This window comes from Trichomycterus rosablanca, chromosome 14 (genome assembly GCF_030014385.1).
Source record: "Trichomycterus rosablanca isolate fTriRos1 chromosome 14, fTriRos1.hap1, whole genome shotgun sequence".
Lineage (NCBI taxonomy): Eukaryota > Metazoa > Chordata > Actinopteri > Siluriformes > Trichomycteridae > Trichomycterus > Trichomycterus rosablanca.
Genome location: NC_086001.1, coordinates 21,920,379 through 22,063,543, shown reverse-complemented (window position 1 = coordinate 22,063,543; position 143,165 = coordinate 21,920,379). Strand labels below are relative to the sequence as shown.

Sequence of the window (143,165 nt, the reverse complement as noted above, 5' to 3'; positions counted from 1 at the left end):
CAGTCTGAGCTTCCAGGGGCCAGGAGAAGGGGACTTTGGTGGAGGTCAAGCGAGTTAGGGGGGCCGCTACCCTGCTGTAGTTGCGGATGAAGCTCCTGTAAAAGTTTGCGAACCCTAGGAAGCGTTGCAAGGCCTTACGGCAGGAAGGAACAGGCCACTCAGTAATGGCACGGATCTTTTCGGGGTCAGCTTTAATTCGCCCTGGCTGGATGACAAAGCCGAGGAAGGCGATGGAATTCGTGTGGAACTCGCATTTCTCAGCCTTGATGAATAACCTGTTTTCCAACAGGCGAGACAGGACCCGCCGGACGTGAATGACGTGCTCCTCAGGGGACCGGGAAAAAATCAATATGTCATCCAAATAAACGAACACGAAAGGGTACAGGAAATTGCGTAGGACGTCATTTACCAGGGCCTGGAAGACTGCGGGGGCGTTGGTCAGCCCAAAGGGCATCACCAAGTATTCGAAATGGCCGAGGGGGGTGTTAAAGGCCGTCTTCCACTCATCACCTTCCCGAATATGCACCAGGTGGTAGGCGTTGCGGAGGTCAAGTTTACTAAAAATAGTAGTACCCGGCAGAGACTCGAAAACAGAGGACGAAAGCGGAAGGGGATACTTGTTCCTGACCGTGATCTGGTTCAGTGCCTGATAGTCTATGCAAGACCTCAAGGACTTATCCTTTTTCTCCACAAAGAAGAACCCTGCACCGAGGGGAGAGGAGGAAGGACGGATGAGACCAGTGTCAAGACACTCAGAGAGGTAATTCTCCATGGCTTCACGCTCCGGACGAGACAGGTAGTAAAGACGGCTGGTGGAAAGTGCGGCCCCGAGGAGGAGATTAATAGCGCAGTTGTAGGGCCGGTGGGGAGGAAGAGATCGAGCTCGGTCCTTACTAAATACTTCCTGAAGATCATGATATTCGGAGGGGACCTGGGAGAGGTCAACCTCGTCGATGGAAGGAGGGGGGTCGGTACGAGGGCTAGAGGGATGGACTGCTGACTGTAAACACCGGGAGTGGCAGAGATCGCTCCAAGCAGTGATCTTTCCCTGCTGCCAATCAAGATGAGGATTATGTGTTGAGAGCCGTGGGAACCCCAAAACCAGAGGGGACTTGGGAGTCTTGACTACCGAGAAACGGATGGACTCGCGATGATTGTCCGAAAGGACTAGGGTAACCGGGGCCGTACGGTGAGTAATTCGAGCGAGCATGCGCCCATCCAGAGCAAAAGCGGTTACAGGGGTGTCGAGAACCTCCAAGACGCACCCTTTTTGGGTGGCAAGGCTTTCATCGATAAGATTGTCCTTCGACCCGGAATCGATGAGTGCAAGGAGGGACACTGGATTCCCGGGGAAGCATAGGGTAGCAGGGACCTGGAGGCGAGGACGAAGAGGTGGGGTAGTGGGTCTTGAGCTCGTCAGAATCCCCACTCCTACTGGCGAGCTTGGAGGCTGACAGTAACCACAGGAGGCAGGGTTATGAGAGATTCAGGAACCAGGCGGAGAAGGCAGGAACACAGGAACGAAGAGCAGGCTGGGATCCAGGAACCAGACAGATAAGGTAGGAACACAGGAGCGAAGAGCAGGCTGGGATCCAGGAACCAGGCAGACAAGGCAGGAACACAGGAACGAAGAGCAGGCTGGGATCCAGGAACCAGACAGATAAGGCAGGAACACAGGAGCGAAGAGCAGGCTGGGATCCAGGAACCAGGCAGACAAGGCAGGAACACAGGAACGAGGAGTAGGCTGGGATCCAGGAACCAGGCAGATAAGGCAGGAACACAGGAGCGAACAGCAGGCTGGGATCCAGAAACCAGGCAGACAAGGCAGGAACACAAGAGCAAAGAGTAGGCTAAAAGGGAACCAGGCAGTGTGCATAGCAAACAGCAACTGACAATCTGGTGGTGACCGAGAGGAAGGCAGGGGCTTATAACAAGGAGGCTGATGAGAAGGTAATTAGGGCCAGGTGAGTCAAATTAAGCAGGGGAGAGATCTATTGGCTGGAATGGGAGGAGAAGTACCTTCAGCCACCACTAGATGTCGCCAAAACCACCAGAGGGGAGGCCACAGAGAACAGCAGCTCAGGAGGAGCTCTTAACACACACGAAGATGCGTTCATCTCGTCACGTTTAGATCGGTCATCCCAACAAAATCATACAGTATGTTCTTCAGTATGTTCTTTGATGCTCGAGTTCTTTCATATATTACATCACTCCAAATCTTTATCAGCTACACTGGCAACCTGTCCCACTTCATACTCAATTTCAAGTTCTACTCTGTTCTCCTCCACTTTCTGTAGAGGTGCCCTGGGGGGTATTCCAGAAAGCGGGTTAAGTGATTAAACCAGGTAAGTTAACTCAGAATTAACGAAAACTCGGGGTTTTCCATTCCAGAAACCGAGATTAAAGAGAACCTGAGTCAGTTACTATAGCAACTTACGCTCTGAAGCTAACCTGCTCACTGGCAGGTTAGCTTAAACCTAATCCGGGGTTTCACACACTTTTCTCATGCAAACATGGCGTGTCCTTTTCTCCAGGATCCAGTTGATATGGAAGCGCAAATTATTCGCAGAGCTCTTCATCGCAAATGAGTAATTAGACCCAGATTAGACATACTTTCATTTCCCGATGAATTTCTCCGCGAACGTTACTGTTTTTCCTCGCAGTCAATTATATACCTAAACAATATTCTTAAGCCACACATTTCAAATATTACACATCGTGGATCAGCCCTCACGTCTTTGCAGACTTTATGCATTGCTCTCCGTTTTTTTGCCAATGGATCTTTTTTATACAATGTAGGAGACGCTGAACACATAGGCAAGGCAACTGTATGTCGGTCAGTCCGCAAAGTATGCCTAGCATTAAAACGGCTGTTGTACAATTTTGTGGTGTTCCCTGGGCATAAGCCTATAATGAACATCAAAGAGGAATTCCACAGAATTGCAGGTTTGTCTTTATTAACAAAGATTACAAAATGATCAAACAAATGGGAAGTAAAAGATAAATAGCTCTGCAACATTTAATATTTTAGGATTTCCAAGAGTCATTGGATGCATGGATGGAACCCACATTCCAATTAAAGCACCTGCCGAAAAATGAAGGGGATTATGTAAACAGAAAATCCTTCCACAGCATTAATATACAAGTAGTGACCAGCATAAATGTACTACTTTTTTTAAAAATAAAAGTCTAACATTTAATACATTACATAAACTTATTGTTCTCCTCCATTAAGATCAACATTATTACAAATGTTGAAGCCAAATGGCCAGGCTCTGTGCATCATGCAAGGATTTTTCGCGAGTCTGCACTATACAATAAATTTGATCAGGGTAAGCCTGTGGCACTTTTGCTATGGGTGGGATTCACATTCAGTGTATTGTTACATTGTTTCGGTTTAAAATCACTGCACCCCCTGTGTGCTTACAGGACAATACGACGGCCTCCTTGTTGCAGACAGAGGGTATCCCTGCATGCCATATGTGATGACGCCATACCCTGACCCTGAGCCTGGACCACAGTCACGCTACAACCTGGCCCTCTGCAGAACAAGAGCAAAGGTTGAAATGACAATCGGGATCCTCAAGGCCAGGTTTCAGTGCCTGCGGGGGCTCAGGGTCACCCCAGAGAGGGCATGTGACATTATAGTGGCATGTGTGGTATTGCACAACATTGCCACTATCAGAAGGGAGCAACATCCTGCCATACCCCAAATAAATGATGAGGAGGAACCTCATCTTAATGTACCTGAACACAGAAATGGTCGAATTGTCAGAAATTCAATCTGCAATCACTATTTCTCTGATTGATTATTTTTCACCATTTTCCTTACCCATCTGCCCTTTACAATATAAACTGAGGACAACTTAATTTCTGTTTATGATTTCTTTATTTCCTGAAAAAAAAAAAAATGCCAACAAGTTAATTTTCTTGTCCTTATTCTTGGTAAGAACATATATACACTCACAGCAACTACTCCCACCTTTAATTTATATTCCAGCAACTCAATTTCCAGTCTTGTCTGTTTTATTTGGAGTTTTATATGTTCCATCTGAAGATCACACTTTTCAATTTGTTTTTTTCAGGTGGACCTTGTATAAATCCTTTACAGCCAACTTGAAAGAAAGAGACAAAAATACCATGTTATGCTAAAATAAATAGCTTTGTGTTCTAAATATTTTAGATATTTATTGAGACATAAACATATTCTTACTGTTCCAAGCTGAGCTTTGGAGGTGGATGGTTCCTCATCAGATTCATGATCACCAATCACATTCTGTTATAGGACAGTCACACACATTACCATGTTTAATCAAATGAAATACCATGGTCAACATATTCAACATATGCAACGTATACTGTACCTCCATAGACCTTCCAGGATCCTCCCACTCTGAGGCAGCAGAGATTGTTTCATCATCATCCTGCAACAGGAATTTTGTTTTTTGTTTAACAGAAAGATATTTATACACATCAAGTAAGATTTAGGAACATTAAGATCACTTATCACAGGAGGCTCATTTGGTTGCACCACACCACCAATCACTGGGGAGATGGCATTAAAACATGTTTAGACTATCAATGCAGTTCTCACAGTTTATGAACTAGAAACTAATAAATGTAATGAACATGCCTTTAACATAAAGAGTTGTGTCCTGGGGGGTTGTTGGCTCAGATGAGCTCCCTCCAGTGATTCCATCAGTTATAGGCCTGCCACTGTTCTGTGACAGTGCAAGCTCCTCTGCCTGGGTGAAAGGCAGTGGTGGTGGCCCCCCTCCTGTTTTTCTTACTTCAGCCTTTTTCCTATTAGCTGCAAAACCATAATCAACTGTAGGGCATACCTAGCTTGATAAAAGTAAGAACATTAGGTAGCTATGTACAAGTCATACCACTTTGTACTATGTTTTTATATTTCATCTTCATTTGCTGCCATGTGCGTTTAATCCCACTTGGATTACACCTAGGTTAATAAAAAAAAAAAGTGTACAAATCAAGACAAATATTAAAATTATTTTTCCATATCCTTTCACTAAGTGAATTAGTTTTTTTTATTTAATTTTAACTCACGCATTAACTCGTTTCGCAATTTTTTGCGAAGCTGACTCCCTTTCCTTTGCTGCTGCTGCTGCTGTATTACTTTTATGCCGAAATATAATTTCATAATCTGCATACACAGACATTAACATTTCCTGCTCTATTGGTGTGAAATATGATGCCCTATGCTTTCCCTTATTCACATCCATGGTCAATCCCTTTTTCGGCGCTCAATTGAGAATGCCTGTTTATAGGTAACCGTGAACTCGCTTCTGCTGGGTTCAATCTACTCAGAATTGAGTAATCTAACTCTGATCAGCTGTTGAGGAACCGAAAACTCTGGCTATGACACGGTGAGATAAGTCAACTCGGAGTTCAGGGTTATGTTTGAAGTTTGTTAAACCCGCTTTCTGGAATACCCCCCTGGGAAACCAAGGTCCCTACACAGCATTGATAACCCCACCACTTAGTCTGGTCTTTTCCAACCAGCAGACTGAAAGACATAATATATCTTGTAAATAAATTCTTAAAGAATAAAGCAACACCTATCACATCACTGAAGATTAAAATTCCTTTATTTTCACAACAAGCGTAATTTCATAAATACAATTAATATGTTCTCTGTGTTTTTCAGATTTCCATGTTTCAAAAGTAAAGCGTAAGAAGAATTACTTATAATTAATAAAGAAAATATCATAAATATCATGTAAAATTGGAATGGGTTAATCTACTTTTATTCCCTCTATTAGCAACGGGAAGCACAGGGAAAACGTCGCTCATTAGCACTGATTGTCTACACCTGTACTAGTGTAGTCCATGTTAATTTTTGAGATGTGGGAGAAAGGGGGCAAATGGGTCTTCATACTAGGGTTGATCTAGTAATGCTTCCTTTGATAACTATGTTAAACTATGACTATTTTTATGAATATTTATAATTAGATTTTATATTTAACCAGATCTATATAATTAAACATCTAAACAACTATCCAGAACTTCCACATTTAGACATGATGTTTGTTAGTCGATACAGTGTAGCATTCTAGCTAGACGAATTCTGCTAACAATAATATATTTTAGTCTCAATTATTCTACTATAGTATCATTTTTAATCTTGTGGAACACCACTCCATCTGCTTGCTCTCTCCATTTCAACGTGATGTTCTGTTCCATCCCGAGCTCCTTTAGTTTCTGCTGGATCTGAAGAACACAAGATGATTTTATCAGGAATTCATTGTGATTGAGTGTAGAAATACACTGTTGAGATATTTTATTATGACCCCCAGCAATATCCAGATTAACCGGCTGGGAGTGAATCGATAAGGTCTTGGTAGGTCGTCACACTGAAGTGCATCCCACAGCTGCTGGAGGGTGCATGGGGGAGGATCCATAGAGCCAACACAACCATTGAGGCGGTCCCACAGATGCTGTGGAATTAGGAAGTCAGGGTAATTCTTGGTCTTGGTCTTAGCTCTTCTAACCAATGTGGGACATTTCTAGCCAATCAGCATGTATAGGTGTAGGTGATCTGCAAGGATGCCTTGGCTAACCCTTCTTGCAGAGGACGATTGTCTTTCTTCGTTCTTCACTGGACGGTTTGTCGATGGGTTCTGAGGTGGCTGATGAGTCCGATCCTGGCTGAGCAGACTTTGCCACAGTGTGGGCAGCTCAGTCCTTATTTCTCGATTTTCTGTCCCATCCTTAAGGAGAGACCTCCACGTGGCCCTCTCCTGCGCAAGCATTTCCCACCTGCCGCCCTCCATGTTGTAACCCTTGAGTGTCGACTTGAGGAGAAGGATCAATTCATACCCAAATTGGTTGGGAGTGCCTTTCACATCTTATATAACCACCTAGCCAGCTCACCAAACGAGACTTCCTTCATAAGCTATGTGCAGTATAAACACCAAAAAATCCAGAGTATGAATCATTGGAGAATGAAGCAGCAAGAACCTTGAGAGTAGAAAATAAGACCTACCTTCTCCAGTAATGCTGCCTGCACTACAGGATCGTTCACGTCCTGATCTGACCGAACCTTGAACTTCAGGATCTGCTTCTGGCCTGTTATAACTATTCACATACAGAAACAGATACAAATGAAGCTGATATTATGAAGAATTATGAAAATAAGACAGGAAGCAACTTTAACTCACTTCCATGACAGAAGAAAGGTTTGAGGTCCGAGCACCGAGCATCACCGGCCTGAAAATTAGATAAATAACCACAGTCTTTAAGTGATAATGAATTATCAGGTTGTCCAGACTTCCAGGTGATGTTGGCCAGGTTGGTCTGGTCTAGCCACTTCCAGGTGGTCCTAAACAGATCGATCCAAGTCATCCACGTGAATAATATACCTAGGAGGGAATTTTCAGTTGGATCTCTTATGATGGCCAGGTCAGTGTAGTGCAGCCTGCAGTAGCTCTGAGCGTCAAACCAGGTCTTACTGGTAGAGATGTAGACGTACTTGCCGCTACCAGTTTTTGTCCCTGTGAAATTAGAAAACACAAAACATGTAATTATCTAAAAAAATATTTAAATACATATCTGATCACGCTGGCATTTCTAAATGCTGTAAAAACATTAGAGATTTTTCTGAATCAACAAGTTTAAAGTTGTGTGTTTGGTTTAGAGATATTCAGACAGGAGTGAAATCTTAGTCAGCATTGTGGACGCTGAGGGTTCACTTACCATCATAACACAAAAATGGCCATGACAATGCACAGGCTGCATCCCCCCAAGTACCAGAGTCATCCATAAACCCACACTCTTCCTGGTATTGCTTATTGTCTGGTTCACCATTAGCCCACTTGTTCACGGTTCCTGGTGGCCCATTACTGCTGGACCAGCGCCAGTCGTGCAATTCTTTGTGAAGTCCAAACCAGGCATCAGAACTGAACTGTTGTTTCAGAGCTTCGTTCTGAAGTTTGAGCATGTCGGCGTCACTTTCGATGGTAGCCAGGTCGGTGTACGTGGCTCTGCAGTAAGTCTGCGAGTCGTTCCACGTTTTGCTCTGCTGTATCAAGTAGTATTTACGGAGGACGAGGGGGGCCGCTCCTGTGGACCAGATTTAGATTTAAAATAAAAGTTAAAACACCTGAATGAAACATCTGATCGTATGAATACGTGACAAAATATTAACAACACCCATCCTTCTATAACTCTATCCATCTACACTGACCAGGCATAACATTCTGAGCACTGACAGGTGCAGTGAATAACACTGATTATTTCTTGATCGGCACCTGTTAGTGGGTGAAATATATTAAGTGTGAACATTTTATCCTCAAAGTTGATGTTATAAGCAGGAAAAATTTACGAGCACGAGCATTTGAGTGAGTTCAAAAAGTGAATTAAATGCAAGTATCAAAAGTGGTCCAAGGAAGGAACAGTGGTAAACCGGTGACAGGGTCATGATGCCCGTGTGGTTCAATCCAACAGACGAGTTACTGTAGCTCAAATTGCTAAAGAAGTAAATGCTAGTTCTGATAGAAAGGTGTCAGAATACACAGGGCATCTCAGTTTGTTGGCTGCATAGCCGCAGACCAGTGAGGGTGCCCAAATTCCCCAGGTCACAATCAAATCAAGCCTCTGTGGGATGTGCTAGACAAACAAGTCCAATCCATGGAGGCCCCACCTCACAACTTACAGGTGTTAAAGGTTCTGCTGCTAACATCTTGGTGCCAGATACCACAGCACACCTTCAGGGGTCTAGTGGAGTCCATGCCTCGACAGGTCAGGGCTGTATTTAATGTTATGCCTGATCAGTGTATAATTCCATCCATATGTCATCCACATATTTATAACTCTGTTTGGTATGTGTGTTCATTATATTCTGCTCAGCAAAGCTTTGGCGTTATCTGGCGTCACTGAAAGTAACTGCACAAGTTTAACCTGAAATAGTTCAACCAATAGATTTCCCCCTATCTTCACCTCATCACATAGCATTTAAAAGCCTCTGGGGGTTTCTCTTCACTCCTCACCAGATCGTCCATTGAGGCTATTCCCCACAGAGATCAGCTCTCTTCATTCCTGAAAACCAAACATACTTATTTTTTCTTGTACGCCAAGCTTCTTCCCCTCACCTGGATCTCCTGTTCCATGCTTCCATACTCCCTTTCAGTCTCCATTGTTCCCACACTTCCTTCGTTGCACCTCCTATGTTATTCCTGCCCTAAGTCTTTTGATTTTGTTGTTCTTAATGAACCTTTTAAAATCGACCTTTGAGTCCTTAATGTGGTGTTCGCTTTGTGGTTCCAAAAAAACCTCTTATTGGCTTATTGCCACTCCTAACTATGTTAAATTTCATACACATAAATGTTAAACATCTCCATCTATTACTGCATTTATCAATTCACATGTCCCATCATTCACACATTTTTAACTATATCTAATACATCGTGTTTTTTTTTTTTTTTTTTACTTTTTTCCAGCTACCCACATTATGCAATCTGGTCCCACTGTGGCTTACAAAATAACATAACATAAAGCTTTCACAAGAGGGCGGTCACGTAAAAGTTTTGTGTTTTTGTGCCAGTTAAAACTTTTTTTTTTTGTTTTTTTTTTATTATTATTCTCCGGGACAGATATGGTTTTAGGTACCATTTATTTACTTTTGAGCAGTTCTTTTGATCTTACAGGGAACCAGAACTGGAAAATACTCTCTTGAGTAAAATGTTTCTATATACCTGTACTATAAATATGGATTAAGCAGGAATGCTACTGCAATATGCTAATCTTCTCTGCACAGACACATTGTCAATGAGTTTATATTTTACTGGATGGATGACTACTGAAAGGATTCTGAAAGCGAACTTCTGTTTCCACACAAGGACTAAATAATTGTGTTGATGCAGACCATATCATGAGTGTAACATTGGGATTATCTTGATGGTAACTCCTTCTGGTAAGGCTGCTAAATCTTTGAAAAACCAAAGGCCATCAGCTTACTTTGGTCAACCAACTTAGAAAACCTTGGATTTTACCTGAAAAAAGGACATTTGTAAATGTTGTGGTGATAGTGGGGAGCCTGTCTTGACAGACGCTCAACTGATCAAAAACGTCCTGGGCAGTGTGTCCACTCCACAGGTGAGTCACTGCACTACACTGATGGGCAACTTCCCTTTTAAATCAATCTTATCTGTGTCTACTCCAGCAGGACGGCGCGCTGGCCAGTCGCCCCACCCATTCAGTGCAGGCACATCTCCCTGATCTACAATGCTATGACAGGTGGCCATTTGCCCAGACTGTAGCAACCAATCAAATTAGCAAAAAACAAGTTTTATAAGTAACATCTGTGTCAATATGTGAAAAACAGATTTCATAAGTGGGTCAGAGTGACCCTTACCTCACAGACAAATGAGCAAGCAGGTTAGGATTAGGTGACAGACAATGCAGTCCTCATTCTAATACATTAATCTAATACATCTATCCATTCATCCACCCATCCGTAATGGCTTCCTTCCAAAATGTTATTTATATGGTCATTTTTCCAATCATAACCCATTTTTATTACCAACAGAGCCCAACACACAGTCATCATATTTGTAATCATGTAGTTATACTGTTAGAACAGCAAGAGATCTTAAAGAAATCATGGCGTTCAGATCGTCTACTCCACTGCTATGAATTTAAGAGAAAAAAAAAACTGAGCACATGGGAAGAAACTCATCACACACATCACACACATACAAATAAGTAACTGTCTAGTTTATTACAGAGAAGACGAGTTCAAGCAGAACCAAGTCAATGGTTAGGGGTGTTGGGGTTGTTTAACATTCAGAGGGGAAACAGAACCTGTTGGAACAGGTTGTGTGGTTAAATACTACACTTAAAAATATTACACTTACCTGTGAGAAACAGGAGGATGATCAGCAACTTCTTCATCACCTCTTTGTTACTAGAGAATTGAAGAACTGTAGTTCTCCTGGCAGTTCCACCTGAAATAAGTATCTTTTTTACTTTTTTTTATCAGCTAGGAAGGGAAGCTTAAAGAGGGTGAATCTTTAGTTCAGGTTGATTTGCTGACTAAAGTAAAGAAAACACAGACGTTCATCTGCCTCTTTATTTTCTTACTTTATTAACTTTATTTGCTAGGTTAATAAGTTGCTTTGGTGATTTGTTTAAACACTTTGCATTGTGGCTTTTTCGCAAGGCAGAAAATCTTAAAACTCTGGTTCTCAAAAGATGGTATACCGGCACTGTTGGTACTTCAACTGCTTCCAGGTGGGTCTCAAAATTCCTTGGAGAATTTGCCAATTTTTTTTGAAAAAGTAGAGACAGTCAAAATAAGACAATGGTAATATAAGTAACTTTATTCTGAACAGGTGAGGTCATCAAGAGTGAATTTAAAAGGAGCGTCCACCACAGACTAAGTCTTTACAAGCAAGGATGGTTCATGGTTCACCACTTTGAGCCAAACCTTTTCTGTGAATCGTTAGTCAGTTCAAAGACAATGTTTCTCAGTGCAAGTTGCAAACAATTTAGGTCTTTCACCATCTACAGGTCAATACTGTCTTTGGCCTTGTTTAGCGGCCCAACAGTAGCAACTCGGTAGTAATGGGGCTTAATTTAGTGACCTTCTGAACACTAGTTCAGTACCTTTGCCAATTACCATTGCTCATAAAATTTACCAGGTAGAAAGAAGTAAAGAAGTAACAGGTAGGGGTGTTCCAGTAATTTTGATGGTTTAAGCCCCAACATTCCAGTAAGGTTGATGGTTTAAGCCCCAACACTTAATAAATAAAAGAATTATACAACGATGTCTGTGATAAATGGGTCAAAAGAGATGAGTTAATGCCATGTAATGGAAGTAGTGCAGTGTTTATGTAGTGTTTATAAAGAATGTTAAAATTGAGCCTCTTATATATTGGTCCTTTCTATGTTCCAAGAGACACACTAATACAACAAATATGTTACATATTTGAACATAGAACATAATGTTAAGTGCTTTTACATTGATTATTTTTTTTGTGAGAGCAGGAGTACGTGTACCACAAATGCGTACAGGTAAGATCACTGATGACAATTACAAAGAAATGCTATAGCATGTATAATATTTTCCATGAAGCCACTGGTTGGTAGCATAGTGGCATGCTTTTGTATGTGCATGCATTTGCGAGTGTGAGTGAACTTGTGAGAATGTGTATGCAGTTATTCTCCTATAAGAAGGTGGAAGTTTTGGTTACATTTTTTAATTCATTAATAATCAGAATAGGTGCTGAATTATTTATCAGTCTGACTAATGTCTACATTCCAGAATAGTTCAGTACAAAATATGCAGCCAGCTACATATTCAGTAAAAAAAAAAATCAAATTGTCATCAACTTAACTCGGTGGCTGGCAGGAGGGTGGGTAAAGGCTGGTTTTATGAGTTTTGTTTGAAATCCGATGTCATGCTGAAAATGTTGACATGAATGATACAACTTTTTATGCAATTTATGCATGTGTTGGTCAAAAAGCTACTGTGTGTTGGTGACTTATATACAGTTTATATATAAAGAGTGCTTAATGAAGTTTTAAAAATGCATCATATTCAAGTGTTTTTGTTTCTTTAGCCAATTAAAAATTTAATTGAATGCACAGTATTTTAATTACATGTACCAAACTAAAATGACTGGTAAATTGGTAGATTGGTAAGGAGTAACAATTTACTTTTAAGTAAAACAAATAATTGAGTCGGAAAATTTGGAAACTTTAAGTTGACTTAAGTTCAAGTTAACCATAAATTTAAGCTGCATTAATGCAAACTATTGATTTGAAAACTGGCTGAAAGAAATTGTGTTAATCTAACTTTTAAACTTAATAAAACTTAATTCATTTACATGTTACCAACTGAAGTAAGTTTTTTAAGTTGGTCCAACAATTCTTTAATAAATGTATCACAGTAATGTGGTGGAGTAAAAGTAAAAGTTGCTGAAAAATTTTACACTCGAATAAAGTACAGATACTTCAAAAAATATTTAAGTATTATTAATTCAAGTATTTTTATTATACTTAAATATTTAAGTATTATATATATTCATTGTCTGAAGCTGCATGAGCGACGGACGTCTATAAAAAGCAGCTTGTTACAGCGTCTCTCGCTTACGGTCACACCACCCTGAGAACACCCGATCTCGGAAGCTAAGCAGCGTCGGGCCTAGTTAGTACTTCGATGGGAGACCGCCTGGGAGTACCAGGTGCTGGAAGCTTTAATACTGTAAATATTAATGAATGACTTTTAACTGCGCAAATTTTCAAACGTTTCCTTGGATTGCATTTATTACTAGCTTAAAAAACTAATTTAAATCTTTACCATTTTACTGACTTCATAATTTCATAAATTCATATGTGGAGTTCATCATTCCCATCTAGTGGTGCAAGAAATACATTACATCTTGTTGAATAGATACAGATTTGTGACTTTATTATTATTATTTTATTTTTATAATTATTAATTGTTGTTGTGTTTGTTGTTATTTTTTGAAACTCCTCATGTTTTAAAGTGTAAAAGCATAAACAGCACTGTCTATAAAGATGAATCCTCTTGTGCTTATAGACTAGTTGGTTTGCAGTGTTATTTTTAAGCTTCTACTGGTGTGAATATGTGAAAACAAAACAAAACATGACATTAGAGAAACTGCTTGGAAGAACGTCTAGGACTGACTGTAGTCCTCTCTAAAGCTACCTGAGCAGTGTTGGCCCAGCTAACACAGAACGTTCCCGTAACGTTAGATTTTGGTTCCCCTATGGTTATTTTTAGGGAACCATCCCATAACGTTATGGTAACGTTCTATTTTCGTAAAAAAATCAGCGCTGTTCCCGGAACGTTCCGGGAACTATGAAACCTAACGTTCTCTCATGGTTTTATGAAAACTAACAGAGAACGTTATCTAAAAGTTCCCTTAAGGTTTTCTTTCTTATGTGTTTAAAGTAACGTTCCAGTAACGTTCCCGGAAGGTTTTCTTAAGATCTTTAAAGTTTTTTAGTAGGAACTTACCAAAAAGCAGCCTTTCCCAGCTAGCACAATCATCTGGCCCAGTTCCCACTTTTCTATCGGCACAGTCGGCCGAGTGTCAGCATCGGCCAGAATCAGTGTAGCCAGATCCGGCCCAGTTGTTACCACAGCTGGGTTTGGCTGGTGCTTGTAGAAACGCGTGCGCGCCGACGCTGGTTGTCCAGCTGTGGCCCAGCGTCCAGTCTCTGATTCAGCGCCGGCGGAACGAGCGTCACCATAGCAACAGTGCGACGCGAGCCGTTGAAAAAGAGGAATCGTTCGTTCGTGTGAGGTAAATAAACGTTTAATCTTAACAACTTTTTACTAAGCAAAAAGTAAGCAGAAAGTCTTTTAATGAGTTTTATATTAAGATAGAGAGTAATTTGGAAATGAAACTGTTAGGTAATGTTATCTAGTGAGTTTCAGGTTAACTGGTAGTCTGAACTGAAACACTTCAGGTAACGTTAGCTAAAAGGCTAACAGTTTCTAGCATTAGACAACAGCTGCAAAATAATTAAAGTTCATTGAATACTGTGGATAATGTAAACTTAAAAGCTACAATAAGCAACAAGAACAACAACAACAATAATAGTAATACAATAATAAGCAACAGACGACCTACCATCTCTGACTACATCCACAAGGTGGACCAACAAAGCAGGTGTGTATAATTTAAGAGTGGACAGTGAGTGGACACGGTATTTGAAAACTCCAGCAGCGATGCTGTCTGATCCACTCATACCAGCACAACACAAACTAGGCACACCACCACCACGTCAGTGTCACTGCAGTGCTGAGAATGATCCACCACCTAAATAATACCTGCTCTGAGGTGGTCATGTGGAGGTCCTGACTATTGAAGAATAAGGTAAAAGGGGGCTAACAAAGTATGCAGAGTAACTGATGGACGACAGTGGAACTGTAGAGCTACAAAGTGCACCTATAGATAGATAACTTTATTAATCCCATAGGGAAAGTCAGTAAATGGTTAGTAAACTATATGGTTAGTGGAGCTGATAGAAAAAGAGTATACATACAAGGAGGTGGTTTTAATGTTATGGCTGATCGTATATAATTTTATAACCCAAAGATTGTCCCTTGTATTTTTTGTAGATATTCAAGTGTCCACCACCATCACTGAGCCACATTTGCTTATTCACCTCTCATACATGAGTAAAAACTATGAACACTACTCTGCAGCATCTAACAGCCGGTGTAGATCATCAGCCAAGGTCACAAGATCCAGCAAGAAGGTTCTGGGTTCGATCCCCAGGTGGGGCGGTCTGGGTCATTTCTGTGTTGTTTGCATGTTCTCCCCATGTCCGCGTAGGTTTCATCCGGGTGCTCCGGCTCCCTCCCACAGTCCAAAGACATGCAAGTGAGGTGAATTGGAGACACTAAATTGTTCATGACTGTGTTTGATATAACCTTGAGAACTGATGAATCTTGTGTTATGAGTAACTACCGTTCCTGTCATGAATGTAACCAAAGTGTAAAAACATGAGGTTAAAATCCTAATAAACAAACAAACAGTACTTCTTTATATTGTATATATATATACAGTGTATCACAAAAGTGAGTACACCCCTCACATTTCTGCAAATATTTCATTATAGCTTTTCATGGGACAACACTATAGACATGAAACTTGGATATAACTTAGAGTAGTCAGTGTACAGCTTGTATAGCAGTGTAGATTTACTGTCTTCTGAAAATAACTCAACACACAGCCATTAATGTCTAAATAGCTGCAACATAAGTGAGTACACCCCACAGTGAACATGTCCAAATTGTGCCCAAATGTGTCGTTGTCCCTCCCTGGTGTCATGTGTCAAGGTCCCAGGTGTAAATGGGGAGCAGGGCTGTTAAATTTGGTGTTTTGGGTACAATTCTCTCATACTGGCCACTGGATATTCAACATGGCACCTCATGGCAAAGAACTCTCTGAGGATGTGAGAAATAGAATTGTTGCTCTCCACAAAGATGGCCTGGGCTATAAGAAGATTGCTAACACCCTGAAACTGAGCTACAGCATGGTGGCCAAAATCATACAGCGGTTTTCCAGGACATGTTCCACTCTGAACAGGTTTTGCCAGGGTCGACCAAAGAAGTTGAGTCCACGTGTTCGGCGTCATATCCAGAGGTTGGCTTTAAAAAATAGACACATGAGTGCTGCCAGCATTGCTGCAGAGGTTGAAGACGTGGGAGGTCAGCCTGTCAGTGCTCAGACCATACGCCGCACACTGCATCAACTCGGTCTGCATGGTCGTCATCCCAGAAGGAAGCTGACGCACAAGAAAGCCCGCAAACAGTTTGCTGAAGACAAGCAGTCCAAGAACATGGATTACTGGAATGCCCTGTGGTCTGACGAGACCAAGATAAACTTGTTTGGCTCAGATGGTGTCCAGCATGTGTGGCGGCGCCCTGGTGAGAAGTACCAAGACAACTGTATCTTGCCTACAGTCACGCATGGTGGTGGTAGCATCATGGTCTTGGGCTGCATGAGTGTTGCTGGCACTGGGGAGCTGCAGTTCATTGAGGGAAACATGAATTCCAACATGTACTGTGACATTCTGAAACAGAGCATGATCCCCTCCCTTCGAAAACTGGGCCTCATGGCAGTTTTCCAACAGGATAACGACCCCAAACACAACCTCCAAGATGACAACTGCCTTGCTGAGGAAGCTGAAGGTAAAGGTGATGGACTAAACCCAATTGAGCACCTGTGGCGCATCCTCAAGTGGAAGGTGGAGGAGTTCAAGGTGTCTAACATCCACCAGCTCCGTCATGTCATCATGGAGGAGTGGAAGAGGATTCCAGTAGCAACCTGTGCAGCTCTGGTGAATTCCATGCCCAGGAGGGTTAAGGCAGTGCTGGATAATAATGGTGGTCACACAAAATATTGACACTTTGGGCACAATTTGGACATGTTCACTGTGGGGTGTACTCACTTATGTTGCCAGCCATTTAGACATTAATGGCTGTGTGTTGAGTTATTTTCAGAAGACAGTAAATCTACACTGCTATACAAGTTGTACACTAACTACTCTAAGTTACAGTGCCTTGCAAAAGTATTCAGCCCCCTTGAACTTTTCAACCTTTTGCCACATTTCAGGCTTCAAACATAACGATATGAAATTGTAATTTTTTGTGAAGAATCAACAACAAGTGGGACACAATCGTGAAGTGGAACGAAATTTATTGGATATTTTAAACTTTTTTTAGAAATAAAAAACTAAAAAGTGGGGCGTGCAATATTATTCAGCCCCTTTACTTTCAGTGCAGCAAACTCACTCCAGAAGTTCAGTGAGGATCTCTGAATGATCCAATGTTGACCTAAATGACTGATGGTGATAAATAGAATCCACCTGTGTGTAATCAAGTCTCCGTATAAATGCACCTGCTCTGTGACAGTCTCAGAGTTCTGTTTAAAGCGCAGAGAGCATCATGAAGACCAAGGAACACACCAGGCAGGTCCGAGATACTGTTGTGGAGAAGTTTAAAGCCGGATTTGGATACAAAAAGATTTCCCAAGCTTTAAACACCTCAAGGAGCACTGTGCAAGCGATCATATTGAAATGGAAGGAGTATCAGACCACTGCAAATCTACCAAGACCCGGCCGTCCCTCTAAACTTTCAGCTCAAACAAGGAGAAGACTGATCAGAGATGCAGACAAGAGGCCCATGATCACTCTGAATGAACTGCAGAGATCTACAGCTGAGGTGGGAGACTCTGTCCATAGGACACAATCAGTCGTACACTGCACAAATCTGGCCTTTATAGAAGAGTGGCAAGAAGACAGCCATTTCTCAAAGATATCTATAAAAAGTCACCTGGGAGACACACCAAACATGTGGAAGAAGGTGCTCTGGTCAGATGAAACCAAAATAGAACTTTTTGGCCACAATGCAAAACGTTATGTTTGGCGTAAAAGCAACACAGCTCATCACCCTGAACACACCATCCCCACTGTCAAACATGGTGGTGGCAGCATCATGGTTTGGGCCTGCTTTTCTTCAGCAGGGACAGGGAAGATGGTTAAAATTGATGGGAAGATGGATGGAGCCAAATACAGGACCATTCTGGAAGAAAACCTGTTGCAGTCTGCAAAAGACCTGAGACTGGGACGGAGATTTATCTTCCAACAAGACAATGAACCAAAACATAAAGCAAAATCTACAATGGAATGGTTCAAAAATAAACGTATCCAGGTGTTAGAATGGCCAAGTCAAAGTCCAGACCTGAATCCCATCGAGAATCTGTGGAAAGAGCTGAAAACTGCTGTTCACAAACGCTCTCCATCCAACCTCACTGAGCTCGAGCTGTTTTGCAAGGAAGAATGGGCAAAAATTTCTGTCTCTCGATGTGCAAAACTGATAGAGACATACCCCAAGCGACTTGCAGCTGTAATCGCAGCAAAAGGTGGCGCTACAAAGTATTAACGCAAGGGGGCTGAATAATATTGCACGCCCCACTTTTCAGTTTTTTATTTCTAAAAAAAGTTTAAAATATCCAATAAATTTCGTTCCACTTCACGATTGTGTCCCACTTGTTGTTGATTCTTCACAAAAAATTACAATTTCATATCGTTATGTTTGAAGCCTGAAATGTGGCAAAAGGTTGAAAAGTTCAAGGGGGCTGAATACTTTTGCAAGGCACTGTATATCCAAGTTTTATTTCTATAGTGTTGTCCCATGAAAAGATATAATAAAATATTTGCAGAAATGTGAGGGGTGTACTCACTTTCGTGATACACTGTTTATATGGGAATATGAGTTTTTTAGCCATATCGCCCAGCCCTACTGGAAGTGATGCTTAATTTAATGGACATTTAGTAACATTTGTACCTTAAATTTCCTGAGTGTCTGCAAAACAAAAGTGTTCTTTTGTATCGCGAGTGACATTTTTTAAAGGCCATATTGCCCACCCCTAGTGTTGTGTGCATACTGCACACTTCTGTACTGAAAGCGCTGCGTACTTCCTCCAATCTAGTACAGACTCTGTTAGTATGCAACTCTGGATGCAGCTAATGTTTCTCTCCAGTGTGAATGCCCTGGTGTCTTTTAAGAGCACTCTTTGTATTAAAGCTCTTCCCACATTGTGAGCACTGATACGGTTTCTCTCCACTGTGAATGCGCTGGTGGATTTTGAGCTCACTCTGTCTAGTAAAACTCTTTTCACATTGTGAGCACTGATACGGTTTCTCTCCAGTGTGAATGCGCTGGTGGATTTTGATATGACTCTTTTGATTAAAACTCTTCCCACACTGTGAGCACTGATATGGTTTCTCTCCAGTGTGAATGCGCTGGTGTATTTTAACCACACTCTTTGTATTAAAACTCTTTCCACACTGTGAACACTGATACGGTTTCTCTCTAGTGTGAATGCGCTGGTGGGTTATGAGATCACTCTTTGTAATAAAACCCTTACCACACTGTGAGCACTGAAATGTTTTCTCTCCAGTGTGAATGTGCTGGTGTCTTTTGAGATTACTCTGTTGATTAAAACTCTTTCCACACTGTGAACACTGATATGGTTTCTCTCCAGAGTGAATGTGCTGGTGTTTTTTCAAATCACTCTTTGTATTAAAACCCCTCCCACACTGTGAGCACTGATATGGTTTCTCTCCACTGTGAATGTGCTGGTGTGTTTTGAAATGAGTCTGTTGATTAAAACTTTTCCCACAGAGTGAGCACTGATACGGTTTCTCTCCAGTGTGAATGCGCTGGTGTATTTTGAGCTCACACTTTGTATTAAAACTCTTTCCACATTGTGAGCACTGATATGGTTTCTCTCCAGTGTGAATGCGCTGGTGTGTTTTGAGCTTACTCTGTGTATTAAAACGCTTCCCACACTGTGAGCACTGATATGGTTTTTCGCCAGTGTGAATGCGCTGGTGTTTTTTTAGATCACTCTGTCCATTAAAACGCTTCCCACACTGTGAGCACTGATATGGTTTCTCTCCAGTGTGAATGCGCTGGTGTATTTTGAGCTCACTCTGTCTAATAAAACTCTTCCCACATTGTGAGCACTGATACGGTTGCTCTCCAGTGTGAATGCGCTGGTGTTTTTTAAGATCACCCTGTGTAATAAAACTCTTTTCACACTGTGAGCACTGATATGGTTTCTCTCCTGTGTGAATGCGCTGGTGTATTTTGAGATGACACTGGAACTTGAAGCTCTTCCCACACTGTGAGCAGACGTTTCCTTCTTCCTGTGTGGGACTGAGAGAGGTGTTAATGCTGACAGTACCAGCGGACGTTTCCTGATTACTGGAGCTTCTGGTGGGCGTCAGATCCTCATGTTCAGTCTTAATCTTCACCAGAGTCTCATATTTATCATGGTTGCAGCTCTTGATGTGATTGTGGAGCTGATTTTGGGTTGTAGAGGAACGTGGACACGAGGAGCAGCAGAAATCCTTGTTCAGTTCTGAAGCACAAAATAATTAAATACATTTATAACATTATAAATAATCAATACATTTATAACATTATAAATAATCAAATACATTTATAACATTATAAATAATCAAATACGTTTATAACATTATAAATAATCAAATACATTTATAACATTATAAATAATCAAATACATTTATAACATTATAAATAATCATGTACATTTATAACATTATAAATAATCAAATACATTTATAACATTATAAATAATCAAATACATTTATAACATTATAAATAATAAATACTGTTAGTAATTGTTAAACTGAGATCTGATGCTAAAGTCCTGTAACGTGATTCATGCTGCATTCATCATTTCCTGCTCACACTGATGTGCATGAGCACAATACAAGCTTTCACTGTATGATGCTTCATCCCAGGTTCCTCTGATTCTATTCAATCAACATCTTATTTTACTCAAGATAAAAAATATCTTACTGAGTTCATCTTTATCTTCAGGTTCTTCCTTCTTCACAGGCTTCATCTGGAAACCTCCACACTGTTGGTCCTCTGGGGTGAGGTGTTCCTCAGAGGTGACGTGTTCCACAGGGATCGAGGTTCCTTCACCTGAAATTCATCAATATGTGAAGAAGAAACTCAACAACTGGAGGAAACCGAAGGTTGTGGGTTTAGTTACCACAAATAAATACTACTTAGATTTAATCCAGACTGGAAGTATCAGCACTTCTACACAGGACAGTACGGTACAGTACAGGTTCTAATCCCACTATCCACATTCTCTTATTATTTCTACTATACTAACCACACTGTACTGTACTAACATGGCAAATTGCTCCACATTTACTTACAGAAGTAACTTCCATCTTCTTCCTCCTCCTTTTTTATTAGTTTCTCTTGGAATCCTTCATTTTGTAGATCTGTGGGGGTGACGTGTCCCTCTTCTGCTGACTGCATTATTAAAAGATCTGACAGGCAGACAGACAGATAGACAAATGTACTTTATTCCCTATTAAAGAGAAATCCAGGAATACTCTTTCAGACTGTTTTAACTGTTTATTTTTAATGCTGTGAGGCTGTAAACAGAGTGAAAATGTTGAAACTATTGTGGGACTGAGCAGCATCAGACAGAAAAGACTTCTAATAGAACTTTTTGGGTTGGTTTCACAGACAGGGATTAAGCCTAGTCCTAGACTACACAGCATTTTGAATGGAGATTCTCTATTTAAAGCTAAATGTAGTCCTGGACTATAAGCCTTAATCCCTGTCTGGGAAACAACCCTTTGAGTTTGGTGGAAGTGGTTTTGTGGCCCAAAGTGAAATGATGAAGTCTGATGTTCTTTACATCTAGTTTCTCATCCACTCCCAATAACAGTGCTGTACTAATACTTTTAACTTTTACTATAAACCTGTAAAACAACCTGTAAACAAAGCTACAAGAACTCGCTGTTTCTATCAAACATTACAAACTGTAAACAAAGCTGAAAATGTGACGCGTTTATATCAAAATGTGAGATTTAATAATGAATAAACTCTGAATCCGTTACAATCCACTGATTCATCGGTTCAATGAATCGGTTCATCAGTACTGAATCATGTGTGATGCTAACAGTTAGCGGAGCAGCTAATAGTTTGTTTATTTAAATAAAACTGGAGTTAAAGCTCCTCAAATCCTCACAATGATGTTTTATTATGAACTCTAGTTTTATTATTAATTAGAATGTGGTAATAATTAAATATAAGGGTTATAATTAAATACATATTTTACTTACAGATGAGGCTCTACAGTACAAACACAGCAGCTTCTTGTTCTTCTTATGATGTTTAATGGCGGTTGGCAGAACAACTTAAGACGCACCAGCGTCACCAACTGGACTGGAGTTGAACAGCAGCTTAGCAGTAAAACATCTCCATTAGCCCTGTATCTCTCAGCTACAGTGTTGGGGGGAACGCGGTACAGTCACGTGATTACTTTTTATCTGTAACGAAGTAATGTAACGCGTTACAGTTACATATTTGTAATGACATTACAGTTACTGAACGAACCGATTCTATTGAACGACTCTTCAAAATGAACTAAAGGAACCGAGTCGCTCCTCTAGTATAAGGATAAATAATTAAGGAATAAACTTGTTTAATGATGTTAAATCTGATTGGTTCATGGCGTGTATGTTTTAAAGCAGAAACAAACACAAACACATCTCTGCACAAGAGAGGATTTTTCTGAAACTAAATAAATAAAGTAAATAAATGGAATTTGTTTGTAGATGTGATTCCAGTATACAGTATTTGTTTGGGTTCACATCACATCTACAAACAAAAACAAATTTACAACAAAAACAAATTTACAAGAGCTGAAACACTTTTACCAATGCCGAAACAAATTTACAAATGGCAGATCTGACGGAAAGGGTAGGAACAATACACAGGATGTGCTCGTTGCTTACATGCTGTCAATCAAACTGTTTCTCGGGGGTGAAGTGAACGGAGTTTGTGATGGTAACGCTAAACAATGTTTTGTCTAGTTTGTGGAAATCATTTTATCCAGTTGACCCGCTTTTGTTTGTCTTGTGGGAAGTTTTTAGATTGTTTGTGCAGACGTTTAGACGTGGCCTGTGCATCTCTATCTAGCGTCGGCTCTTCTAAACATCTAAGGACTAACCACAAAAAACACCAAATTGGCCAACTGGCTGAAATAATTAACACAAAATAAACAAAACATTGTTTATTAGGGACGGAACATTTGATACCGAGGCTTTGAAGCTTGTTTCACTTTTGTAACGGAGTATCGGAGCTTGTATTAAACCAGCAGGAATGTGTGGGACTGATTTAAAGCTTTGGTGTTTTTATCTCACTGACTATATAAGAGACAGTCAAACTAACCAACCGTCCCATAAAATACAAAATTGTTCTTTGTTTGGAGACTAAACGCCGCGTTCCGTATTGAACTGATACAGGACACGCTTTGTTGCGTATTTTTATCAATGGAAGACGGGTGATGTGTGTAAAACAGAAGGAAACTGCTGCTATCATGGGAATTAGAAAGCGTTTGGTTATTATATTAAGTCGTGTTCACTTATAGTCTTACTAACAGTGTGTGTGTGCAGGTTTAGCAGTATAACCTGTTTAATACGCCGCTGTATGAGTAGCGCAGTGTTTTGCCTAAAATATGGTTCTGATTTATTATAAAGAATGAAAATAATAAATGTTAAACACCCTAAATAAAAAATTTTGATAATGTTCTCATGACGGTGTAAGACCCGTTATATTTTTTATAGGTGCAACCCTAACCACCCCCCCTCCTCCCCCGCTCAGGTATTTTCAGCAGAATCAGGAAAAAGCTTCAAAAGCTTTAATGAGGCTTCATCTGCACATCACTATTGTTTAGCGTTACCATCACAAACTCTGTTCACTTTACCCCCGAGAAACAGTTTGATTGACAGCATGTACTCAACGAGCACTTCCTGTGTGTGGTACCTACCCTTTCTGTCAGATCTGCTGTTTGTGAATTTGTTTTTGTTTTTGGTAAAAGTGTTTCAGCTCTTGTAAATTTGTTTTTGTTTTTGGTAAAAGTGTTTCAGCTCTTGTAAATTTGTTTTTGGTAAAAGTGTTTCAGCTCTTGTAAATTTGTTTTTGTTTTTGGTAAAAGTGTTTCAGCTCTTGTAAATTAGTTTTTGTTTTAAATTTGTTTTTTTGTTTTTTTTGTAATTTTGTTTTCTAAAATGTTAATTTGTTTTGCACTTCTCGGCCACCGTAGTGTGTGTATTATTTAAAACTAAACTGAATAATAATTGGTTACCTTCAAATAATTGTGCAGCATGTGTTCCTGATTTACATTCAGTGTTAGCATGTAAAGAAGGACCCACCGTGACACTGACCAGGTGCTAAAAATTAAAAACTGTACGCTGTGGTTCTCTCTCTCTCTCTCTCTCTCTCTCTCTCTCTCTCTCAGTTCAGCAGAAGTGAAACTGATCTGATCCTGTTCTGTTCGAGTGTGGATCTGTTCCGTGTCTGTGTTTGTAGTTTTGTTGATAATTGAAGTTGATGAACGCAGGTGAGTTTATACATTTCCACACTTCTGTACATTACTGTGTATTGTTACTTTATGTAGTTCAGATTGTTGATTTGATTTAAACACACTTGTTTTGAACAGAACACTCACGAACTAAACCAGGAAGTCTTGGACATTCGCCTGACATTCGAGTTTCTTTCGGCTCGTTCTCAGCTAATAAACATCCAAAAATGAGTGAAACTGCATTAACTGATTCTGCAGTAAACAAGGAACAAACTACAATCAAATATGTTTAAAACGTTTTTTCTGTACATCTTTATTTTCTGTTATTTTGTAAATGTGAGGTTCATCTGCGTTGAAATGGTAAGGAAGTGCTAAGGGAGCGTCTACAAAGTGCTTGAAGCCGAGGTGTAGTTATTACCCAGTGGCATGTACCATTCAATACAACTGTATAAAGTCCTACAGTATGTGTACAGTCAAAATATATAGTCAATATAAAATCAATCATTTTAATATAATAAACGATGCAATAGTTACCTAGTGACATGTACCACCCACTACACGTAAATTACAGAAACAAACCCTACAGTATGGGTACTGTAATAAAGAATTAAAAGTAAAAAAAAAATCATAATTTTTTAATATATCCAAGGATGTAGTAGTTAACTAGTCACCTGTACTAGTTACTACAACCACAATACAAATATAAAAGTCCCACAGCATGGGTACAGTAACGAATCATAAAATGACACCCAAGGACACTGTACAATAAAAATAAAGAAAATCTAAGCAAAATTATGAATAAAATACACATTTACAAACATGGAAAACACCAAACATGTGGCACAGTTCTGGGTCACCCAAAAGCCAGCTGGAAAAGATGATTTTGAGACGGGTTTTGAACACAGCTGCAGATGAGGAGGCACGTAGCTCAAGAGGGAGAATATTCCACAACTTGGGGCCAGGGCCGAGCTGGAGAATATGATGTTAGCAGACTTCCAAGATATGAAGGTGCGAGGCTGTGTAGAGATCTAAAAACCAGAACAACAGTTTATATTGTATTCTGTATTGTACTGGAAGCCAATGTAGGTGTTTTAAACTTGGGGTGATGTGCTCCCAAGGTCTAGTATTGGTTAAAATCCTTGCAGCTGAATTTTGTACATACTGCAGCTTGTTCAAAACCCTAGCACGGAGTCAGTGAAGTACAGCATTGCAGTAGTCAATTCTAGAAGTTACAAAAGCATGGATAATAGTCTCCACAGCAGCATACGAAAGAAAGGAGCGGATCCTGGCAATGTTCTTAAGATGGAAAAAGGCTACCTTACAAGTATTTTTTATATGGAGCTCAAAACGACAGAGTGGAATCAAAGATCACTCTCAGATTTCTAATCTGGCTAGATGATGAAACTGTGAAATCCGGAACAGAAACAGTGATGGTATTAAGCTTCTTAAAAGTAGCTGGAGAGGCAATCAATATGGCCTCTGACTTGTCACTATTTAAACTCAGAAAGTTTTCTTTCATCCAGGACCTCACATCAGCTAAACAGTCCATCAAAACCAAGGGTGGTTGACTGTGTGATGGTTTAGTATATGTATAGATCTGCACATCATCCGTGACGAAACCTGACTGAGCATATCTACCAGGACAGAAGGACTAATATTTTTTACATTTCTAAAAGTGAACTGGCATGATTCACGATGCCCTTGCTGATGACACGGTAAAAAAATAAATAAAAGAAAACAGCCTTATGATCAGAAATGAACAGATCAATGCCACGCATATTAGTTGGAGAAATACCAGATGAACAAACAATATCCAAGATATGACCTTTGTTATGTGTAGGAAAGTCTACATTCAGAGTGATATCAAAGCACTGGAGCAGATTTAAGAATTCAGTGGTAAATGAGCAGTTACCAGAATCAACATGAATATTAAAATCACCAAGCAGTAGCAAATCAGAATAATTAGGACTGAGTGAGGTGAGTAATTCAGAAAGCTCAGAAATAAAAACAGGAGGTATTTTAGGTGGTCACTAGATAAGCACTATTAGTAAAGGTCTAGCAGCAGAAATGAGTACAGCTAAGCATTCAAAAGATGACATTTGAGGTACAGGAACCGTTTTTACTCTGAACTTTGATTGATAAACCACAGCAAGTGCTCCACCACGGCCAGTTAAGCATGGTGTGTCCAGATATTTATAGTGGGAAGAGTTTGGTTCAGAGCAAAATAGTCATTAGGCTGTTGCCAGGTTTCAGTTAAACACAGCACATCAATGTTATGTTCCAGAATAACATCTGCGATATACGCTCCCTTGTTATTAAGAGAGCGAACATTATACAGAGCACATTTTACATTTATATCAGCGCTCAGTTGGAGTAGATTGATTTTTGGTACATAGAGTAGATTCCGACCGTAGTTTCCGTTGTTCTGGTGGGAGGAGCCTAGCATCACCTTGGCAACCTCACAGCGTTGCAGAGACCAGAATGAGGAAATGTTGTTGTTAGCATGCTGTTGGTCAACAAAAGTCCGACTTGAGCCTCGGTGGGAATATTTAGGCCTTTGCAAAATACCAAGGTCGTGGTGGAGCAGTAAAGAATTCGGAGCTTTATACCGTGAATGTCTTAGAGCATAGAGTTCACTGAAAGAGTACTTTATCATCATGATGAGACTGCAGACGTTGTGTGGACCACAAAAGTTGCAGAGATTCCAGCCATCTAATCTCAGCAGCCAAAGGAGCAATCCAAAACAATCCACATTGACAGAGAAAGGAGTTAGACACAATAGCAGATGTTACACAGAGCAGTGGACACAAAACAGTTATTCCACTAACTCTCACTGCTCTGGATACACCGCTTCACACCATAGTAGCATAGTAGCGTTAGCAGAGAGAGAACCCCATAGTACAAGCACAGTAAAAACATCCTGAAGTAAAATCCAATGCATTCAATCCAGTAAAATGTTTTGTGAAATTTTTGAAAACTTATGCGCCAGCATCCACCATCACCATGACAACCAACATGACAACATGATAAAGATTAACAACGATTAAGAAACACAAGTTTTGATAAGACAAAGGTTGTAGTAGTTAACTAGTGACTTGTACTAAATACTACAGGCCCATTTTAACACTAGAAGTCCCAGAGAGGGGTCATTTAGCATTTCTACCTTTGGAACCCAGAGACGGGTCGAATGACCTGAAGGATTTTAGCTAACATCCTATAATCACCGTCTTTTGTTCTGCAAATAAGGCCATTACTGTCGCACCACAGGAGGTTGTTGTTTTCCATTGAGTTTAGCCATTTAGTTTCTAGTTAGTTCTATTCAGTTTATTGTATTTGATAATATAAAGACTATACATATTGTATTTAGTTTAGTTTTATTTGAGCAAAAAAGCACTGAAACAATGAATCATTTTTTATATATTTTAAATAGAGAATTAGAAATTTTAGAGCAAGGTACAGCTGTGAGTAATGACCAGAAGCATTTGTGTCTAAGTCAAGAGGACTGAAATTTCAGTGTGAAAAATATACAAAAGAACAACTGTTATTTGTTTCCATGCTTTTTATTTTTGTTATAAAAATAATAAAAAAAATACAAGGAATAAAACAATTCCACACATATTTACAATAGGCTGCAGTGGGGGGCTGCGTGTGTGTGTGTGAGTGGCATGTCCTTCTTGTGTGACTAGCATTTCAGCACTCACTCAGCAGTCTGTCTGCACTGTCGGAACATACCTGGCACTGCCTGGGTATGTCCCTGGTACATTTGCCACACGTGTATTTGTAGCAGTCAACACATCTCTCAGTTGCACAATTGTTCGTGCATCGATGGTTGACCTGACACTTCGCCCTTTTGCCAGGGCTGGGTGTGGAAGGTTGTTGCCGAAGGAGTTTCTCCTTGCGTGCCTTCTTTTCACTCACATGAGAGTCACCTAACTCTTTTGCAAGCTCAACCAGGAAGTCCACCCGTCTCTCCTGCACCCCAGTGCATGCCTGATAAAGAACATGCGCATTCAGTGCTGCCATGTCAATCATGTTGTAGAACACGGCGACTGGCCATCTCCGTGTTCCTGCACGCACGCTGTACTCCCGCACCATTTGGTCCATTACATCCACACCGCACTTTGTGTGGTTGTATTGTGTGACCGTGTTTGGCTTCCTTTTGTTGGTATCCTCAGTCTCAACCACGCTGTGCATGCTGCTGAGAATGTAGACGGCCTTCTTTCGTTTGGGTGCATACACTGTCAGTGTGGCACCAGTGGTTGAAAACACCTGAGTGGTGAATTCAGTGCGGTCCATCTGTCTAGTGGATTGAGGAATTTCCCGGCGACTCTTGTTGACTGTGCCGAGGATAGTGGTTTTCCGGCTAAGCAGTCGTTGTGCAAGTGACAATGATGTAAAGAAATTGTCCGTGGTTACAGTTCTGCCCTTGTCCATGAATGGTTCCATCAGCCTCATCACTACAGTTTCGGACAGTCTCTCCCTGCTGGGACGACTGGGGTCCTTGCCAAGATATGGGAGGACATTACAGATGTACTTTGATTTCAAGTCGCAAGCCACCCAAAACTTGATGCCAAACTTGTCTGGTTTTGTTGCAATGTATTGCAGAAAACAGCAGCGAGTCTTTGACGGGAAAAGCTGTTCATCAATAGTGATGTGTCGACCAGGGCAGTTGGTGACAAACGATCTCCACACATCGGAGATTGCAGCAAACTTATCGGTCTCCGCTCGCTCACTGCGTGTGAACATGTCATCAAAGCGTAGGTGTTGCATGATGTCTTGGAAGCGGTTTCGGGCCATAGTTGCAATGATCCTTGGGTTTGCCAGGTTTGCTGACCAGCTGTCACGTAGTGATGGAACCTTGGTCACCCCCCGCAAGATAATGACTGAAATAAATGCCATTAGTTCCGGGAGATCCATGAACCAATCCACCTGCTCTGTGTGACGTGCATGTTGAGTAGTCCATTCTTGAATGCTACGAAGCATGTCAAGAGTGATAAAACAGAGGAAGCTCTGAAGGCGACTCCGGACACTTCGTCTGGCCTTAGCCCTTGGCTCTCCATCTGTAGGGTACGGTTCTATTGGGGTGAAATGGAGACGTTTCCCCACTTGTACTTCACGCCACACTGTGCCATCTTTTGCGGTCTCTGTCGGCTCACTCGCCAACCGAGCTCTCTTTTTTGGTAGAGGAGGAGTCTCCTCATCTGCAAGATAAATAATTTCAAATTAACATTTTGTTTTGGTTCTAAATAAAAAAGATAGTCAGGAAATAAAAATAGGTAATTTGAAAAATCTAACCTGAAGACAGCTCAGAGTCCGAATCCGGTTGAAGGACTATGTCTTCTCCATCTGAGTCACAAGGGTTGGTGTTGCTCAGGATCAGTTCCAATGCCTGTTGAGTGGTGAGCCTTCTCTGCATTTTGTTTCTTTTGAACAAAATAGGTGAAGCAGTCACCTATTTATCCCCCACAGCACAAAAGGCTGCATGCAAATTTGCTAAGGTGTTAGCAACCTTATGCATATCCCCTGCACAACAATGCAGCTGGGGGGTGGGCAGACACACTCAGGAGCAGCTTACATTCTTTTGCTTACACTCATAATATAAACTCATATTACACTCAAAAACATAAATAAATTATTTTAGAAAAACTTGAAAACTTGAAACAGATTGTATGTTTTGCAAACTATATGTACAATATAACCAGTTGATTTCACAACTGTTAAGAGTATGTTAGAAATTGATTTTTTAGGTAAAATTTATTGATTTATATGGTAAAACTTTTTGACTTATAACTACTTAAAAAGCTGACTTTTGGATGGAAAAAGCCATTACATAATGTCTGGCTAATTCTCTGTACAGAACATTTAGGAACAGGGAACTGAAACTGATCTTTGTGAGTTTTTAGTCCTTTTCAAGTATTAGACAGACGTTAGTGTGAATTCAGCTCTACTCCCCCCTGCAGATTCCTCAGGCAATGGCCACATTTACAAATGAAAGGATGCTAATTGGAGCCATCAGAGTCGTCAGTTCGGACTAAGGGTCATTTGACCCTCTTTCGGGACTTCAGGGGGGAGCTCGAAATTTCTGGGACTTCTAGTGTTAAATTAAAAGTCCCACAGTATGGCCACTGTAGGTAATCAAAGAAAAACCGAGAAACGGAAATGTTGATAAGACGAAGGTTGTAGTGGTTTCTCTGTCTCTTATACTACTTACTACAACCACATTACAAATTAAAAGTCCCACAGCATCAGTACAATAGGTAATCAAAAATGTTTAAAAATTAAATAACTTGTAAATAACTTGCTGTGTTTACTGGTGTTTTTGTTTACGTGTAGAAAAATGGCTGAATCCAAAATTTCAGTAGCTCAGGACGAGTTCAGCTGTTCAGTCTGTCTGGAAACACTGAAGGATCCAGCTGCTATTCCATGTGGACACAGTTTCTGTATGGTGTGTATTAATAACTGCTGGGATCAGGAGGATGATAAGGGAACATACAGCTGTCCACAGTGTAGAAAAACCTTCACTCCAAGACCTGAAGTTAGTAAAAACACCATGCTGGCTGGAGTTGTGAAGAAACTGAAGAAAACAGAACTTCAAGCTCCACATCCTGGTCACTGTTCCACTGGACCTGAAGATGTGGATTGTGATTTTTGTACAGAGAGAAAATCCAAAGCGCTAAAATCCTGTCTGGTGTGTTTGGCCTCTTTCTGTGAAACTCACCTTCAGCCTCACAATCAAATTCCTGTTTATAAGACGCACAAGCTGGTTGAAGCCTCCAGACGACTCCAGGATCAGATCTGCTCTCAGCACAATAAACTGCTGGAGGTTTACTGTCGTACTGATCAGCAGTGTATCTGCATGTTGTGTACCATGGATGATCACAACGGACATATTACAATATCAGCTGCAGCAGAGAGAACTGAGAAACAGGTACAATATTATACAGCTCTCTTTAATACGTTACAACTCATTAGCATTTACAATGACATTGTTATGTGGTGCTCGTACACAATACAAGTAAATTCTGAATTGTTATTCTGTGTAGAAGCAGCTGCTGGAGATCCAGAGAAAATTCCAGGAGAAAATCCAGAACAGAGAGAAGGAACTTTGTGAGCTAATAAAGGCTGTGGAGTCTCACAAGGTAAGTTTTATAAACAAAAAGCTCTCAGGATCAGTCCGACTCTCCTCCATTAAACCAATCTCCATTAAAAATGAGATATTTTATATCTCAGGTAACTTTGCATGTGATGGAGCATTTTTGTTTATGAATTTAAAAAATTCTTTAAATTCTGCCTGGTTAGTTAGTGATTGATGCTGTACAGCAATTCTGAGGTTGTGCTAATAATTGTAAGGGTGAAAAGATCAGATTAAGACTTTGACTGAGCCACCCAAAAAGATTATTAATTGTTGCTTTGGATCAAGGTGCTTAAACTTAAATTACTGTTTAAGATTTCTGGTAAAGATATCAGAAGATCACTACATTGAATTTCCCAGTCCAGTCCAGGCTGCTGTTTCCTGATACTCAAAAGAATTTCTGTAATAGTATGCTACCACCAGCACATTTTACAGTATATATGGTGTTTTTAGGTTTAATCCACACATATCATTTTTAATTAAGGACATACAGCAGCAGGTGTGTTGTATCGAAGCTCTGTGAGGAAATATAACACACATAAAGTGATGATGAACACTGTAGAAGTGCTGGAGTTTAAAGGTAGAAGGTAGAAGACTGGAACTCTTTCTTATATTTAGGAAGTAGAGTATCAAGTACTGCAGAATGTGGACATGATGATGATGGTAACATTTTCAAGGGTATGAAGAATCAAGCCATTTAGCACCATCACCAAGCTATGAGTGATGAAAGTCTTAGTCCGGCCAGTAGCTACATATTAATGTGAAGGATGAACAAATATCTGCGTGATAAATGTTTCCTCTTTCTGAATCTTCTAACAGTGTTCTGCACAATCAGCAGTGAAGAACATTGGGAGGATCTGTACTGAACTAATCAACTTAATTAACAGAAGATGCTCTGAGCTAAAAGATCTGATCAGAGATCGAGAGACAGCAGAAGTAAGTCGAGCTGAAAAAGTCCTGAAGCAGGTGGAGCAGCAGATTGTAGAGCTGAAGAGGAAAGATGCTGAACTGGAACAGCTTTCACACACAGAGGATCCTGTCCATTTCCTCCAGGTAACAGCACTAACAATTATTATTATTGCTGCACCAGTCATAAAGTAATAAATTACAGCGGTACCTTGTAACTTCACGTCCCCTAAACGCAAAATCTTTAAAACGTTGATGCCTTTCGTCAAGAAATTTCTTCCCTTAAACTCAGTTATTTTCATTCATTCAAACATGTTGGGGAGAGCCGGAAACGCAACAGCAAAGCTTCCTTTCCTGTCTTCCCAGAGGTCTCCTTTTTATAGGCGTCTCCCCCTGATGGTAGCTTTGCACATCTTTGTTCATCTTCCACAACTCTATAACATAGGGAAACCCCCCCTACACAAAACACATTATGACCCATAAAGTTGTAACACTTGGGGTTCTGAGAAATTGTGAGAATCAGAATCAGCTTTTCTGAGAGATCATGAAATACTGTTAATGTTATTAGGAGAAACATCACTCTGTGCTTCATGTCTGTTGTCCATCATTTGTGATTCATCATCATCTTGTTGTTTCTCTGTGAACATTATCTGTCTGGATGTAGAATTTTCAGTCTCTCTCGGCTCCTGCTGGATCTGCAGAATCAGCTGCCATCACAATCAGTCCTTTCCTCTCATTTGATGATGTTACAAAGTCTGTATCTCAGCTGAGAGAGAAAGTAGAAGAATTCTGGAAAGAGCAGTGTGAGAAGATACCAGATGAAGGTGAGTTCAAGCCCTCAGTGTTCCATTGTCTCCAAAATGCTTCAGTACTCAAACATCAAACAAAACAATCAAATCCACATTTTGTTCATTCTTTTTGCAGTGAAGAAAGTCTGGATTACTCCACCTACTGAGCTTAAAATCAGAAAAGATTTTCTATACTGTAAGTTTCTCACAAGCACACAAACATACACAGTGCAGTGAAAAAGTATTTGCACCCCCCCAGTTATCTGTATTTTTACAGATTTGTCAGTTCAGATGCTACAGCAGCTCAGTTTGGTTCAAGTCTAAATCTGATTAAGTCCAAAACCTAAACTTTATTTCCTTAGATTTATTTTAACAAAGATCTGCTCTTATTTGGAGTTGTTGTGTTTGGAGTGTTTAATCTTTAAATCATGAACTGATGACCCGACGTTCTTTAGCCCTGAAACACCATCACACAACCACCACCATGACTGACTGTTAGTAAGATGTTTTTATTGTAAAATGCTGTTTTAGCTTTATTGCAGGTAAGAATAATAATTCTGACTCATCAGTTCACAGAACATCATCACCAAAAAGCTTGAGGGTCATTAAGGTTGTTATATTGGTAAATGAGAGGCGAGGCTTTATGTTCCTCTTAGTTAACAGTGATTTTACCTTGTGACTCTCCCATGGATTTTATTTGTGCTCAGTCTGCTTCTAATACTGGAATCATTAAATCAGATCTAAATTGAGGTCAGCAGGTCCTGCAGTTTCTTAAATGTTTGTCTGGGTTCTTGTATGTTTTCCTTGATGAGACATTGATGAGCTCTTAAAGCATCTTAACTGTTCCAGGTGTCATTTGGAGATCGTGGCTCTTACTGTGGTTTGCTGGAGTACTAAAACCTTAGGACTGGCTTTGTAACTTTTTCCAGACTGATATATTACAATTACTTTTTTGATCTATTTCTTGTTTGTGTGTATGTGTAGAGTTTGTATGCATTTTTGTAGTGTTTGTGTAATGTATGTGTGTGTTTGTGTGATTGTGTAGTGTTTGTGTATGTGTAAGGTTTGTATGCGTTTTTGTAATGTATGTATAATGTGTGTGTATATGTAATGTATGTGTGTTTGTGTAGTGTCTGTGTGTGTTTGTGTGTGTTTGGATTGTGTGTTGCTGGTGTGTGTCAGTGTACTTTTTGTGAATGTGCCGTGTTTGTGGGGTGTCTATATGTCTGTGTAGTGTTCATGTGTGTTTGTGTAATATTTGTTTGTTTGAGTAGTATTTGTGTGTATGTGTAGTGTCTGTGTGTATTTGCGCAGTGTATGTGTAATGTATGTGTGTGTTTGTGGTGTTAATGTGTTTGTGGTGTTCATGTGTTTTTGTATAGCATTCATGTGTGTTTGAGTAGTATTTGTGTGTTTGTGGTGTTTATGTGTGTTTGTGTATTATTTGTGTTATTGTGTAGTGTTTGTTTGTGTTTGTGTGATTGTGTAATGAGTGTGTGTGTATGTAATGTATGTGTGATTGTGTAGTGTTTATGTGTGTGTGTAGGGTTTGTATTAGGGCTGGGCGATATATCGAGTTTTAAAGATATATCGATATATTTTCATACGCGATATAAGATAAGACAATATCGCGTATATCGATATACAGTAGATGTTGCGTTCTATTGGCATGTTCTAAACAGCTCTAGTGACTATAGAGCTCCGTCTAAAAATGATATTTTCGTTGTTGATCTCTTTGAATCAATAACACTTGCATTGATGTAGATTTGAAAATGACAATACTGAATATAACATTTCAAGAACAAAACTGTTTGATGTTTATATGAGCTTTGATCTGGTCTGGGTGCGGGGTTTTATATCGGGCGCAGAACGCTGAGACGAGCGAGCGAGCGCAGCTACTATGGGGAGCGAGATGCGGGTGTTACCCCGAAAAAATAATAATGAAAACACACACAAGAAAAGCAAAAGAGAACTTAATATGTTCACAATGATTGGGAGGAAAAGTGTTTCATTCGCGGGACGACGGCAGAATGTGGAGAGAGGCTTCAGTACATGTCACAGAAACGTCCATTTAAATCGTAGCTTTTAAAAAATCTTACTTAACTTATCATTTGTATAAACATGGGACAGAGTTCATGATTTGTTCTAAAACAAAAGTAGTGATCAGTACAAACGGGATCAGTACAAACGGGACATTATTTGAAGATGGGACTGTTAATGATTTTCAAAAAAAATGCTACAGAAGTCATAATTTATAAAAAATAAATAAATAAATAAAAAAAATTGTGTGATTTTGATCAAAATGCTACAAATGTGCTCATTCATACAAAACTGTCAGGAACAATATTTACAAAAATATCAGAGATGTGATCACTCTGACTTTCAGAAATAAATAATGTTACATGTTTAAATATGTCTGTGTTTCCTGCCATGGTAAATCATTGTTAATAATTATTGCAAGAAATAATTAACATGTGATCAGACAGTCTCTTCACATATATGAATATTTATTATTAGTATTATTAATCATAATATTATCATTAAAGGTAAACCATGCAACCTTATGTTATTCAGGAAGTTGGTATCCTACAAGTAGCCCTTTGGCTTACTCAGTACCCTTAAAGTAGCCCTCTATTTTAAAAAGGTTGGTGACCCCTGATTTAATATATGCCAATAGTTTATTTTTGAGGAATTTCTCTACAGCGGAATGTTAATAAAAGTGCCTGTATAACATTTGGAACATGTAGCTTTGTCTCAGAAGTGTCTTTTTGTTATTACTGTATGGGATGAAAAAATATCGAGATATATATCGAATATCGCCATTCAGCTAAAAAATATCGAGATATTATTTTTGCTCCATATCGCCCAGCCCTAGTTTGTATATGTTTTTGTAGTGTTTGTGTAATGTATGTGTAATGTGTGTGTTTGTAGTGTCTGTGTGTAAGTGTAGGGTTTGTATGTGTTTGTGTGTGTTGCTGGTGTGTGTCTGTGTACTTTTTTGTTATTGTGCCGTGTTTGTGGGGTGTCTATAGGTCTGTGTAGTGTTCATGTGTGTTTGTGTAGTATTTGTGTGTTTGAGTAGTATTTGTGTGTATGTGTAGTGTCTGTGTGTATTCGTGCAGTGTATGTGTGTGTTTGTGGTGTTCATGTGTGTTTGTGTAGCATTCATGTGTGTTTGAGTAGTATCTGTGTGTTTGTGTAGCATTCATGTGTGTTTGAGTACTATTTGTGTGTTTGAGTAGTATTTATGTGTATGTATTGTGTCTATATGTCTGTGTGTTTGTGTAGTGTCTGTTTGTTTGTGTAGTGTCTGTGTGTATTTGTGTAGTGTCTGTGTGTATGTGTATGGTTTGAATCTGTTTGTGTAATGTATGTGTGTGTTTGTATGTATGTATGTGTAGTGTCTGTGTAACATATGTGTGTGTTTGTGTGATTGTGTAGTGTCTGTGTGTATGTGTAGGGGTTGTATGGGTTTGTGTGATTGTGTATTGTTTGTGTGTATGTGTAGGGTTTGTATGGGTTTGTGTGATTGTGTAGTGTTTGTGTGTATGTGTCAGGTTTGTATGTGTTTGTGTGATTGTGTAGTGTATGTGTGTATGTGTAGGGTTAGTATGTGTTTGTGTGTATGTGTAGGGTTTGTATTTGTTTGTGTGCTTGTGTAGTGTCTGTGTGTATGTGTAGGGTTAGTATGTGTTTGTGAGATTGTGTAGTGTCTGTGTGTATGTGTGGGGTTAGTATGTGTTAGTGTGATTGTGTAGTGTTTGTGTGTATGTGTAGGGTTAGTATGTGTTTGTGTGATTGTGTAGTGTGTGTGTATGTGTAGGGTTAGTATGTGTTTGTGTGATTGTGTAGTGTTTGTGTGTATGTGTAGGGTTAGTATGTGTTAGTGAGATTGTGTAGTGTCTGTGTGTATGAAGCTTCTGCAAGATGATTGGAGGATCAGTCGAAAGGCTAAATCCCGTTTTGATTGACAGCTATTTTTAGATCTATACCGTCACTTAATCACTGGGAGCTTCAGTCCCATCATTGATTTTGCAAGTGAAGTCAAAAGACAAACTGCAACCCATTTCAGGCCATTTTCTTGAAAAGGAACGGAGGGCAGAATTTATATATAAGTAAATTGACAAATTTTATAATGTAAGCCAACGATGAGCTTCCCCTCTTTGAAAGACCAGCAGCCGCCACTGGTGTGTGTATATGTAATGTATGTGTGTTTGTGTAGTGTCTGTGTGTACGTGTAGGGGTTGTATGTGTTTGTGTGTGTTGCTGGTGTGTGTCTGTGTACTTTTTTGTGAACGTGCCATGTTTGTGAGGTGTCTATATGTCTGTGTAGTGTTCATGTGTGTTTGTGTAGTATTTGTGTGTTTGAGTAGTATTTGTGTGTATGTGTAGTGTCTGTGTGTATTTGTGCAGTGTATGTGTAATGTATGTGTGTGTTTGTAGCATTCATGTGTATTTGAGTAGTATTTGTGTTTGAGTAGTATCTGTGTGTATTTGTGTAGTGTCTGTGTGTATGTAAATGGTTTGTATCTGTTTGTGTAATGTATGTGTGTGTTTGTGTGATTGTGTAGTGTCTGTGTGTATGTGTAGGGTTTGTATGTGTAGGGTTTGTATGGGTTTGTGTGATTGTGTAGTGTTTGTGTGTATGTGTAGGGTTTGTATGTGTTTGTGTGTATGTGTAGGGTTTGTATGTGTTTGTGTGATTGTGTAGTGTTTGTGTGTATGTGTAGGGTTTGTATGTGTTTGTGTGTATGTGTAGGGTTTGTATGTGTTTGTGTGATTGTGTAGTGTTTGTGTGTATGTGTAGGGTTTGTATGTGTGTGTTTGTGTGATTGTGTAGTGTCTGTGTGTATGTGTAGGGTTTGTGTGATTGTGTAGTGTCTGTGTGTATGTGTAGGGTTAGTATGTGTTTGTGTGATTGTATAGTGTTTGTGTGTATGTGTATGGTTAGTATGTGTTTGTGTGATTGTGTAGTGTCTGTGTGTATGTGTAGGGTTAGTATGTGTTTGTGTGATTATGTAGTGTCTGTGTGTATGTGTAGGGTTTGTATGGATTTGTGTGATTGTGAAGTGTTTGTGTGACTGTAGTATTTGTGTAATGTATGTGTGAGTTTGTGTGATTGTGTAGTGTTTGTGTAATGTATGTGTTTGTGTGATTGTGTAGTGTTTGTCTGTTTATGTAGTGTTTGTTTGAATAGTGTTTGTTTGTGTAGTGTTTGTGTAATGTGTGTGTGTGTGTTTGTGTATTGTTTGTGTAATGTATGTTTTTGTTTGTGTGATTGTGTAGTGTTTGTCTGTTTATGTGAGAGGGGGTTTGTATGTGTTTTTGTAGTGTATGTGTAATGTGTGTGTATGTGTTATGTGTAATGTGTGTGTAGTGTCTGTGTGTAAGTGTAGGGTTTGTATGTGTTTGTGTGAGTTTGGATTGTGTGTTGCCAGAGTGTGTCTGTGTACTTTTTGTGAATGTGCCGTGTTTGTGGGGTGTCTGTATGTCTGTGTAGTGTTCATGTGTGTTTGTGTAGTATTTGTGTGGTGTCTGTGTGTATTTGTGTAGTGTTTGTGTTATGAATGTGTGTGTTTGTTTAGTGTCACACTCACACACACTTAGACATACACACAATATACACACACATACACACACTCTTCTATGTTAATTGGTTTATTTTGTGTTTCCTCTCCAGATGTTTGTCGGTTCACACTGGATCCAAACACAGTAAATAAACTCCTCCATCTGTCTGAGGAGAACAAAGTGGTGACCAACAGTGGAACATTACAGTATCCTGATCATCCAGATAGATTTGATATTTACCCTCAGGTTGTGTGTAGAGAGAGTGTGAGTGGACGCTGTTACTGGGAGGTTGAGTGGAGTGGGGATAATTATGTTTTTATAGCAGTGTCATATAAAAGCATCAGCAGGAAGGGAGGTGGTGGTGAGTGTGTGTTTGGACTTAATGATCAGTCCTGGAGTTTGTTCTGTTCTCCATCCAGATTTTCATTCAGGCACAATAACAAAGAGACTAAAATTCCCATAATGCCGAGTTCCTCTAGAATAGGAGTGTATGTGGATTATGAAGCAGGAACTCTGTCCTTCTACAGCGTCTCTGATAGAATGAAGCTCCTCCACAGAGTTCAGACCACATTCACTCAGCTCCTCTACCCGGGGTTTAGAGTTCATTCAGGATCAAAAGTAAAACTGTCAGATTGAACAAATTAAATGTAAAATTTACATGAAAGTGTAACATTAAACTGTTTGAGTGATTTTAGAATCTGTGAGGCAGTGATACATTTATGAAGATTTTCTTTTTCAATTTATTAACCACCATTTATTAAGTGCTGTGAAAAAGTATTTACCCCCTTTCCTGATTTCTTCTTTTCTTGAATATTTATTTTAATATTCAGATATTAAAACTAAATTAAATAAAAGACAAACTGAATATTTAAAACATAAAAGAGAACATTTGTGTACATTACAAAATGGTAAATGTGATAATTTTCACCTTAAACTTCTTTCTTCTCAAATCTATTACAACCCCAAATCAGAAAAAGTTGGGACAGTATTAAAAATGCAAATAAAATAATGAAAATACTATTAAAAAGAATAAAAAATACATTAATAATAACAAAGTCACAAATCTGTACCCATTCAACAAGATGTAATGTATTTCTAGCACCACTAGATGGGGATGATGAACTCATTACATTACATTTTCAGCATTTAGCAGACGCTTTTATCCAAAGCGACTTACACAATGAGCAATTGAGGGTTAAGGGCCTTGCTCAGGGACCCAACAGTGGCAACTTAATGGTGGCGGGGCTTGAACCGGCAACCTTCTGTTTACTAGTCCAGTACCTTAACCACTGAGCTATCACTGGCCCCCCAACTCCACATGATTATAAACTTCACTTTAAAAGCCAGTTAAACGGTAAATATTTTAATTTGGCTTTTATCAGTTTAGCTAATAATAAATGCAGTACAAGGAGACCTTTACTTTACCTTTGAGTTATTTGATAATTTTTGTTGAAATATTTTGCAATAGTTATTTGTTCTTTCCTATTGTAACAGACATAGCACGCTGTGTCTTTAAGAGACATCTCGTGAGAGTTGAGTGTGGGGAAGGCGGGGCTAAGCATATGCACTGTTGTAATTAGGGATGCATCAATACCATTTTTTCCCAACCGAGTACGAGTACAGGTACATGTATTTTTGTACTCGCCGATACCGATACCGATACCTATTTAGAATGATGCAATCTGGAGCATTATGGGATAGTGTAGTTTTTAGAGTAAAATAGTGCAGTGGAACAGTTGCTTCGGTTGCCATCACTTGCTAAAAAAAAAACACAGCACAGACATCATTGAGAAAGCTTTTGACAAGCTAACGTAAACGTTCATTAATAAACGCACGTAATTAACGTTGTGCACATCATACATGCGATGCGATTCTGCTGATTGAAATATTTACTTTAAAAAGATAATACAGTCCGATCCCATCTGAGCCGATTCTATCAGCACATACATTCGTGGTTCACCTCGGTAAATCGTAAACGACTCTCGGCTCCCGCTCTGTGGTAATGACCAGTATAATTAAGCCTGAGCTTTATAAGGTAAGCGAGTCACACAAAATGTTCTGTAGTAGTTGGTGTTTATTTACAACCGCATCGTTCATTATAACAGTAAACACGGAGAGATGACTGAGAAAAGAAACTTACGCTGCGCTTAAAACGAGTCGACTCATGAATCACTTGTATCGACACTGTAAACAGAGTATTGAACACACACACGTCCTGTAACAGCGGTCGCTGCTTTTGTAACCGGTTATCTTCACTGTTAGCTCTATTTTAAAGGGTTTTCTTTTTTCTCAAACGGAACTAAATAACATTAAACGTGTATGTGAGCGTGGTCAGTGAGAATAATTCAGTCTGTCTCCTGTGGGTGAAAATGAATTGCTTTAGTTTTAGAAGTGAAAAAATCTCGTAATGTCACGCCCCCCGGTCAGGCACTCGCGCCCCACAGACAAGTACTCGCGCCCCACAGGTTGAAAATCCCTGCGTTAAAGCAGCAACGTGCACTAGGTACACGGTATCGGATGTTAGTATCGGAGCCTCGTTTGCGAGTACGAGTACGAGTTAATGAGCGCGGTATCGGGCCGATACCCGATACTAGTATCGGTACTCATCCATCTCTAGTTGTAATAGAGCTAACTTATATCTAACTTCTCTCTTATATTTTTAGTAATGCTACCATGGTGTTCCTACTATAATTCTTTTATGTGTAAAGGGAATCGTAGCAGCCGTTTGGCCTGACTTTGTATGGTCACTGCAGTAATAAAAGAGCCGTTATTGGAACGTCTACAGTTGTGTCTGTGTGCTGTGTGTGTTGGCCCGGCCCTCTAACTTTTCTGCGGTCATCCGGAGCACCTGGTCTCTCACTCCGGGTAAGAAGCATTACAAGTGGCGCCTGAACAATTGTCTCTGGACCTGACGTCCTACTTTTAGTGGATATTTTTGTATTTTGCAACTGTTCTTAACCAGCTAGACGCTCTATAAACTAGCCGGGAGACTTAAACTAAACTGTGCGTTAGCCGTTAGCAACGAGCTACTCGCTACGGAGATATACGCGGCAACAGCGCGAGCGGACTCTGGACACACTGCGTGAAGTCAAACACGGTCGGTGGATTTTTTCATGTGGGACACTGTTGACTGTGTTAATGCTTTTGCGAGGAGCAAACAGTGAGTGTTTTCGTGATTTTTTTTTTGCGTGTTTGCATCCTACTTTGCCTGACTGAACTGTTTACCCCTCGTGTGTGTGTATACGGCTGCACATGTGGGTGAAACTGCACGTTTTCCTCTCGCTCCGCCCCTATGTTTTGCTGGTTGGAGTGAAACGGATGCTCAGTAATTGTACAGTGAGTGACTTTAGTGAATGTTTGCCTGTTTTTGGTAAAAAAATTTTCTCTAATTCTCCTCTTCCTCGCATTGTGCGTGTTCGCACTGGACTAACACTCGGACCTTCTAAAGTTAAGTGTACTCATAACCTTGCATATTATTGTAACCGCTGGAAGAGAGAAAACAACCAAACCTGAGTTTCAAAGTGTTAAGTAATGCCGTATGTGCTTTGTTGCCTATATAGGTCATCATTTTGTTCCATTAATACAATTATTAAGTTCAAGTTTGATATATTGAAATTAATCGGTTTATCATTGAAATTGTTAATGACTTGGGGGTTTACTCTGAAAATGGTTATTTCAGTTATTGTATTTATTCGGGTAATCTGAAAAATTTTCATTATACTGTACTAATTATATTTGCAGCATGTTCTGTTCCCCTGACTCACAGACTGACTTACCTCACCCTGCGCCTGCTGTCAGACAAAGGCGTCCACAGCATTCAAACAGCGAACTGAAAGACCAAGTACAGTCACTACAAGATGAGGTGAGACTCCTCCAACAATGTTTAAATGACTCGCTGAAATTACAGAAAAGCATGTTTGACCAGTGGAGCAAATCTAGTGTCTCAGCTATACATGTTTCAGATGTTAATCACATTCATTCCGCCCGAGTCACTTCGACACCTTGTACAATGTCTTCACCAACTGATGTTCCAAATGCCAGGGTGCCTGCCTATAACCACCAGTCTAGCAGCTGCCTATATTTGCTGGGGATGGTAAAGTCTTGCCTGAGGATTGGCTTCAGTCCATGAACATTTACAGAAATTTACTTGACTTAACAGATGGGCAGGTGTTCCTTAAACTTCCGCGGTTCCTAGCCAAGGAACCACGGAAATGGTTTAGTGTCCTTAGAACAGACATTGTTCTAAGTCTTTCTGCCATCTGACAACCAGGAGAGAGTTCTGAGGGGAATTCTGGACCGGTTTCAGGCTCCTGAAAAACCACTTCCTACTTTTGTAGCTCACATGCTTAGTGAGTTCAACAAACTGCTGAACCCCCCCACTGAACAAAGCCAAATTGATCTTATATGTAAGCACACTCTGGAGAGATATAGAGTGGCACTCCTCTGTCTTCAGTAATAGATCTTCTTTTACGGACCCATGAGCTCCACTCTGTTCTTGGCCCCAGCAGTCGTCGCAGCTCGAATGATCAAAAATGGGGTGACCTACCTAAGGAAACGCATTGTTTCAAGTGTTCTCTACCTGGCTACACGTCTCGCACCTGCCCTAATTGTAATTCCACTTCTCAGGTGAACGCGAGTGGTCACAGTATCTCTACTGATAACACACCTCGTCCCCTTAAATCCCTGGTGGATGATCCTGGGGAAGACACCATGTCTGGCGAAAAGCGTCCTAGTGTCATGGAAATGCCAGGCAGTCAGAAGGGAAACTTCAGAGGAGGGAGGATGTTTTTCAGAGGCAACCCTCCCTCCAGAAAATAATGCCTCACTCACCTTGTGCCAACCAGTCAACTCAGCCTGTCTTAGGACATGTAGAGGATGTTTCCTCAGAAGTTTTCTGGAACACACCTTTTAGAACCAAAGTAAATTTCAAAGGTAGAGCACTGCCTGCCACACTGGACACAGGCAAGGCAAGGCAAGGCAAGGCAAGTTTATTTGTATAGCACCTTTCATACACAGTGGCAATTCAAAGTGCTTTACATAAGGAAAAATTAAAAATTAAAAGCATTAAACATTCCTGAGATCTAGAACCTCAGAAAGACTTCTTGCAAACATTTAGTTACAATTAAAAACATGAAATTCAACTTGAAAAATTAAAAGAAAATATTGTAAAATATACCCTACAATTTGGTAAATACGAAATTAAAACAAAAGAAATAAGCAAATAAAACATAAAAACTAAAAGAAAATATAGTAAAATATACCTTACAGTTTAGAGAATATGGAATTAAAACAAGACTAAAAGAAATATGGTAAAATGAGGGTAATAGTAAAAATATCGAGCTCAATCATAGGCACAAGAAAAAAGAAAAGTTTTTAACCTGGATTTAAAGATTTCTATGTTTGAGGAACATCTAATATCTCCTGGCAGTCTGTTCCAGTTATATGCAGCCCAACAACTAAATGCTGCTTCACCATGTTTAGTTTGGACTCTGGGCTCTACTAGCTGACCTGAGTCCATGGATCTAAGAGATCATCTGGGTTTATATTCTCTGAACAATTCTGAGATGTATTCTGGGCCGAACCCATTCAGTGATTTATAGACCAGTAGCAGCACCTTAAATTCTATTCTGTAACTAACCGGAAGCCAGTGTAGAGATTTTAGAACTGGAGTGATGTGCTCAGTTCTCTTCGTCTTAGTTAAAACTCTTGCAGCAGCGTTCTGAATGAGCTGTAACTGTTTAATGGTCTTTTTGGGAAGTCCAGTTAAGAGACCATTACAATAGTCCACCCTACTGGAGATAAAAGCATGGATCAGCTTCTCTAGGTCTTGTTGGCACACTAGACCCTTGATTTTGGCTATATTTCTAAGATGGTAGAAGGCTGTTTTGGTGATGGTTTTAATATGGCTGGTGAATGTAAGATCTGAGTCTATTAGAACGCCAAGATTTCGGACTTGGTCTTTGGTTTTTAGAGCCCGGGAACTGAGGTGTTCAATGACACTAGACCTCTTTTCTTTGTTGCCAAACACGACAATCTCTGTTTTGTCCTTATTTAACTGTAAAAAATTCTGGCTCATCCATTTATTGATGTCCTCTAAACACTGACACAGTGAATCTATTGGGCTGTAATCATCTGGTGAGAGAGCCAGATATATCTGTGTGTCATCTGCATAACTATGGTAATCAATGTTGTTAGCCTGTAGCATTTGGCCTAATGGCAGCATATAAAGATTGAACAGGAGAGGTCCGAGAACTGATCCCTGGGGGATTCCACATGTCATAGCCACTCTGTCAGATTCATAGCTGCCAATAGTGACAAAGTAACTGCGGTCTTTTAAGTAAGACCTGAACCAATTAAGGACTGTTCCGGAAAGTCCAACCCAGTTTTCCAACCTGTCCAGCAGTATTCTGTGATCTACAGTGTCGAAGGCTGCACTAAGATCCAGTAAAACCAGAACTGATATTTTACCTGAGTCACTATTCAGCCGTAGATCATTTACCACTTTTATGAGAGCCGTTTCAGTGCTGTGGTGAGCTCGAAAGCCTGACTGAAATTTGTCAAAAGAACCACTGGAATTCAAAAAAGATTGTAGACAACTTTCTCAATGATCTTAGCTGTGAAAGGAAGATTTGAGATCGGCCTGTAGTTGTTTAACACAGACGCATCCAGAGTTCTCTTTTTTAGGAGTGGTTTAATGGCAGCTGTTTTAAGTGATTTTGGGAAAACGCCTGATGATAGTGAGCCATTAACTATTTGTTGCAAATCAGTTTTTACAGAGTTAAAAATAGTTTTAAAAAATTCAGATGGCAGCATGTCGAGACAACATGTCGATGATTTAAGATGCTGAACTGTTTTCTCCAGAGTTTTTTGGTCTATTGTATTAAATTGTGACATAATAGTCATGTTATTTTTAGGTGTCTGTAGGGGCAGCATGGTTTTATTGTTTGACTGAGTGGAGTTAATGGTCAGTCTAATAGTTTTGATTTTTTCACAGAAGAAATGAGCAAACTCATTACATTTATCTGTGGACAGAAGTTCTGGCGTGATCTGTTTTGAAGGATTTGTAAGCTTGTCGACCACGTTGAATAGAGTGCGGGTGTTGTTGATGTTCCTGTTAATGATCTTAGAGAAGTGCAGCTGTCTAGCCCTGCCTAACTCTGAGTTAAAACTACAAAGGCTTTGCTTATAGAGATCATAGTGGATTTGAAGTTTAGTTTTCCTCCACTTATGTTCAGCTCTCCTGCATTCTTTTTTCATATCCATTACCATCATTGTGTTACGCCATGGTGCTTTCTGTTTGCTCAACGTTTTCATGACTTTTACCGGAGCAACCACGTCCATGACAGTCAATATTTTCACGTTAAAGTTATCCAGGAGTTCATCAACTGACTCTGCAATTAAAGTTGGTGATATAGCTATGGCCTCCATAAACCGAGAACTAGTACTTTCATTTATATTCCTTTTCTTAACAGAAACAGAGCTAGTTTGATCATCTGGAGTGATCAGCATTTCAAAGAAGACACAAAAATGATCAGAGAGGGCCAAGTCCTTGACCAAAACAGAGGAAATGTTAAGACCTTTAGAAATAACTAGATCCAGAGTGTGCCCTCGAGTATGTGTAGGCCCTTTCACATGTTGCAATAGACCAAATGTGTCAAAAAGTCCAAAAAGTTCTTTGGTGTTGTTGTCCTTGTTATTATCTAAGTGGATGTTAAAATCCCCAGTTATGATGATGAAGCTGTACTCAGTGGAGATAAGTGACAGTAGTTCAGCAAATTCATCTATAAAATGTGCAGAGTATCTTGGAGGTTTATAAATGGTTAAAAATAAAATGTTGGGAGTACCCTTTAAAATAAAACAGAGGTATTCAAACGACTTAAAATTGCCAAGTTCAGTCTTTTTGCACTGGAATACAGGGGCTTCCTTATACAGGGGCTTCCTTATCTGCTATATGTGCTGACCTTGTCCCTGTGAATGATTCTAGTACATCCAAAGCTCAACCTTGGACAACCCCACCAATACAGTTAGCTGATGGTGCATCTTGCGAACCCTCAGGCATTACTTGGCTGTCAATAGGTTTCCAGGGGCAGCGTTTCTACCATAGATTCGTCATCATTCCAAACTCACAAATGATTCTGGGTATGGATTTTTGCTACGTGCTTCAGTCAGTATCCACATTCCATCCAGAACAGTGACAATTAATGATGACAACCTTAATTATGCCCCCAATGCTGATGAGACCTTCCAGAGTGAGTACATGACATGTCTGGATGCTCCAACTCATGATCTGCATAGCAAAGTGGAAGAAGCCTCACTAGACTCAAACCAGAAAGGAAAGTTGTTGAACCTACTGGAGGACTTTGGTGATTTGTTTAGTGGTCGCCTCGGTCACACATCTTAAGAATGTCATTGATACTGTTGATGCTAGGCCAATCTGCCTTCCACCTTCTCGCACATCACCTGAAAAGAAGAGAATTATTGAGGATCAAATTGATAAAATGCTTAAAGACAGTATCATTGAGCCCTCTCACAGTCCATGGACTGCTCCGGTTGTAATTGTGAAAAAACCTTGTGGAGAACCAAGGTTCTGTGTGGACTACAGAGGTCTGAACCAGCTTACAGTGAAAGACTCTTACCCACTTCCAAGGGTGGATGAATCACTAGACTTCTTGGCTCGAGGAAAATTTCTCTCTACTATTGACTTAGCACGAGGCTACTGGCAGGTGGCGGTAGATGAGGATTCAAGGGCCAAGACTGCTTTTGTTTCACACTGTGGATTATACCAGTTCAGGGTCCTCCCATTTGGCTTATGTAATGCTCCGGCAACCTTCCAGAGGCTCATGAGTACAGTCCTTGCTGGCCTAATTTACAAGACTTGCGCCGTGTATCTGGACGACATTGTCATTGCATCCCCAACTTTCGAGCAGCATTTGAAAGACTTGGGTGAAGTCCTTGCCCGGCTCCAATCTGCTGGCTTGTCCATAAAGCTAAGCAAGTGTCAGTTTTGTCTCAGTGAACTCATCTTTCTCGGCTACCGCGTTACCCCCGATGGTATTCTGCCTGACCCATCCAAAGTAAGCGCTGTAATGGACTTCAAAACCCCAGGGAATATGAAGCAGGTGAGACAGTTCCTGGGATTGACGAGTTACTACCGTCGCTTCATTTCTGGTTATTCTCAAGTAGCTGAACCATTGTTTGCACTCATGAAGAATGATGTAAAGTTCACATGGGACTGAAGTTGCGAATCTGCCATGAATACACTGAAAGATCACCTGACTTCTGCACCAGTGCTAAGATTTCCTGATTTCTCACGCCCATTTTTCATTCATACCGATGCCTGTGATGCTGGCCTAGGTGCTGCCCTGATGCAGAGAGATCAGGATGGTCAAGACATTGCTGTGGCATATGCAAGTCGTTCACTGCATAAGGCAGAAAAGTCATATTCTACTCCAGAAAAAGAATGTTTGGCAGTCATCTGGGCTCTAGAGCACTTTAGATTATACATTGAAGGCCTGCATGTGACAATTTTCACGGATCAGAGTAGCCTGAAATGGTTGATGTCACGCCCTAACCCTTTGGGCCGACTCGCAAGATGGTCTTAGACCGCAGGACTTTGATTTTAGCATTGTCCATAAGCCAGGAGCTCGTAACAAGGTTCCTGATGCTGACAACAATAAGGTTGCTGACTTGGTTTCACATGACATTGACAATGACGCTACTGAACCACATTTCTTGCCAGACACTTCTCATGCCGCAGATCCCTTGGCTGACTCTGGTCCTGACACAGTTGGTCAGTATAATCTTAGGCCCAGACGAGTGCCTAGGGTCACTTCTGATTGGTCAACTAATAGGTGGACTAACCCCTACCATAGTGACAGACTTAACTATTAGTCAGTGCTCTGTCCATTTTCTGTTATGGTTTAAAAGACATTTAATGAGGTTGTAAAGAGGGCACACAGTTTTGGGTTGCATGTTGTTTCAACCTTTAACAACGCAGTTTTATGCTTTTGTTGTTGTTTTTGTTATAAAAAAAAAAAAGATATTCCAATCTGGCTCATTTTAAGAAACTACATCTTTGGGTTATTTGTGTATTGTAGTGTACACCAATGTACGACATTATATTCTGTATATTCTGTGTGCATATCCTATTTGTTTAGAAAACTCATCTTTCACATGTTTGATCTGATTTTAAGTTACTGTTCCTCACTGTGTACGGCTGGGGTCAGCCTTTGTTTAACCCGGGGGAAAATGTAACAGACACAGCGTACTGTGTCTTTAAGAGACATCTCGTGAGAGTTGAGTGTGGGGAAGGCGGAGCTAAGTATATGCACTGTTGTAATAGAGCTAACTTATATCTAACTTCTCTATATACATGTTTAGTAACGCTACCATGGTGTTCCTACTATAATTATTTTATGTGTAAAGGGAATCGTAGTAGTTGTTTGGCCTGGCTTTATATGGTCACTGCAGTAATAAAGGAGCCGTTATTGGAACGTCTACAGTTGTGTCTGTGTGTGTGTTCGCCCGGTCCTCTAACTTTTCTGCGGTCATCCGGACCTGGTCTCTCACTCCGGGTAAGAAGCGTTACAAGTTTAACCATTGTGCTGGATTAAATAAATGTAAGAAGATACAGCATTAAAGCATAATCTCAATAAAATACGCTACAATTTAACACTATAATACAATACAATACAGCAACAGTAAGTCTGTGTCTGTTTCTGTTGCTATATTCTGAATTTTGTTTGTTTGTAAACTGATGTTAGTGAATTAAACCTACATCTCGCTGATGGTCTGATCAATAAGCTGTCTGTTCTGACATGCTGCTTAAGCCTGGCTAGCTCAGTCGGTAGAGCATGAGACTCTTAATTTCAGGGTTGTGGGTTCGAGCCCCACGTTGGGCGAGTATCTTCATTTAACATCTACAGAAACCAAAAGGACGTTTTTCCACTTTGGACAGTCGGTCTCCGGTGACTTATCAGGGGCATATTTGTGCTTGTAGGACTGTTGTTTACTGGATGTTTTCAGTTACTTATTTCCACTATTGGGACTACACACTGTTGTTGTGTCTCATATCCATTTGATTAACAGGCGGGTTGTGCAATAAAAGACACTTGTCCCTGGGTGGGCTCGAACCACCAACCTTTCGGTTAACAGCCAAACGCGCTAACCGATTGCTCCACAGAGACACACGTGCAGATGTTTCATTGGACGGTACACACGGGTCACATGACTTGCTAACTTTCACAGCAGGGCAATTAAGTTTGGCTAATTAAAATAATCACATGTTTCTGACCTGAATGTGTTGTGGGAATTCAAAATAACCCTTAAAGATTGACACAGACAACCGGGATAATGATAAAAGAAGCTGAGCTGAGGGCCAATCTCAATGCAAACGCACACATGCCTTTACAGGAGAGAAAGGGCGACTCTGTCTGCCCTATCACAGTATTTATACCCCGCTTACTGCCCCTTCAGGCTAACTCTGCTCAGCAACCCAGCTCAAGGTCAGCTTCCCAAACCAAACTTGTTTATCATCCTACAAGAATAGTCAGTTTGTTAGAAACATGGCGTACTTCCACAAGAATGCACCCGTATCAAAACCCCGCGTGCACCCCCACACACACAGTCCTGACACCCATGCATTCCCACGGAAGCAAGATGCCCATGCCAAGGTCAACATATCTCTGGACCTAAGAAACCTTCCAAAAGTCTCTTCTACCTCTGCTGATTGAACTAAGAAAGCAGAAACGTATAAGTTTAATGCAAATAACTAATAAAATATAAAATTTCCATTCACAGAATCTCATTCCCAGGCCCAGTAACAATTTTATTATTTAGATCAGGCCTTTTGGACCTAAAAAAGGGGAACTGATAGATAGAATAAAAAAGTGTTCATAAACTTTTGGCATTTGTCCTTCTCCTTTGACCTCTGTGTTGCAACAGAGTTACACATCCCAGCAATAGTTAACCATAGCACCTATTTATATAGGTTTTTTGTGTGTTCTCTAAACCCAGCTCCCTAACCATTAACTTAGCTTCGGGCTATCTCACCATTAAAATTCAACTAAGTTTAGGCATAGGCTCACATTTCTCACGCAGACACAGACTATATAAGCCTGCTTCATATACCTAATAAATTGGAAGACTTATTATAAGTGTGTGTGTGTTTAAGTCTCTCCCAGTGTACACTTAAGAATTCAAAGGCTTGTTTTCTCATATTCAGTAAACGACACTGGAGTAGAAGATCTGAGCAGCAAGATTTTCTTCAAAAGAACTTGATGTTCTAACAGGGTCTGACACAACTACCCGGATATTTAAACGGCTTAATCTAAGCCACAATCCCTGTGTAGCAGTAAGATGCTGCTGTGGAATTACAGCTTTGATGTATTAAGTTCTCTTGTGCTGTCCTATAGCCGTTTCAGTCAGGTGAAGTTTACAAAAGAAAAAAACTTGTGATTGGGTCTTTAACGGCCAAGTGTATGTTTCAAGGAGCGTTTTGTCTGTGACATTAAAAACAAAGTACGAATAAGACACACTCTGGGAATGAGCTGTGAGATTTGGTTTACGAGAGCGACGCCTTGCCCATGGCAGTGGTAGCACAGCAAAGAATGGTCACACACTGAAAAATGTCCCTGTGCAAAAGTAACAACTGGATGCAGGGGATTGAGCCCTGGACCTCATACATGCAAAGCATACACTCTACCACTGAGCTACAGCCGCTTCTGTGACACAGCAGGATTGCTGTGGCTCAATAGCGCTATTGTAGCGAATAAGACTGACAGGCAAGACATGGTCCCTAATTAAAACGCTTTTGAATGGAGATGCTGGGGCTTGAACCCAGGACCTCATACATGCAAAGCATGCGCTCTACCACTGAGCTATATCCCCAACTTGTGCTTCCCAGGTAAACCTCCAACGGGTACGAGAGTCTTTGCAACAAGAGAAGCAGAACCATGAGCAGGAAAATACATTAAACACTCAGTTAACAAGCTCCATCATGTCATGCAAGCCAAAAGAAAGTCCCATCCAAAATTCATCTAACTCCTGAACCTTTGCTCAGTCAGCTGGGTGAAGTTTAAAACGGGCTTGTGATTGAGTCTGACTAAGTACCTGGATATTTCAAGGGATTGTGACACTCTGGAGCTCATACAGGCACGGCATGCAGTACCTCTAAGCTGCCATCCCTATGTAGAGGAAATGTGCTGGTGTGGAAGCACAGCATTAATGTGGTAAATAAGACCTGCAAGGGAAATTAGGAAAAGAGTTGTGATTCTTAAATTAGCCAAGGGGGAATGTGAACTAGAGCATATTGGTCATGTTTTAAAATGAGAGCATGCATGTTAAAGGCACGAACGGGGATTGAACCCGTGGTCTTCGGTTTACGAGAACGACGCCTTACCACTTGGCCATCGCACCTCTCCAGGTAACTGGCAGAAAGTTGAAAAAACTTTCTTGTGCAAAAGTAACAACTGGAAGCTGAGCACATTCTTAAAGTTCTAGAGTAACAAAAAGAACACCAGCTTGATAGTGACCGTTCTTAAAACCATTGGATTTAGAAACACACTTGAAACTTTTTTCTATCAGAGGGAAAGAACAAGCTACTGGAGATGCAGGGGATTGAACCCTGGGTCTTATACATGCAAAGCATGCGCTCTACCACTGAGCAACATCCCCCAGAACTGGCACCAATGCAACAGGTACAGGACTCTTTGCAAAAACAAAAAGAGCCCCATGACCAGGTATCTTTAGCCTCTAGCAGGCAGGGGATTGAAAATTTAAAGGCACACTTGCAGAGTAATCTGTGGTAGCTGTTAAGAATTGGCTCTGCAAGCCAGTTGGCTCCAAAACACATTAAACACTCAGTTAACAAGCTGCACCGTGTCAATAAAGCAAATAGAAAAGCTGGCTAAAAATAACCAAACCCCTGGCCCTTTTGCCCAATTAGTTAGGTAAAGATTAAAACTGATTTGTGAATGGGTCTGGAACAACTACCCGGATATTTGAACGGTTTAATCTACCACTGAGCTACATCCCCGACTTCTGCTGCCCAGGGTAAACCTCCAGTGGTGTATAAAGTACCTGAAGGCCATACTTGAGTAAAAGTACAAGTATCTTACCAGAAATTTACTTAGATAGAAGTAAAAGTCACCTTTTAAAATATTACTTAAGTAAAAGTCTAAAAGTATCTGATGTTTAATGTACTTAAGTATTAAAAGTAATTTGATATTAAATGTACTTAAGTATTAAAAGTAGAAGTAAAAGTAAATGCTGTTAGTATAAACTGAAGCGGCCATTTAGAAAAATATAAGATTGTTCTTTTAAGCCTGTAAACCACCTTAACAAGCTTTTTTCTTGCTTCCATCTGAACATGATCTGTGCCAATTCATGATTATAATCAGCTGTTCACATCACCTATTTGAAATCACGTCATTATTTAGTTGTTTTTTAACCTTATTACGAGGACTAAATTGCCCTGTTCCAACTTTTTTTAGAATGTGTTGTAGCTTAAAATGCATGTATGTGTATGTTAAGAATGAAGTTGACCAGACAAAACATGAAATATTTTGGGTTCATAAAAGATGGAATAAGAGTCGATGTAAATGTAAGAAACACTGCATTTATTTTATTTGCATTTTCTATACTGTTCCATTTTTTTTATTTGGGTAGTACATTCAAGTTATAGATACTGTATATATCCCAATAACCTAAAACAACTGAATTTTGGCAGAATTAATTTAAAAGCAAAACTCAAGCAAGTTTAACTAAACGTGTGGCACTTTTAACCCTTTAATGATCTGCTCAACCATTAGTATGATCTAAATAGCTGGGTAAAATAAGCTGTATTTAAATAATCTTTTTTGGGCTGTATCTACTCCCTGATTGGCATGTGTTAAACGTAAAAAACATTGGTATTCTTACTTTAAGAAAACACCATTTCTAACTTGTGTCAACCTGAAGCAGCAGCTGAAAAATCATCCATAAAATTTTGAAAGTTGAGTTCTTGTTGAGACCATTAAACGGTTAAAGACGTGCATGTTCCTCAGCACCATGAATGTTTCCTCTGTCAGTGTGTAATGATGTAAGGTACCCTGACACATTACCAACATGGACTGTAGTGTAAAAACTCACCTGTTGTATTCTGGCACTGCTCACACTCACCAGTGGGGTCCTAAAAGAGTACTATTGGAAAACTCCTTAGCTTTACTTACCTGGGTGAGTCCATCCTCTGTAGAAGGGGAGGGGTGAAGAACCTGTAAAAGAGAAGAAATGTTAGATAAGTATATGCTGTAAATATTGGAAATGTTGTTACTGAATGGGTTTGATTATTGTTTGTAACTTATAACATTTTGCCATATTTGATGCTCTGTGAACTAGATATTTATTTTGTTATATATTTTGTCTTTACCTGTATGAGGTATGGTATGATCCAGGGGAGGAGCTACCTGTTTAAATACAGCTCTGGAAAAGGTGTAGGGGGTTCTTTTTTCTGGAGAAGGGCTAAAAGCTATGCTAGGCCTGTGACTTGTAAACATCAATGAATGTGACTTAAGTGACTTTGCAGTCACAAGTCTGTTTCCTCTGGTGGTAGAGGTTGAGTTTTCTTTTTTTTTTTTCATAGCGCGCTTGTAAATATTTTGATTGTTGTGGCCAAAAATGAAGGTGACGGGGAAAAAGAACAACTTCTGTGCTCCTGCTAATTCTTTTCAGTGCTTTCAACCATTCACCCTACATTACCCATAAAGAGTGCCCTTTTCTATTGTTTTGTGGTAGTCTGGGAACATGCTTTATCACACAATGTAATACAGAAGTTATCTGAGGAAATATTTGTCTGTAGGGGAGTTTTTAAAAATGATGGAACACATCATGTCTGCACTGAATTAATTACAAGCTAATGTAGTGAAACGTTTTATTTGTGGTTCGGAAATGTAGTGGAGTACAAGTGAAAGTTGCCGAATTTTTTTATACTCCAGTAAAGTACAGATACTCCAAAAAACTACTTAAGTACTGTAATTAAGTATTATTACTTCGTTACTATACACCACTGTAAACCTCCAACAGGTACGAGAGTCTTTGCAAAAAGAGAAGCAGAACCAGGAGCAGGAATCTCTAGCCTCTGTCAAGTGAGGGATTGCAGATTTAACAGCACACTTGCATAGTCTTCTGTGGTAGCTGTTAAGAACTGGCTCTCTGAACCGGTTGGCCCCAAAAGACATTAAACACTCGGTTAACAAGCTCCATCATGTCATGCAAGCCAATAGAAAGTCCCATCCAAAATTCATCTAACTCCTGTACCTTTGCTCAGTCAGCTGGGTGAAGTTTGAAACAAGCTTGTGATTGTGTCTGACTAAGTACCTGGATATTTCAAGGGATTGTGACACTCTGGAACTCATACAGGCACGACATGCAGTACCTCTAAGCTGCCATCCCTGTGTAGAGGAAATGTGCTGGTGTGGAAGCACAGCATTAATGTGGTAAATAAGACCTGCAGGGGAAAATAGGAAATTAGTTGTATTTCTTAAATTAGCCTAGAGGGAATGTGAACTAGAGCATATTGGCCATGTTTTAAAATGAGAGCATGCATGTTAAAGGCACGAACAGGGATTGAACCCGTGACCACTTGGCCATCACGCCTCTGTTGAAAGTTGAAAACACATTATTGTGCAAAAGTAACACCTGGAAGCTGAGCACCTTCTTAAAGTTCAAGAGTAACAAGCAAAACGCCAGCTTGATAGTGACCGTTCTTAAAGCCGTCGGCTTTAGAAGCACACTTGAAGCTTTTTTCCTAGCAGAGTGAAACAACAAGCTACTGGAGATGCAGGAGATTGAACCCTGGGCCTCATACATGCAAAGCATGCGCTCTACCACTGAGCTACATCCCCCGGAACAGGCGCCAATGCAGGTACAGGACTCTTTGCAAAAAAAAAAAAAAAAAAAACCCATGACCAGGTATCTTTAGCCTCTAGCAGGCAGGGGATTGAAAATTTAAAGGCACACTTGCAGAGTAATCTGTGGTAGCTGTTAAGAAGTCTCCAAAAACCATTAAACAGTCAGTTAACAAGCTGCACCGTGTCAATAAAACAAATGGAAAGGCTGGCCAAAAATAACCAAACCCCTGGCCCTTTTGCCCAATTAGTTAGGTAAAGATTAAAACTGATCTGTGAATGGGTCTGGAACAACTACCCGGATATTTGAACGGTTTAATCTAAGCTACGATCCCTGTGTAGCAGTAAGATGCTGCTGTGGAATTACAGCTTTGATGTGTTAGGTAAGTTCTCTTGTGCTGTCCTATAACCGTTGATCTTTTTAGCCAGGTAAAGTTTACAACAGAAAATACTTGTGATTGGGTCTTTCACGGCCAAGTGTTTCAAGGAGCGTTTTGTCTGTGACTTCAAAAACAAAGCACGAATAAGACACACTCAGGGAATGAGCCATGAGCTTTGGTTTCCTAGAGCGATGCCTTAGCCCATGGCCATGGCAGCACAGCAAAGAAAGGTTACACACTGAAAAATGTCCCTGTCCACGAGTAAGCACTGGAATGTGTGCTTGAAAGTGCTAATTCTTAAAGCTATCGGGTGTGGAAGCAAACTTGAAGTTTGTTTCAAGTGAGTGAAACAACAAGCTGGAGACGCAGGGGATTGAACCTTGGACTTCAAACATGGAGAGCATGCACTCTACCACTGAGCTACATCCCCTTTTCTAACAAGGTAGGATTGCTGTGGCTCTATAGCTCTATTGTAGAGAATAAGACCAGCAGGCAAGACATGGTCCCTAATTAAAACGCTTTTGAATGGAGACGCAGAGGATTGAACTCAGCACCTCATACATGCAAAGCATGCGCTCTACCACTGAGCTACATCCCCGACTTGGGCTTCTTAGGGTAAACCTCCAACGGGTATGAGAGTCTTTGCAAAAAGAGAAGCAGAACCAGGAGCAAGAATCTCTAGCCTCTGTCAAGTGAGGGATTGCAGATTTAACAGCACACTTGCATAGTCTTCTGTGGTAGCGGTTAAGAACTGGCTCCAAAGGACATTAAACACTTGGTTAACAAGCTCAATCATGTCATGCAAGCCAATAGAAAGGCCCATCCAAAATTCATCTAACTTCTGTACCTTTGCTCAGTCAGCTGGGTGAAGTTTAAAACAAGCTTGTGATTGAGTCTAAGTACCTGGATATTTCAAGGGATTGTGACACTCTGGAGCTCATACAAGCATGGCGTGCAGTACCTTTAAGCTGCCATCCCTATGTAGAGGAAATGTGCTGGTGTGGAAGCACAGCATTAATGTGGTAAATAAGACCTGCAAGGGAAATTAGGAAAAGAGTTGTGTTTCTAATCTGAGCTACAATCCCTGTGTAGCAGTAAAATGCTGCTGTGGAATTACAGTTTTGATGTGTAAGGTAAGTTCTCTTGTGCTGTCCTATAGCCGTTGATCTTTTTAGCCAGGTGAAGTTTACAAAAGAAAACACTTGTGATTGGGTCTTTACCGGCCAAGTGTATGTTTCAAGGAGTGTTTTGTCTGTGACTTCAAAAACAAAGCACGAATAAGACACACTCTGGGAATGAGCCGTGAGCTTTGGTTTCCTAGAGCGACGCCTTAGCCCATGGCCATGGCAGCACAGCAAAGAAAGGTCACACACTGAAAAACGTCCCTGTGCACGAGTAAGCACTGGAATGTGTGCTTGAAAGTGCTAAATCTTAAAGCTATCGGGTGTGGAAGCAAACTTGAAGTTTGTTTCAAGTGAGTGAAACAACAAGCTGGAGATGCAGGGGATTGAACCCTGGACCTCATACATGCGAAGCATGCGCTCTACCACTGAGCTACATCCCCTTTTCTGACACAGCAGGATTGCTGTGGCTCTATAGATCTATTGTAGAGAATAAGAACGCCGTGCAAGACATGGTCCCTAATTAAAATCTTCTGAATAGAGATGCTGGGGTTCGAACCCAGGACCACATACATGCGAAGCATGCGCTTTACCACTGAGCTACATCCTCGACTTGTTCCTCCCAGGGTAAACCTCCAGTGGTGTATAAAGTACCTGAAGGCCATACTTGAGTAAAAGTACAAGTATCTTAACAGAAATTTACTTAGATAGAAGTTAAAGTCACCTTTTAAAATATTACTTGAGTAAAAGTCTAAAAGTATCTGATGTTTAATGTACTTAAGTATTAAAAGTAATTTGATATTAAATGTACTTAAGTATTAAAAGTAGAAGTAAAAGTAAATGCTGTTAGTATAAACTGAAGCGGTCATTTATAAAAATATAAGATTGTTCTTTTAAGCCTGTACACCACCTTAACAAGCTTTTTTCTTCCTTCCATCTGAACATGATCTGTGCCAATTCATGATTATAATCAGCTGTTCACATCACCTATTTGAAATCACGTCATTATTTAGTTGTACTAAATTGCCCTGATACAACCTTTTTTTAGAATGTGTTGTAGCTTAAAATGCATGTATGTGTATGTTAAGAATGAAGTTGACCAGACAAAACATGAAATATTTTGTGTTCATAAAAGATGGAATAAGAGTCGATGTAAATGTAAGAAACACTGCATTTATTTTATTTGCATTTTCTATACTGTTCCATTTTTTTTATTTGGGTAGTACATTCAAGTTATAGATACTGTATATATCCCAATAACCTAAAACAACTGAATTTTGGCAGAATTAATTTAAAAGCAAAACTCAAGCAAGTTTAACTAAACGTGTGGCACTTTTAACCCTTTAATGATCTGCTCAACCATTAGTATAATCTAAATAGCTGGGTAAAATAAGCTGTATTTAAATAATCTTTTTTGGGCTGTATCTACTCCCTGATTGGCATGTGTTAAACGTAAAAAACATTGGTATTCTTACTTTAAGAAAACACCATTTCTAACTTATGTGTCAACCTGAAGCAGCAGCTGAAAAATCATCCATAAAATTTTGAAAGTTGAGTTCTTGTTGAGACCATTAAACGGTTAAAGACGTGCATGTTCCTCAGCACCATGAATGTTTCCTCTGTCAGTGTGTAATGATGTAAGGTACCCTGACACATTACCAACATGGACTGTAGTGTAAAAACTCACCTGTTGTATTCTGGCACTGCTCACACTCACCAGTGGGGTCCTAAAAGAGTACTATTGGAAAACTCCTTAGCTTTACTTACCTGGGTGAGTCCATCCTCTGTAGAAGGGGAGGGGTGAAGAACCTGTAAAAGAGAAGAAATGTTAGATAAGTATATGCTGTAAATATTGGAAATGTTGTTACTGAATGGGTTTGAGTATTGTTTGTAACTTATAACATGTTGCCATATTTGATGCTCTGTGAACTAGATATTTATTTTGTTATATATTTTGTCTTTACCTGTATGAGGTATGGTATGATCCAGGGGAGGAGCTACCTGTTTAAATACAGCTCTGGAAAAGGTGTAGGGGGTTCTTTTTTCTGGAGAAGGGCTAAAAGCTATGCTAGGCCTGTGACTTGTAAACATCAATGCATGACTTGCAGTCACAAGTCTGTTTCCTCTGGTGGTAGAGGTTGAGTTTTCTTTTTTTTTTTTCATAGCGCGCTTGTAAATATTTTGATTGTTGTGGCCAAAAATGAAGGTGACGGGGAAAAAGAACAACTTCTGTGCTCCTGCTAATTCTTTTCAGTGCTTTCAACCATTCACCCTACATTACCCATAAAGAGTGCCCTTTTCTATTGTTTTGTGGTAGTCTGGGAACATGCTTTATCACACAATGTAATACAGAAGTTATCTGAGGAAATATTTGTCTGTAGGGGAGTTTTTAAAAATGATGGAACACATCATGTCTGCACTGAATTAATTACAAGCTAATGTAGTGAAACGTTTTATTTGTGGTTCGGAAATGTAGTGGAGTACAAGTGAAAGTTGCCGAATTTTTTTATACTCCAGTAAAGTACAGATACTCCAAAAAACTACTTAAGTACTGTAATTAAGTATTATTACTTCGTTACTATACACCACTGTAAACCTCCAACAGGTACGAGAGTCTTTGCAAAAAGAGAAGCAGAACCAGGAGCAGGAATCTCTAGCCTCTGTCAAGTGAGGGATTGCAGATTTAACAGCACACTTGCATAGTCTTCTGTGGTAGCTGTTAAGAACTGGCTCTCTGAACCGGTTGGCCCCAAAAGACATTAAACACTCGGTTAACAAGCTCCATCATGTCATGCAAGCCAATAGAAAGTCCCATCCAAAATTCATCTAACTCCTGTACCTTTGCTCAGTCAGCTGGGTGAAGTTTGAAACAAGCTTGTGATTGTGTCTGACTAAGTACCTGGATATTTCAAGGGATTGTGACACTCTGGAACTCATACAGGCACGACATGCAGTACCTCTAAGCTGCCATCCCTGTGTAGAGGAAATGTGCTGGTGTGGAAGCACAGCATTAATGTGGTAAATAAGACCTGCAGGGGAAAATAGGAAATTAGTTGTATTTCTTAAATTAGCCTAGAGGGAATGTGAACTAGAGCATATTGGCCATGTTTTAAAATGAGAGCATGCATGTTAAAGGCACGAACAGGGATTGAACCCGTGACCTTCGGTTTACGAGACCAATGCCTTACCACTTGGCCATCACGCCTCTGTTGAAAGTTGAAAACACATTATTGTGCAAAAGTAACACCTGGAAGCTGAGCACCTTCTTAAAGTTCAAGAGTAACAAGCAGAACGCCAGCTTGATAGTGACCGTTCTTAAAGCCGTCGGCTTTAGAAGCACACTTGAAGCTTTTTTCCTAGCAGAGTGAAACAACAAGCTACTGGAGATGCAGGAGATTGAACCCTGGGCCTCATACATGCAAAGCATGCGCTCTACCACTGAGCTACATCCCCCGGAACAGGCGCCAATGCAGGTACAGGACTCTTTGCAAAAAAAAAAAAAAAAACCCATGACCAGGTATCTTTAGCCTCTAGCAGGCAGGGGATTGAAAATTTAAAGGCACACTTGCAGAGTAATCTGTGGTAGCTGTTAAGAATTGGCTCTGCAAGCCAGTTGGCTCCAAAACACATTAAACACTCAATTAACAAGCTGCACCGTGTCAATAAAGCAAATGGAAAAGCTAACCAAAAATGACCAAACCCCTGGCCCTTTTGCCCAATTAGTTAGGTAAAGATTAAAACTGATTTGTGAATGGGTCTGGAACAACTACCCGAACTGAAAAATGGCCCTGTGCACGAGTAAGCACTGGAATGTGTGCTTGAAAGTGCTAATTCTTAAAGCTATCTGGTGTGGAAGCAAACTTGAAGTTTGTTTCAAGTGAATGAAACAACAAGCTGGAGATGCAGGGGATTGAACCCTGGATCTCATACATGCGAAGCATGCGCTCTAGCACTGAGCTACATTCGCTTTTCTGACACAGCAGGATTGCTATGGCTCTATAGCTCTATTGTAGAGAATAAGAACGCCAGGTAAGACATGGTCCCTAATTAAAAGCTTTTGAATGGAGATGCTGGGGATTGAACCCAGGACCTCATACATGCGAAGCATGCGCGCTACCACTGAGCTACATCCCCGACTCGTGCTGCCCAGGGTAAACCTCCAGTGCTGTATAAAGTACCTGAAGGCCATACTTGAGTAAAAGTACAAGTATCTTACCAGAAATTTACTTAGATAGAAGTAAAAGTCACCTTTTAAAATATTACTTGAGTAAAAGTCTAAAAGTATCTGATGTTTAATGTACTTAAGTATTAAAAGTAATTTGATATTAAATGTACTTAAGTATTAAAAGTAGAAGTAAAAGTAAATGCTGTTAGTATAAACTGAAGCGGTCATTTAGAAAAATATAAGATTGTTCTTTTAAACCTGTAAACCAACTTAACAAGCTTTTTTCTTCCTTCCATCTGAACATGATCTGTGCAAATTTGTGATTATAATCAGCTGTAATACAGAAGTTATCTGAGGAAATATTTGTCTGTAGGTGAGTTTTTAAAAATGATGGGACATCATGTCTGCACTGAATTAATTACAAACTAATGTAGTGAAACGTTTTATTTGTGGTTCGAATGTAATCGGTAGCTAGATATCTGAACAATGTTAATGCTAATAATAATAATAATAAAAACAATGGTGCTGTGGCTTTACTTTGTTAATCATTCCTAACTTACATCAGTGTGTTAGACGGGGAGATTCTGAAATGACGATTATTCCGTATCTTTGAGTGAACGATGCGCTTTTAGAAAACGTTTGCATCTGCGCATTAATGTGTTTAACCGCTGATGTAATTTACAAGCGCAGATTCACCAAACCTGCTGCAGTCTGTCACACATCTCACATTGTTTAGCTAAAAAATTCTTGTCATTTTATTTTGTAGTAACGAGTAACGAATTCGCATACAGCAAATGTATCGGAGTAAAAGTACACAATTTCTTTAGGAAATGTAGTGGAGTAAAAGTGAAAGTTGCCGAATTTTTTTATACTCCAGTAAAGTACAGATACTCCAAAAAACTACTTAAGTACTGTAACGAAGTATTATTACTTCGTTACTATACACCACTGTAAACCTCCAATGGGTACGAGAGTCTTTGCAAAAAGAGAAGCAGAACCAGGAGCAGGAATCTCTAGCCTCTGTCAAGTGATTGATTGCAGATTTAACAGCACACTTGCATAGTCTTCTGTGGTAGCTGTTAAGAACTGGCTCTCTGTACCGGTTGGCTCCAAAAGACATTAAACACTCGGTTAACAAGCTCTATCATGTCATGCAAGCCAATAGAAAGTCCAATCCAAAATTCATCTAACTCCTGTACCTTTGCTCAGTCAGCTGGGTGAAGTTTAAAACAAGCTTGTGATTGAGTCTGACTAAGTACCTGGATATTTCAAGGGATTGTGACACTCTGGAGCTCATACAGGCACGGCATGCAGTACCTCTAAGCTGCCATCCCTATGTAGAGGAAATGTGCTGGTGTGGAAGCACAGCATTAATGTGGTAAATAAGACCTGCAAGGGAAATTAGGAAAAGAGTTGTGATTCTTAAATAAGCCTAGGGGAAATGTGAACTAGAGCATATTGGTCATGTTTTAAAACAAGAGCATGCATGTTAAAGGCACGAACGGTGATCTTCGGTTTACGAGACCGACGCCTTACCACTTGGCCATCGCACCTCTCTAGGCAACTGGCAGAAAGTTGAAAAAACATTCTTGTGCAAAAGTAACAACTGGAAGCTGAGCACATTCTTAAAGTTCAAGAGTAACAAGCAGAACGCCAGCTTGATAGTGACCGTTCTTAAAACCATCGGCTTTAGAAGCACACTTGACCATCGTTTTTAACCTGCTTTCACCCTTGTCTGTTTTAATCTTTACCTAACTAATTGGGCAAAAGGGCCAGGGGTTTGGTCACTTTTGGCCAGCCTTCTCTGGCCTTCTCTAAATAGCAGGTACTATTGACCTCACTTGTTTGTTAGTTTAAGTCCAAAAGTGGGTGTGGCCCAAACGGGGATCGATCCCACGACCTTGGCGTTATTAGCACCACGCACTAACCAACTGAGTTAACCGGCCGGTGTACAAGGGCAGGGCATATACCCACATACCCGATTCTACACTGACAGCCCTACAGTTATGGAGCTGCCACACAGAAACGATGGAGAGCTTTACTGTTGTTGAGCAGAACAGATCTTCGTGTGAGATGACTGAGGTTCATGTATTTTTCTTTTAGGAATAAATAAAAGCTGATGCTTTTAACCTCATACTTTACTAATACTTTTATTCTACACGGTCTTAATTTCTTTTAGTCCTCTGCCATGTGCAGTGCAAGAATTCACTAAATTACACAGCAGTTCCCTTTTTTATTGACAAAATTGACAAAATTTTATTGATAAAATTGATTGTAACCATTTATAAAGATCATGCCACGTTCATTAGGTGAAATGAAGCCAGGATTAAAGATGGTAGAAGAACAAGGTGGTATTCTTACTTTCAGTGATTAAATTACTCAGGTTAGAAAGTCCTGATACACAGAACATGCTCACCTGACTCTCAGCCATGCTAGCTTTAATCATTAAAGTGGGTGTGACCCTGATTCTGAATCATTCTCGTACCCGTCTGATTCCTGCTGATTTAGACGGATTAAACTGGTGTTACAGAGCCGAGAACTGAACCCCTCCCCTCCCGGAGTATAGTGGTAATGATAATTCACCTCGCTCTCGACTGTTTCTTCTACACTCTCAGTCAGGTTCTGAATGGCGCTGATCCACGCCCGTCTACCTGCCTCACAGTCGGCCTGGAACGTACAGCTCCTGTACACACACGGTGATAGATACAGATTATATAGGATGCAGACAGATAGACAGTTTGAGTAGATAGATAGACAGACATTCAGACAGACAGATGGATAGACAGATAAATAGTCTATCTACCTGTCTGTCTGTCTATTGATCATCTGTCTGTCTGTCTATCTCTGATGACTATAGATCTTGTCTTACCTTGTGGGCGTGACCACACGGAAGCAGAAGCGTCGCCCGGCGTCCTCACAGCTCTGGACTGAACAGCGCTGCAGGTATTCAGCCAGCACCGTGAAGTCACGCTGGGGGAATAGAACATAAAACCTTCTTATTTATACAGTCAATGATATAAACGTCGGTGAAATCGTCCCAGACTTAAACATGACGGGGCGGTTTGGGACACAGCCCGGCACAGAAGTCGACCTCTGCTGTGATGCGCCCAAAAGATGAGGGTGCATTATGGGTCCAGGAGAGAGCTGATTTAGATCACCCCTCCATCAGGAGCGCTTCCTCTGCCTCCGTGCCGCCCCTGTGACCCGGGTCGCCCCCGGAGGATGCCCGGGAAGGCGCCCCGCAACACAGCACACGCAGAAACCTCTGTCTCAGAGAAGCAGCCATCGTAAATGAGGAGAAAATCAAAATGCTGCTCCTGAAGAGCACAGGTCCACATTGTGATGTCACAGCGTTCCGAGGGAGCAGAGTGAATTTACCTTTACCATATATGGGCATGACTGGATTCATGTGACTGCACATATACTAACTTGATTTCCACTGTGGGACGGCTTCTGTAGGATCCTGGGTTTGATTCCCGGGTGAAGTTTGCATGTTCTCCCCATGTCCTGGAGGTAACAGAGTACCCTAGGTATAAGTGTGTTTGTTTACGTTTGTCTGGCAACCTGTCCAGAGTGGTTTGTTAATTCCACCCAGTGAATCACACCCCATACCATGACACACCCTGGTACTGACACACCCCCATACCATGACACACCCTGGTACTGACACACCCCCATACCATGATACACCCTGGTACTGACACACCCCCATACCATGACACACCCTGGTACTTGTACTGACACACCCCCATACCATGATACACACTGGTACTGACACACCCCCATACCATGACACACCCTGGTACTGACACACCCCATACCATGACACACCATAGTACTGACACACCCCCATACCATGACACATCCTGGTACTGGTACTGACACACCCCCATACCATGACACACCCTGGTACTGACACACCCCCCATACCATGACACACCCTGGTACTGATACTGACACACCCCCATACCATGACACACCCTGGTACTTGTACTGACACACCCCCATACCATGACACACCCTGGTACTGACATACCCCATACCATGACACACCATGGTACTGACACACCCCCATACCATGACACATCCTGGTACTGGTACTGACACACCCCCATACCATGACACACCCTGGTACTGACACACCCCCATACCATGACACACCCTGGTATTGACACCTCATACATGTGTATGACGTGTGATTGTGTACTGATGTGTGTGTGTATTACATGTGTGTATAAGGTGTGTGTATGATGTGTGTGTATTACGTGTGTATAAGGTGTGTGTGTGTGTGTATGTGTGTGTATTTAGAAACTGAATATTGTAAATGATATTTTACTAACAGTAATGGAGAGAGAAATTTTGACTGTATTAGAGCTGCTGCTACAACAACATAATGAAAAGCTCGACCTACTCAGGTCCATCACAAATGCACTTGGAAAAAATGATCCAAAACAAATTGAGGATTTCACTGCTCCACTTGCCAAATCTCAATTCAGACACTTTGACATGAACCTCTAGACTAGTAAGTGCTTTCTACGTTAAACTGTTTTTTATGTGTTATGTATGTACTTTGTTATAGTCCCTGTAAAAGATGCACTTTGACAATTTACCCAACCCTGGTGTGTTCTAAGGTGGCCCTCTACTATGGTTAAGAGCAGAAAAAAACCCTTAAAACTTTTTGACTTTTATTAGTGAGCACAACATTAGAAAATGTGTGTGTGTGTGTGTGGTGTACAGTACCTGAATAAATTTGGTTACAGTATGTATACTGACTGTGGTGCAGTAACAGATAGAGGTGAAGTATAAAGGTAACAGTGAGTGTCAGTATGTTGGGTGTGCAGTATAGTGCAGTGAATGTGCAGTATGAATTACATTTGGGTTCATTAGAGATGATCAGGATTATATTCAGAGATCTTAGAACCTCATCACATTCATGCACGTGTCTTTCTTTTACAGATTAAGTGTTTTGGTTTTTGTGGAGGTACGACTGGAAAGGAAACTGTAACAAACGACCTGGTAAATCATCATGGATAAGTTTTTTTAAATTAATATTTAAACTGAATTCACTCATTAAGTCTCCTCTCCTACAGCCGAGACGAACTTGAGACCACACCCAACGGAAGGTGACGAAGACAATGGAGGGAGAGACGACAAAAACGAAGATGCCGGTCTTAGCAAGGCTAAAGAGCCCCTTACAAACCACCGCTAACAAGTCTGTTTGTCACGAACCTCAGGTCGCTTTCAAACGATGGATGAACTGAGACTAAGTTTACCATCGCCAACATCTATACAGAAAACGTGTATGATGATAATCACAGAATCTTAGCTTAATCCAGATGTGCCAGATGCAGCTATTGAATTAGTAGGTTGCTCAATCCACCAGAGAGACATAAACAAAGACTCTGGTAAGAGTCACAGAGAGGGCGTGTGCTTCTATATAATACCTGGTGCTGTGTCTATTCCAACATCACTAGAGGATACAGAGCAGAGCAAAGATCTTCAAACAGCTAACAGTGTCTCGCTGGCAGAGGATCTAAATAATTTCTTTGCCCGCTTTGAGGCACAAGGGATGGATCCAGCTGCTGTAACCACACCAGCTACCAGTGAGCACTCTCTTACTGTACAGACGAACCCTTAGATCTGTGAATGTCAGAAAGGCTGCAGGGCCTGATGGGATCCCAGGAAGAGAACTCAGAGACTGTGCCCACCAGTAAAATCTTTAGCATGTCCATGAGAACCTCACTCCCTTAAACATCAAAGGAGAAGAAGTGGAAAGAGTCTCCAGCTTCAGGTTTCTGGGAAGCCACATCATAGAGGACCTCACCTGGACCACAAACACCACCTGAAAACACTCAGGAAAACCAACCTGAACATGGAGCTTTTGGTGGCATTCTACCACTGCTCTGTGGAGAGCATACTGACCTACTGCATTAATGCATGGTCTCAAATAGGACGGAGATCTCGGATCATTAAAATAACACGAAACTGCTGCATTTCTGGTGCAATAACAACCAAATTCAGTTTAGGAGCCACTCATTTCTGCAGATCTTCACTGAAAGTGTGCAGACTCTCTAATGGTTTTTGTGCTGCCATGCAGCTGCTTGAATGGAGTTAGTGTAGAATTATGTGCAAAGATCTAAAGAGTGTAGATAAACAGTGTAGATTAACTGGCTGGTTAGCTCAGTTGGTTAGAGCGTGGTGCTAATAACGCCAAGGTCGCGGGTTAGATCCCTGTATGGGCTACACCCACTTTTGGACTTAAACTAACAAACAAGTGATCCTTCTCTAACTACCAGGTCCTATTAACCTGGGCTTCAGACGTTGTCTCTGACAAGTGTGAGATCTTTTTACTGCCCCTCTCATTCAGGTCAGAAACATGCCATTATTTCAATTTACCAAACTTAATTGCCCTTCTGTAAAAGTTAGCAAGTCATGTGACTCATGTGTACTGTCCAATGAAACTTCTCTGCATGTGTCTCTGTGGCACAATCGGTTAGCGCGTTCGGCTGTTAACCGAAAGGTTGGTGGTTCGAGCCCACCCGGGGACGAGTGTCTTTTATTGCACAACCTGCCTGTTGATCATCGGATATAAGACACAACAACAATGTGTAGCTCCACAGAACAGTGGAAATAAGTAACTGAAAACATCCAGTAAACAACAGTCCTACAAGCACAAACATCCACCTGATAAGTCACTGGAGACCGGCTGTCCAAAGTGGAAGAACGTCCTTTTGGTTTCCGTAGATGTTAAATGAAGACACTCGCCCAACGTGGGGCTCGAACCCATGACCCTGAGATTAAGAGTCTCATGCTCTACCGACTGAGCTAGCCGGACTTAAGCAGCATGTTAGAACAGACAGCTCATCGGTCAGACCATCAGAGAGATGTAGGTTTAATTCACTAACATCACGACCAGATTAAGAACTAATTCACAGTTTACAAACAAACACAATTCAGAATAAGTAACAGAAACAGACACAGACTTACTGTCACTTTTAAACTACTACCTTGACTTGTGTTGAGTTATGAGATTTGCAGTATGATGTTGTTTGGTGTTTGTTAGTGATGAATAGAAGGCTGGTCTATAGAATTTACAATTAATGCCAACTTCAGTGGTTATATAAGTTTTATAAGATGGGCTGTCCTAAAATGACACATAACACATCCCTAAATGCGAGGGTTGGTGGACTTTGTTTCTTCTCTTGATGGAGTGCTGAAAGAGCACACTGAGAATGCCACTGTGTTTAAGGGAACTTCAAAAACTGTGCAGAATGAGCTACTGGACTGTATGTTGTCTGTTCTGAAGGAACATATAATCAAAGAAGCCCAGGGCAGCGATTTTCTTTCAATCCAGGCAGATGAGACAATGGATATTGCCACGCAGTGCCAGCTTGTTCTTGTACTACGCTATATTGATGCTAAAAACAATGTGCAGGAAAGATTTTTTGAGTTCATCCCTTTGCAGTCGGCCACTGCTGATTCCATTGCTACAGCCCTAAAAGAACGTCTTGCAACTATCCTTCCTGAGGATCAAAAGGGTAAGCTCATCTGCCAGGCATATGATGGAGCCAGCGTGATGAGGGGTGCCACTGCAGGTGTTCAGAAGAAGATACAAGACATGTACCCAAATGCACACTACATCCACTGCTACGCACATCAGCTCAGTCTGATAATGCAGCAGGCTACTTCTCACATAACCAAAGTGAGATTTTTTTTTTCTAACCTTGGTGGATTTGCCAGCTTTTTTTCCAGATCACCCAAGCGCACAAGTATTCTTGATAACGTTGTGGCGCACAGACTTCCAGCATCCAGCAATATCAGATGGAACTTTCACAGCCGTACCATCAATACTGTGTTTGAACACAGAGAGGACCTCATTCGCTGTTTTGAAAGCATACGAGACTCTGGTGACTTTGACCCCATTACTGTCAGAGAGGCAGGTGCATTTGCCATGCTACTGGAGGATCAGGATTTTAAGTTCTTTCTGCAGCTTTTCCACCATATCATGCCTCATGTGGACCTCCTCTATTCCAAACTCCAGAAGAAGGTCATAGATTCAGTTTATATCAAGGAGAGCATTCAGTAGTTCCAGCAGGACATTCAAAAGATCAGGTAATAGTTGTGCATTTTCCTCCTTTGTTTATTAGTATTATTGTTATTATTATTGGTATTGTAATTTTTTTCCTTTGCAGAAATTCTCTCCATTCCATGGTTGGACAAAGCAGTGAAGGTAGCGGTCAGCCAGTAAAGAAGCGTCGGACACTCAGTGTAGAAGACCATGAAAGGATTGCTGCAGAGGTGAGTTGTGGAAGTCACAGTCCAATTAGATTAGATTTGTTTAGAGCTGTTTCTATGCTATGCATGAATGATCAGTGTATGTTGGTGTAATGCTTGTCAGCAATATATGTTATTATTCTTGCTGTACTGCAATATATGGGTAATATGGAATAAAACTAATTCTCATAACATTTGGTTCCTGAATTTTCTATAAACCTGTTCCACAAAAATTCTGTTCCAAAAATGCTTTAACACATTTTGTCTTGAAAATGGCAGCAAACTCATTTCTATGACTTGATCTATGACTAAATTTCAACAGTGATAGAAAAATATCACTTCATAATTTTCATGTTTATCCTTCTCTAGGTCTGTGATATCATACTGGGACACACCAGTGAGCGCTTTTCCTTCACAAACCACCTTGTTAGTGCCACACTCTTGCAGGGGGACAAGTTTGAACCATACAAGACAGCATTTCCTGAAGATGCACTGAGCAACACCTTAAAAGCCTATCCAGTGCTCAATCAAGGTAAGCTGAAGACAGAGCTTAGTCTTATCTACAGCAGGGAAGAGTTCAAAGCCTGTTGTGGTGCTGTGGGCCTATTCCAGCTTTTTATGGAAAATAATCTTGAAGAAGTATTTTCAGAGACTGTCACTCTCCTGAAGATCCTCATCACCACACCCATGACCACAGCAGAAGCTGAAAGGTGCTTGTCAACCTTGAAAAGAATTAAAACTTTTCTGAGAAACTCTATGACCCAGGACAGGCTGAATGCATTGGCCATGTTGTCAATGGAGAAGAGACTAGTGACTGAGATTACTGACTTTAACCATAATGTCATTGAGAAATTTGCAAGACAGAAGGAAAGGAGGGCAAAATTCATGTTCAAATAGTGCTACTTTTAAAGGCTTGTTTTTTATTGTTTTGTTTTTAATTTGTTGTTTTGTTTGCGCCCCCTCAAATTTTTTAGCACCAGCCGCCACTTTTGGTGTTACAATTCGGCATAGAGCAGTCATATGTGGAACACTATTCTCTACTCATCATTGATAACAGTGTTTTTACCTAAATAAAGCCAGGTTCCACCGAGATTTGAACTCGGATCACTGGATTCAAAGTCCAGAGTGCTAACCATTACACCATGGAACCACACAGTGAGGTCTTACTTAAGCCCAAAAGTGAATAATTAGTCATTTAAGAGCAAGTTGGCTGTTAGATGGCGCTGTAAACAATGATTTGCAATTATATTTTGGGATGGAGCAGTCACATGTGGAACACTATAGCACTACTAGTGCTATTATGATATTCAAGCTGGATGAATGGATGGAAATTAACATGTAATTTAAGGTGACTCTAAACTAGCACAAGCAATTGTGATGCTCTGTTCTACTGCACATGCGCTGAATGCTACCATCCTGAAACTGCTAATGTTTCTCAATCTTGGGCCTCACACCGGGCCCCAAATAAAAGCAGTAAGGTCCCACCGAGATTTGAACTCAGATCGCTGGATTCAGAGTCCAGAGTGCTAACCATTACACCATGGAACCCTGACGCCACAAAAACTAAACGTAATGATTCGCCATTTGCTAAGTAAATAAAGCAAAACTACACACAACTTCAGACTTTACTTTAACATCTCAAGTGATTTAAACTTACGTGACTGATATAATTGATTGAAATCAATTGAACAAACTGAGGTAATTTAGAAGTTTTAAACACAAAATAAAAGTAATTTTAGTTAAACATTGCCACCCAAGTATCAAAATCACAACAAAACGTTCCACTGTTGGTAAATTGCACCAAGTTCAGGACTCAGTTGGCCGGTAGATGGAGCTGTAAACCCACTTTAGGACTTAAACTAACAAACAAGTGATCCTTCTCTAACTAGCAGGTCCCATTGACCTGTGCTTCAAACGTTGTCTCTAACAAGTGTGAGGTCGTTTTAATGCCCCTCTCATTCAGGTCAGACACATGTGATTATTTTAATTTGCAGTAAAGCAACAGTAAATGTTGAGACCAACATTGTTTCTGTGAGGTCCATAACTGAAGGGTTGAATCGGGTATGTGGGTATATGCCCTGCACTTGGACACAGGCCGCTTAGCTCAGTTGGTTAGAGTGTGGTGCTAATAACGCCAAAGTCGTGGGTTTGATCCCCGTACGGGCCACTGTCTCTCTTGGACTTAAACTAACAAACAAGTGAACCTTCTCTAACTAGGAGGTCCTATTGACCTGGGCTTCAAACGTTGTCTCTGAAAAGTGTAAGATCATTTTAATGTCCCTCTCATTCAAGTCAGAAACATGCCATTATTTCAATTTGCCAAACTTAACTGTCCTTCTGTAAAAGCTTGCAAGTCATGTGACCCATGTGTACCATCCAATGAAACATCTGTGCGTGTGTTTCTGTGGCACAATTGGTTAGCGCGTTCGGCTGTTAACTGAAAGGTTCGTAGTTCTAGCCCACCCACAGACGAGTGCCTTCTATTGCACAACCTGCCTGTTAATCAAATGGATATGAGACACAACAACAATGTGTAGCTCCACAGAATAGTGGAAATAAGTAACTGAAAACAACCAGTAAACAACAGTCCTACAAACACAAATATCCACCTGATAAGTCACCGGAGACCGACTGTCCAAAGTGGAAGAACGTCCTTTCGGTTTCTGTAGATGTTAAATAAAGACACTCGCCCAACGTGGGGCTCGAACCCACGACCCTGAGATTAAGAGTCTCATGCTCTACCGACTGAGCTAGCCAGGCTTAAGCAGCAGGTCAAAACAGACAGCTCATCGATCAGACCATCAGAGAGATGTAGGTTTAATTCACTAACATCACGACCAGATTAAGAACTAATTCACAGTTTACAAACAAACAAAATTCAGAATAAACAACAGAAACAGACACAGACTTACTGTCGCTGTAATGTATTATAGTGTTAAATTGTAGCCTATTTTAATGAGATTACGCTTTAATGCTGTATTTTCTTAAATGTATTTAATTCAGCACAATGGTTAAACTGCACAACCCAACAAGTTAAAATAACCCATCATGTGTTCTGTCCAGGTCAGACACATGTGATTATTTTTATTTGCCAAACTTAATTGCCCTGCTGTAAAAGTTAGCAAGTCATGTGACCCGTGTGTACCGTCCAATGAAACAGCTGTGCCTGCGTCTCTGTGGCGCAATCGGTTAGCGCGTTCGGCTGTTAACCGGAAGTTCGAGCCCACCCAGGGACGACCCAGCTAACACAGAACGTTCCCGTAACGTTAGATTTTGGTTCCCCTATGGTTATTTTTAGGGAACCATCCCATAACGTTATGGGAACGTTCTATTTTCGTTAAAAAAATCAGCGCTGTTCCCGGAACGTTCCGGGAACTATGAAACCTAACGTTCTCTCATGGTTTTATGAGAACTAACAGAGAACGTTAGTTAAAGCTTGTATAAGGTTTTATTTCTTATGTGTATAAAGTAACGTTCCAGTAACGTTCCCGGAAGGTTTCTAAGTTAACCCAGCTAGCACAATCATCTGGCCCATGTTGAACAGCGTCACCATGGCAACAGTGCGACGCGAGCCGTTGAAAAAGAGGACTCGTTCGTTCGTGTGAGGTAAATAAACGTTTAATCTTAACAACTTTTTACTTAGTAAAATGTAAGCACAATGTCTATTAATGAGTTCTGGATTAAGATAGAGAACAATTTGGAAATGGAAACTGTTAGGTAATGTTATCTAGTGAGTTTCAGGTTAACTGGTAGTCTGAACTGAAACACTTCAGGTAACGTTAGCTAAAAGGCTAACAGTTTCTAGCATTAGACAACAGCTGCTAAATAATTGAAGCTCATTGAATACTGTAGATAACGTTAACTTAAAAGCTACAATAAGCAACAAGAACAAGAACAACAATAATAGTAATACAATAATAAGCAACAGACGACCTACCATCTCTGACTACATCCACAAGGTGGACCAACAAAGCAGGTGTGTATAATATAAGAGTGGACAGTGAGTGGACACGGTATTTGAAAACTCCAGCAGCGATGCTGTGTCTGATCCACTCATACCAGCACAACACACACTAACACACCACCACCATGTCAGTGTCACTGCAGTGCTGAGAATGATCCACCACCTAAATAATACCTCCTCTGAGGTGGTCATGTGGAGGTCCTGACCATTGGAGAATAAGGTAAAAGGGGGCTAACAAAGTATGCAGAGTAACTGATGGACGACAGTGGAACTGTAGAGCTACAAAGTGCACCTATAGATAGATAACTTTATTAATCCCATAGGGAAACTCAGTAAATGGTTAGTAAACTATATGGTTAGTGGAGCAGATAGAAAAAGTGTATACATACAAGGAGGTTTAATGTTATGGCTGATCATATATAGTTTTATAACCCAAAGGTTGTCCCTTGTATTTTTTGTAGATATTCAAGTGTCCACTACCATCACTGAGCCACATTTGCTTATTCACCTCTCATACATGAGTAAAAACTATGAACACTATTCTGCAGCATCTAACATCCGGTGTAGATCATCAGCCAAGGTCACAAGATCCAGCAAGAAGGTTCTGGGTCCGATCCCCAGGTGGGGCGGTCTGAGTCCTTTCTGTGTTGTTTGCATGTTCTCCCCATGTCCGTGCAGGTTTCATCTGGGTGCTCCGGTTTCCTCCCACAGTCCAAAGACATGCAAGTGAGGTGAATTGGAGACACTAAATTGTTCATGACTGTGTTTGATATAACCTTGTGAACTGATCTGATGAATCTTGTGTTATGAGTAACTACCGTTCCTGTCATGAATGTAACCAAAGTGTAAAACATGTCGTTAAAATCCTAATAAACAAACAAACATTACTTCTTTATATTGTTTATATACAGTATATATACATATATACATACATACATATATATATACAGTGTATCACAAAAGTGAGTACACCCCTCACATTTCTGCAAATATTTTATTATATCTTTTCATGGGACAACACTATAGACATGAAACTTGGATATAACTTAGAGTAGTCAGTGTACAGCTTGTATAGCAGTGTAGATTTACTGTCTTCTGAAAATAACTCAACACACAGCCATTAATGTCTAAATAGCTGCAACATAAGTGAGTACACCCCACAGTGAACATGTCCACATTGTGCCCAAAGTGTCAATATTTTGTGTGACCACCATTATTATCCAGCACTGCCTTAACCCTCCTGGGCATGGAATTCACCAGAGCTGCACAGGTTGCTACTGGAATCCTCTTCCACTCCTCCATGATGACATCACGGAGCTGGTGGATGTTAGACACCTTGAACTCCTCCACCTTCCACTTGAGGATGCGCCACAGGTGCTCAATTGGGTTTAGTCCATCACCTTTACCTTCAGCTTCCTCAGCAAGGCAGTTGTCATCTTGGAGGTTGTGTTTGGGGTCGTTATCCTGTTGGAAAACTGCCATGAGGCCCAGTTTTCGAAGGGAGGGGATCATGCTCTGTTTCAGAATGTCACAGTACATGTTGGAATTCATGTTTCCCTCAATGAACTGCAGCTCCCCAGTGCCAGCAACACTCATGCAGCCCAAGACCATGATGCTACCACCACCATGCTTGACTGTAGGCAAGATACAGTTGTCTTGGTACTTCTCACCAGGGTGCCGCCACACATGCTGGACACCATCTGAGCCAAACAAGTTTATCTTGGTCTCGTCAGACCACAGGGCATTTCAGTAATCCATGTTCTTGAACTGCTTGTCTTCAGCAAACTGTTTGCGGGCTTTCTTGTGCGTCAGCTTCCTTCTGGGATGACGACCATGCAGACCGAGTTGATGCAGTGTGCGGCGTATGGTCTGAGCACTGACAGGCTGACCTCCCACGTCTTCAACCTCTGCAGCAATGCTGGCAGCACTCATGTGTCTATTTTTTAAAGCCAACCTCTGGATATGACGCCGAACACGTGGACTCAACTTCTTTGGTCGACCCTGGCGAAGCCTGTTCCGAGTGGAACCTGTCCTGGAAAACCGCTGTATGACCTTGGCCACCATGCTGTAGCTCAGTTTCAGGGTGTTAGCAATCTTTTTATAGCCCAGGTCATCTTTGTGGAGAGCAACAATTCTATTTCTCACATCCTCAGAGAGTTATTTACCATGAGGTGCCATGTTGAATATCCAGTGGCCAGTATGAGAGAATTGTACCCAAAACACCAAATTTAACAGCCCTGCTCCTCATTTACACCTGGGACCTTGACACATGACACCAGGGAGGGACAACGACACATTTGGGCACAATTTGGACATGTTCACTGTGGGGTGTACTCACTTATGTTGCCAGCTATTTAGACATTAATGGCTGTGTGTTGAGTTATTTTCAGAAGACAGTAAATCTACACTGCTATACAAGCTGTACACTGACTACTCTAAATTATATCCAAGTTTCATGTCTAAAATGATGGCCCATGAAAAGATATAATTATTATTATAGTTATTTTCTATGTATAGTATTTATATAGCTGTTATTTTGGTTCACTTTTGTAATTGGTCTTATTTATAATATTCTGATTATTATTATTATACTACTTGCTGCAATTATCTTAATAAAATACTTTCTACTGCACAATCTGTAGTTAATCTGTAGCATCTGTAGTTAATCTGTATCATAAATCTACTATTTTATCTATGCGGATGTGAAAGGAGAAGAAAACGGTAAATAAATAGTATCGCAGTGTTTCGGGGGCTATTCCGGCCCAGTTATGGGAGAGTCGGCGGAGATCTGGCATCCGGATTTGGGACAGTGTATTTGGCCCGATTCTGGGCAGTCATTCAAAAAGAGTCAGAGCCGACACGGGCTGCCGGTGTTACCGGAGTGTTATTGCAAGGTTGTCTAAAGTTTTCAATAATTTAAAGGTTAGTACAAGGTTCCCTTAAGGTTTCAATCATTTTAAGGTTACGGGAACGTTAGGGGAACGTTCCCACAACTATAATGCACAACCAAATGGGTACGTTCTATTTCCGTAAAGAAAACTTTCCTGAGGAACCAAAATGATCCGTTCCCAGAACGTTCTGGTAACCAAAAACTAACGTTCCCGGAACGCTCTGGGAACCAAAAATTGTTAGCTGGGGAAACAGTTGCAGGATGAGACATAAAAAGTAGATGTGTGTGTATTATTTAAAACTACACTGAATGATAATTGATTACCTTCAAATAATTGTGCAGCATGTGTTCCTGATTTACATTCAGTTAACAAGTAAAGAAGGACCCACCGCGACCCTGGCCAGGTTCCATCTCTCTCTCTCTCTCTCTCCTTTAGTTCAGCAGAAGTGAAACTGATCTGATCCTGTTCTGTTCGAGTGTGGATCTGTTCCGTGTCTGTGTTTGTAGTTTTGTTGATAATTGAAGTTGATGAACGCAGGTGAGTTTATACATTTCCACACTTCTGTACATTACTGTGTATTGTTACTTTATGTAGTTCAGATTGTTGATTTGATTTAAACACACTTGTTTTGAACAGAACACTCACGAACTAAACCAGGAAGTCTTGGACATTCGCCTGACATTCGAGTTTCTTTCGGCTCGTTCTCGGCTAATAAACATCCAAAAATGAGTGAAACTGCATTAACTGATTCTGCAGTAAACAAGGAACAAACTACAATCAAATATGTTTAAAACGTTTTTTCTGTAAATGTTTATTTTCTGTTATTTTGTAAATGTGAGATTCATCTGAGTTGAAATGATAAGGAAGTGCTAAGGGAGCGTCTACAAAGTGCATGAAGCCGAGGTGTAGTTATTACCCAATGCATGTACTATTCAATACAACTGTATAAAGTCCTACAGTATGGGTACAGTAACAATATATAGTGTCAACAATTCTACAAACAATCATTTTAATATATTAAACGATGCAATAGTTACCTAGTGATGTACCACCCACTACACTTACATTACAGAAACATACCCTACAGTATGGGTACAGTAATAAAATATTAAAAGTTAAAAAAAAAACATTATTTTTTTATATAACCAAGGATTTAGTAGTTAACTAGTCACTTGTACTAGTTACTACAACCACATTATAAAAGTCCTACGGCATGGGTACAGGGTACATTAATAATAAAATATAAAAGATTAACAAAAATTAAGAAACACAAATTTTGATAAGATGAAGGTTGTAGTAGTTAACTAGTGTATTATACTGCTTACTACAACAACATTACACATTAAAAGTCCCACAGCATTTTTACAGTAGATAATCAAAAAGTTTAAAAATGAACAAAAATCTAGAAACGTAAACATAACGCTCACGAACTAAACCAGGAAGTCTGAGCTGCTGTAAATAACTTGCTGTGTTTACTGGTGTTTCTGTTTACATGTAGAAAAATGGCCGAGTCCAAAATTTCAGTAACTCAGGACGAGTTCAGCTGTTCAGTCTGTCTTGAAACACTGAAGGATCCAGTAACTACATCATGTGGACACAGTTTCTGTATGGTGTGTATTAATAACTGTTGGGATCAGGAGGATGATAAGGGAACATACAGCTGTCCACAGTGTAGACAATCCTTCACTCCAAGACCTGCTGTGAAAAGAAACACCATGCTGGCTGGAGTTGTGGAGAAACTGAAGAAAACAGAACCTCAAGCTCCACATCCTGGTCACTGTTCTCCTGGACCTGAAGATGTGGATTGTGATTTCTGTACAGAGAAAAAATGCAAAGCAGTAAAATCCTGTCTGGTGTGTTTGGTCTCTTTCTGTGAAACTCACCTTCAGCCTCATTATCAAATTACTGTTTATAAGAATCACAAGCTGGTTAAAGCCTCCAGGCGACTTCAGGATCAGATCTGCTCTCAGCATAATAAACTGCTGGAGGTTTACTGTCGTACTGATCAGCAGTGTATCTGCCTGATGTGTACCATGGATGATCATAAAGGACATGATACAATATCAGCTGCAGCAGAAAAAACTGAGAAACAGGTAAAATATTATACAGCTCTCTTTAACAAGTAACAACTCATTATCATTTACACTGATATTATGTTGTGCTCGTACACAATACAAGTAAATTCTGAATTGTTATTCTGTGTAGAAGCAGCTGCTGAAGATCCAGAGAAAATTCCAGAAGAAAATTCAGAACAGAGAGAAGGAACTTTGTGAGCTGATAAACGCTGTGGAGTCTCACAAGGTAAGTTTTATAAACAAAAAGCTCTCAGGATCAGTCCGACTCTCCTCCATTAAACCAATTTCCATTAAAAATGAGATATTTTATGTCTCAGGTAACTTTGCAATTTAGTAGTAAATCTTTAAATTCTGCCTGGTTATTTGGTGATTGATGCAGTACAGCAATTCTGAGGTTGTGCTAATAATTATAAGGGTGATAAGATCAGATTATCAGCTATTTTATTTATTTATTAATTATTTGTAGTGATGTCTTTTATCTTGTGGCACTTTGAGATTTGTACACAAATGTAAAGTGCATTACAAATTAAATGTATTATTATTATTATTATTATTATTATTATTATTATTATTTATTGTTGCTTTGGATCAAGATGCTTAAACATAAATGACTGTATAAGATTTCTGGCAAAGACTTGAGAAGATCACTACATTGAATTTCCCAGTCCTGGCCAGGCTGCTGTTTCCTGATACTCAAAAGAACTTCTGTAACAGTATGCTACCACCAGCACACTTTACAGTATATATGGTGGTTTTAGGGTTTATTAGATGTAATCCACACATATAATTTTGAATTAAGGACATACAGGAGCAGGTGTGTTGTATCGAAAATCTGTGAGGAAATATAACATGCTGATAAATGCAGTAAAAACTAAAGTGATGATGAACACTGAAGAAGTGCTGGAGTTTAAGGTGGAAGGTAGAAGACTGGAACTCTTTCTTATATTTGGGAAGTAGAGTATCAAATATTGCATCATGTGGACAAGATGATGGTAACATTTTCAATGGTATGAAAAATCAGGCCATTTAGCACCATCACCAAGCTATGAGTGAGGAAAGTCTTAGTCTGGCCAGTAGCTACACAGGGCTCTAGAGTGCGACCAATTTGGTCGCACATGCGACCTAATTTCTCAATGGTGCGACTAAAAAAAATCTCAGGTCGCACCGGTGCGACCAGGCGTCCGAGGAAAAAAAAAAAAACAACAGACACACATTAGGCCAATATCATGGTCTAAACCAATCAGAGATAGTGAAGGGCGGGACAATATTGTAGCGGTGATATGTGAGCGACATTCAGCTCAGCCAATCAGAATGCAGCACCAGGTTTATACACGTGCGTTCGGACGTTCTGCCGTAAGTTTAGTTTTGTATATGAGACTTGCCGGATGTTCCAGAATGGAAGTTCGGGTTCTGGAGCTCGGCGTGTGTAAGTGTTGTAACGCTCACTTAAGTCCTGACTAAACAGTTAAAGTGACTCGACCCTGTCGTGTGCCTTTATTCCCACACCTCCACCACCACACAGCAAAAGACCCGCAGCATCCCCACCGGACAGCGGCTAGGTGAGCCGACCCTCTACAGTAGCAAGGGGCTGATGCTAGCGGTAAAGTGCCGCGATAGTGAAAGTAAAAACACGACAATATTTTCGTTAAGTAAAATATAAAAATAACTAAAAGACCAAAATATATTACAATACATGTAGTCAAAATACGCAGTGAGTGCACCGCAAGCGATTTTGGGAATCTGTGTAAAAGATTCAGTAAAGCCGATAATATAATGCACTGCATTTAAGATTACACTCTGTAACACACACACAAACATATACATATAATTTTAAATATACACACACATATAAATAGATATACACACATACATACACATTTACTCTATTATTTTTATAATTTTTATAAGTGTGCTATAATTAGTCTGTAATACTATAATTAACTAAAGAAGACCATGGCCGGCAATAGTATATTTGTGACTGGTTCTAATACATTTCGAATTGAAAGGCTGAAAAAGCCCAATGCATCTATAAAACACATTACATGCCTCGATAAATGCACTGCCCAAGTGTCCCCTCTCCCCACTGCCCTTCATTGTCAGGCAGCAGCAAACAGATCATCAGACGAGGCCATGTTGACCAGATTGTTAGTTATTTCCAAGTCAATATTGCCTGTATGGACAGTGATTTAAAAAAAAAAAAAAAAAGTGAACCTGTAAAACTGCGGTGTTAAATGCGATGCGGTCGAAAATTTGGGTGCACCTAACTTTTGTGCTGGTGCACTTAAGAAAAAAAGTTAGGTGCACCAGTGCAACCAGTGCAAAACGTTAGTCTAGAGCCCTGCTACATATGAATGTGAAAGATGGAGAAATATCTGAGTGAGAAATGTTTCCTCTTTCTGAATCTTCTAACAGTGTTCTGCACAGACAGCAGTGAAGAACATTGAGAGGATCTGTACTGAACTAATCAACTCAATTAACAGAAGATGCTCTGAGCTAAAAGATCTGATCAGAGATCGAGAGACAGCAGAAGTAAGTCAAGCTGAAAAACTCCTGAAACAGGTGGAGCAGCATATTGTAGAGCTGAGGAGGAAAGATGCTGAACTGGAACAGCTTTCACACACAGAGGATCCCGTCCATTTCCTCCAGGTAACAGCACTAAAAATAATTATATTATTGCTGCACCAATTAATAAAATACAGTAGTACCTTGTAACTTGACGTCCCCTAAACTCAAAATCTTTGAAACCTGATGCCTTTTATTGAGAAATTTGTTCCCTTAAACTCGATTATTGTTAGAATTCATTCAAACATGTTTGGGAGAGTCAGAAATGCAACAGACAACCCGTCACAAGCAAAGCATCCTCTCCTGTCTTCCCAGAGGTCTCCTTTTTATAGGGCCAGTGATAGCTCAGTGGTTAAGGTACTGGACTAGTAAACAGAAGGTTGCCGGTTCAAGCCCCGCCACCACCAAGTTGCCACTGTTGGGTCCCTGAGCAAGGCCCTTAACCCTCAATTGCTCATTGTGTAAGTCGCTTTGGATAAAAGCGTCTGCTAAATGCTGAAAATGTAAATGAAAATGTATAGGCGTCTCTCCCTGGTGGTAGCTTTGTGCATCTTCCACAAATCTGTAACATAGAGAAAAACCCCACTACACAAAACACATTATGACCCATAAAGTCATAACACTCGGGGTTCTGAGAAATCGTCCATCATTTGTAATTCATCATCATCTTGTTGTTTCTCTGTGAACATTATCTGTCTGGATGTAGAATTTTCAGTCTCTCTCGGCTCCTGCTGGATCTGCAGAATCAGCCGCCATCACAATCAGTCCTTTCCTCTCATTTAATGATGTTACAAAGTCTGTATCTCAGCTGAGAGAGAAAGTAGAAGAATTCTGGAAAGATCAGTGTGAGAAGATACCAAATGAAGGTGAGTGAAGGATCATCATTCATTTACTTATTAACCCAGTACTGGTCATGGTCACAGTGAGTCCAGGGTTAAATGAAATACACTCACACTGTAGTTTCTCAGACTTAAAGTCACTTTAGACAAACACTCGAGGAACTTCTTACTGGCTGTACCTGCGACACTTTCTAGTGCAGATATTTATTTACTGTGATAAGTGATTGTACTGTTACTCTCTCTGCAGTGAAGAAAGTCCGGATTACTTCACCTCCTGAACCTGAAATCAGAGAAGATTTTCTACAATGTAAGTTTCTTCCAAACACACAAACATACACAGTGCAGTGAAAAAGTATTTACACCCCCCAGTTATCTGTATTTTTACATATTTGTCACGTTACTAGTTCAGATGCTACAGCAGCTCAGTTTGGTTCAAGTCTAGATTTGATTAGGTCCAAAACCTAAACTTTATTTCCTCAGATTTATTTCAACAAAGATCTGCTCTTGTTATTTGGAATTGTTGTGTTTTTATATTGCACGAGTGTTTAATCTTTAAATCATGAACTGATGACCAAACGTTCTTCTTTAATCCTGAAACACCATCACACAACCACCACCATGACTGACTGTTAAGTGAGATGTTTTTTATTGTAAAATGCTGTTTTAGGTTTATTGCAAGTATAAGAATTCTGACTCATCAGTTCACAGAACATCATCACCAAAAAGCTTGAGGGTCATTAAGGTTCTTGTATTGGTAAATGAGAGGCGAGGCTTTATGTTCCTCTTAGTTAACAGTGATTTTACCTTGTGACTCTCCCATGGATTTTATTTTTGCTCAGTTACCTTCTAATACTGGAATCATTAAATCAGATTTAAATTGAGGTCAGCAGGTCCTGCGGTTTCCTAAATGTTTGTTTGGGTTCTTGTATGTTTTCCTTGATGAGACATTGATGAGCTCTTGAAGCATCTTAACTGTTCCAAGTGTCATTTGGAGATCATGGCTCTTACTGTGGTTCGCTGAAGTACTAAAATCTTAGGATTGACTTTGTAACTTTTCCAGACTGATATATTACAATTACTTTTTTGATCTATTTTGGAATTTGTTTGGACAGGGGTGACGTGGTTCTGACAGTGATCATGCCTCAGATTAGGGACATTTTTGGTCCTTGCTGAGGACCACTGTTTCATGTACTTTTCTTCTATAGTTATTTAAAATCACCAAGAACTTCAGAGGTTAAAACAAATAAAACAACCATTTAAACTGCTGTCTGTATATTTTTGCTCCAGGAGGTTTTATAAATTTTAATGATTCAGTCACAGAAACCCTTGAAACACACACACACACACACACACACACTAACATACACCAACACACATTTACACAGACACACCCTCTCACACACGTTTACACACATTCACACTTACACACACATTAACAGATACACACACACACACTCATATGTGCACACACACACACACACACTGAAACACAATTCAAAAAGCTTTATTAGCATGACGTTGTGTTTGTTGTTGGATTGTATGTTGCTGGTGTGTGTCTGTGTACTGTTTGTGAAAGTGTCATGTTTGTGTGGTGTTTCTATATGTCTGTGTAGTGTTTTTGTGTGTTTGTGTAACATTTGTGTGTTTGTGTAGTTTTCATTAGTTTGTGTAGCATTTGTGTGCATTTGTAAATGTTGGTGTCTGTGTATTTGTGTAGTGTCTGTGTGTGTATGTGTAGGGTTTGTCTGTGCTTGTGTAATGTATGTGTGTGTTTGTTTGTGTAGTGTTTGTAACAAATGTGTGTTTGTGTAGTGTACAATACTACAAGTAATATTTGTGTTTGAGTAGTATGTGTGTGTTTGAGTAGTATTTGTGTGTTTGAGTAGTATGTGTGTGTTTGAGCAGTATTTGTGTGTGTTTGAGTAATATTTGTGTTTGAGCAGTATTTGTGTGTTTGAGTAGTATGTGTGTGTTTGAGCAGTATTTGTGTGTTTGAGTAATATTTGTGTTTGAGCAGTATTTGTGTGTTTGAGTAGTATGTGTGTGTTTGAGCAGTATTTGTGTGTTTGAGTAATATTTGTGTTTGAGCAGTATTTGTGTGTTTGAGTAGTATGTGTGTGTTTGAGCAGTATTTGTGTGTTTGAGTAGTATGTGTGTGTTTGAGCAGTATTTGTGTGTTTGAGTAATATTTGTGTTTGAGCAGTATTTGTGTGTGTTTGAGTAATATTTGTGTTTGAGCAGTATTTGTATGTTTGAGTAGTATGTGTGTGTTTGAGCAGTATTGGTGTGTTTGAGTAATATTTGTGTTTGAGCAGTATTTGTGTGTTTGAGTAGTATGTGTGTGTTTGAGCAGTATTTGTGTGTTTGAGTAATATTTGTGTTTGAGCAGTATTTGTGTGTTTGAGTAATATTTGTGTGGTTGAGCAGTATTTGTGTGTTTGAGCAGTATTTGTGTGTGTTTGAGTAATATTTGTGTTTGAGCAGTATTTGTGTGTTTGAGTAGTATGTGTGTGTTTGAGCAGTATTTGTGTGTGTTTGAGTAATATTTGTGTTTGAGCAGTATTTGTGTGTTTGAGTAGTATGTGTGTGTTTGAGCAGTATTTGTGTGTGTTTGAGTAATATGTGTGTTTGAGCAGTATTTGTGTGTGTTTGAGTAGTATGTGTGTGTTTGAGCAGTATTTGTGTGTTTGAGCAGTATTTGTGTGTTTGAGCAGTATTTGTGTGTTTGAGCAGTATTTGTTAAATATTTGATTTTATCTTTTCATAGGACAACACTATAGAAATGAAACTTGGATGTAACTTGTAAAGCAGTATAGATTTACTTCTGAAAATAACTCAACACACAGCCATTAATGTCTAAATAGCTGCAACACATGTGAGTACACCCCACAGTGAACATGTCCAAATTGTGCCCAAAGTGTCAATATTTTGTGTGACCACCATTATTATCCAGCACTGCCTTAACCCTCTTGGACATGGAATTCACCAGAGCTGCACAGGTTGCTACTGGAATCCTCTTCCACTCCTCCATGATGACATCACGGAGCTGGTGGACGTTAGACACCTTGAACTCCTCAACCTTCCACTTGAGGATGCCCCACAGGTGCTCAATTGGATTTAGTTCATCACCTTTACCAGAGGTGGAAAGTAACAAATTACATTTACTCGCGTTACTATAATTGAGTTTTTTTGTGCACTTGTACTTTTTAAAGTAGATTTTACAGCCAGTAATTTTACTTTTACTTAAGTATGTTTTGTATTAAGAACTGTAATTCGCTACATTTTAAATAACATTCATTACTGAGTAAAAAAAAGAAAACAATAAAAAACTCGACATCAAACCTGCGCAAATGTAGAGCAGTGGTGGCTAAACTGTTAGATCCATAAACAACTCTATGAATCAGTTCATTTGGTGAAGAGATTCAGATGTATAAACCAATCAGAGCTTCCGAATTCACATTCTAGGTGGAATTTCAATCTCTCTCTTCATTGGTTGTTGTATAAATGACAGTTTAGTGAGCGAATAACCAATGTAAGCTTTTTACCGGGAAAGCCGAGAGAATAAATGATCTACAATAGTTTTTATAAGGTGGGTATGGATTTATATATTCTGGAAACATACAAGATGGTCTTATATAAAGTGGATTATATATTTGATGGAACAACACATGGATATAGATCGGTAAGCAGATAAGTGGTTATGATTTTCTGCTGTTGTGTGATTGATCTGGGTCGCGGTTCTGCTGTTTACGGTACGCTTTCATTTTGCAACGATAGCAAAGCATTATGAAATATTGTGATTTTTTTAAGTAAAACGGACAGCATAAATGTGATTGTAAGATTCTGCTGGTTTGTTTTTGATCATGTTCCTACGACGGTGTAAGACCCGTTATATTTTTTATAAGTGCAACCCTAACCCCCCCCCCCCCACACACACACACACACACACACACAGGTAAACACCTGACATCCCACCCCCCACACTATGTCTTCCACCAACCCACCAGCCCATGGTGTTTTTTTTTATTTCCAGTTCTAAAAGTTGGCAACCCTAGTTGGCACTATTGACCTGAACCAAGTTAGTTAGCGTCAAGTCCAACTAGTTATAAAATACAGCGATTTATTGAGAATAAACAGAAATAATGCTGTTTTTAATTGATAACAGCAGTTGCAGTCTGTTAGGTGTGTAAAGTGGTTAACGTTTACTCTGAGTACAGTTTAAATTTTAAGAGTTAATTTTTACTTGAGTAGATTTTTAGACTAGTAATTTTACTTGTACTTAAGTAAAAAATCATCAAAGTAATAGTACTTTTACTTGAGTACAATATTTTAGTATTCTTTCCACCTCTGACCTTTACCTTCAGCTTTGTCAGCAAGGCAGTTGTCATCTTGGAGGTTGTATTTGGGGTCATTATTGTGTTAAAAAACTGCCATGCAGCCAAGTTTCCGGAGTGAGGGGATCATGCTCTGTTTCAGAATGTCACAGTACATGTTGGAATTCATGTTTCCCTCAATGAACTGCAGCTCCCCAGTGCCGGTAGCACTCATGCAGCCCAATACCATGATGCTACCACCATGCTTGCCTGTAGGCAAGAGACAGTTGTCTTGGTACTTCTTACCAGGGCGCCGCCACACATTCTGGTTACCATCTGAGCCAAACAAGTTTATCTTGGTCTCGTCAGACCACAGGACATTCCAGTAATCCATTCGTGGACTGCTTGTCTTCAGCAAACTGTTTGCGGGCTTTCTTGTGCATCAGCTTCCTTCTGGGATGACGACCATGCAGACCGAGTTGATGCAGTGTGCGGTGTATGGTCTGAGCACTGACAGGCTGACCTCCCGCTTCTTTAACCTCTGCAGCAATGCTGGCAGCACTCATGCGTCTATGTTTTTAAAGCCAACCTCTGGATATGACGCTTCACACGTGGACTCAACTTCTTTGGTCGACCCTGGTGAAGCCTGTTCCGAGTGGAACCTGTCCTGGAAAACCGCTGTATGACCTTGGCCACCGTGCTGTTGCTTAGTTTCAGGGTGTTAGCAATCTTCTTATAGCTTAGGCCATCTTTGTGGAGAGCAACAATTCTATTTCTCACATCCTCAGAGAGTTCTTTGCCATGAGGTGCCATGTTGAATATCCAGGGGCCAGTATGAAAGAATTGTACCCAAAACACCAAATTTAACAGCCCTGCTCTCCATTTACACCTGGGACCTTGACACATGACACCAGGGAGGGACAACGACACACTTTGGCACAATGTGGACATGTTCACTGTGAGGTGTACTCACTTATGTTGCAGCTATTTAGACATTAATGGCTGTGTGTTGAGTTATTTTCAGAAGACAGTAAATCTACACTGCTATATCAGCTGTACACTGACTACTCTAAGTTATAACCAAGTTTCATTTCTATAGTTTTGTCCCATGAAAAGATATAATCAAATATTTGCAAAAATGTGAGGGGCATACTCACTTTTGTGAGATACTGTATGTGTGTATGTGTAGTGTCTGTGTGATTGCTCAGTGTTTGTGTAATGTGTGTTTGAGTAGTATCTGTGTGTATATGTAGTGTTTGTGCAGTGTTTGTGTAATGTTTGTGTGTGATTGTGTAGTGTTTGTGTGTATGCGTAGGGTTTGTATGTGTTTGTGTAATGTTTGTGTGATGTATGTGTGTTTGTGTGATTGTGTAGGGTTTGTATGTGTTTGTGTGATGTATGTGTGTGTAGTGTTTGTGTGTATGCGTAGGGTTTGTATGTGATTATTTAATGATTGTGTGATTGTGTCTGTGTGTGTTTGTGTAATGTATGTGTGTATGTGTAGTATCTGTGTGGTTGTGCAGTGTTTGTGTAATGTTTGTGTTTGAGTTGTATTTGTGTGTATGTGTAGTGTCTGTGTGTTTGTGTAGTGTTTGTGTGTTAGTGTAGGGTTTGTGTGTGTTTGTGTAATGTATGTTTGTGTGGTGAAGTCAAGATTCAAGAGTTTTACTGTCATGTGCACAGAAGAACCAGCAGTTACAATGTACAATGAAATTCTTACTTTGTTCATCCTCCAAACATCAATAAGTATTGTACATAAAACAAAATTAAACTAACACAATAAAAAAAATATTTAAATTTAAACTATATAAAAAAACGTTTTATATACAAAGTAATAAAAATAGAAATAAACTAACATTCTGATAAATGTCCTGTAGTGCAGGGAAGGACGTTCCAGAAATTCTTTGTGCAGTTTTTATTACACGCTGGAGTGCCTTCCTGTCCTCTGCAGTGCAGTTTCCGTACCAGACTGTGATGGAGCTGGTAAGGACACTTTCCACTCTACATTTGTAGAAGTTGCTGAGAATTTTGGTTGACATGCCACATTTTTTTTAGTCTTCTTAGGAAGTACAGTCTCTGTTGTGACTTTTTGATGATGTGGCGTGTGTTGCAGGACCAGGTGAGATCCTCACTGATGTGCACACCCAGGAATTTGAAGGTTTTCACCTTCTCCACTACTGTTCCACCTATATACAGTGGTGTATGCTGTTCTCCTCTCCTCCTGGGGTCCACAATCAGTTCCTTTGTCTTGTTGATATTTAATGAAAGATTGTTGTTCTGACACCAGCCCACAAGATCTGCTACCTCCTTCCTGTACGCCGTCTCATCCTCCCCAGTAATAAGACCAATGACGGTGGTGTCATCAGCAAACTTAATAATACTGGTGGTGTTATAAGAGGCCACACAGTTATGTGTGAAGAGCGAGTACAGAAGAGGGCTCAGCACGCAGCCTTGAGGTGTCCCAATGTTTATGGTCTTTGTGCTGGATGTTCGCGTGCCAATCCTGACTGACTGAGATCGGTCAGATAGAAAATCTAGTATCCAGTTACAGCACAGCAGTCTCTGATCTCACGTTGTGTTGTTATCCTGGTTCTCAGCTCATCCAGCTTGTTTTTGAGGGAGCGAACGTTAGCCAGCAACATGTTAGGTAGCGGTGGTCGTGTAGCCCTAGCCTTTAGCCTAGCATGAAGCCCACCTCTCCTGCCACGCTTCCGTTTTGGCCGCTCTGTTCGCCGTCTACGTCGCTCGTCCAATACCGGTGCTGCTGGGCCATGCTGCTCGAATTCGGGTTTGTGTGTGTTTGTGTAATGTATGTGTGTGTTTGTGTAGTGTTTGTGTGATTGTAATGTTTGTGTGTATGCGTATGGTTTGTATGTGTTTGTGTAGTGTTTGGGTAATGTATGTGTGTGTTTGTGTAGTGTTTGTGTGTATGTGTAAGGTTTGTGTGTGTTTGTGTAATGTTTGTGTTATGTATGTGTGTGTTTGTGTGATTGTGTAGTGTTTGTGTGATTGTGTAGGGTTTCTATGTGATTGTGTAGTGTTTGTGTGATTGTGTAGTGTTTGTGTAATGTGTGTGTGTTTGTGTGATTGTGTAGTGTTTGTGTGATTGTGTAAGGTTTCTATGTGATTGTGTAGTGTTTGTGTGATTGTGTAGTGTTTGTGTAATGTTTGTGTGATTGTGTAGTGTTTGTGTGATTGTGTAAGGTTTCTATGTGATTGTGTAGTGTTTGTGTGATTGTGTAAGGTTTCTATGTGATTGTGTAGTGTCTGTGTGATTGTGTAGGGTTTGTATGCATTTTTGTTCTGTTTGTGTAATGTGTTTTTTTGTAGTATTTGTGTATGTGTAGTTTCTGTGTGTATTTGTGCATTGTGTGTGTAATGTGTGTGTAATGTGTGTGTTTGTGTAATGTATGTGTGAGTTTATGTGATTGTGTGTGTAATGTGTGTGTTTGTGTAGTGTTTGTGTGTATGCGAATGGTTTGTGTGTATGCGAATGGTTTGTGTGTGATTGTGTAGTGTTTGTGTGTATGTGTAGTGTCTGTGATTGTGCAGTGTTTGTTTAATGTGTGTGTTTGTGTTGTATTTGTGTGTATGCGTAGGGTTTGTATGTGATTGTGTAGTTTGTGTAATATATGTGTGTGTTTGTGTAATGTATGTGTGTGTTTGTGTACTGTTTGTGTAATGTATGTTTGTGTTTCTTGTCATGTGTAGGGTTTGTGTGTGATTGTGTAGTGTTTGTGTAATGTATGTGTGTGTTTCTTGTCATGTGTAGGGTTTGTGTAATGTATGTGTGTTTGTGTAGTGTTTGTGTGATTATGTAGTGTTTGTGTAATGTATGTGTGTGATTGTGGACTGTTTGTGTAGTGTTTGTGTGATTGTGTAGTGTTTGTGTGATTGTTTGTGTGTATGTGTAGGGTTTGTGTGTTTATGTGATGTATGTGTGTGTTTTTGTAGTGTTTGTGTAATGTATGTGTGTATCTGTGTAGTTTTGTGTTATTGTGTAGTGTTTGTGTGTATGTGTAAAATGTGTGTGTGTTTGTGTGATTGTGTAGGGTTTGTGTAGTGTGTGTGTAATGTATATGTGTGTGATTGTGTAGTATCTGTGTGATTGTGTAGTGTTTGTGTGTAAGTAAGTTTGTGTGATTGTGTATTATTTGTGTAATGTATGTGTTTGTGTGTATGTGTGAGTTTATGTGTTTGTGTCTGTGTGTATGCATGTGATTGTGTCTGTGTGTATGCTTAGGGTTTGTGTGTGATTGTGTAGTGTTTGTTTGTGTAGTGTTTGATTGTGTAGGGTTTGTGTGATTGTGTAGGGTTTTTTGTGATTGTGCAGTGTTTGTGTGGTGTTTAATTGTTTAGGGTTTGATTGTGTAGGGTTTGTGTGATTGTGTAGGGTTTGTTTGATTGTGTAGGGTTTGTGTGATTGTGTAGGGTTTGTGTGGTTGTGCAGTGTTTGTGTAGTGTTTGATTGTGTAGTGTTTGTGTGAACGTGTAGTGTTTGATTGTGTAGGGTTTGTGTGATTGTGTAGGGTTTGTTTGATTGTGTAGGGTTTGTGTGATTGTGTAGGGTTTGTGTGATTGTGTAGGGTTTGTGTGATTGTGTAGTGTTTGATTGTGTAGTGTTTGATTGTGTAGGGTTTGTGTGATTGTGTAGGGTTTTTTGTGATTGTGCAGTGTTTGTGTAGTGTTTAATTGTTTTGGGTTTGATTGTGTAGGGTCTGTGTGATTGTGTAGGGTTTGTTTGATTGTGTAGGGCTTGTTTGATTGTGTAGGGTTTGTGTGATTGTGTAGGGTTTGTGTGATGGTGTAGGGTTTATTTGATGGTGTAGGTTTTTTTTTTTATTGTGTATGGTTTATGTGATGGTGTAGGGTTTATTTTATTGTGTAGGGTTTGTGTGATGGTGTAGGGTTTATTTGATTGTGTAGGGTTTGTGTGATGGTGTAGGGTTTGTGTGATTGTGTATTGTTTGATTGTGTAGGGTTTGTTCGATTGTGTAGGGTTTGATTGTGTAGGGTTTGTGTAATTGTGTAGTGTTTGCTTGATTGTGTAGTGTTTGATTGTGTAGGGTTTGTGTGATTGTGTTGGGTTTGTGTGATTGTGTAGTGTTTGATTGTGTAATGTTTGATTGTGTAGGGTTTGTTTGATTGTGTATGGTTTGTGTGATTGTGTAGGGTTTGTTTGATGGTGTATAGTTTGTGTGATTGTGTAGGGTTTGGTTGATTGTGTAATGTTTGATTGTGTAGTGTGTGATTGTGTAGGGTTTGTGTGATTGTGTAGTGTGTGATTGTGTAGGGTTTGTGTGATTGTGTAGGGTTTGTGTGATTATGTCATTTTTGATTGTGTAGTGTTTGATTTTGTAGGGTTTGTGTGATTATGCAGTGTTTGTGTGATTGTGTAGTATTTGATTGATTGTGTAGGGTTTGTGTGATTGTGTAGGGTTTGTGTGATTGTGTAGGGTTTGTGTGATTGTGTAGTGTTTGATTGTGTAGGGTTTGTGTGATTGTGTAGGGTTTGTTTGATGGTGTAGGGTTTGTGTGATTGTGTAGGGTTTGGTTGATTGTGTAGGGTTTGTGTGATTGTGTAGGGTTTGTGTCTTTGTGTAGGATTTGTGTGATTGTGCAGTGTTTGTGTAGTTTGATTGTGTAGGGTTTGTGTGATCGTGTAGTGTTTGATTGTGTAGGGTTTGTGTGATTGTGTAGGGTTTGTTTGATTGTGTAGGATTTGTGTGATTGTGTAGGGTTTGTGTGATTGTGCAGTGTTTGTGTAGTGTTTGATTGTGTAGTGTTTGTGTGATCGTGTAGTGTTTGATTGTGTAGGGTTTGTGTGATTGTGTAGGGTTTGTGTGATTGTGTAGGGTTTGTGTGATTGTGTAGTGTTTGATTGTGTAGGGTTTGTGTGATTGTGTAGGGTTTTTTGTGATTGTGCAGTGTTTGTGTAGTGTTTAATTGTTTAGGGTTTGATTGTGTAGGGTTTGTGTGATTGTGTAGGGTTTGTTTGATTGTGTAGGGTTTGTGTGATTGTGTAGGGTTTGTGTGATTGTGTAGGGTTGGTTTGATTGTGTTGGGTTTGATTGTGTAGGGTTTGTGTGATTGTGTTGTGTTTGATTGTGTAGTGTGTGATTGTGTAGGGTTGTGTGATTGTGTAGGGTTTCTGTGATTGTGTAGGGTTTGTTTGATGGTGTAGGGTTTGTGTGATTATGTAGTTTTTGATTGTGTAGTGTTTGATTGTGTAGGGTTTGTGTGATTGTGTAGGGTTTGTTTGATTGTGTAGGGTTTGTGTGATTGTGCAGTGTTTGTGTGATTGTGTAGTGTTTGATTGTGTAGGGTTTGTGTGATCGTGTAGTTTTTGATTGTGTAGTGTTTGATTGTGTAGGGTTTGTGTGATTGTGTAGGGTTTGTTTGATTGTGTAGGGTTTGTGTGGTTGTGTAGGGTTTGTGTGATTGTGCAGTGTTTGTGTGATTGTGTAGTGTTTGATTGTGTAGTGTTTGTGTGATCGTGTAGTGTTTGATTGTGTAGTGTTTGATTGTGTAGTGTTTGTGTGATTGTGTAGGGTTTGTTTGATTGTGTAGGGTTTGTGTGATTGTGTAGGGTTTGTGTGATTGTGCAGTGTTTGTGTAGTGTTTGATTGTGTAGGGTTTGTATGATTGTGCAGTGTTTGTGTAGTGTTTGATTGTGTAGGGTTTGTGTGATTGTGTAGGGTTTGTGTGATTGTGTAGGGTTTGTTTGATTGTGTAGTGTTTGTGTGGTTGTGTAGGGTTTGTGTGATTGTGTAATGTTTGTGTGATTGTGTAGGGTTTGATTGTGTAGGGTTTGTGTGATTCTGTAGGGTTTGTGTGATTGTGTAGGGTTTGTGTGATTGTGCAGTGTTTGTGTAGTGTTTGATTGTGTAGGGTTTGTGTGATTGTGCAGTGTTTGTGTAGTGTTTGATTGTGTAGGGTTTGTGTGATTGTGTAGTGTTTGTGTGGTTGTGTAGGGTTTGTGTGATTGTGCAGTGTTTGTGTGATTGTGTAGTGTTTGATTGTGTAGGGTTTGTGTGATCGTGTAGTGTTTGATTGTGTAGGGTTTGTTTGATTGTGTAGGGTTTGTGTGATTGTGTAGGGTTTGTGTGATTGTGCAGTGTTTGTGTAGTGTTTGATTGTGTAGGGTTTGATTGTGTAGGGTTTGTGTGATTGTGTAGGGTTTGTGTGATTGTGTAGGGTTTGTGTGATTGTGTTGGGTTTGATTGTGTAGTGTTTGATTGTGTAGGGTTTGATTGTGTAGTGTTTGTGTGATTGTGTAGGGTTTGTGTGATTGTGTAGGGTTTGTGTGATTGTGTAGTGTTTGATTGTGTAGGGTTTGATTGTGTAGGGTTCGTGTGATTGTGTAGGGTTTGTTTGATTGTGTAGGGTTTGTGTGATTGTGTAGGGCTTGTGTGATTGTGTAGGGTTTGTGTGATTGTGTAGGGTTTGTGTGATTGTGTAGGGCTTGTGTGATTGTGTAGGGTTTGTGTGATTGTGTAGTGTTTGATTGTGTAGGGTTTGTGTGATTGTGTAGGGTTTGTGTGATGGTGTAGGGTTTGTTTGATTGTGCAGGGTTTGTGTGATTGTGTAGTGTTTGTGTAGGGTGTGATTGTGTAGGGTTTGTGTGATTGTGTAGGGTTTGTTTGATTGTGTAGGGTTTGTGTGATTGTGTAGGGTTTGATTGTGTAGTGTTTGATTGTGTAGGGTTTGTGTGATTGTGTAGGGTTTGTGTGATGGTGTAGGGTTTGTTTGATTGTGTAGGGTTTGTGTGATTGTGTAGGGTTTGTGTGATTGTGTAGGGTTTGATTGTGTAATGTTTGATTGTGTAGGGTTTGTTTGATTGTGTATGGTTTGTGTGATTGTGTAGGGTTTGTTTGATGGTGTAGGGCTTGTGTGATTGTGTACGGTTTGGTTGATTGTGTAGGGTTTGTTTGATTGTGTAGTGTTTGATTGTGTAGTGTTTGATTGTGTAGGGTTTGTGTGATTGTGTAGTGTTTGATTGTGTAGGGTTTGTGTAATTGTGTTGGGTTTGTTTGATTGTGTAGTGTTTGATTGTGTAGTGTGTGATTGTGTACGGTTTGTGTGATTGTGTAGGGTTTGTGTGATTGTGTAGTTTTTTTTTTACTGTGTAGTGTTTGATTGTGTAGTGTGTGATTGTGTAGGGATGTGTGATTGTGTAGTGTTTGATTGTGTAGGGTTTGTGTGATTGTGTAGGGTTTGTGTGATTGTGTAGATTTTGATCGTGTAGGGTTTGTGTGATTGTGTAGGGTTTGTGTGATTGTGTAGTGTTTGATTGTGTAGGGTTTGATTGTGTAGGGTTCGTGTGATTGTGTAGGGTTTGTTTGATTGTGTAGGGTTTGTGTGATTGTGTAGGGCTTGTGTGATTGTGTAGGGTTTGTGTGATTGTGTAGGGTTCGTGTGATTGTGTAGGGTTTGTTTGATTGTGTAGGGTTTGTGTGATTGTGTAGGGCTTGTGTGATTGTGTAGGGTTTGTTTGATTGTGTAGGGTTTGTCTGATTGTGTAGGGTTTGTGTGATTGTGTAGGGTTTGTGTGATGGTGTAGGGTTTGATTGTGTAGGGTTTGTGTGATTGTGTAGGGTTTGTGTGATTGTGTAGGGTTTGTGTGATTGTGTAGGGTTCGTGTGATTGTGTAGGGTTTGTTTGATTGTGTAGGGTTTGTGTGATTGTGTAGGGTTTGTGTGATGTGTAGTGTTTGTGTGATTGTGTAGTGTTTGATTGTGTAGGGTTTGTGTGATTGTGTAGGGTTTGTGTGATGGTGTAGGGTTTGTTTGATTGTGTAGGGTTTGTGTGATTGTGTAGTGTTTGTGTGATTGTGTAGGGTTTGTGTGATTGTGTATGGTTTGTGTGATGTGTAGGTTTTGTGTGATTGTGTAGTGTTTGATTGTGTAGGGTTTGTGTGATTGTGTAGGGTTTGTGTGATTGTGTAGTGTTTGATTGTGTAGGGTTTGTGTGATTGTGTAGGGTTTGTATGCATTTTTGTAGTGTTTTTTTAATGTGTATGTGTGTTTGTGTAGTATTTGTGTGTATGTGTAATGTGTGTTTGTGTATTTTGTGTGTTTGTGTGTGTGGTGTTTGTGTAATGTGTGTGTTTGTGTAGTGTTTGTGTAATGTGTGTGTGATTGTGTGTATGTGTAGGGTTTGTGTGTGTTTGGATTGTGTGTTGCTATGTATAATCACACACACACACACACACACACACACACTGTACACACGAACACTACACACACACACACACACACTGTACACTCTCTCTCTCTCTCTCTCTTCTATGGTAATTGGTTTATTTTGTGTTTCCTCTCCAGATGTTTGTCGGTTCACACTGGATCCAAACACAGTAAATAAAAACCTCCGTCTGTCTGAGGAGAACAAAGTGGTGACCTGCAGTGGAACATTACAGTCGTATCCTGATCATCCAGATAGATTTGATTATCACTCTCATGTTCTGTGTAGAGAGAGTGTGAGTGGACGCTGTTACTGGGAGGTTGAGTGGAGTGAGGATAAGTGGGTTTATATAGCAGTGTCATATAAAAGCATCATCAGGAAGGGACGTGGTGTTGAGTGTTTGTTTGGACGTAATGATCAGTCCTGGAGTTTGTTCTGTTCTCCATCCAGCTTTTCATTCTGGCACAATAACAAAAATACTGAAATTCCCATAATGCCGAGTTCCTCTAGAATAGGAGTGTATGTGGATTATGAAGCAGGAACTCTGTCCTTCTACAGCGTCTCTGATACAATGACGCTCCTCCACAGAGTTCAGACCACGTTCACTCAGCTCCTCTACCCGGGGTTTTGGGTTTCTTTAGAATCAAAAGTGAAACTGTCAGATTTAACAAATTAAATGTAAAATTTACATGAAAGTGTAACATTAAACTGTTTGAGTGATTTTAGAATCTGTGAGGCAGTGATACATTTATGAAGATTTTCTTTCTCAATTTATTAACCACCATTTATTCAGTGCTGTGAAAAAGTATTTACCCCCTTTCCTCATTTCTTCTTTTCTTGAATATTTATCATCTAAATGGATTCAGATATTAAAACTAAATTAAATAAAAGACAAACTGAATATTTAAAAACATAAAAGAGAAGATTTCTGTACATTACAAAATGGTAAATGTGATCATTTTCACCTTAAACTTCTTTCTTCCCAAGTCTGTTATAACCCCAAATCAGAAAAAGTTGGGACAGTATGAAAAATGCAAATAAAATAATGCAAATACTATTAAAAAGAATAAAAAATACATTAATAATAATAAAGTCATAAATCTGTACCTATTGAACAAGATGTAATGTATTTCTAGCACCACTAGATGAGGATGATGAACTCCACATGATTATAAACTCCACTTTAAAAGTCAGTTAAACGGTAAAGATTTTAATTTGGCTTTTTTCAGTTTAGCTAATAATAAATGCAGTACAAGGAGACATTTGATTTTCAAAAAGAGTTAAACAAAGTTATGACAGTTATTTTCCAGATTTGTGACAATATTATTATAATTATTATTATTGTTATTATTTTTATTTTATTGTTATAATGATTAATTGTTGCTGTTGGGTTTGTTGCTGTAGGTTTACATTGCTGTCTTCAGGATTTCCTCTTTAGTGATATTTAATGTTAATAGCTGTTCTGATCTAAAAGATGCTGCTGCCTTTGACCTTTAAAACTGAGAAGTGATTTGTGAGATAATTAAAATAAGTGAAATGTTTATTTTGTACTTTGGTTTTATATTATTTGTGCAAACATTTGTTTTATGCAACTTTAAACCTGTAATAAAAGATGAACATTTTAAATGTGTCTTTATTTGCTTTAACTAAGCTAAAGTTTTTAACAGGGACAAAAATGACAGTTTGTGTAGCAGGGCTGAACACGTAAGTAAAATGTTTTTATGAAGCTATAAAACTATTTCCACTGACCAAAGTACACAGATCTCACACTCGTCAGAGACAACGTTTGAAGCCAAAAGTGGGTGTTGCACGTACGGGGATCGAACCCGCGACCTTGGCGTTTTTAGCACCACGCTCTAACCAACTGAGCTAACCGGCCGATGTACAAGAGCAGGGCATATACCCACACACCCGATTCTACACTGACAGCCCTTCAGTTATGGAGCTGCCACACAGAAACGATGGAGAGCTTTACTGTTGTTGAGCAGAACAGATCTTCGTGTGAGATGACTGAGGTTCATGTATTTTTCTTTTAAGAATAAATAAAAGCTGATGCTTTTAACCTCATACTTTACTAATACTTTTATTCTACACGGTCTAAATTTATTTTAGTCTTCTGCCATGTGCAGTGCAAGAATTCACATAATTACACAGCAGTGATTGCAGCCATTGACAAAATTGATTGTAAGCATTTATAAAGATCATGCCACGTTCATTAGGTAAAATGAAGCCAGAATTAAAGATGGCAGAAGAACAGGGTGGTATTCTTACTTTCAGTGATTAAATTACTCAGGTTAGAAAGTCCTGATACGCAGCACATGCTCACCTGACTCTCTTTCAGTCATGCTACCTTTAATAGTTGGAACATGGCTGGATTACTGACCGGGCCAGTGGGGCCAGCGCCCAGGGGCCCTTGAGGTCAGGAGGCCCCAGGGGGGCCCTGGCCCAAAACATTTTGCGATGCCTATCAACATTTATGATACAATATATTTTTATTTCTGAGGGCCCTTCATTTTAAGGATCCTCTGACTATTAGGGACTTTGACCCCAGGGCCTCTTGGGGGCCCTAGCCATGCTTTTGGGGCCCTAGCCATGCTTTTGGAAACCCTTTGATTTGTTATGTCCCCTGTGCAGCACATTCACTGAATTTAGTTGGTGTCAATGCTGTTGACAGTAGCCCAGAAGCTGGACGTTTTTTTGACTTTGTACAGGCAATGTACACATTTTGTGCATCATCTACACACAGGTGGGGAAAGGTTTTCCATGATACTGATATCAAACTCACACTGAAATTACTGTCAGGTACTCGATGAAGCGCACAAGCTGAGTCAACTAAGGCTCTTTGGAAATATTATGCACAACTGAGAGAGGCATTGAATGATATGTCTAAAGATATGGAGGAGAAATGTGTAACTCGAAGTGAAGCCTCTGCACTCTGTGACAAATTGGACACGTTGGAGATGGCCTTCATGGCATACTTCTGGGACACAATACTACAGAGGTTCCAAGCCACAAGCCTGCAGCTGCAGAAGCATGATATTGACATATGTACAGCTACACAACTTCTCTTGTCTTTACGAGACTTTGTGGCAGCACAGAGAGATAACTTTGAGGTGTTTGAAGGGGCAGCTTTAAATGTCACCACTGCTGTCTCCCAAGAGTACAGGCATGACCTCCAGCGTACAAAGAAGCGCAAAATTATGTCTGATGATAGTGCAGAGCCAGGTGTAGCATTTAACGGAAAGGACAAGTTTCGGATCGAAACTTTCAATGTTGTCATTGACAAACTTGTGTCCTGTCTCAACCACCGTTTGAATGCATACACACACTTAACTGAGCTATTTGATGTTCTTTTCATGCCTGACAATATGTCCAACAGTGAGCTCACTTTAAAGGCTAACTCACTCGCTGCAGCATATCCTTCAGATCTGAACATGAGCCTGGCAGATTAATTGATACAATACAAATCATTCATAACAGAAAAAGAAAAATGTCCTAGTAAAATGCTCAAAACCATGATAAATTTGAATTTACAGTCAACCTTTCCAAATGTCTACATAGCACTTAGACTTTTTTTGACTGTGCCTATCACAAATTGTGAAGGGGAGCGTTCATTCTCCAAACTGGCTCGTATTAAGAATGAACTCAGGATTAGGATGCGCCAAAACCGCCTGAACTCACTGTCACTTCTGGCCATTGAATCAGATTTGGTCAGACAGCTTAATTTTGATGAATTAGTGGATGACTTTGCAAGAAAGAAGAGTAGAAAGAAACTTATATAAAATAGATTCTTGTGTTAGGGTTAGTTATTGACAGGTTGTTTCATGTATTAATTTATTTATGTTTTTGGTGGGGGGTGGGGCCAGACTATCCTTAATCCGTCCTTGGGTACAGTCTGCTCTGACCTTTTTTATAAAGTGCAGTAGTGTTAACTGATGTTAGGTTTTTCGGAACATAAAAACGTACATTTAATATGGGAAGTTTTACGGCATTTTCCAAACTTTACGACATCCAGGCCGCATGGTCTTTTGTCCAACATGGCGCCGGCTAGGCTCCCTCCCTGACTCCTACCGAGGGGGGGAGGCAGAGCCCGGGGCTTGTTAGCACACTTCATTGGCTCCACCAGCAGTAAAGGAGGAGGAGCCTAGCTGAGTTTAAAAACCGGCGGGGAGAGAGGCTCGCTCTCTTTCTTACGTGGTTGTGTGTCTAGACTGCAGGAGAAAGGCGCGCCGGTCGGCTTAGCTCTGATATATATTCACAGATTATTTTTACACTTAATAAAGTGTTTTAAAGAGTACTTTCTGGACTTCCCGACTGCTTTCTTCAGGACCTTTTGAACTAAAAGATTTATCCTAACAAATGGTAGCCAGAGGATGGTTCAAGAGGTCTGAGAATTGCATCAGAATTAATTCTGCTGACTGAGCTAAAGACCGGAGATTCTGAGGAGCTTTTGTACTCAATACAAGGCGCGCGCCTACTTAAGGTAAACAGACGTTCTCTGTATATATATTAGCTGCATTTATTATTTAGCGTACTGAGTGTGAAATTGAATCTAGGAATCCGTAAGTGTCTGATTAAATTACTAAAGTATCATTAGATAGTTTAAAACTGTGAATATATGCCGAAGCTAAAAATGTGTGTTTCCTGATATCTGAGTTCGAACCAGACCGGTTAAAAATAAATGGTAAAGGCGCCATGTGTTCGACAAGGCCGGGCCTGGGACACAATTGAAGGGAAAGGACGCTTGTCTGTTTTGGTAACGAAGTGAACCTAATTCGAGAGTAATAAATTATAACGAATTCGTCTGTTTCGGTAACGGAATTCGGGTAATTTGATTATTAATCTCAAAGAAGTCTGGCTGTTATGGAAACGGGACTCGGCTAGTTCGTCTGTTTCGGTAACGGAATTAGCCTAATTCGGTCGTTCTAAAATTCTAACTAGCCTGTCTGTTTTGGCAACGGGGCTCGAGTAATTTGTTTATTCTAAAGTCTAAATTCGGTTCGAAAAACAGTACATCAGGAGTTTTGTTTGTCAGTAAGTCTCTGTGTATGTTTGTCTGTGAAACCGTGTGCTGGATGCGCAACGTGGTTTCTTTTGTTTGTCGGTGCCATCTTGCACACGCGTGTTTTCTGTCTGTCCGCCATTTTGGCTCTGTCTGTCTGCCATTTTGGCTCTGGGAGAGCTGAGCGTGTTTTCTGTCTGTCCGCCATTTTGGCTCTGGGAGAGCTGAGCGTGGTTTTCTGTCTGTCCACCATTTTGGCTCTGGGAGAGCTGAGCGTGGTTTTCTGTCTATCCGCCATTTTGGCTCTATGTGAGCAGCTTGCCGTATCTCTTGTCCATCGGCTATCTTTGTCTTTGTACGCCTGGATTGGGTAAGTGCTGCAGTTAATTTTATAATCAACTTTATTTTTATAATCTTAAGATGAAGTATTTATGGTACCTTATTAAGTGTGTTTTAAGGTAGATAGCGTTCTTGAACTTTAAGGTTCTTAAACCAGGAAAGGGGGTACTTAGAGTGGAATTCATCCATGTGTGACATAGGACATTTTCACACATAATTAAAGAAAATCTCCTTAATCAGAGTTGTTATAGTGAATAAGATTAAAATTATGTGAGTAACACAGCGCTTGTTAGTCGTGATAGGAGATTTGCTGGGTGTATTGGTGCATGTATTATTGAGAGATTGCTATATTGTTTCTTTGTTTAATGTATGGGGTAGTGCTGGACAGTGATTTGATGTCGATGTATGTCGCGATGGAAAATGTTTCAATAACGGTGATATGATTTTTGGGCAAATTCGATCGGTGCGCATGCGTCGGTGAATGATGACGTACGCCGCATACACGAATCCAGTGCTTAGTGTTACCGCTCTGATCACACTGGTTACAGTAACAAAGTAGTTTTTAAAGCACATTTCACAGACTGTAATTTAGCTTTTGCTTAAGTATGTTTTGTATTAGTAATTGTTACATTTTGAATAGCATCTGTTACCGAGCAAAATGAAAATAAAAAACGCTAAAGAAATCGCGGCTGGAAAACTAATTCAGTGAGTTGCGACAGGGAGTCGAGTCTTTTGTCTCGGTTCCTTTTGAAGAGCCGCGTATTTACATGGCGACTCCCGGAAGAGTCGGTTCCTTTGTTTCGGTTAGAAGAGCCGATTCATGGATTCGAATAATTTTACGACACATCGCTAGTGATTATACAGTTTGAAAAAGTTTTATGTCATTTGAAATGACACATTACACATCCCTAACTGTTTTAATTGTTGCATCAACATGTTTCTTCTATTGCATTTGAATTAAATACTACTGTTGAGGTTTGTATCCACTCCTGTTTACATTACACAGAGGAGACCCCCTGCTGTTTACTCGGTGAGTACATTTTAAATGAGTTACTTTCTACTTTTTGCTTGAGTGGATTTTCAGAGTAGTAACTTTACTCGTAATTAGGTGGAGATTCATTAAGGTAATAGTACTTTTGCTTGAATACACTTTTTGGTACTCTTTCCACCTCTGATTAAGACATATGGTAATATATTAGATTATATATTGTCAAAGCTTATGTTTATTTGAGAGTGAGGTCGTGTTTTTCTCTGTGTACAAATGCTGAATACAAGTAAAAGGTAAAAGCTAATATGTTACTGTTTCTAAAATATTGTGTAGTTGTAAAGAGTGAGATTTCATAGCCCTATAAATCTTATGAGGTGTGATCATTTGTTTGCCTCTTGAATTAAATTGGAAATAATGCCTGAAGGTACCACTATTTCTGTACAAGACAGGGACTCTGATCCCTTCTGGATTTGTGCAGAATTTTCTTTCTGTCTTTGTATGCTACAGAAATATCCATAGTTATACTAAGTGATCTTGAGGGTTATACTTATCTAACTCGGTTAGTGCCAAATTATGTTCTATAACTGAAAGGAAAACATCTCACGTATCAAGTTAATGATTGTATAAATACTACAGTGTACTTCTAAAATTAAACATTATTATCAAATGCTGTAATATACTTAATCCTACCACTTTTTACTAATTGCAGGAGATGGTGACCATCATGACTGTATTACTCTATCTAATTTTTTCTGGGCCTGATAGGAATCCTGAATTGGAAATGTTTGTGAAAGGATTTGCATCCAGAGATGCTGCAACAGACAGGAAACAAGTGGGCTTAGTTAAAATTTTAGCAAATTATACTTTGTGTCATTGTCCCTCCTATTCAATTTATTGGCTTAAACTGTTGAACTACATGCTTTAATAACAGCCTCTAGACTGGCTGAAAGCAAAACTGCTGACATGTTTCTGAACTAAACTTTCACATATGGAATCGAACAATTGGTTGTATTTGGTGGGAGAGTGTCTTGTTTTGACTAATTTAAATTTGGAAATCGCCCACCATACCTTGTTGCACAACTTGTGGGTGCAATTCTGCCGCCCAAACAGAGAGTCATTTTGTAAATTGTGCATATTCTAAAGTTTTGTTCCAATTTTACAGGACAATGCCAGAGGTGACACTGCCGACAAAGCTGTTACACACCTTCCACTGCTCACTAACGACATTATTTGTTTACAGGTCCAGCTAACACCAGACTTTGATTGAACTAACTTTAAAATTCTGTGCTTTCCAACAGGATAAACACATTTAGAAGGTTTATTTAATATTTTATTTTCAAGATTTGATTGTAAAATTTGAAAAAAGGGGGGAGTATTATGGCAGGAATAAGAATTATTAATTAATATGCCGCTTTGTGTATTGAATTGCTTCTTTATTGAGATTTTGACGTTATGTTTTGCACTTTGGTTGCATTTATGACAGGAGCGGTGGTTGCTCATTGCACGGGATTCAGGTTATATCGGGCACAGACATGGACAGTTCAGTGTCTCTGGTTCGCCTCGCTGGCATGTCTTTGGACTGTGGGAGGAAACCGGAGCACCCGGGGGAGGCCCACACGACAACATGCGGGCTCCGCGGAGGCGGAACCTTCTTGCTGTGACAGTGTGCGACGGTACTACCCACTGAGCCACCGTGTCGCCCAACTAATAAGGTTAAAAACAAAAGGAATAGGAAAAATGCATTGAAAAAAAAAAAAAAATCAAAGCTCGGGTCTCAGGAGATTAAATATAATTGCTTACACGGACTCCGGTAAGATTCAAATTAATTGGTAATATTTTTTGGAAATTGTTAATTGGCAATTGTTAATATTTGATGCTTGTGTTGTATCCGATGAATCTTTTCTAGCTAATTGATCAGGTCAACTCACTCATTTTATATTATATAGTTTATTGAAGAAGTTAGATTGGTTCAATGTGGTGCAGTAAACCTTGTGGCAATACTATGCATGATCATAGATGAGTGCAGTTTAAAGATTGAGGGAACAGTGAAGAAAATAACTTGGTAGGTGAGAAGTATCGAATAGTCTAGTAGACAGTTAACTAAGTGGAACTATTTAAGTAGAGTTTAATGTGATTCAAGAAAGCCAAAGTGGATCAAAGCGCTGGTGATGATGAGCATGAGGGATTGGCTGACTAGGAGCAGGAGATGATCATGTGAGAGTCTGTTGGATTGTGGGAAATGGAGTCTGTATTGTTAGAAGCAGGAGGTGTGTTAGTACCAGTGACCAAAAGTTGGGGTAAAAATCTGAATGAATAAATAATATAAGTCAGGGGTTTGTAGGACTGATGGAAGTTGATATAGCAGAGCTGTTGTTATTTTAAGTATGGCAGAGTAAATAATAAATAGTGGATTGGTGATTTTGTATTGGGAAAAATGTGATTTAGAAAATTTGAAGGCTCTCTAGCATGCGGCGATGATGAAGTAGAATAAGTGTAGAAAATGTTAGATGTAATGTGTATGCACCTTCTGCTCTGATCAGTTTGAACTATTTGAAGTGGAATTTTATATAGCAGGAAGGGTTAATGCAGTATGAGAGACAAATAATGAAGTGATTGTTTGTTTCCAGGGGATCACTGTCGATTGCCCTGAAGTATATGTTTGTTTCTATAGGGCCATTGTCGGTCGCGGTGAAGTAATTGTTTGTTTCCAGGGGATCACTGTCGATTGCCCTGAAGTATATGTTTGTTTCCATAGGGCCATTGTCGGTCGCGGTGAAGTAATTGTTTGTTTCCAGGGGATCACTGTCGATTGCCCTGAAGTATATGTTTGTTTCCATAGGGCCATTGTCGGTCGCTGTGAAGTAATTGTTTGTTTCCAGTAGACACTGTTGTTGTACTGAGGTTTACGTTATTTTGTCTGAGTTGTGTTTGGACAACCGAGTGAGTTGTGCCAGTGAATGTTAAAAGAATACTCGTATTCTTCGACTAGGCAGGAATCTTCTGTTCTAGGGTGTGTCTCGGTTTATCTTTTTCTTAATACGTGTTACAGATTTTGCTCGAAAGGTTGTTTAAAGCGGTCTAAAATGTCTAATTTAACACATAGAGAATTGAAACAAGTAGTTGTTAAGCGACTGGTGGAAACTTCCTCTGTCAAAGAGAAGGCGAAAACAGGCGCAAAAGTTGAGGAACTGAGTTGGACAGAGGTTGGTCTCTATCCACTGGAAACTAAAGCCCCACCTGGTTCTGAACAACGTATTAAAAATTTTCTAAATTTATCTAAAACATAAAGTGACAAATGTAAAAGGGAATTGGAAGGTGCCCCTGCAGTAAAGAAATTGAAAAGCCCTTAGCGAAAGTCGTGTGCGCAGCTGCAAAACCTAATTTGGCCACACATCCAGTAATTTCAGGAAATTGGACATGCCTACTCTCATTGTTCAAAAAGATAAAGCCAGTAGGGTGTGAGAATTTATCCATGTCTCACCCACTAACTCAGGAACCAACCCCAACCAACATCAAAGCTTATAAAGACAATTACCCCTGTTTCAGGAGCAACAAACCAGAACCGATAAACAGGGGAAATTTTTCAGAAGGGATGTGTGTATGAATGGGTGTCTGTCCCTAAACCACTGAATGAACTGCCAAAGGCAGCTCACTTGCGGCCCTGACGCTAACCTTCCTTACTCGCCGGCACCACATTGGTGTCAGAAGTGGGATCGTGGTGTTTGGGTGGCTCTGATGGTTTGGTGAGCCAATATGCCCGGTCTGTCTGAGTGCGCTAGCCCAGGTGGCTGTAGGGGCAGGGTGCCCGGTCCAGCAGTGGGTGGAAGAGCGACTCGGCAGTGTAATGGGGTGCGGTCTGGACATGGAGCCACCCAGTGGACGCTGGTGAGTGGGTCACCGGGACGGTTGACCATTAGGGAGGGGGCAGTGTAGCGTCGCCACTGGGTCTGGCACGGGCTTTACCCAGAAAGCCTTGCGGCAGTGGTGTCTAAGCTCACCGTGGCCGTGTATCCCGATGTTGGGAGTGGGGTGGCTGCGGTGAGGGCTGGGTAAGTAGCTTATATGTTTGTCTGTTGTATGATTGTATGTGTGTATGAATGGGTTAAGTGGCTAGAAGGGATGTTTGGGCCATGGAAGGGAGTTATTGCGAGTTTGGTGATGTCAGCATGCGTGGGATTGGTAATTTTAGTGATATGTTGTTGTTGTGGTATCCCGTGCATCAGGGTATTAATAGAAAAATTTGTAATAGATATAGTGAGTAGAGGAAGCAGAGGGGGGCAGGATCCACCAGTTATCCAGATGATGTTGGCTGATTTGTCTAGATATCATGTAGATGATGATGAGGAGGATACCCTTGAAGGTGGGCCGGAAGACCCACTTCGAGCAGTATAAGTGCTACTAACTCTGCTTAATTAAAGGTAAAACCGACCAGACAAGACGAGGAGAGAGGACCAGCACTACTGATCACACACCGTGATGAAGGAAGGAGACTTGGAAGGACTGGCAGAGGCAGACACTGAGGGGACTGGAAGACCCACTCCAAGAGACAGAAGTGCCACTAACTGGACCTGCCTACAGGGAACTAAACACAGCAGAAAGCCCGACAAAACCAACCATGTGGAAGAAGAGTCCAGCGGAATCAACGGAGCGGAACAAGACGAGGGGGGAGAATTTAGTTAGACTAGGAGAGAAAAACATAAACATATAGTTCGCAGACACATAGACCATCTTTGAAAACACTAGTTAAGTGCAACACACATAGTTTAGCTACAAAACGCAAGGGGTTAGTTCAGGATTGTTTACAATGTATATATGTTTGGTATTCTGCTATTTTTAGGAGGGATATTCTCTGTGTTTCATCGTTTAAATGTTTGTGTTGCTGTGGAAACAGGTAAGACCGACAGGGGAGAATCCATAAGACATTAGGAGTCATGCAGAGACGCAGGAGCTATGGGCCCCTTCTGAATATCTGCAGCTCTGTCTGGTGGAGGACAACCTGAACGGACTTCCTGTAGAAGCCACGCACCCATTGTTTTTATTTTATTTTTCTCGTTTTTGATTTCCTATTTTTAAATTGCTTTATTTTGTTTTCCTATTCTTATTTAATTTTCTATTTTTTGTTTGTTTGTTTGGTTTAAGGGTAGGAGCTGTTGCGATAGGTACGGTTCCTTTAGTTTAACTGGTAGCCTTTTATTTTTTAGATACCTTTTATTGTAAAAATTCAGCCCAGTGGCCATGTAAGTCAGAAGGGGTTAAATTGGGGGGTTGCTGACAGCTATCCTTTTCTCCTGGAATCTAGAGACACCTAACCTATAGTTAAAAGTTATTGTGAAAGCATTAAGATGCTTTCAAGGGGGGCTTGTTAGGTTTTTCGGAACATAAAAACGTACATTTAATATGGGAAGTTTTACGGCAATTTCCAAGGTTTACGACATCCAGGCCGCATGGTCTTTTGTCCAACATGGCGCCGGCTAGGCTCCCTCCCTGACTTCTACCGAAGGGGGGAGGCGGAGCCCTGGGCTTTTTAGCACACTTCATTGGCTCCACCAGCAGTAAAGGAGGAGGAGCCTAGCTGAGTTTAAAAAGAAAGGCGGGCTTAGACGCCGGCCCTCTTTCTTACGTGGTTGTGTGTCTAGACTGCAGGAGAAAGGAGCGTCGGTCGGCTTAGCTCTGATATATATTCACAGATCATTTTTACACTTAATAAAGTGTTTTAAAGAGTACTTTCTGGACTTCCCGACTGCTTTCTTCAGGACCTTTTGAACAAAAGATTTATCCTAACAATATCCAGCTCAAAGTCTGTCTAAACCCGCCCTTCACATGCTAAAACTAGCAGAACTTGTTCATAGATATGTGAGCGCAAAACCAATTTGGCAGGAAAATCGCGAGAGTTGCCAGGTTCAACAAAATTATCCAGCCTAATGTCTGGTCTAAATTCAACCCTGAAGCTGAAACTAGCCCAGAATCCAGGGTGTCACAGATATTGGTGAAATGGCAAATGAACGATCAGTGCTACTAGTGAATCTTTTATTATTAATAATAATATAGTTTCATTTTACATTCCGATTGACTGACTTTTTTTATGATGTATTTTGTTTACATTGGTACTACAGCTAGTAATATTTTGTCATTAAACTATTAGTCATTTTATTGATTTTTTTAATAATTGTTTTAGATCTCATAAAATAACATTTATTAGTAACACTTTAAATACTAAAAGCTCTGAATTTCACTTCTACTCTTTTCTGTTCTTCTCCTCTCCAATCTTCATTATTAACTAATGATTTATGAATAGAATTTCAGGTTACATGAAGAACTATTTTAAATTAGGCAGATGCTAAACAGGTAAACAGCAAAGTGTACAGTTTGCACCCTGGTGTAAATGCTATTTACACCCAGGTCCATTTACACCCTGTTTTATGGTACAGATCACATGGTCTATGCTAAAAGTTTTATGCACATCTAAACCCTGTTTTTTGGTACACTTACATAATAAAGGCCTTTTATATTGCCACATGTCTAGAATGTATTTAGAAATGATACATCAGAATGGCTTGATATTAACTGAGTGTAAACTACAGGTGATGTATTGTCATTATGAAGTGGAATTGTTCTGTGGAAACAAGAGAATTCCTTTTAATAACAATAACAATTCATGTAATCAAGATTATTCTATTTAATAACAATCTAAATTAAAACGGAAATGAGCTTAGATTATATTTTAGTTGACTTTAAATTTAAAGTAAAATCATAATGTCCAGTTATTACCAACCCTTTTATTTTAAAGCCTGAAATTCTATCCTAAATAGTTCCACCAGACGCTTTTACTGTAATGTTTAGTATACACACATCTTCACAAACAATGTGGGGGCTGATTTGATTGAGCATTTTGAAGTGGAGGCTTGACCACAGTAGTAAATCAAACAGTTCACACACACATACAAGTGCACAGTAAATATTTCTACACCATAAATACAGATAAATCTATAGGTGCACTGTAAAAAATTCCTGTAAAAATACAGGCAAATTGCAACAGTAAGATAATGTTTTTTGTTAAATACGTTAATACTGTGAATAACAACGCTTTATTCACAGTATTACCGTATTTTGACGATGTAGAATACCAGTAAAGCTTTTTACAGTACAGAACAGTATTTTCTCAAGGCCGTCTTCAGCCCCGCCTACGGTCAGATGCCCCTGTCTTCAAAACCCATCAGGATTACTCCTTCACTGTCTATCAGGTAAGCTGCCTCTGTAAAAATAAATGAATGTTTTGATGTGTGGGGAATTTTGGATTGATTAACAGATTAGATGTCTAGCTAAGAAAACCAGTACTACGCGATTAAGTTTTAGCTGGCTTTGAATGTGAGAGCTGGCTGGTTTGCTAATGTTAATCCTTGTTTAGTAACGCAAACCAACAGGTGTTAGTACAATATATTTTTTTCAATAATTGCTCAACTGTCATTGAAAGCTGCTTGTCTGCATTAATTCTGCATTAATTCTCATGTGGTTCATCATTAAGAATATACTGTAATTGTTACCTTAATTAATTTTTGTTTTGCTACCTGTTAAAAGTGTCCTTGACAAATAGAAAAGAAAAATCACAAAGCTAAGAAAGTAAGTTATATGTAGACTGAACCTAACCAAATGTTAGCTGCTTGATAGTGTAAGTTGAATAGCTAGCTATTTTGCCAGCTAATGCTAATCCTGATTTTATAACTGAGTCATTACGGTTTAAAATTACGGTATAATACAGCATTTTCTTTAAGCGATTTTCAGTGTCCATCTGGTATACCTCATTACTTTGAAAGCCCCTGGTCACCACTTGTTTTACCATAGCCAAAAAAGTATGCTTGCAGTGATAAGTTGCTTTTGTTTTGCCTTGTATGGGAGTCATTAATCATTGATAGATCACTTAGCTAACTTAGGTAGTCTAATGTTTGCTATTGCTAACCCCCACATTTAATTGCTGCTAATAGTGACACAAACTGATAATAGTGTGAAAATTGTTCATGTCTTCTGTTTATGAAGTGTTCTTAGTGTTTTCTTTTGGATGTGCGACGTCCTAATTTTAAAATGATTTTTTGTACAGCTACTTATGGTGCACTTTCGAGAGAATACCAACGGGCTCTTGTTTCATGCAGATGTGAGTTTACTTTTTGTCTTCTTTTGTTATAAGTTATGTTTAATGTTTGCTAAGGATATAAATCTTTTTGTTTTCTTCAGGCAAGTGCCACTGCAGCAGATGTTGAGAGGACCCGCACACTCTCTGCAAGTCCTCCTCTGATACTTCTGGGTAAGTATACAATACCATTTGTGTTTGAGAAGAATACTCTTGACTGCTTAAGACTTTTACATATTACTATACTTGTCCATTAAATAATGTAATACTTCAGTAAAATTAAGTGATTGTAGAAAACATTTAATCTTTTTAAATGCAAAATACTTTATGTACCTGGACAAGTTACTTGCTCTCACATTCAATCTCACTCACTCATACTCATTCACTTAACTTACTGTCACTTACTCTTACTCACTCTCCCTCACACCTGCTCTCACTTACTCACTCTCACTCTCCCTTACACTCAATCTCACATTCACTCACTCACTCACACACTAACACTCACTCTCACTAACACACTCACTCACTCACACTTATTTACACTTATTCACACTCGCTCACAAACTCTCATTTACACTCACTCTCCCTCACACCTGCTCTCACTTACTCACTCTCACTCACGCTCACTCACTCTTCCTTACACTCACTCACATTCACTCACTCGCACTCACTCACACTTATTCACACTCACTCTCACTCACTCAAACTCGCTCACAAACTCTCATTTACACTCACTCTCACTCACACTCATTCACACTCGCTCACAAACTCTCATTTACACTCACTCTCACTCACTCACACTTGCTCACAAACTCTCATTTACACTCACTCACACTCATTCACACTCGCTCACAAACTCTCATTTACACTCACTCTCACTCACTCTCATTCACACTCGCTCACAAACTCTCATTTACACTCACTCTCACTCACTCACACTTGCTCACAAACTCTCATTTACACTCACTCACACTCATTCACACTCGCTCACAAACTCTCATTTACACTCACTCTCACTCACACTCATTCACACTCGCTCACAAACTCTCATTTACACTCACTCTCACTTACACTCATTCACACTCGCTCACAAACTCTCATTTACACTCACTCACTCACACTCATTCACACTCGCTCACAAACTCTCATTTACACTCACTCTCACTCACACTCATTCACACTCGCTCACAAACTCTCATTTACACTCACTCTCACACACACTCATTCACACTCGCTCACAAACTCTCATTTACACTCACTCTCACTCACACATTCACACTCGCTCACAAACTCTCATTTACACTCACTCTCACTCACACTCGCTCACAAACTCTCATTTACACTCACTCTCACTCACACATTCACACTTACTCACAAACTCTCATTTACACTCACTCTCACTCACACATTCACACTTACTCACAAACTCTCATTTACACTCACTCTCCCTCACTCACTCACACTCACTCGCTCACATTAGGGCTTGCACAAATTCAGATTTTTTTTTAAGTCGACAGTTACGTATGTGATGAAAGTCAAGTAGATGTTGACTAATTGCTGATGTCATGAACAAAACCACAGGAGAAGGGAATGCTTTGCAACAAGCAACTTAAATGTTTAAAATATCCAACTTTAAAAATCCATGCACTTTGTATCTGACTTAGGTGCACCCTAGGTGGCCTTGCTGGGATGCTCGCCTGCGGCGGAGGTCTGGAGAGCCCACTCCAATGACACATGACTTTTCAAGGTCATTCAAGGCTGGATGAATAGTCTTGAGGGTCATGTCATTTGCGAGGGCATCCTACCTACATTCCTGACTGGGCTTGCAACTTTGTTTGCAATGTACTACGTGTTCAACTTGCAGTACCAGGAGGAGGCCTCTAGTACTTTAGAGTTCATTCAGAGGTAAGACACTTTCTTAAATCTGTTTTTTTGTTCTTGTGCATTGCCTGATTTCCTAAACCACTCTAAAAGTCACCAACTAATTGCTATTGTGTACTGTTGTGTTTCCAGGTGCTTCATTGGGATTAACCCAGAGAGGGGTTCAAAGACTAGTCGGGGCAAGGTGGTCTCAAAGAAGACAGGTAGAATAGTCAATCCTTGTGTCTCCACACTCCTAAAGAATCTCTTGGACTTTTAGTGGGACTTCATTTAGGCAAGCAAGTTTTCACACACTCACACTAATGCACTTACTGGTAGTATGTGTGCACATACTGGATTTTGTAAAAAAAAAAGTTGGTTGTTTAAAAGGCTTTTGTATTTTTGTTTTTAAATGAAACAATAACTACTGTTGTGATTTTGTTTTCTCTTTATTTAATAAATAATGTACTTGAACATTTGTTAATCCTGTTTTTGTGTTTATTCAATTAAGCCTAATTTTTAAAAATTTTAACTTTTTATATTTAAGTCTGTTCCTCGCTGCCTCCAAAAGTTTACTATTTGGCATTTTCACCGCGTTCCTGATCATGAGAGCTGAGTGATTGACTCAGGTAGTGGTGTTTACAGGACAGAGCGGGCGGGCGAAATTCAACCACCCAATCACAGACTAGAATTTAGAGGGCGGACCTTCTCCGATTGGCCAGTGGTAGCTCTATAAGGAGTCAAATGAGGCTATTAAACCAATGAAATACAAAGCATTTGTTCTGACATGTACCTGAGCCAATGGTAAATAATATTGATCAAAAATGAAACCAGTTCACTCCAAAAGGAGGATTTTTAAGTGTCCGTCCTAGCGTTGCGTGAATGGAGGACTGGCAGCTGAAAAGCCGGACTGTCCGGCCTAAAACCGGACATCTGGCCACCCTACTCAGGACACGTCTCAATTTGTGCATGCTTTGAGTTACAGTATTTCTCCTGCTAAAAATTTTAAATTGAATTAAAGTTTAGTGTAGAATTATGTACAAATATTTACAGAGAATAGATGAACTGGCTGGTTAGCTCAGTTGGTTAGAGCGTGGTGCTAATAACGCCAAGGTCATGAGTTCGATCCCTGTATGGGCCACACCTACTTTTGGACTTAAACTAACAAACAAGTGATCCTTCTCTAACTAGCAGATCCTATTAACCTGAGCTTCAAACGTTGTCTCTGACAAGTGTGAGATCTTTTTACTGCCCCTCTCATTCAGGTCAGAAACATGCCATTATTTCAATTTGCCAAACTTAATTGCCCTTCTGTAAATGTTAGCAAGTCATGTGACCCGTGTGTACTGTCCAATGAAACAGCTGTGCGTGTGTCTCTGTGGCGCAATCGGTTAGCGCGTTCGGCTGTTAACCGAAAGGTTGGTGGTTCGAGCCCACCCAGGGACGAGTGTCTTTTATTGCACAACCTGCCTGTTGATCAAACGGATATGAGACACAACAACAATGTGTAGTCGCACAGAATAGTGGAAATAAGTAACTGAAAAACATCCAGTAAACAACAGTCCTACAAGCACAAACATCCACCTGATAAGTCACCGGAGACCGACTGTACAAAGTGGAAAAAACGTCCTTTTGGTTTCAGTAGATGTTAAATGAAGATACTCGCCCAACGTGGGGCTTCACTTCACTTTAAAAGTCAGTTCAGTGTGTTTTACTGTAGTAAGAATAGCTCCACATGTTTTGTATGTAGTGTTTATGGTATTTAAGCTGGATGGATAGATGGAAGTTAACATGTAATCTAAGGTGACTCTTAAGTTTATTCGCTGCTGTTGGCTTATAAAGTTTTACTGAACAAACTGGCTCGTATTTTGGCACTGATGTACCTTCCTGAATGGTGATCTGCTTGGTTGACACAACTAGCACAAGTAATCGTGGTCTACACCCCACAAGCGCTCTGTTGTACTTGCGCATGTGCTGAACGCTACCATCCTGAAACTGCTAACGTTTCTAAACCTTGAAACTCACACCGGCTCCCAAATGAAACTTGCCATTTGCTGAGTAAATAAAGACAAAAAGAAAAACACACACACACAACTTCAGACTTTACTTTTACATCTCAGATTTTTTAAACTTACATGATTGATATAATTCTGAGCTAATTTAGAAGTTTTAGGCAGTAAATAAAAGTAATTTTAGTTAAACATTACCACCCAAGTATTAAAAAACAAACTGTTCCACTGTTGGAAAATTGCACTGAGTTAAGTTTAGGACCCAGTTGGCCATTTTGGTGTTACAATTCGGCATAGAGCAGTCACATGTGGAACACTATTCTCTACTCAGCATTGATAACAGTGTTTTTACCCAAATAAAACCAGGTTCCACCAAGATTTGAACTCCGATCACTGGATTCAAAGTCCAGAGTGCTAACCATTACACCATGGAACCAAGTTGGCTATTAGATGGCGCTGTAAACAATGATTTGTGATTATATTTTGGGATGGAGCAGTCACATGTGGAACACTATAACACTACTAGTGCTATTATGATATTCAAGCTGGATGAATGGATGGAAATTTACATGTAATTGAAGGTGACTCTAAACTAGCACAAGCAATTGTGATGCTCTGTTGTACTGCACATGCGCTGAATGCTACCATCCTGAAACTGCTAATGTTTCTCAATCTTGGACCTCACACCGGGCCCCAAATAAGTAAGGTCCCACTGAGATTTGAACTCAGATCACTGGATTCAGAGTCCAGAGTGCTAACCATTACACCATGGAACACTGACACCACCAGAACTAAAGATAATGATTCGCCATTTGCTAAGTAAATAAAGCAAAAATACACAACTTCAGACTTTACTTTTACATCTCAAGTTATTTAAACTTACATGATTTATATAATTGACTGAAATCAATTGACAAAACTGAGGTCATTTAGAAGTTTTAAACACTAAATAAAAGTAATTTTAGTTAAATATTGCCACCCAAGTATCAAAATCACAACAAAACGTTCCACTGTTGGAAAATTGCATTAAGTTCAGGACACAGTTGGCCCGTCCCTCCTTGTCGCTCTGAAGCAGATGATTTAATGTTTGTGCACCTGTTCAGGAGATCACAAGTCACTAATGATCACACAGAAGTCACTTGATTTTAATACTGTTTGTTTTTGAAATGAGATCCAACAAGCTCATGGTAAGGTGTCCAAATAATTTTTGCCACATAGTGTATCATTATTATTGCTAAGGAGTTAATATGTGTGTCTACATCACTTCATGTATCTATACGTGTCTAACATACGTATCAATTCTATTAATATTCATAAGCATGCACACACACACACACACACACACACATGCTTCCACATTCACATGTTTTTGCAGTATGTGTTATGTAGATAATATTTAGGTGATTTGATGTATTTTTTTTAGTTTAGAGGTTTTGTGTTTTGCTTCACTGTATGTATGGTGCATCATTAAACTGTTATACATTATTTATTCTATTTTGTATTAGATGAGATGGTTTGTCTCTGTATTGACTTGCGATTCATTTTTAAATGACAGCTAATGATAGTGATCCGACACTTTTAAGTAATGTGTATAACATATAAAATGTTGACTTCATCAAAAAGAATCGACTCCTTCAGCTTCTAACGGCTCATTGCTGAGTACGATCAACTTAGTGAATCAACTCTTTCGAGTTTATTTTTGTCATTTGCCTTAAATAACCGGATTAAAGAATCGACTCATTTGATTCATTTGGAGCCGCAGACTCACTCGCTCTCCCGCTGTGAGCTTCTCAAACTGAACTGCGTCTTTCTGTACATGAGGAAGAAATCTATGTAGAGATCTCAAATAACATGAACCTAAAGGTCTGAACTTACATTGTAGAAAAGAAGAACAAGCCAGTAGCAGCAGTGAGCACATTAAACCATTTACAGAAGGGTCATTAAGTTTGGCTAATTGAAATAATGGCATGTTTCTCATTGAATGCGAGGGGCAGTAAAAAGATCTCACACTTGTCAGAGACAACGTTTGAAGTTACTGCTAGTTAGAGAAGCCTCACTTGTTTGTTAGTTTAAGTGGTGTGGCCCATACGGGGATCGAACCCTCGACCTTGGCGTTTTAGCACCATGCTCTAACCAACTGAGCTAACCGGCCAGTTCAGCTATTCTCTCTTTAGATCTTTGTACATAATTCTACACTAACTCCATTCAACCAGCTGAAAGGACTTTAATAATACACATCTAAGAGGTTTTGTGGGTTCTTCTATGTGTGAACTATCTAAACTATATATTTCTTAAAGTTCCTGACTGAGCTTAATGCCACCAACCAGTGACTGGAGCAGATACGACTCAGGTCCTGCACACAGTAAGTAGTGCTGATACACAGTACCAGCCTGCACACCAGAGGGGCTCCAAACATCAAGTTTTCACTCATTAAATCATGTACTTTGAGAACTTTGTGGAATGAATGTAGGATTTGTACGTGTCGATTCTGGGTTTTAGGAAGTTGAGCTACTGTTAATATTTTTCCCCAATTGAACTAAACCTGAATTGATGTTTTAATTGTTCATTAAGACTTCACTAAGAGTTATTACCATCAAGCAAATGTAAAGCATATTTCTATATGAAGAGCATCTGTTTCCAGATAATATACACTGAGGTTTAATTGTCTGATCATCAGACATAGTTGTGCAATAAAAGACACTATTCCCTGGGTGGGCTTGAACCACCAACCTTTCGGTTAACAGCCGATTGCGCCACAGAGACACATGCACAGCTAACAGCACAGCTGTTTCATTGGACGGTACACACAAAAAACCTAATCTCTCTCTATACAGGCTCACTGTGGAGGCAAACTGGTGGTTAAGTGGGCGGGTCTAAACTGCTGTAGGCTGAACGAATGTACCACAATACAGTATAGTTTAGATAGAACACACATATAAGAACCCACAAAACCTCTTAGATGTGTATTAAGAAAGTCTGAACATAAGAAATGACTAGACAGTGATGTCTGAAGTAGGACAGATCTCGGATCATTAAAATAACATGAAACTGCTGCATTTCTGGTGCAATAACAAACAAATTCAGTTAGGAGCTGCTAATTTCTGTGCAGAATCTTAAATGGTTTTTGTGCTGCCATGTAGCTGGTTGAATGGAGTTAGTGTAGAATTATGTACAAAGATCTAAAGAGTGAACAGTTTAACTGGCCGGTTAGCTCAGTTGGTTAGAGCGTGGTGCTAATAACGCCAAGGTCGTGGGTTCGATCCCCATATTGGCCACACCCACTTTTGGACTTAAACTAACAAACAAGTGAGACTTCTCTAACTAGCAGGTCCTATTAACCTGGGCTTCAAATGTTGTCATTCTGGTAGGACAATAAAAGCGATATACTACTTTTTATTCAATGTATTTAACTACATAGTGTTGTACAACATTACATGTGTACTTAATACTTTTGTATTTTAATACTTGCAAATTTGAATACTTGCATACTTTAATACTTGCTTACTATAATACTTTGCATTAATATATATTGAGCTGCTGTAATAAATGATCTATCTATAGATTCATTTAATTTTATCTGTATTGCTAGTGATGGGCTATCCTAAACTATCTTTAGGAAGGTAGATATATCTAGCTTTGGGGTTGTTGAGGCAAAATATTCATGATTGTTGTAATGTTGCTACACAGTCACATTAGAAATCCCTTTTAAAACTAATGTTTGATATTGCAGGGTCTGATGAAGACACTAAAAATCTTATCCGGTGGAGAGTGGCCAACCAGGCCCTCTTCACTGGAAAACAGAATGCAGCGGTTCGAGGGTTTGAGTAAGTAACTGTTTGTTTGATGTAAAACAAAATTTGTGTTACATCTTATGCATAATATTAATTACAAAGGGTGGTATAAAGACAAGTTTTAGTATTCAAGTTTTGCTAACTTTTTCAAAGCATTAAAAACTTTTAATGACTAAACTTTTTTTGAAGTAGTGTATGTTATATACATTAATAACTGTTATGTGCATTATATTGTAGAGCCTTTGTGTTGGAGAACCGAATGCAGGGGAAGGTGACTCCCACTTATGTGAAGAAGAAGTGGGAGAAACTCAAACAAAATTACAAAGTAAGCTTCATTTGATGGTAAGATCTTCAGTAAAAATATCAGAAAAGATTTGTAATACAAGTTAAGGTCCTTCTACTGTGTTTATGAATCTTGTAGGAACTTAAGTGTCCACCTACTGGGGTAAGTACAGAGGGTGGTGAAGCAACAGCAGCATCTTGGAAATGGTATGCAGATATGGATGAGGCAATAGGTGGGAGACCATCAATTAGCCCAGCGACCCTTATTTCCTCATCTGGCCAGGATGCTGCTGAAGCTTCATCATCCTCGAGAAGCATGGAAACCCCAGCCAAAAAGAGACGAGGGGAGAAAGATTTAGTTGAGTATCTGAGGGAGATGGAAGAAAGGGAAAATGAGAGGGAGATAGAAGCAGCAGAGAACGAGGAGAGAAGATGGAGAGAGGCTGAGGAGAGGGAGGAAAGAAGAGAAAAGGAAAGAATAGATCGAGAGGAGAAGAGAGAGCAAGAGGCGCGCCAGAGAGAGGAAAAGCGAGCGCGAGAGAGAGAGGAGAGGAGAGACCAGGAAGCAAGAATGAGGGAGGAAAGGAGAGATAGGGAGGCAAGAGAGAGAGAGGAAAGGTTTATTAAAATCCTAGAGATTCTAATGAAAAAATAAATAGTTGAAAATCAAAAAGTGTTGTAGTATTATTGTATGTTGTGAGAAAGAAAATGTTTTGGCAAATAATGGACATAAATAATTTTCTTTTTCATTTAACCTTAATTAAAAATAGAAAAACTGGAAAAATTGTAATTAAAAAAATATTTTAAAGTTTTACTTTTAAATATTGCATAAACTGTTAATGTCAAGAGACAATCAAGAACTGTAGAACAAAACGTAAAAACAAACAACATGAACCTATTAACAAAACATTTTTCTAAATATAATCATGCTCATAAAGAGCTGGGTGCTGTGCTGTGGTGCTGTGACAGCTGCAGCCAGATGCTTTGCATCTTCACCTGATGTCATGTCATTTATTACAGGCTCTGGTTGGTCAACATGTACCTCTGTTAATTGTGGCTCAATAATGTCTCCATGAGTGATACAGAGGTTGTGGAGCACCGCACAGCATGCAACAACCTCCGGGACGAAGACAGGGCTCACCTCAGCTTTAAAGAAAATGGAACGCCATCTTGTCTTCATCATTCCAAAAGCCCTTTCCACCACATTCCTGGCCTTGGACAGTTTGCTGTTAAAACAAGCCTGTACAGGGTTCTGCACAGGCTCTCGATAGGGGGTCAGGAGCCGGATGGGTGTATTAATGCAGGGATAACCCCCATCCCCAAGAATGTATCGTCCTGCAGGTGGGTATAAGCCCTCTTTATACACAGGGCTGTTCTTTAGTACCCTTGCATCATGAATCGACCCAGGGTAACCAACAAAAATGTCTCTGAACTTCCCCTGGTGGTCACAGATGGCTTGAAGCTGAATCAAGTGGAACAGCTTCCTGTTTAGGTAGCACTGTGCGTTGGCAGATGGGGGTTTTATTCGAATGTGGCACCCATCAATAGCACCAACTGCCACTCTAAAACATTCGGATCCGGCCAAGTGGGCAAACCCAGCTCCTACACACTCTAGTTCATCACCAGTTGGTAGGGTGATGATCCTCCTGACGAGCCCTCTGACAGCCATACTCATTCTGTGCACAATGTTGTGCACAGACGATTTTCGAAAAATTATTCTACTGTAATTATTAATGTGTCAGATCTATCATTTTGTCATTTATTTTCATTGTAGTAGTCTAATCATGGTAATGTAGCATACTGTTGCTAAAGAGGTTAGCAGTACTTACATTATTTCTGAGGTAAAAAATCAATAACTTTCCTAGTTCTCTTCTGTGATTTACTACTCTCTGCCATCTCAGTGTGGAGTCGGGATACATGACTATAGATTAATCAGTTAGTGGCGCAAATAAAGACGATAAATACCCGACATTTTGGCAGATGAGCTATGAACTATGGTGATATTACGTCATCACGTCCTTACGTCATCACTTGACGTTGGTAAGATGGCGGACGTAGTACATACGGGTGTTGTGTGCATACTGCATACTAATGTACTGAAACTACGTACTTCTTTACTGGCCGAGCGGTGCATACTTCCTCCAATCTAGTACGTACTCAGGACGCAGCCAGAATTTGCACCACTGGGATGTGAACTGAATTATCTCCATGTGAGGACAGAACTCCTTGATATGGAAATATATGTCCTGATGTTTCTGTCTGGTGAGCCTTTTGACTACTGTACCTGTAGCATCAAAACTTACACTTGAACCTTAAGTCTTTACTAGTGTTTTGTAGACTAGTAGTTGAGAGGGGGTCCAATAATAGCAAAAAAAAAAAAAGGTCTTATCAGATGAAGGGAAAGGATAGGGTGTTTGTGTCCTACCTCCTTATCCCATCTCTCTTGTTTGGCTTTTCATAATGTACTCAGGATTGGTAGGTGGTTAGGCTCTGGGTCAGCGAGTGCCATTATCTTGTATTCCTCTGTGGCACGCCACAGTTTTTTTTACCCTCACAGAGTTCTTCAAGACCTGGTCTTTTCTCTCCAGACAGCATGCACTTTACCTTTCCAGTATGAAGACAATTCTGCATTTTAGCACTGCTGGTGTGCTCACCTCTGGTAGACTCTCACTGAAAATGCACAATTTTTTAAATAAGTTTGCCATCCCATTACTTCATCATCCTACAATAAAAATGTATAAAAGCCATTTAATGAGTACAAGAGTAAGTGATCCTAAAGAATATAGTGATTTGATTATTTTACTAGACTTTAAAAAGTGGTCTATACAGAATCAAAGACACTTTATATTAGTTTGCCATCCCATTACTCCACATTCCTACAGTAAAAATTCATTTAGAAACTCATATGAGTACAAAATAGTGTAATTTCATAACAAATTGATTTGCTTGTATAACAGGACTTTAAAATGTAATGTATACAGAACCGAAACGACGCTTTACACAAGTTTGTCATCACATTACTCCGAATTTCTACAGTACAAATGTCTTAAACTCATGTAAGTAATACAAGTGTAAATGCTCTTTTTAATACCAAAGAAGGTCTGAATTTGGAACATGTAGATTGTTTTACATTTAGACTAGAACAGACTTTATTTCTGGTACATCTGTGTGCATCAGGACTCGATAAGTTTATTAAACTGTAAAACTTCTTTCTGTTTTAATCTCTGTACTAAAAGTCAGAGCATCATACTGTAAAACAGGGTTTATAAAATGAATAGTTCCGGTCCTAAAATCTGATTGGCTGAGCCGCGTTCTGAGCCGTTGTAAAATCCACGATATACTCACACCTATGACCACCGCACATTCCGTATTAATACGCCACCTTCAGTTCATACCTAGTTTGCAGCACATTAAAAATGAAAAATTTAAGGTAAATTTTGACTTATTGGGTGGGTTAACAGTGAATGAATGGTGTGAAGAGATGGACAGAACTGAAGAGAATGAAAATAGAAGACATGCAGAAATTAACGGCAGGGACATAGCAGTGTTAGAAAAATTCCGAAATGAAGAAGGCACAGTGAAACAGACACAGTGGGCCGTTCGCTGTTTTCAGAACTGGTGTACTGAGAAAAACGTCACTGTTGATTTTGAAAAAGTCACCAAAGCAGAGCTGAACCAACTTCTTCGTCGGTTTTATGCTACAGTGAGGAATGGAAAAGGTGAATCATATGGTTTCAGCAGCTATGTTGGCTTACGCGCAGAACTGAACAGATATATCAATGACCCCCCTCTTAGTCTGTCTTGGTGTATCCTTAATGACTCCGCTTTTACCACTAGCAACAACGTTTTCACTGGAGTTGTAAAAAAACTTCGCAGAGAAGGTCAAGACAATTCAACACACCATCAGGCTATAACGGACGAAGATTTCATTAAAATCAAGTACTCCGAGGCGCTCAATCCAAACACATCAGTGGGGCTTGTCAATAAAGTCTGGTTTGACATACAGTTGCATCTAGGACGGCGAGCCAAAGAAGGGAACCGGCAACTAATGCCAGAATCATTTGTCGTTCGTAAGGACGAGAATGGTTTAAAGTATGCCACCTTGACATTTAATGAAATGACAAAAAACCACAAAGACCCGAACGAAAGAGCGAAAGAGAGCCGACGTGGATTTATGTACGAGCAGCCGGACGACGTGTTATGCCCTGTTTCCTCCTTGGAGAAATATCTGTCCCTTCTTCTTACGAACCCACCAGCCTTTTATCTCCATCCAAAGAAGACAGCCCTTACCAAAGAAATATGGTAATTATTGTAAACTAATTCTGTAACACTTTCTTTGACAGACCAATTTGGTCACATTGTAACTCATTTTTTTACATTACAACTGGTGTTTGGTGGTAAAAACATGGCAGTCAATATGTAAGCTAGAATCTTTTCATTATGTCAATTTTGCTATTTAGGTACATCAGAGAGCCCATGGGGGTCAATTTTCTTGGCTCTATGCCGCCCAGAATTTGCAAGGCAGCTGGCATTGAAACTGTATACACCAACCACTGTCTGCGAAGTACAACAGTGCAGAAACTTTCTGATGCAGGGTTGGAGGCAAGAGAAATTATGGCTGTAACTGGCCACCGAAGTAAATCTTCGCTGCAGTCATACTGGCACCCTAATTTCAGAGAGCGGAGATGCTGGAGCAACATTCTTGCTACCGAAACGCCCACTATCAGAGCCAAACCATTCCAGCCCACCAGCGAAGAAAAGTACAAACATGGTTGAACACTATTTTAATTCATGTACTATAAATGGAAATGTCCAGATTAATATAAACAATAATGCTAATCATGAAGCAGAAGTTTCGTTCAAGAAATAGTGTTTGTGTAGTAATGTTTATTGTTAATGTTATGTTCGCACTCATGTTGCCTAGCAACGTGGCACGCCGTTATCGGACTACTTTCTGTGGCGGAAGAATGCTTTATTGTAAGTTTATACATAATAAATACATTTATGAATTAAACGTTGTTGTATTTATTATATTTTATGTTGACCGCCGTTTTATAAAAGCAATAAGCCACTTGAGACCGTGCGTTACTGTTATGATTTTAGCACGGGGAAAGAAGTTTTAGGCACTCCGCTTCGCGTCGTGCCAAAAACGTCGTCCCCGTGCTAAAATCACAGTAACGCACGGCCTCTCGTGGCTTATTGCTTTATTAGATGCGCACTAAAACTTTTAGTGTAGATAATGTGATCAGTACCGTAAAACAGGGTTAAGATGCGCACTAAAACTTTAAGTGTAGATAATGTGATCAGTACCGTAAAACAGGGTTAAGATGAGCACTAAAACTTTAAGTAGATAATGTGATCAGTACCATAAAACAGGGTGTAAATGCGCACTAAAACTTTATTAAGTAGAATTAGCGTGACCGAGCAAGTCCAGAAGATCTAAAACAAATGCAGCACCCAGTTTCACCCTCAAAAATCTTCATAAATCTCTTTTCTAGCAAGAAAACTCAATAAAAAACAAGAACACAACAAGAACTCAGCACGTTTTCTCCACTCAAATGATCCACAGGTGAGTTTAATAACAAGCAGCAGAAACAGCGTCCTGTAATAAGAGTCCCAATACCGCTAGATCCCACTGTCACTCTGTTCACTGTAGTGCTGCTGGGTCCTAGTGCCCTATAGTTCACCTACCATACTGCGCTCCATGTGTCTCCTACATGCAGTAATACCACAGTAATACTCAGTATGAGCAGAAAGACGCGACTAACTTACACTTTTACATTTAGTTCTGATTGTTATATTCTGAATTGTGTTTGTTTGTAAACTGTGAATTAGTTCTTAATCTGGTCGTGATGTTAGTGAATTAAACCATGACATGCTGCTTAAGCCCGGCTAGCTCAGTCGGTAGAGCATGAGACTCTTAATCTCAGGGTCGTGGGTTCGAGCCCCACGTTGGGTGAGTATCTTCATTTAACGTTTACTGAAACCAAAAGAAGTTCTTCCACTTTGGACAGTCGGTCTCCGGTGACTAATCAGGTGGATATTTGTGCTTGTAGGACTGTTGTTTACTGGATGTTTTCAGTTACTCCACTATTCTGTGGGACTACACATTGTTGTTGTGTCTCATATCCGTTTGATCATCAGGCAGGTTGTGCAATAAAAGACACTCATCCCTGGGTGGGCTCGAACCACCAACCTTTCGGTTAACAGCCGAACGCACTAACCGATTGCGCCACAGAGACACATGCACAGATGTTTCATTGGATGGTACACACAGGTCACATGACTTGCTAAGGTTTACCTCAGGCTATACCACCCTGTTCTTCTGCCATCTTTAATTCTGGCTTTATTTCACCTAATGAACGTGGCATGACCTTTATAAATGCTTACAATCAATTTTGTTAATAGCAAAAATACATAAATAAATAAAGAGAGAACTGCTGTGTAATTTAGAGACTAAAAGAAATGTAGACCGTGTAGAATAAAAGTATTAGGAAAGTATGAGGTTAAAAGCATCAGCTTTTATTTATTCTTAAAAGAAAAATACATGAACCTCAGTCATCTCACACGAAGATCTGTTCTGCTCAACAACAGTAAAGCTCTCCATCGTTTCTGTGTGGCAGCTCCATAACTGAAGGGCTGTCAGTGTAGAATCGGGTATGTGGGTATATTCCCTGTCCTTTGTGCACAGGCCGGTTAGTTGGATTGTTCTATAGTGAGTTGGAAGTTAATAGCTGAACTGGCCAGTTAGTTCAGTTGGTTAGCGCGTGGTGCTAATAATGCCAAAGTCGCGGGTTCGATCCACGTATGGGCCACACCCACTTTTGGACTTAAACTAACAAACAAGTGAGCCTTCTCTAACTAGCAGGTCCTATTGACCTGGGCTTCAAATGTCTCTGACAAGTGTGAGCTCTGTGTACTTTGGTCAGTGGAAGTAGTTTTATAGCTTTATAAAAACATTGTACTTACTTACTATTTCCATTCTTGCAGGAGTGTGGGTTTACCTTCCACTTCAATAGTGAGGCGTGTCCAGCTCTGCTACACAAACTGTCATTTTTGTCCCTGTTAAAAACTTTAGCTTAGATAAAGCAAATACAGACACATTTAAAATGTTCATCTGTTATTACAAGTCTAAAGTTGCATAAAACAAATGTTTGCACAAATAATATAAAACCAAAGTACAAAATAAACATTTCACTTATTTTAATTATCTCACAAATCACTTCTCAGTTTTAAAGGTCAAAGGCAGCAGCATCTTTTAGATCAGAACAGCTATTAACATTAAATATCACTAAAGAGGAAATCCTGAAGACAGCAATGTAAACCTTTCATTTAAATACAAGCTGCAGTAAACTTACATAGTTGACCCATGGTAAAAAAAGAACCTCGCTGGGTTGTTGTAAGAACTCGGGGCAGTGATAGCTCAGTGGTTAATGTACTGGACTAGTAATCAAAAGGTTGCCGGTTTGAGCCTCACCACCACCAAGTTGCCACTGTTGGGCCCCTGAGCAAGGCCCTTAACCCTCAATTGCTCAAAATTGTGTTCAGTCATAATTGTAAGCCGCTTTGGATAAAAGCGTCTGCTAAATGCCGAAAACGAAAACTAACTCAGCACAATGATTAAACTGCACAACCCAACAAGTAAAAATAACCCTTCATGTGTTCTGTCCAATATTTACACAGTACTGGGTTGCCAAATAACACATTTTCACCCGCATTAGGCCTTTTCTTTCCTGTATACCAAAAACAGTCGCCATTGCAGGTCTACAACACGTTACAAAAACACTTGGGACAGAAGAGTCATAAACACTCACTAGTCTTTATATATTATAAAAATAAAATAATTGTAATAGTAATAAAGTCCCAAATTTGTACCAAAGCAACAAGCTGTAATTTATTTCTAGCACCACTAGATGGGAACGATCTCTGTACAACATTTTGAACTTCACTAAAAGTCAGTTCAGTGTGTTTTACTGTAGTAAGCATGAAAGTATCAGCTGATCTTTAACTAAAACCAAACCATCAGGAATTTGTTGTTAGGAGCTGGAAAAGGGGGAGAAGTCTATGTCATCTAAGGCATTTATTTAATAATTTCTTTTGGATTTATTACAACATCACATCAGCAAGAAAAGGTGTTTTGTAAGGGGTTGCAGGCAGCAATGACGACTTTTCTGGTACATAGGAAAGAACAAATAAATATTACATAATATTTCAACAAAAATCATTAAATAACTCAAAGCTAAAGTAAAGGTCTCCTTGTACTGCATTTTTTATTAGCTAAACTGAAAAAGTCAAATTAAAATCTTTACCGTTTAACTGGCTTTTAAGGTGGAGTTTATAATCATGTGGAGTTCATCATCCCATCTAGTGGTGCTAGAATACATTACATCTTTTTGAATAGATACAGATTTATGACTTTATTCTTCTTCTTCTTCTTATTATTATTAATGTATTTTTTATTCTTTTTAATACTATTTGCATTATTTTATTTGCATTTTTCATACTGTCCCAACTTTTTCTGATTTCGGGTTATAATAGATTTGAGAAGAAAGAGGTTTGAGGTGAAAATGATCACATTTATCATTTTGTAATGTACAGAAATCTTCTCTTTTATGTTTTTAAATATTCAGTTTGTCTTTTATTTAATTTAGTTTTAATATCTGAATCCATTTAGATGATAAATATTTAAGAACAGAAGAAATCAGATAAGGGGGTAAATACTTTTTCACAGCACTGAATAAATGGTGGTTAATAAATTGAAAAAGAAAATCTTCATAAATGTATCACTGCCTCACAGATTCTAAAATCACTCAAACAGTTTAATGTTACACTTTCATGTAAATTTTACATTTAATTTGTTCAATCTGACAGTTTCACTGATCCTGAATAAAGATAAAACCCCGGGTAGAGGAGCTGAGTGAACGTGGTCTGAACTCTGTGGAGGAGCTTCATTGTATCAGAGACGCTGTAGAAGGACAGAGTTCCTGCTTCATAATCCACATACACTCCTATTCTAGAGGAACTCGGCATTATGGGAATTTTAGTCTTTCTGTTTTTGTGCCTGAATAGAAATCTGGATTGAGAACAGAACAAACTCCAGGACTGATTATTACATCCAAACAAACACTCATCACCATCTCCCTTCCTGCTGATGCTGTTATATGACACTGCTATACAAACCCCATCATCCCCACTCCACTCAACCTCCCAGTAACAGCGTCCACTCACACTCTCTCTACACACAACCTGAGGGAAATAATCAAATCTATCTGGATGATCAGGATACGACTGTAATGTTCTACTGCAGGTCACTACTTTGTTCTCCTCAGACAGACGGAGGTTTTTATTTACTGTGTTTGGATCCAGTGTGAACCGACAAACATCTGGAGAGGAAACACAAAATAAACCAATTAATATAGAAGAGAGAGAGAATGTCCTTATTGTATTTATTGTGCACTGCTAGCCTCTGTATAACCAAAGTCAAATTCCTTGTACTGTATGTGTGAGCATACTTGGCCAATAAAGTCTGATTCTGATTCTGAAATACACAGAAACACCGCACAACCAAAGATACAGTGCAACACTATCCAGCACCAAACACACACAAAAAGACAAACACTACATACACACACACACACACAAATACACACAAACACTGCACAACCAAAGATACAGAGCAACACTATTCAACACCAAACACACAAACACTACACAAACGCACAAACACTACACAAACGCTACAAAAACACTACACATACACACAAATGCTACAAAAACACTACACATACACACACACACGTGTGTACTGGGGGGGTGCAAATACTTTTTCACTGCACTGTGTATGTTTGTGTGCTTGTGAGAAACTTACATTGTAGAAAATCTTCTCTGATTTCAGGTTCAGGAGGTGAAGTAATCCGGACTTTCTTCACTGCAGAAAGAGTAACAGTAAAATCACTAATCACTGTAAATACATTTATACACAAGTATTATTATTATTCTGTTTAGCCCACTAGTTAAGAGACAGGTGCCACCCCTTGTCTGTTTTGTGTGTGTTAGTTTAGGCCTGCTTTGGCAGTTTAGCTGTTTTGCTTATTTCTTTTATTTGGCTCCGTGTACAGTTCACTTTGTGAGGGGGAGTTTTGTTGGATTTGAAGTTGTAATTTCTACATTTGTGTCGTGTAATTAAAACACTTTGTTTATAAAAACCTGTAATATTTAAAGAGCTGCTGAGTAAAGTTGATTTAGCTGAGTATAAATCTGGTTTTCTGCCTCCTGATTTTCACACTTCACTAAGTTATGTAGCACACTGGCAACTTACTAATGTACCAGCAATTACGCTATTCTTTTATTAAGGCTAACTATGTACGCGTAACAGTGTGTGTGTGTGTGTGTGTGTGTAATTAAATGTAAGTCTAAGTGTGTGCGTGTAAGAGTGTGACACTACACAGTGATAGGGCCAGTGATAGCTCAGTGGTTAAGGTACTGGACTAGTAAAGGTTGCCGGTTCAAGCCCCGCCACCACCAAGTTGCCACTGTTGGGTCCCTGAGCAAGGCCCTTAACCCTCAATTGCTCATTGTGTTCAGCTCATTGTGTAAGTCGCTTTGGATAAAAGCGTCCGCTAAATGCTGAAAATGTAAATGTAAATACACAAACATACACAAACAACACACAAATACTACTCAAACACACACAAATACTATACAAACACACATGAACACCGCAAACACACACATACATTACACAAACATTGCACATATACACACAGACACTACACATACACACAAATACTACACAAACACACATGAAGACCACACAAACACATACACTGCCCATACACACAGTCACTGAACAGGCATACAGACACACTGCACAATCACACAAACACACGCAAACACTACACACAAATACTACTCAAGCACACAGATGCTAAACAAAAACAAACAAATGCTACACAAACACATACAAACACTACACATACACACAGGAACTGAACAGGCATGCACACACAAACGCTACACAGACACTACACATACACAAATACTACACAAACATACAAATGTTACACAATCACACAAACACTACACACAAAAATACTCAAGCACACATGAATACTACACAAATGCTACACAAACACATACAAACCCTACACACACAAATACTACTCAAACACACAAATGTTACACAATCACACAAACACTACACAAACAAACACACACAAATACTACTCAAGCACACATAAATACTACACAAACACACATACATTACACAGACACTAAACATACACACAAACACTACACAAATATACACATACACACAAATGCTACACAAATGCATGAACACTATACAGACATACATAAACAGTACACAAACACACACTAGCAACACTCAATCCAACAACAAACACACAGTCATGCTAATAAAGCTCTTTAAATTGTGTGTGTGTATTTCAGTGTGTGCATTTGTACACATGAATAAGAGAGTATGTATAAGAGAATGTGTGTAGGAGTGTGTAGGCATGTGTGTCATAGGGTTTGTCTGCGTAAATGTGTGTTGGTGTGTGTGTGTGTATTTCAGTGGTTTCTGTGACTGAATGATTTAGACTTATAAAATCTCCTGGATCAAAAATATACAGACAGCAGTTTAAATGATTGTTTTACTTTTTTTTTTACTTCATGACCTCTGAAGTGTGACAAATATGTAAAAATACAGATAACTGGGGGGTGCAAATACTTTTTCACTGCACTGTGTATGTTTGTGTGCTTGTGAGAAACTTACATTGTAGAAAATCTTCTCTGATTTCAGGTTCAGGAGGTGAAGTAATCCAGACTTTCTTCACTGCAGAAAGAGTAACCGTACAATCACTAATCACAGTAAATACATATTTGACATGTTCTCCCAGTGTTTGTCTAAAGTAGAGATGCATGAGTACCGATACTAGTATCGGGTATTAGCCCGATACCACGTTCATTAACTCGTACTCGCAAACGAGGCTCCGATACTAAACATCCGATACCGTGTGCCTAGTGCACGTTGCTGCGTTAACGCAGGGGTTTTCAACCTGTGTGCCTGACCTTGCGAGATTTTTTTACTTTTAAAACTAAAGCAATTCATTTTTCACCCACGGGAGACAGATTGAATTATTCTCACTGACCACGCTCACACGCACGTTTAATGTTATTTAGTTCCGTTTGAAAAAAAAAACATTCAAAATACAGCTAACAGCGAAAAAGCAAAAGCAGCGACCGCCGTTATAGGACGTGTGTGTGTCTTTAATACTCTGTTCACAGTGTCGATACAAGTGATTCAGGAGTCGACTCATTTTAAGCGCAGCGTAAGTTTCTTTTCTCAGTCATCTCTCCGTGTTTACTGTTATAATGAATGATGCGGTTGTAAATAAACACCAAATACTACAGAACATTTTGTGTGACTCGCTTACATTATAAAGCTCAGGCTTAATTATACTGGTTAATACCACAGAGCGGGAGCCGACTTCGTCGTTTACGATTTACCGAGGTGAACCACAAATGTATGTGCTTATAGAATCGGCTCAGATGGGATCGGACTGTATTATCTTTTTAAAGTAAATATTTCATTCAGCAGAATCGCATCGCATGTATGATGTGCACAACGTTAATTACGTGCGTTTATTAATGAACGTTAACGTTAGCTTGTCAGAAGCTTTCTCAATGATGTCTGTGCGGTGTTTTTTTTTTTACAATTAGTGATGGCAACCCAAGCAACTGTTCCACTGCACTATTTTACACTAAAAACTACACTATTCCATAATGCTCCAGATTGCATCATTCTAAATAGGTATCGGTATCGGCGAGTACAAAAATACATGTACTTGTACTCGTACTCGGTTGGGAAAAAATGGTATCGATGCATCCCTCGTCTAAAGTGACCTTAAGTCTGAATAACTGTGTGTGAGTGTATTTCATTCAACCCTGGACTCACTGTGACCATGACCAGTACTGGGTTAATGAGTAAATGAATGATGTTGTTAGATGTAAAATGTTCATGTTGGTGGATTTGATTGTTTTGTTTGATGTTTGAGTACATTTTGGAGACAATGGAACACTAAGGGCTTAAACTCACCTCCATCTGGTATCTTCTCCCACTGCTCTTTCCAGAATTCTTCTACTTTCTCTCTCAGCTGAGATACAGACTTTGTAACATCATCAAATGAGAGGAAAGGACTGATTGTGATGGCGGCAGATCCAGCAGGAGCAGAGAGAGACTGAAAATTCTACATCCAGACAAATAATGTTCACAGAGAAACAACAAGATGATGGTGAATCATAAATGATTCAACTAATAAACTAATAAACTTGTGCCTGTAAAACTGTTGAAAATAGTTGGTACAAGGACAATTTAACACTACTGTGAAGATTGTAAAATGTCCCACAATCATCTTAAACAGATAATCCAGCTGTGTTTGGGTATAAAAGAAGCATTCAGGTACAGACCAGTTTTTATGAGCAACGACTCTAAAATGCATTATTAAATAATCCTACAGTTTAAACACAACATTCTTCATCAAGCAACAGCAGCCCTGTTATTTCACTACCTGTCCACTAGAGGCACCATTACCTAAATATTGGACTTTAATTGTATGCATCACATGTTTTGTGTTTGTCCTCATTTTTAAAACCAGACTCCTGTTAGCCTGAATATTGTGGACTATGTATGTATTGTGTTAAACAAGGTCAAGCTTGTTCCTTTAAATAAGACTTTTAAAAAATTGCTGCTATTTCGACTTATTTTCGATTGAGAAAAGTAATCATTAGAACAAATGCACAGCAGCACCTACAATTTGTTTCCTCATCGACGGCCAAGTCAAAGCACTTCACCAGATTATTAGGACTCGACTGTACACAGATTTAATAGAACTGCATTCACTTCCTTCTCAGGGCTGAACAGGTTCATTTATTCAACCACTGGATTGATACAATCCCAAATACAAGCTGCCCCTTTTCCCTTTCGCTGGCAACCAATCAGATTTCCCCCCCAAAAAAACTCAGCCCTGTTATTTCCCTATCTGTCCACTAGAGACCGCCATCAATGTTTAATTTAATCTCTTATTATCTGATTTCAGGTGAGTTCATACTAATTTTTATCTCTTTAACACTACGGTCATAAAGTTTGTTCACATTCTGAACATATTTTATTACTGGTGCAGCAATAATTTATTCTTTTTAGTTCTGTTACCTGGAGGAAATGGACGGGATCCTCTGTGTGTGAAAGCTGTTCCAGTTCAGCATCTTTCCTCTTCAGCTCTACAATCTGCTGCTCCACCTGTTTCAGGATTTTTTCAGCTTGACTTTTTTCAGCTGTCTCTCGATCTCTGATCAGATCTTTTAGCTCAGAGCATCTTCTGTTAATTGAGTTGATTAGTTCAGTACAGATAATCTCAATGTTCTTCACTGCTGTCTGTGCAGAACACTGTGAGAAGAGGAAACATTTCTCACTTAGATATTTGTCCATCCTTCACATTCATATGTAGCTACTGGCCAGAGTAAGACTTTCATCACTCATAGCTTGGTGATGGTGTTAAATGGCTTGATTTTTCATACCCTGGTAAATGTTACCATCATCATCATGTCCACATGATGCAGTATTTGATACTCTACTTACCAAATATAAGAAAGAGTTCCAGTCTTCTACCTTCCACCTTAAACTCCAGCACTTCTTCAATGTTCATCATCATTTTACTGCATTTATCAGCATGTTATATTTCCTCACAGCTCTTTGATACAACACACCTGCTCCTGTATGTCCTTAATTTAAAATTATATGTGTGGATTAAATCTAATAAAACCTAAAAACACCATATATACCGTAAAATGTGCTGGTGGTAGCATACTGTTACAGAAGTTCTTTTGAGTATCAGGAAACAGCAGGCTGGCCAGGACTGGGAAATTCAATGTAGTGATCTTCTCAAATCTTTACCAGAAATCTTATACAGTCATTTATGTTTAAGCATCTTGATGCAAAGCAACAATTAATATTTTTTTTTGGGTGGCCCAGTCAAAGCCCTAATCTGATCTTATCACCCTTATAATTATTAGCACAACCTAAGAATTGCTGTACAGCATCAATCACAAACTAACCAGGCAGAATTTGAAGAATTTTTTAAAATTCATAAACAAAAATGCTCCATCACTTGCAAAGTTACCTGAGATATAAAATATCAAATTTTTAATGGAGATTGGTTTAATGGAGGAGAGTCGGACTGATCCTAAGAGCTTTTTGTTTATAAAACTTACCTTGTGAGACTCCACAGCATTTATCAGCTCACAAAGTTCCCTCTCTCTGTTCTGGATTTTCTCCTGGAATTTTCTCTGGATCTCCAGCAGCTGCTTCTACACAGAATAACAATTCAGAATTTACTTGTATTGTGTACGAGCACCACATAAACAATGTCAGTGTAAATGATAATGAGTTGTTACTTGTTAAAGAGAGCTGTATAATATTTTTACCTGTTTCTCAGTTCTTTCTGCTGCAGCCGATATTATATCATGTCCTTCATGATTCTCTAGCATACACAATGTGCAGATACACTGCTGATCAGTACGACAGTAAACCTCCAGCAGTTTATCATGCTGAGAGCAGATCTGATCCTGGAGTCGTCTGGAGGCTTTAACCAGCTTGTGAGTCTTATAAACAGGAATTTGATAATGAGGCTGAAGGTGAGTTTCACAGAAAGAGACCAAACACACCAGACAGGATTTTACTGCTTTGGATTTTCTCTCTGTACAGTAATCACACTCCACATCTTCAGGTCCAGCAGAACAGTGACCAGAATGTGGAGCTTGAAGTTCTGTTTTCTTCAGTTTCTCCACAACTCCAGCCAGAATTGTGTTTCTCTTCACAACAGGTCTTGGAGTAAAGGTTTGTCTACACTGTGGACAACTGTGTGTTCCCTTATCATCCTCCTGATCCCAACAGTTATTAATACACACCATACAGAAATTGTGTCCACATGATGTAGTTACAGGATCCTTCAGCGTTTCCAGACAGACTGAACAGCTGAACTCGTCCTGAGTTACTGAAATTTTGGACTCCATTTTTCTACACGTAAACAGAAACGTTCATTTTTAAAATTTTTGATTATCTACTGTACTCATGCTGTGGGAATTTGTATTGTGGTTGTAGTAAGTAGTACAAGTCAGTAGTTAACTACTACAACCTTCGTCTTATCAAAATTTGCGTTTCTTAATTTTTGTTAATTTTCTATATTTTATTATTACTATACCTTTACTGTACCTTTACATTTTATGATTTGTTACTGTACCCATGCACTTTTATAATGTGGTTGTAGTAACTAGTACAAGTTGTTGGTTACTATGAAATATGGTTATATTAAATTATGTTTTTTTTTTTTTACAATTCTTTATTACTGTACCCATACTGTAGGGTTTGTTTCTGTAATTTAAGTGTAGTGGGTGGTACATGTCACTAGGTAACTATTGCATCGTTTATTATATTAAAATGATTGATTTTAGAATTGTTGACACTATATATTTTTACTGTACCCTTTAGGACTGTAGGACTTTATACAGTTGTATTGAATGGTACATGCCACTGGGTAATAACTACACCTCGGCTTGCACTTTGTAGACGCTCCCTTAGCACTTCCTTAGCCTTTCAACGCGGATGAAGCTCACATTTACAAAATAACAGAAAATAAACATTTACAGAAAAAACCTTTTAAACATATTTGATTGTAGTTTGTTCCTTGTTTACTGCAGAATCAGTTAATGCAGTTTCACTCATTTTTGGATGTTTATTAGCCGAGAACGAGCCGAAAGAAACTCGAATGTCAGGCGAATGTCCAAGACTTCCTGGTTTAGTTCGTGAGTGTTCTGTTCAAAACAAGTGTGTTTAAATCAAATGAACAATCTGAACTACATAAAGTAACAATACACAGTAATGTACAGAAGTGTGGAAATGTAGAAACTCACCTGCGTTCATCAACTTCAATGGACTACTTGCACAACTACTTCCGCATTTTCTTTAGTGCTGCTCCAGCGTTTCCGGTTTGGCATTTCCGGTTTTCCACTACATTCGCAATGGCGGTATTTTTCAGTCGGTGTTTGCAAGAGCTTCCAAAAATGAACATTAACGACATTCATCGGATATGTAAGAAGACCAGTAAAGCCCCCTCTAGCAAGCTGGAGAAGGGTTTTAAACTGTATGCCTCGTCATACATCCACAACTACGAAGGTAAGGAAACGCTTATCTTATATTTTAGGTTAGCCCGCGAAGTACAGAAAGAAGCTACTTAGCTAGCGTTAGCAAGGGTAACTACATTAGTGTTAGCTGGGTTAGTTTGTCCTGTTGACAAGTGGAAGTATTATGTTGAAACTGCAACTTGGCTGTTGTTCATGATATTTACTTCTAGGCATGTTTTCCATTAAAATTATTACGTTTTATGTCTTTTTTCACCCTGTTATGCTGTAATGGTCAGTATTGCTAACACAGCTTAACAGCATGAAAACGTTGCTAATTTGTTTACTAACGATGAGGTAACTAGCTATCTAATGTACAAACTGTACAATTAATTTGTATGTTATTTTTATTTAGTGTCGAATAGGGACAGGCTGTCAGGGGAGGCCAGTGTGAGAGCCTTGTGCTACAGATCCATGAAGAAGAACGAGTCAGCGCACAGTTTACGAGTAGGGAGGAAGTGTAGGGCTAAACCAGGGCTTTCAGACTTCACTCCTGTGTCCACAGCACTGCAGAGTTTAGCATTAACTTCATTTAATGTTCACTTCTTATATAACTGTCTTGTTCTAAAATTGGAAAAAGCTGTTGGCATCCAGGAGCTGAGTTTGACCCTCTATGGCAGTGTTTCTCAGTCATGTTCCTGACCACTCCATACAGTTTTAAATATTCCATGATTCAACGTACCAAGAATTCAATATACCTAATCTAGAGTTACCAGAAGTAGCATTAAGAGACACTGCTCTAGCAATGAACATATTGGCAATCCAGGATTCCTAAAGTCAGTCTTATGAACGCCATACTTAGCAATTTTTTGTGTTTCCCCCACATGACCAGCCTTTACTTAGGTAATGAGCTGAATCTGGTGGAAAAATATGCAACACATAGGGTTTAATGACTGGGTTGGGATCTCTTTTTGCTCTGAAGTTCAGATGTTCAAATCAGTGTTCACTGTTCTTTGATGTTCTAGGTTCTATATCCAAAACCTATTGCTATAAATTAAGCAAGCGGTTCCAGGTTCCATTCTTGGGGTGCTTATGCCATACATATTTTTTCTCTCCATTTTAAAACACTTTACTCAGCCTCACCCACGAGGAACTTAATTTGTTAATTAGTTCAATCAGGTTTTAGATAAGTTAAAACAAAAAAGTGATATTGGATCCCCAAAACTGGTATAGGAACCCCTGAATTAAACAAAGTCATTACTAATTTTGCTTACCCCTTACAGATCGGGCTACGTGATTCATCTCCTGTTGTGCTGACACACACATGCAGTTCATGTGTTGCAGGCACTGCCATATGCAACCACATAGTGGCTTTGCTTTTTCAAACTGCACATTTCTCTCAGCTCAGTGTGCCAGTAGTTCCTCCTGTGCACAGCTGTACTGAAACCGAACAGCGCTGGCACAAACCTCGGACAATTGTAAGTTTATAATAATCACACTTGATAAGCATTCTAATTTAATGCACTGTCTGAACTACATTGCAGCAACGTTTGTCTCTCTTATTAGGGTGTAAAGTCAGGACCAATCAACAACATGATCACCTGTGCCAAATCAAAAGTCTCAAGGCGGAGTTAGGTAAGGTGATTCATTACTTTACAAATCTGCTCATTAGACCTGCAGTTGTACAATTTACCTGCTCTACCACACCTGAAATGTATAAATAGTTATAATTAACTTTAATTTATTATTAACCTGAATGCTTATAGTTTGGCGTATTGTCTGTACTTAAATTTGTAGGAGTGGACTCTACAGGGGCATGGTGGGCCCTTTACCGGATCCATGCATGTTTAGAGTGGCAGAGGCTTATGAAAAATTCAGCCTTGAAGACAAGCCGCTGGTGACCACCATGGGCATGGAACTCAACAAGCCAGCTGTGCAGTGTGCATTTGGTATGGTGCAGGAGGGCAGTGTTCTGTCATATCAGCAGCCTGTTTTACCATCACGACACATCACGCTGCATCCTGATGTTCTATCAACCCCACTTCTGCCTCTGAAAGACCACCACCTTGATGCACCCACCTGTGCTTTTGTGTGCACTGAACAGGAGCTTTTTGATATGGCTCACAAAATTGAGGTGTCAACTCGGGAGCAGAGTTCTTGGGCTGAGTGGCATCTGCTCCGCAAGCCTAGAGTAACAAATAATTAATAAATAATAATAAAAAATTATAAATATTGGAAACAGAATTTGTTTAGACTTAATGTTTTAATGTACAAAGAGTATACAAAATATTTACAGAACCTGGTGTGTCTAAAATATGCTCTTTTACAGTTTAATAAATACATAATTTGTGGACAGAAATGAGAAAATGTAAATATTGAATATTCTGTATACATTCTGTGTGGGTTTCCTCCGGGTGCTCCGGTTTCCTCCCACAGTCCAAAGACGTGCAAGTGAGGTGAACTGGAGATATAAAATTGTCTGTAACTTTTCAATATAACTTGTGAACTTGTGAAGTGTAAAACATGATATTAAAATCCTAATAAACAAACAAAATTAAATCATATGTTTACTTAATAAAAGATTGTTTGTGTTTTTGTGAAACAGTGCATTGTGTTTTTATGTAAAGAACTGGTGTGTAATGCAAATTATTTACATGTTTGCTTAATTACATCAGGAGCTGAATTTAAAGTGTTGAGAAATACAACAGTATAAATTACAGAGGGGATGGGGTCCCTAGGACTGGAGTTGATAACTACTGCTTTATTTTTTATTTAACCCATACCTTAACTAGTGCTTTGTTTTGATAGTTTGACAACAGGCATGCCATTGTAAATAACTGGCTAATGTTTACTGTATGGGAAAGGGAAATTAATTAGCCTTGGAGCCTGAGTGCTGTAGCTGTTCCATTAAAAAAAGCAATGGTACTGCACCCTTCGTCAATCTTCTCCGATTATCTGGAATTTTTGGTTCAACCAAGTGGTCTGGTAAGAAATGTCTGCTATAGACCTTCGTATAAGGCGAAATAGTAAAGTGGTCCCGACGGATGTTTATTAGCCACTGCCTCCTGAGTTCATAGCTGGGAAGCTATGAAAACTTCCATTAAACTTCGCCGACGCCGAGCAAAGAGGAACACAACAGTGCTCTGAATATTTCTTGAGCTGTTTCTGAAAACGTTCCGATATAAAAACTTTACACCGGACACTCATTTTAATCTCACGAAGGTTTTGCATATGCCGATGAATGTAAACAATACAACCGGAAACGATCAAGCCGCACTATTTGAAAACGGAAATGCGTCATAGCCTTGAGTGCAAGTAGTCCATTAGATGATCAGAATCTGATAGGTCTAGATAGGCCTATAAATTTCTCTAGATATTTACATGCAGTCTTTACTTTTTTGGCAGGAATGCCCTCTCTCTCCTTGCATCCATCCATCTCTCCCTGTTCCAGGTTTGTTCCCGCTGTCCGCACTAACCTCGCGAGAACTGCCACTTGCAGCAGCCTGGGTGGCAGTTCTCTAGTGACTGGGTGGCAGTCTCTAGTGACATTTAAGTTTGGAGAGGCACAGGAATGTTTTTTAAAATTATAATATAATACGGGAAAATACTAATAAAAGTCCAGAGTGCTAACCATTACACCATGGAACCACACAGTGAGCTCTTACTTAAGCCCAAATGTTAATAATTAGTCATTTAGAAGCAAGTTGGCTGTTAGATGTCACTGTAAACAATGATTTGCGATTATATTTTGGGATGGAGCAGTCACATGTGGAACACTATAACACTACTAGTGCTATTATAATATTCAGGCTGGATAAATGGATGGAAATTAACACGTCATTAAAGATGACTCTAAACTAGCACAAGCAGTTGTGATGCTGTTGTACTGCACATGCGCTGAATGCTACCATCCTGAAACTGCTAATGTTTCTTAATCTTGGACCTCACACCGGGCCCCAAATAAAAGCAGTAAGGTCCCATTGAGATTTGAACTTGGATCACTGGATTCAGAGTCCAGAGTGCTAACCTTTACACCATGGAACCCTGACACCATAAAAAATAAACATAATGATTCGCCATTTGCTAAGTAAATAAAGCAAAAATACACAACTTCTGACTTTACTTTTACATCTCAAGTGATTTAAACTTACGTGATTGATATAATTGACTGAAATCAATTGACAAAACTGAGGTCATTTACAAGTTTTAAACACTAAATAAAAGTAATTTTAGTTAAACATTGCCACCCAAGTATCAAAATCACAAATTGCATTAAGTTCAGGACACAGTTGGCCCGTCCCTCCATGTCGCTCAGAAGCAGATGATTTGATGTTTGTGCACCTGTTCAGGAGATCACAAGTCACTAATGATCACACAGAAGTCACTTGATTTTAATACTGTTTGGTTTTTTAAATGAGATCCAACAAGCTCATGGTAAGATGTCCAAATAATTTTTGCCACATAGTGTATCATTACCATTGCTAAGGAGTTAATATGTGTGTCTACATCACTTCATCTATCTATACGTGTCTAACATATGTATCTATTCTGTTAATATTAATAAGCATGCAAACACACATACACACACACACACACACATGCTTCCACATTTACATGTTTTTGCTGTATGTGTTATGTAGATAATATTTAGGTGATTTGAATGCTCATTGCTGACTACTATCAACTTAGTGAATCAACTCTTTCGAGTCTATTCTTGTCGTTCGACTTAAAGAACCGGATTAAAGAATCGACTCAATTGATTCATTTGAACGCGCAGACTCACTCGCTCTCCCGCTGTGCGCTTCTCAAACTGAACCATGGCTGGATTACTGACCGGGCCAGTGGGGCCAGCGCCCAGGGGCCCTTGAGGTCAGGGGGCCCCGGGGGGGCCCTGGCCCAAAACATTTTGCGATGCCTATCAACATTTATGATACAATATATTTTTATTTCCGAGGGCCCTCCATTTTAAGGATCCTCTGACTATTAGGGACTTTGACCCCAGGGCCTCTTGGGGGCCCTAGACATGCTTTTGGGGCCCCTAGCCATGCTTTTGGGCACTAGCCATGCTTTTGCGGGCCCTAGCCATGCTTTTGGGTCCCTTATGAAAATGGATGAGGCGCTGTGGCACTGCTCTGACTTCGACTTCTGGCTATTAGGGGTCCTAGGAAAGAGGGGGGAATTTTTTTTAGAGGGCCCTGGTTATGAGAGCCCCTACCAGGGGGCCCTAGAGAAGAGCAGGGCATACCATTAGAGGGCCCTTGATCACGAGGGCCCCTGCTATGGGGCCCTTGACTTCCATAGAAGTCGTTTACCATGGCTCCTTGACTTTCTAGGGACCTACAAATTGCCAGGCAAGCTACCATATTTCATAACAGACGTTTTGTTGCAAATATGCGATTCAGGCCCTTACTTAATGTTTCTGAATTTGTATTGTTTCAAAATTATTATGTTCAATTTCTCTTAAGCGCAGAGACACAAATTAATTTAGCAATTTTGCAATTATTTAAATTTAAGACAAGCAATTTGTCTGATGAATGCTATCTTTGACACCGATTAAATTGAGTGAATTTGGCCAAGGGTGTGATTTCACTTATGTGAAAACAACAAGCCATTTGACTAGTTTCATGTTTCCCCTTTAATAAACAACAGTAAAGAGACCAGTGGTCACTCTAGCTCTAAAGGAATGCATGAAAGGAAAAGTGCCTTTTCATACAACAGATCTGCAAATATTATGCACAACTGAGAGAGGCATTGAATGATATGTCTAAAGATATGGAGGAGAAATGTGTAACTCGAAGTGAAGCCTCTGCACTCTGTGACAAATTGGACACGGAGACAAGGACGGATTAAGGATAGTCTGGGCCCCTGGGAAAAGAGTTGCCCAGTCCGAAACTTGTCCTTTCCATTAAATGCTACACCTGGCTCTGCACTATCATCAGACATAATTTTGCACTTCTTTGTACGCTGGAGGTCATGCCTGTACTCTTGGGAGACAGCAGTGGTGACATTTAAAGCCGCCCCTTCAAACACCTCAAAGTTATCTCTCTGTGCTGCCACAAAGTCTCGTAAAGACAAGAGAAGTTGTGTAGCTGTACATATGTCAGCTACACAGCTGGAACCTTGGAACCTCTGTAATATTGTGTCCCAGAAGTATGCCATGAAGGCCATCTCCAACGTGTGCAGAGGCTTCACTTCGAGTTACACATTTCTCCTCCATATCTTTAGACATATCATTCAATGCCTCTCTCAGTTGTGCATAATATTTCCAAAGAGCCTTAGTTGACTCAGCTCGTGCGCTCCATCAAGTACCTGACAGTGATTTCAGTGTGAGTGTCACATGTGGAGCCTTTGTGTGCTCCAGTGTGTCCATGTGCCACACCCCTCTCTCACTGGGAGCACACACTGTCTCCTGCCACACCCTGATTGGTTCATGTGGACTAATTATCTCTAGCTGCTCCTTATTTAAGGAGGCAGCTTTTGTGCAGACTTTGGGAACTATTTTGGCTTTGTTTGACTGCTTTTCTGGACTCTGTTTTGTCTCTGCTTGAATCTGTAAGGTTTGTTCCTAGCCTGTGTTACTAGCCATGTTCCTAGCTTGTGTTACCAGCCATGTTCCTAGCCTGTGTTACCAGCCATGTTCCTAGCCTGTGTTACCAGCCATGGGTCAACTATGTACAGTAACTTTACTGCAGCTTGTATTTAAATGAAAGGTTTACATTGCTGTCTTCAGGATTTCCTCTTTAGTGATATTTTATGTTAATAGCTGTTCTGATCTAAAAGATGCTGCTGCCTTTGACCTTTAAAACTGAGAAGTGAATTGTGAGATAATTGAAATAAGTGAAATGTTTATTTTGTACTTTGGTTTTATAATTTTTTGTACAAACATTTGTTTTATGCAGCGTTAAACATGTAATAAAAGATGAACATTTTAAATGTGTCTTTATTTGCTTTAACTAAGCTAAAGTTTTTTAACAGGAACAAAAATGACAGTTTGTGTAGCAGGGCTGGACACGCCTCACTATTGAAGTGGAAGGTAAACCCACACTCCTGCAAGAATGGAAATAATAAGTAAGTACAATGTTTTTATAAAGCTATAAAACTACTTCCACTGACCAAAGTACACAGCATTCATATAAATGAACAAAACACAGACCTCAAATAACATGAACCTGAAGGTATGAACTTACATTGTAGAAAAGAAAAACAAGCCAGTAGCAGCAGTGTGCACATTAAACCATTTACAGAAGGGTCATTAAGTTTGGCAAATTGAAATAATGGCATGTTTGGAGTTGAACAGCAGCTTAGCATGAATAAATCTTCATTAGCCCTGTATCTCTCAGGTAGTTCCTCTAATGTCATGTTTAGTTCTCCAACATGCTTCTCTAACTCTGTTCTTTCTTTCTTACACCTTTTACAATCTAATCATCTGATAATCTGAGTTTGATTCCTGTGTATTACAGTGTTTACAGAGTCCAGATAAAATTTCACTCCAGTGTGAATGCGCTGGTGTAATTTGAGATGACAATGTTGATTAAAATTCTGAGATCCACACTGAGATCACTGATACGGTTTCTCTCCAGTGTGAATGCGCTGTTGTATTTCATGGTCACTTTGTATATTAAAGCTTTTCTTACACAGAGCACTGATACGGTTTCTCTCCAGTGTGAATGCGCTGGTGTATTAACTCTATTCTGCCACCTTTATACGCCCTGCATAAACTGACAGATAGATAACTCCTCCACCAATCACCACGCTGTAGAAGACATTTAGTTCAACTCTGTTTAATGGCAAACTGGAAGTAGGTTAAAACTACAAGAATTAAAAACACATTTATAAACTTCAGCACATCAAGACATGAATATCAAATGATATTTAAGTTTAAAGTCCATATGCATATTATTCCAAGTTATGCATTTCAATACTGATAATCCAACATGTGCAAATTCATTTAACTTAATGCATCATGAGCTAACCTGATTCAAGCATGTAATACAAAATCAACTAATACTCTTAATAAATATCAATTAAAACGTCTATTAACAAATCAACATACCCACAATGCATCCACAGGCATGAAATGAACTTCACGAGGCTCCACTACATTCTCGTGCACGAATCGCTT

At 39.7% G+C, this 143,165-nt stretch overlaps 4 protein-coding genes, 1 long non-coding RNA gene, 20 other non-coding genes and 3 pseudogenes across 28 annotated transcripts; 8 read left to right on the top strand and 20 right to left on the bottom strand.

Annotated features, from left to right (window-relative positions):
• Positions 1–2,513: 2,513 nt before the first annotated feature.
• Positions 2,514–3,835, top strand: LOC134326658 (putative nuclease HARBI1; annotated as a pseudogene).
• A 137-nt stretch (positions 3,836–3,972) lies between these two features.
• LOC134326663 (uncharacterized) lies at positions 3,973–4,441 on the bottom strand. The gene is made up of 3 exons (XR_010014554.1): positions 4,365–4,441; positions 4,214–4,276; positions 3,973–4,115 (listed from the first exon to the last, which is right to left on the bottom strand). It is a non-coding gene; the product is annotated as an uncharacterized LOC134326663 (long non-coding RNA).
• Positions 4,442–5,661: 1,220 nt separating this feature from the next.
• LOC134326659 (putative C-type lectin domain family 20 member A) lies at positions 5,662–14,407 on the bottom strand. Of its 2 annotated transcripts, XM_063008842.1 has the most exons (6): positions 14,006–14,407; positions 10,875–10,964; positions 7,717–8,082; positions 7,182–7,514; positions 7,007–7,098; positions 5,662–6,231 (listed from the first exon to the last, which is right to left on the bottom strand). In XM_063008842.1, the coding sequence occupies exons 2-6, from the start codon at positions 10,909–10,911 to the stop codon at positions 6,118–6,120; spliced, it is 942 nt and encodes a 313-aa protein (XP_062864912.1). In that variant the 5' UTR covers positions 10,912–10,964; positions 14,006–14,407; the 3' UTR covers positions 5,662–6,117. The 2 variants fall into 2 exon arrangements, with proteins under 2 accessions (XP_062864912.1, XP_062864911.1); XM_063008841.1 differs by lacking the exon at positions 14,006–14,407 and having other exon boundaries at positions 10,875–11,679.
• On the top strand, positions 13,109–13,217 carry LOC134327218 (5S ribosomal RNA; annotated as a pseudogene).
• A 9,975-nt stretch (positions 14,408–24,382) lies between the features above and the next one.
• On the top strand, positions 24,383–39,467 carry LOC134326653 (tripartite motif-containing protein 16-like). Its single transcript, XM_063008836.1, has 7 exons — positions 24,383–24,470; positions 30,765–31,359; positions 31,475–31,570; positions 32,383–32,616; positions 33,134–33,293; positions 33,394–33,453; positions 38,938–39,467. Exons 2-7 carry the CDS (start codon positions 30,769–30,771, stop codon positions 39,459–39,461), a joined length of 1,665 nt encoding a protein of 554 aa, XP_062864906.1. The 5' UTR covers positions 24,383–24,470; positions 30,765–30,768; the 3' UTR covers positions 39,462–39,467.
• On the bottom strand, positions 27,979–30,010 carry LOC134326651 (uncharacterized). The gene is made up of 2 exons (XM_063008834.1): positions 29,727–30,010; positions 27,979–29,632 (listed from the first exon to the last, which is right to left on the bottom strand). The coding sequence occupies exons 1-2, from the start codon at positions 29,845–29,847 to the stop codon at positions 28,122–28,124; spliced, it is 1,632 nt and encodes a 543-aa protein (XP_062864904.1). The 5' UTR covers positions 29,848–30,010; the 3' UTR covers positions 27,979–28,121.
• Positions 39,468–51,641: 12,174 nt separating the features above from the next.
• trnaa-ugc (transfer RNA alanine (anticodon UGC)) lies at positions 51,642–51,713 on the bottom strand. The gene has a single exon. It is a non-coding gene; the product is annotated as a tRNA-Ala (tRNA).
• A 456-nt stretch (positions 51,714–52,169) lies between these two features.
• On the bottom strand, positions 52,170–52,241 carry trnat-cgu (transfer RNA threonine (anticodon CGU)). The gene has a single exon. It is a non-coding gene; the product is annotated as a tRNA-Thr (tRNA).
• Positions 52,242–52,427: 186 nt separating this feature from the next.
• On the bottom strand, positions 52,428–52,499 carry trnaa-ugc (transfer RNA alanine (anticodon UGC)). The gene has a single exon. It is a non-coding gene; the product is annotated as a tRNA-Ala (tRNA).
• A 3,134-nt stretch (positions 52,500–55,633) lies between these two features.
• Positions 55,634–55,705, bottom strand: trnaa-ugc (transfer RNA alanine (anticodon UGC)). The gene has a single exon. It is a non-coding gene; the product is annotated as a tRNA-Ala (tRNA).
• Positions 55,706–56,614: 909 nt separating this feature from the next.
• trnaa-ugc (transfer RNA alanine (anticodon UGC)) lies at positions 56,615–56,686 on the bottom strand. The gene has a single exon. It is a non-coding gene; the product is annotated as a tRNA-Ala (tRNA).
• An 894-nt stretch (positions 56,687–57,580) lies between these two features.
• On the bottom strand, positions 57,581–57,652 carry trnaa-cgc (transfer RNA alanine (anticodon CGC)). Its single transcript has one exon. It is a non-coding gene; the product is annotated as a tRNA-Ala (tRNA).
• Positions 57,653–57,743: 91 nt separating this feature from the next.
• Positions 57,744–57,819, bottom strand: trnaa-cgc (transfer RNA alanine (anticodon CGC)). Its single transcript has one exon. It is a non-coding gene; the product is annotated as a tRNA-Ala (tRNA).
• Positions 57,820–60,342: 2,523 nt separating this feature from the next.
• Positions 60,343–60,414, bottom strand: trnat-cgu (transfer RNA threonine (anticodon CGU)). The gene has a single exon. It is a non-coding gene; the product is annotated as a tRNA-Thr (tRNA).
• Positions 60,415–60,590: 176 nt separating this feature from the next.
• trnaa-ugc (transfer RNA alanine (anticodon UGC)) lies at positions 60,591–60,662 on the bottom strand. The gene has a single exon. It is a non-coding gene; the product is annotated as a tRNA-Ala (tRNA).
• A 609-nt stretch (positions 60,663–61,271) lies between these two features.
• Positions 61,272–61,343, bottom strand: trnaa-cgc (transfer RNA alanine (anticodon CGC)). Its single transcript has one exon. It is a non-coding gene; the product is annotated as a tRNA-Ala (tRNA).
• A 6,505-nt stretch (positions 61,344–67,848) lies between these two features.
• trnan-guu (transfer RNA asparagine (anticodon GUU)) lies at positions 67,849–67,922 on the top strand. The gene has a single exon. It is a non-coding gene; the product is annotated as a tRNA-Asn (tRNA).
• A 2,804-nt stretch (positions 67,923–70,726) lies between these two features.
• trnaq-uug (transfer RNA glutamine (anticodon UUG)) lies at positions 70,727–70,798 on the bottom strand. Its single transcript has one exon. It is a non-coding gene; the product is annotated as a tRNA-Gln (tRNA).
• Positions 70,799–71,124: 326 nt separating this feature from the next.
• Positions 71,125–71,196, bottom strand: trnaq-cug (transfer RNA glutamine (anticodon CUG)). Its single transcript has one exon. It is a non-coding gene; the product is annotated as a tRNA-Gln (tRNA).
• Positions 71,197–72,335: 1,139 nt separating this feature from the next.
• trnak-cuu (transfer RNA lysine (anticodon CUU)) lies at positions 72,336–72,408 on the bottom strand. The gene has a single exon. It is a non-coding gene; the product is annotated as a tRNA-Lys (tRNA).
• A 5,573-nt stretch (positions 72,409–77,981) lies between these two features.
• On the top strand, positions 77,982–96,282 carry LOC134326654 (tripartite motif-containing protein 16-like). Of its 3 annotated transcripts, none has more exons than XM_063008839.1 (6): positions 77,982–78,596; positions 78,709–78,804; positions 80,991–81,224; positions 81,847–82,006; positions 82,227–82,286; positions 95,616–96,282. In XM_063008839.1, exons 1-6 carry the CDS (start codon positions 78,006–78,008, stop codon positions 96,149–96,151), a joined length of 1,677 nt encoding a protein of 558 aa, XP_062864909.1. In that variant the 5' UTR covers positions 77,982–78,005; the 3' UTR covers positions 96,152–96,282. The 3 variants fall into 3 exon arrangements, with proteins under 3 accessions (XP_062864909.1, XP_062864907.1, XP_062864908.1); XM_063008837.1 differs by having other exon boundaries at positions 78,006–78,596; positions 81,847–81,983; positions 82,201–82,286; XM_063008838.1 differs by having other exon boundaries at positions 78,006–78,596; positions 81,847–81,985.
• Positions 96,283–97,278: 996 nt separating this feature from the next.
• trnaf-aaa (transfer RNA phenylalanine (anticodon AAA)) lies at positions 97,279–97,350 on the bottom strand. The gene has a single exon. It is a non-coding gene; the product is annotated as a tRNA-Phe (tRNA).
• Positions 97,351–113,158: 15,808 nt separating this feature from the next.
• trnan-guu (transfer RNA asparagine (anticodon GUU)) lies at positions 113,159–113,232 on the top strand. Its single transcript has one exon. It is a non-coding gene; the product is annotated as a tRNA-Asn (tRNA).
• Positions 113,233–114,159: 927 nt separating this feature from the next.
• trnaq-uug (transfer RNA glutamine (anticodon UUG)) lies at positions 114,160–114,231 on the bottom strand. Its single transcript has one exon. It is a non-coding gene; the product is annotated as a tRNA-Gln (tRNA).
• Positions 114,232–114,499: 268 nt separating this feature from the next.
• trnaq-cug (transfer RNA glutamine (anticodon CUG)) lies at positions 114,500–114,571 on the bottom strand. Its single transcript has one exon. It is a non-coding gene; the product is annotated as a tRNA-Gln (tRNA).
• A 2,425-nt stretch (positions 114,572–116,996) lies between these two features.
• trnai-aau (transfer RNA isoleucine (anticodon AAU)) lies at positions 116,997–117,070 on the top strand. The gene has a single exon. It is a non-coding gene; the product is annotated as a tRNA-Ile (tRNA).
• A 6,684-nt stretch (positions 117,071–123,754) lies between these two features.
• On the top strand, positions 123,755–123,827 carry trnak-cuu (transfer RNA lysine (anticodon CUU)). The gene has a single exon. It is a non-coding gene; the product is annotated as a tRNA-Lys (tRNA).
• A 2,796-nt stretch (positions 123,828–126,623) lies between these two features.
• Positions 126,624–142,809, bottom strand: LOC134326655 (tripartite motif-containing protein 16-like; annotated as a pseudogene).
• Positions 142,810–143,165: the final 356 nt, after the last annotated feature.

Coding starts and splice junctions, on each gene's coding strand:
- LOC134326651 (XM_063008834.1), bottom strand. CDS start 29,847: ATGCAGAGAAGGCTCACCACTCAACAGGCATTGGAACTGATCCTGAGC. Junction 29,633..29,726: donor GGACTCTGAGCTGTCTTCAG/GTTAGATTTTTC, acceptor TTTATCTTGCAG/ATGAGGAGACTCCTCCTCTA.
- LOC134326654 (XM_063008837.1), top strand. CDS start 78,006: ATGGCCGAGTCCAAAATTTCAGTAACTCAGGACGAGTTCAGCTGTTCA. Junction 78,597..78,708: donor CAGAAAAAACTGAGAAACAG/GTAAAATATTAT, acceptor TATTCTGTGTAG/AAGCAGCTGCTGAAGATCCA. Junction 81,225..81,846: donor ATCCCGTCCATTTCCTCCAG/GTAACAGCACTA, acceptor GTCTGGATGTAG/AATTTTCAGTCTCTCTCGGC.
- LOC134326653 (XM_063008836.1), top strand. CDS start 30,769: ATGGCTGAATCCAAAATTTCAGTAGCTCAGGACGAGTTCAGCTGTTCA. Junction 32,617..33,133: donor ATCCTGTCCATTTCCTCCAG/GTAACAGCACTA, acceptor GTCTGGATGTAG/AATTTTCAGTCTCTCTCGGC. Junction 33,294..33,393: donor TGAGAAGATACCAGATGAAG/GTGAGTTCAAGC, acceptor TTCTTTTTGCAG/TGAAGAAAGTCTGGATTACT.
- LOC134326659 (XM_063008842.1), bottom strand. CDS start 10,911: ATGAAGAAGTTGCTGATCATCCTCCTGTTTCTCACAG. Junction 8,083..10,874: donor CATCCTCCTGTTTCTCACAG/GTAAGTGTAATA, acceptor TCTGGTCCACAG/GAGCGGCCCCCCTCGTCCTC. Junction 7,515..7,716: donor GCCATTTTTGTGTTATGATG/GTAAGTGAACCC, acceptor CTAATTTCACAG/GGACAAAAACTGGTAGCGGC.